This window comes from Adiantum capillus-veneris, chromosome 27 (genome assembly GCF_014529385.1).
Source record: "Adiantum capillus-veneris isolate H3 chromosome 27, ASM1452938v2, whole genome shotgun sequence".
Classification (NCBI taxonomy): domain Eukaryota; kingdom Viridiplantae; phylum Streptophyta; class Polypodiopsida; order Polypodiales; family Pteridaceae; genus Adiantum; species Adiantum capillus-veneris.
In genome coordinates, this window is record NC_140957.1 from 121,732,100 (window position 1) to 121,876,278 (window position 144,179).

The window sequence follows — 144,179 nt, forward strand, 5'->3', positions numbered from 1 at the left end:
TTCTCCCTTGGCAACAACCAAAGATCCCTTTGAGATCTTCCACCATTTGTTACCGAATGCAATGTTGTGACCTTCATTGTCCAATTGTCCTGTAGAGATCAAATTTTTTTCGAAGAGAAAAAACATGCCTAACATCTTTAAGCTTCCATTCATTTCCGTTAGCAGTTTTGACAGAAACTGTACCTTTGTCGACAATCTCACAAGCTTCATCATCTCGCAAGTATATATACCCAAAATTACCTTTGATGTAATCTTGAAAATGTTGCTTGTGTGGTGTCGCATGGAATGAAGCCCCATAATCTACTATCCAAGAATTAGACACATTGTTTAATGAGGGAATTAGAGCATCTTGCTCTACTTTACCTGCCACATTGGCCTCCGATGTTGGCTTGTTGTCTTGAGACTCAGTCTCCTTCTTCTTCTTAGACCAGCAATCCTTCTTGACGTGGCCCTTCTTGCCGCAGTTCCAACATTCAAGAACTGACTTTGTGCGTGACTTGCTCCGTTTTGAGCGATCACGACCCTTTTGGTTTTTGAACATCTCCTTAGGCCTTCCTCTTGTTTCCATTGACAGTGCAGCACTTGATGATTCTCCTGTGCTTCAGGCTTCGTATTTCCTTGCTTAAGAGAACACCCACAACATCATCAAACTTAAGAGTATTTGTGCCAGAAATAGAATTACTTACAGGCATCACAAGGATGTCCCAACTATCCGGTAGAGATGATAGTATAAGGAGAGCTCGCACTTCGTCATCGAAATTGATTTTCACCGATCGAAGTTGACTTATGTTTGTGTTAAAGTCATTTAGGTGTTCTGCGATTGAACCATTTTTTGCCACCTTTAGATTGAACAAGCGCTTCATAGAAATACCTTATTGGATACTGATGGTTTTTCGTAAGTGACTTCATCAAGTCCTCCGTGGTCTTCATCTCCGAAACATTGAAGGCCACCGTTGACACCAAGCTTAACGGGATTTTTCCTAGTGTCTTTCGATCAAGGACAATCCATGCTTCATGTGCCATTGTTGCGGGCTTCTTCACAAGATCGCCTAGTGGCAAATAGAGGTCCTTCTAGTAGAGATAGTTTTCAATCTGCATCTTCCAATGTTGGTAGTTTTTGCCGTTGAACTTCTCAATCTTGAGCTTCCCTTCCTCCGCCATAACTCCCACTCAATTCAAGGAATCCTTTCCTTGAGATACTTTAGCTACGAGCAAACCTTGCTCTGATACCAGTTGTTAGGAAATATGACGTAGCTAAGTAGATAATTGAGTAAATTACTTAATGAAGAGAGATAATTTACACACACAAGAAAATATAGAGTAGAGAGAGAGAGAGTACATAGTTGAGTAATGGAGAGAAATAATTTACACACACAAGAAAATATAGAGTAGAGAGAGAGAGAGAGAGAGTACACCCAATGTGAGCTACGTCCACGGAAAAGCAGCCACTCAATGGCTTTAGTACTTTAAAACAAGGAGTAGGTTACAAAGGGATTATACCCTTTTGGAGCTCCCGCCTTGCTTCACTCTCACCACATCACACCCACCTTGTTGCATCAACTTCACACTATCAAATGTGTGTAGAAATGGCCTTCTTTTATAGGCCAAAAGGGCTGCCCTCTCTCATGAGAAGCAGCCATGTGTAGCCGTCCTTGTGTAGATAAGTCCAAATCGGATCCTCCAATCCGCCCATGTGTGGCCGTCCTTGAGAAGAAAAATCTGATTTTGAATTCGATCACCGGTCCCACTAGCCATTGACTTCCGACGACCGACCACCGGCCACCAGCCAACCGGCCAATCGATCGATCGTTTTCCAACCACTTTCCGGCCGCCGTCCGGCCATAATATTCCGACGAAAAGGAATATTCCGTCTCGACTAAGCATTAAAATTTTGATTTCCGACGAGTGATTTTATTTTTCGGCTAGTTATTTTTCTTCACGCACGATGGCTTCTCCTCATAATGGGGACCTTAAAAATGTGCGTTATTAACACAGAAAATACAAGGGGTAAATCAAGCTCCATACTTAATAATCTCCGCATTCTTATTTGTTAATGCGCGACGATGGACGAGAGCAGGTATTCTAAATTTATGTATGTACTTTGAATCGTTGTTATGTATGTTATATATGCATTTGTATAAGCAAAGAGTTAATTGATTATTGTAAATGTCCTTTCTCACGATCGTCATGTTTACTCGACTTGATAGCAATAGATACGTGGGGCAGTCACTTATCAAAATATCCCTATATCACGTGCGTTCAACAGGTAATTAATAATACCCCAATATACATACTATACTTACACTGTGAGCCTATTTAAAAAAACCCCACCCCCCTCTAATGTATACATAAAAGTATACATTTTTTTCATTTTGGTCTTTTAACAATCCTCTCCGGTTAACTCACGTGATATCATACACATTCTAAAAAGTGACCACCCCGGGAATAGATAAGTGCATCCCCACTATGATTGAGAAGCTGGCGACATCGCTATCAATGCCAAGGGCTTTGAAGTAGAGGAGGACATACTCAAGGAGAGAAATCCTTTTGTTGGGACACAACCATATAGCATAGGCGGTGAATCCAAATCCATTTCATGGCTGAGCATAGTGAGATTTTTGTGAGGTATACATACCCACTCACTTGAGGACACAAAAAAGGTTACATTTTCTCTGTGCTATGTTGTGACGTGTACTCTATGGATAAATATGTAGGTGTACGCTTCGGACTTTCACCCAAGAGGGAGACGTAGTACTTGATTATTTCATTGGGATAGGCACTATGGCGAGGGCGTGTAAAATCTCAACCAGCATTGCATTAGCATAGAGATGGAAGAGATGTGCTTTTAAAAATGCATTGCTCCCATCATCCACGGCCCTACTTTGGGGGAGCAATCTCACATCGATGAGGTTTTCATATGGCATTTCATCACAAATGTTTCCACCATTGCCTTACCAATTAAGGTGTAGGCCAGGTGACCATGAGATGTCATAAAATTTAATATCTAACCAACCCAAATGATTTTCTCATCTTAAATTGATCATTTAATGTGGGAGAATAAACAAGAACAAGGGTTAGGATATAGACATGTGCTTATGGATCTATCTTGAGACGTTGCCAAAGTTAATAGGTCCAAATGAGAGATGGTCTGTCAAAGAGCAATGCTAGCTTATGGAGCTTGAAAGACCTTAGGTTTATCTTCATTAAAGACCTCCAAGGTTAGTGTTAAAAGTCCTTAGACCTAGGACCTTAAGCAAACTAGAGTTGTGCTTGAGGTGGGAACCTGGCCCAAGCTTGAGGTGTTTGTCGTGCTTGCTGACTAAGGTGCTTGAGGTGCTTGTCGTGCTTGCTGGCTAAGGTGCATGAGGTGCTCTATGACTAAGGTGCTTAAGGTGCTCCATGACCAAGGTACTTAAGGGGCTTAAGATGTTCCAAAAGTCAACCAAGATCCCTACTCATGGGGAGGCGAGCCCTAATCATAGGGGCATGAGAGAGAACATACACACTCTCACACAAGGCAAGCCTAGTCTAAAGAAGCAACAAGGTCACATGTGCTCCTTGGAGTGGAGAATGTTTGTAACCAATTATTATCTAGAGAGCTAGGCAATGAGGAATGATATGGGAGCACAGATCATGGTGTTAGTTACATGCAAGGGGCCTAACATGCATATATCCTGACCCAGACTCGCCATGTAGTTTCATTCCCATGAGCTTTGCTGGTTGTTGGCCTTCGAATAAGCATTGGATTGCAAAACAAGGACAAATACCTGCCACTAGCATTGAAGGTTCATTTGAGACTGACATCCACATAGAATTCATCTAACAAGTTACTAGAGCTGCAAACTCTCTTTGGCAAGCCAATTGTTTGTTATGCAAGCCTCACTCATGATTGACAAGATTATAGCTTTGCACACCAAACTGCGGATTCATTTTAAAAGAAAAAGCATTAGTTGAGAGGATGCACATTAATATTTGAGTTGGGCAACAACCTTATTCAAGCAAATAGTTCTTTTTGACATTGGATAAGCAAGAGCCCCATTCAAGAAAAGAGTTCTTTCTGACCTTGGATAAACAAGAGCTGGCAGAGTGCTTTTATGTAACATTTAATGGCCTAAAATCTTATGTGTAGCGGAAATTAGCATGAACATAGTGGGCATTTCATTAGAATAGATTCCTAATGAGAATTACAAGAGTGCTTGGGTGGAGAGAGCAACAAAAAGCATAACACCTAGTTAGATAGCATCGACAATACTTTCAAAAGAGAGAGAGAACAATTAAGCTATTGACAACAGTTGAGGACCGGATTTGCATGGAGCCGGTCCCCCCTCCAAAAGGCTTTGTATTATGGTTTCTCCCATCAAGAGAGACATTGTACAATACAATTCTTTGTGTTCCTTCAATACTAGCTAGTGCAATGAAGATGGAAGCTTCATACACCAAGCAAAACACTTAATCAAACACAACTTGAATTATCCCCGTTCTCAGACCCAAGACCTCACACACCTTCGAAGATGGTGAGAGCTAGCAGGGTATGAGAGTAGATTGAGAGGAAAAAGAAGTAACTTACGAGAAAGAAGTACATCTCCTCACATAATCACTCATATTAGCATAGCTTAGCTTAGTAATTAGCTTGGTAGAGAAGATGAGCATGCATTGAAGCTTGGCTCTTGGTTGGATTTGCATCCACATGCCAAGAGAGTGTTGATGTAGGCTTCTATCTCACAAGCTTGGAGTAGGTGATGAGCTCTCCATTAAAGCTTGGGAGGAGATAGAGTATTTTCCCTTCACACATGGTCAAGTGTGAGAGTGTGTGTGTCAATGCCAAGCAAAAATCAGCCCCCCCTCTCTCTTGGGCGAGCCCTAGCTGCTAAATAAGTCTGGCCTTTGCCTCATTGGACCTCCCCAGGTCAAGCCAATAGGAATTAAGCAGCATAAGTGATAGCCTTTAGACATGTGTCCCCCTTTCCCCTTTTGTGAGAGCTTTAGGTAATTAAATAATTAAACTAAACTCTCATTGGACCCCTTTGCCTCCTGGCCAATAGGAATCAGGCAAGCCATGGGGCTCCTGAATGCTCATTGGACCCCTTGGGAGACTGCCCAATAGTCTTCTAGGAGACTTAATTCTCATTGGTTTCTTTTATTAAATGTTTTTAAATTAATTAAACTAGATTTACTCTAGCTTAATTCTCATTGGTCCACTTCAAGGGTCTTCCAATAGGAACTGGGCACACCTTGTGGGCATCTGGCCTAGGGAGCTGACATGTGTCCCTCATTCCCTTTGTGTAAAGGGAGCCTGTGTGTGTGTGTGTGTGGCTTTCTCTCTCATCCCCTAGCTTTGGGGCTCGCCCCCTCCCATGTAGGGATGTGCAAAGACTTTTAGGGCACACACAAAGCATCCAATTTTTCCTAGGGTTGACCTTTGGACACAACCTTTGAATTTTGGAACCTTAGCATTTTGGAAGTCTTAATGGGCTGAACCTTAGGGTCTTTTTGGCCCATTGTTTCACATGGCTCTTTTGCAGATGGCCCCCCCTTTGGATCCCTATTTTCCCTCCTTTGGATCCCTACTGTGGCCGGTCTGCTAGCTTAACCAATATTCTAGCTTTTTCTCCCTTGGCACTTCCCCACATTAAATGATCAGTTTAATATGAGAAAATCATTTAGGAGAATTAGATATTGATTATTATGACATTACCTCTCTCTTGAAATCATAGTCGTCCTCGACTATGGTGTAGAGAAGATAAAGCATATGCATGAGTCCTTTTCTTAGCGGGTAGAGGATCCCTATGTTACCCTACGACATCATTCCATAATGGATGACTAGTCCATTTGGCGCTTGAGAGCCTGAGGCTGCCGCAAGCATGTCTGCACATTAGTCCTATCAGTCTTCCATAGTAGAGTGACAAGTTCTACTTTGGTGTTTGGGAGACGTCGTCCCACAAACTTGATCTAAGCATGCATACTACTTCATTTTTGTGCACAAATAAAGAAAAAGAGAGTCTTATAAGACAAAAATTTTTGTTCATTTTTATCATTTTGTACATTTGCTTACTCTTGGGAAACATTGTAAACATTGACAAGGTTTAGGTTATCCTTTAATTGTATGCCTTGCATCCATCTAGCATCTTCAAAAGGATAATTCTTAAACTTAATAAGATATCGTCTGATAGTCTTACCGCCTCTTAATACCTTGTCTTCATGTCGGAGAATGGACTCGGGCTGCAGCACCTCCTCGTGGTCCTCGATCTCCGGTGGGTCTTCAATAGTTGGTTCTTGAGGTGGCTCTCCTTTGTAAGGCTTTAAGAGGCTCACGTGAAAAGCATTGTGTATGAGCCAATGATTGGGCAACTTAAGTTGATAGGCCATCTCATTGATTGGCCTAAGAATCTGGAAGGGACCATAGTACCTTTTTGCTAGTTTAGCATAGTACTTTTGGTGGCCCGTAGGATTCTTGCCCGTCGTGTGCCTTAATCGAGCCTTGGGAAACTTTAACAAGACCCAATCGTTTTCTTTAAAGGCTTGGGCTCTTCTGTGCTTGTCAGCAGCAGCCTTTTGCCTTTGCTGTGAGATAGAGATAGCATCCTTAATCTTTTGGAAAGATTCTTGTAGGTCTCGGCTATACTCATCTGCAGCGAAGATCTTCCCATGTACCTTAAGTAGCAAGGGACTTTTTGATCTTCCCTCAATTACCTCGAAAGGTGCTTTTCCTGTAGAAGTATGTACAGTGTTATTGTAAGCATACTCTACTAAGGGTAAGTACTTCTCCCATTGGGATCTTTGATCTACTTCCGTTACATAGGCTTTTAGTAGATCGAGAATAGTTAGGTTAGCTATTTCACTTTGGCCATCAGTTTGTGGATGATAGACCGAAGAGAAGTTTAGCCTTGTTCCTAAATTCTCAAAGAGACCCTTCCAGAAATTACTGGTCATTCTAGGATCTCTATCCGACACTATGGACATTGGCAAGCCATGGTACTTGAAAATTTGTGAAATGAAGAGGGTTGCCATTTGATGGGCTTTGATAGTCTTTTTGACAGGTATAAAATGAGCTTGTTTACTGAACCTGTCTACTATCGTCCATATTCCCGTATTCCCATGGATAGACTTGTGCAATCCAAAGATAAAATCCATGGATATGCTCTCCCACGGTGAATTAGGGATTGGCAAGGGTTGAAGCAATCCAAGTTGCTTCCCTCTATCAAATTTTGTCTTTTGACATACCACACATTTGGAAACATACTCATGTATGTTCACTTTCATGGTAGGCCAATAGAAATATGTTTCAATTCCCTTTAGGGTAGACTGAATCCCTCTATGCCCCGCATATGGGGGAGCATGAGATTCATACATTACTTTCTCACGTAGTGAGTTAGTAACGCATAGTCTATTGCCATAGAGAAGATAACCATCTTGTAAAGTAAATGGTTCTTCTTTCTTCCCTAATGCAAGGGCTGAAATCACATCTCTAAAATCGGGATCAATAGCATACTCATCTATCATTAAAGATAGATCATTGTGAGTTGCTATGGAAACCGCATTCACTCTCGGTCGTCTTGAGAGTGCATCGGCTACTTGATTATGCTTGCCAGCAATGTGAGCAATATGAAAATGAAATTGCGAAAGGAAATTTGCCCACCTCATTTGTTTGTCGGAGAGCTTGGTCTGCGTCATGAAGTACTTAAGACTTTGGTGATCCGTTCGCAGAATGAAAGGAGTCCCCAATAAATAGTGCTTCCATGAGTCTAAGGCATGTAGAACTGCAAGGAGTTCTTTTTCGTATATGCCTAGAGCTTGCTCAACAGGGTCGAGCCTTCGACTCTCATAGCCTATGGCGTGCCCTTCTTGGAGCAGAACAGCCCCAAGGCAATCACCACAAGCATCACATTGGACCTCAAATGGTTTTGAGAGATCCGGTAGTGTAAGCACAGGTTGAGAGATAAGCTTTTCTTTAAGCTTTTCGAAAGCATTGTTCTCCTTAGCAGACCACGTATACCTAACATTTTTCTTTGTTAGGTCATGTAATGGTCCCGCAATTTGTGAGAACTTTTCTATGAAGCGTCTATAGTATGCACACATACCTATAAAGCTTCTTAGTTCATGAAGATTCCTTGGTTTAGGCCATCCTTTTATTACCTCTAACTTGGATGGATCCATTTGGATTCCATCTCGAGAGATAATGTGACCTAAATATTGAATCTCTTGCAAGAAAAATTCACTTTTCTTTCGATTAACATAAAGTTTATTCTCTCTTAAAACTTGAAATATTACCTGGAGGTGTTGCTTGTGTTCCTCCAATGAATTAGAGTAGATGATAATATCATCAAAGAACACTCCAGTGAAGGTTCGATGAGGCCTGAACAGCTTCTCCATCAAGCGGTTGAATGTGGTTGGTGCATTGGTCAAACCAAAAGGCATGACAATGTATTCGTAAAGACCAAATGTAGTACGAAATGCGGTCTTTACAATGTCTTGATCAACTATCCTTATTTGATGATAGCCACTTTTTAGGTCAATCCTACTGAAGTAGGTCGATCCTTGTAGCTTATCAAATAGGTCTTCTACCCTTGGAACGGGAAACCTATTCTTGATAGTGATCCTATTTAGTGCTCTATAGTCGACACACATACGATATGTGCCGTCTTTCTTTTGCACTAATAGCACAGGTGAGCAAAATGGAGATGAGCTAGGCCTAACCATGCCCTTCTCAACTAAGTCATGCACTTGCCGCATAATCTCCTCTTGTTGAGCTTGAGAAACTCTATAAGGAGGTTTGTTAGGCGGTGAACTTCCTGGAAGAAGTTCAATTGCATGGTCGTCATTACCTCGTTTAGGAGGTAGCTCACAAGGGATGTCGTCAATAAAAACATCTTGAAACCCCTTGAAAAAATTGAATAACTCTAATTCCTTTTGGTTTCTTTTATTTTCTTTTGTTAAGGCATTAGGTTCATTTTGAGAATCTTTAACAAAAATCATGTACACGGAAATAGAGCTCTTTATTGACTTGTTGAAAGCTGGTGTATGTACAATGGGGATGGTGTTACCCATCTCCTTAGCATCTATATACATGTCCTTTTCCCTGAACTTAAAGGAGATTCTCCTTTCAGGAAATTTAACATCGGCAGCCAGGCGGTCAAACCATGGTGCCCCTAGGATTACATCCTCATGCTTGAGAGGAGAGATAAAGAAGTCCTCTTTGTCCACATAGCCTTGGACATGAAGCCTCAATTTCCCGATTAAGGGAGTGACTGAAGCTTCTTGCCCCTTGAAGGCACTGTCTGCGGGTAGGATATCTCCCATCTCATAGGATTGTATGCCTAGCTTGGTGGCTAACTCCATAGATATGAAATTGTGAGTAGAACCAGGGTCAAAGAGAATAAAAGCATCATGCTCTCTTACCTTTCCCCAAGCATGGCATAGAGGAGATCCTTTGTGGTGAGTTTGATGAATCTCCTCCTCTTGGATTTCAACCAAAGAAGCTCTAGGAGGATCTTGGCGGTTGTTCTTTTGGGGACAAGCGCGGTATGCATGCCCTTGTTCGCCGCACTTGAAACACCGGTTATCTTTACGATAACGCTCAAGCTCTTCAGGAGAGAGTTTATTCTTTCCTTTGTAAACTCCCTTCTCTTTAGCTTTGTTGGAATTGCCCTTAGGAGACTTTTGGACATTGTCCTTCCCCTTAGGCTCATTGGAACCCTTGTTTTCCGGGGACTTATTATTTCTTTTACCCCCCGTTTGGAAATTGATTCTCGAGGCCACCATAGTATGGTGTATTACCGCCGATATGGTACGTGGCCTTTGGGAGTTGACATACTCCGCCATTTCTTCGGTTAAGCCCGCACAAAATTGTTGCTTTTGCTCTCCAAAATCCAACTTTTTGAAGACAGTGGCTTTGAGTTGTAGGTCCCAAAACTTGTCTACATATTTGTGGATGGATTCATTGGGAGAGAGCTTTAAGCTTCGCCATTTGGCTTCTGAAGAAAGTGATGGTGCAACTTTTGAACCATAAAAAAGAAGAGGCCATAGGAAATCCTATGCCGCATGGAAGAGGTCGTCCAAGCTGAAGAAATTCAAAGAGGGAGGGAAGAGCATCTCTTTCCTTACCTATGATGGCACCTTCGGTGCTACAGACAAAGTTTTGGCCTTTATCCAGCAATTCGATGCGGCGTTTGGAGATGAGGGCTTCACGGAGTCCTCTAAGCTACGCCATGTAGCTATGCACTTTCAAAAGTCCGCCAGACAATGGTGGTCTAGCCTACGAGCCAACGAATTTGAAGAAGGTGGAGAAGAGGGTGACCTCTTTCTCGCCTTTTTCTTGTCTTGATCTTTGTCGTCTTCACCATAGCTTTCATAAGAGGAAGAGGATGAAGAAGATGGAGAAGAGGGTGTCCTCTTTCTCGCCTTTTTCTTCTCTTGCTTTTTATCATCCCTCTTTGAATTATGGCGTGGAGAAGAGTGTAATGGTCTTCTCCGCTTTGGTGGTGATGGAGAGCGTTTAGCCCGCCGTCTTCGTGGAGCCATCTCCGCCGAGGTGGCGGGAGACTCGCTTCTTTCTCGTTCCTTCGGTGGAGGCTCTTGAGTTCTCCTTTGGGAAGGAGATGCATCATCAAGAAGTAAGTTCTTGAGCCCTTCATATGGATTCTCTTCTTCTTCCCGAATCGGAGAGAGACCTCTTTTGGTAGTCTCACAAGGAGGCTTCCTAGGTGTTCTCTCGTCATGGTGATGAGCTTGGAGAATCCCGTGAGCACGGAGCTGCCGTTGCACTTCACTTTGGAGAGATGGATTGCCCATGGCTTGTTGAAGCCTAGAAACAAGATAATTAACAAGCATTGAAGCATCATTAGTAGCTTGCTCATGAGCAAAATCAAAGTTATCAACATTAATTTCACTCTCTTTAATATTGTCAGCCATTCTAACAACTTTTAGGTGTAAACTTTTTAGGTGTACTTTGGCACTTCAAGCCCTAGTTGCTACTCCTCTTTACCCCTTTAGAAAAAGCACTCAAGCTACTGTACCCGCGGCTCGAATACCATTAATTGCAAGGAATAGAAGAGAGGGTCTTTCGACACCAAAACAGCACCGGCTCCTGTCAAGCTTCTAATAGCTCAATAGTGGTTAAGCCGTAGGCAAGCCCCGTAGGACTCCACTATTAAGACCATAGCTCTCGACGGTGATGCCCCGTTAACTGCACAAAGGCAGGCGCACTGCAAGGCTGAAAAATCCCTATTCTACTTATTCACAGGCAATTAATAATACCAACCATTTGTAGCTAGCTTGAGGACCTCCCTTCTTGAGCAAGAAAAGAGAAACCTTGAGCTCTGATACCAATGTAACATTTAATGGCCTAAAATCTTATGTGTAGCGGAAATTAGCATGAACATAGTGGGCATTTCATTAGAATAGATTCCTAATGAGAATTACAAGAGTGCTTGGGTGGAGAGAGCAACAAAAAGCATAACACCTAATTAGATAGCATCGACAATACTTTCAAAAGAGAGAGAGAGCAATTAAGCTATTGACAACAGTTGAGGACCGGATTTGCATGGAGCCGGTCCCCCCTCCAAAAGGCTTTGTATTATGGTTTCTCCCATCAAGAGAGACATTGTACAATACAATTCTTTGTGTTCCTTCAATACTAGCTAGTGCAATGAAGATGGAAGCTTCATACACCAAGCAAAACACTTAATCAAACACAACTTGAATTATCCCCGTTCTCAGACCCAAGACCTCACACACCTTCGAAGATGGTGAGAGCTAGCAGGGTATGAGAGTAGATTGAGAGGAAAAAGAAGTAACTTACGAGAAAGAAGTACATCTCCTCACATAATCACTCATATTAGCATAGCTTAGCTTAGTAATTAGCTTGGTAGAGAAGATGAGCATGCATTGAAGCTTGGCTCTTGGTTGGATTTGCATCCACATGCCAAGAGAGTGTTGATGTAGGCTTCTATCTCACAAGCTTGGAGTAGGTGATGAGCTCTCCATTAAAGCTTGGGAGGAGATAGAGTATTTTCCCTTCACACATGGTCAAGTGTGAGAGTGTGTGTGTCGATGCCAAGCAAAAATCAGCCCCCCCTCTCTCTTGGGCGAGCCCTAGCTGCTAAATAAGTCTGGCCTTTGCCTCATTGGACCTCCCCAGGTCAAGCCAATAGGAATTAAGCAGCATAAGTGATAGCCTTTAGACATGTGTCCCCCTTTCCCCTTTTGTGAGAGCTTTAGGTAATTAAATAATTAAACTAAACTCTCATTGGACCCCTTTGCCTCCTGGCCAATAGGAATCAGGCAAGCCATGGGGCTCCTGAATGCTCATTGGACCCCTTGGGAGACTGCCCAATAGTCTTCTAGGAGACTTAATTCTCATTGGTTTCTTTTATTAAATGTTTTTAAATTAATTAAACTAGATTTACTCTAGCTTAATTCTCATTGGTCCACTTCAAGGGTCTTCCAATAGGAACTGGGCACACCTTGTGGGCATCTGGCCTAGGGAGCTGACATGTGTCCCTCATTCCCTTTGTGTAAAGGGAGCCTGTGTGTGTGTGTGTGTGGCTTTCTCTCTCATCCCCTAGCTTTGGGGCTCGCCCCCTCCCATGTAGGGATGTGCAAAGACTTTTAGGGCACACACAAAGCATCCAATTTTTCCTAGGGTTGACCTTTGGACACAACCTTTGAATTTTGGAACCTTAGCATTTTGGAAGTCTTAATGGGCTGAACCTTAGGGTTTTTTTGGCCCATTGTTTCACATGGCTCTTTTGCAGATGGCCCCCCCTTTGGATCCCTATTTTCCCTCCTTTGGATCCCTACTGTGGCCGGTCTGCTAGCTTAACCAATATTCTAGCTTTTTCTCCCTTGGCACTTCCCCACATTAAATGATCAGTTTAATATGAGAAAATCATTTAGGAGAATTAGATATTGATTATTATGACATTTTACCAATGAAACAGGCAGTAAATGCTTACTCTTGCCAGAGAAAGATTTGTTGTCGTCTGTAGTAGCAGCAAGAAAATGAATTTTCCACCCTCATGTCAATGTCAAAGGAGGATGTGACAGAGCAACCCATGACTATTTTGGGCGTGTAGAGCCTCACATAGACTAGACAAAACTGAAGGAAAAGCGGAGCTATTCAAGTATGCTTAAAGCATAAAACAACCTCCTACCACATGTTTTTGCTTGCTTGCTAAGGCTACCATTCGTTGTTCATTTGCCACAACATTGTTTTTCAAGTGTACAAGTCTCCAACCACTCCATACAAAGTGGAGCAATCATTAAGTGGGTATAAACTACTCAGCAGTAACAATGTCACTCTCAAACAAGACTGTACATGGAACATTGAATATTACATCCAAACTCAGCAAAAGATGCTGAACAATGAACAAAGATGGAGTGGCTAAGGCCAAAATATATCGTAAAATAAAAAGGGTAACCAAGGAGGCCGGTCATCACATTAATTTTAAGTCCCATGCAAATGCACGCACCTCTGATCGATGAAAATTCAATGTGACATGTTGGTTTCATGTTTATGCTCTAAAAAGATCTCTCTCTCTCTCTCTCTCTCACACACACACACACACACACATACTTAATGAGGGCCACTTGAAAGCTAGAGTTACTTGTAACTTCATGCAAGTTCTCCACGAGGCAAATACAACATCAAGGTGGTGGTTAGAGTGGAGGTACCGAGCTGAGCCCCATTTTGCCTCAGATGTACTCAGCTTGAAGAGACAAAGAAGCAGGAGACCACCCATTTCCAGTTCTGTAGAAGACGACCAATGATCTCCTCGAACTAAAGGGCCTGCATGGGAAGCCCGCATTTGCTGGTGTTTCCATGTCCAACACAGGGCCATATCAACCCTCTCATGGAGCTTTCAATGCACCTCGCCAACGCCCATGGCTTCCTCATCACCTTCGTCAACACACAGCACAACCATGTCCGCATTCGGAGCAGCACCAGCTCCTTCCCCCTCCCCTATCCCAACATCGCCATGGTCGGCCTCCGTGTGAAATACCTAGCCAGGCCCGTGCTGTGCTTTCACTAGTTGCATATTTCAAACACACTAGAAAAGGTAATTTCCGAAGAAGCAAACGATAATTAGGGGGCGCCTCCGGCTGAAGCACGACATTGGGTTTGAACTCGAGACGTTCTCCTCGCGTTATCCGGAAAGCAAAATGTTATCCAACACCATCCAAGCAAAAGAAAATGAGAGCATTTCCTGTGGCACGCGGCGATGCAAAGCGTTCGAGCAGCACACTTGTACACAGAGCCTTTTAGGCGTGTGCAAACATGGAAGCATTGGCGCCTCTCTCCTCGACATCTTCGTCTCTTTGCTCCAGCTTCCTGCCCAAGAGCCCAATCCTGGTGAAAGGCAGCAACAGCAGCCCATCCTGGTGCTCCATAGCCCGTAGCAGCTGCAATGGGCCTATGAGAGTGGCCGCCATAGCCAATTCCAAGCAAGGATCCCAAGCATTTTGGAAAGGAGGTTCTTCAGATGGGCTCCTTTCGCTTGCAGGGAAAGGACTCGTGGCAGCTTGCCTTTCTGCTGCCTTGCAAATGGGTTCTCTTCATCAAGCCCTTGCCACAGAGTTCAACCTCCTCAACGACGGCCCCCCAAAGACTACCTATGTTGCTGACGATGCTGGTGTACTCAACCGTGTCACAAAGTCAGACCTGAAACGCCTGCTTGGTGATTTAGAGGATCGGAAGGGCTTCCACATCGATTGTGTCACTCTTCGAAAGCTGACGGTAAGCCCCATTGTGCTCTACAGAGGAGCTGGACAGGTTTTTGTCGTAAATTTCGTGGCACAGCTGCTCTCCATTATTTTGCCAAGACAGATGATCTTAATTTCGATTTACTATGTTGCTGTCATGATCAAAACATCAAGTGGACATGTGGTGGCAGAAGGTTTCTCTTGCACTCAAAGGGTTCATCAATGCTCAAAGCGGAACCTCATATCACGCGTATCTGTGCTTGTTATACAGGCTTGGCAGGAGCTTTCTGCTTACAGTAGTTTCCTTCAGCAGGCCCGCTATTTTGATAATCTGAGCTGTGGAGTTTGTTATCGTACTGGCTAGGTTAGGTCTTGAATCTTTGGCCGTCTTCAGTTATTGGACATATGTTGGACGACAGATGTAGCGAGCACATGGGATTATGTGACTCCCTACGACTTGTGCTGCTGGTTGAGCCCTCCAATTAGCCAGGAACATGGCCATCAACAATCCCAAGCTGAGGCTGGAGCAGCCTCATATGCTCACTTTAAGAGACATAGGATGCATGGGAATGTTGAACTGACATTCTAAGCATTCTTCGACAATGAAGGTGGAGGGATATGTGCTCAGTGCTTTTATTTCGAATTGGGCCTGCCATTTTCTGATGACAGGCGGCATAAGCTGAATCCAGCATTGTTCCTCTAGGGCGATGAGAGAGAGGCTCTTATGTGTTTCATTGTTTCTTCAGTGTCAGCTAGTAGGCACAACACTTCCCGAATCTTTTTGTTGCCAGTCATCATTCCTATCAATGAAGACCGTTCTTACTCTCGATGCTCTCCATAGTACTGTTTATGGTTTAAGCTTTATTGTGAGCATGATGTTGTCCAGTTTGAATACTGCATGGTTCTTGGGTTGAGCATGGGTTGATTATTTGTGTTTCGTTTTGGCAGACCAAATCAGATATTTTTGAGTTTGCTGATCAGTTGCTTGAGAAGTGGTACCCTACCTTGGAGGAGGGGAATAAGAAGGGCTTGGTTCTTCTTGTAACCACTCAGAAGGAAGGGGCGGTCACAGGAGGCCCGGAGTTTATTAAAGCAGTTGGGGACAAGGTGTTGGAAGGTGTCCTAGCAGAGAATCTGCCAGGTATGTTCTTGATCCTCGTGCACTATTTCTGCAACTTGTGTCTACTCTAAACACCAAAACAATGGATTTGACAAAAATAATTTTTACCGAATTCTAGCTGGTAAGGTGTGCTTTGGATGGTCATTTGCTTCATTCTGTGTCAAGGATGATGGAACACAAGGGTCAAACAATTGGACTGGGGGTTATCTTGTTTATGTAATTAGGGGAGTATATGTGGGGCGAGGGGAGTGATTTGTCTTCGACGCTCTGTTGGAGAGAGAATTACGAGAAGCAGCAGGAGCAGCATTCGCTTAGGGGAGTTCTTTTCACCAGTAAAACTCTCTTACTTGGAAGAAATTTTTTACGGACTCTCTCTGAGATGTCTTGTCTTTTTGTCAGTGTCTCTCCCCTAGGCTCAAAGATACTCCTTGGCAGACTTTCCATGGTGTGGGAACTTGAATTGTGGGCTTCTAGAGACTGAGTGTATTTTTTCGGGAAAATTTCCCAATTGCTCTTGAGATTTGCGGAAATACCCGAATTACCCATCATATATTGCAAATTTTGCCAAAAAATCTCAGTATCCTCCTGTATTTAGACTGAGATTTTAGATTGTATGGTGAGCTCTCTCAATGAAATAATTCATTATTTGTGGACACAAATGCCACTTATGTGAGCTCAAAGGTGAAAATATCTGTCTAAGATAATTAAACATAGATATTTATTACCAAAATGGATAACTATGTGAAAGATTGGAGAAATTCATTCAAAAATTGGTGCAAGGGTATTTTGGCAAATTTTACAAGTTGAGGGGTATTTTGGGATTTTTCACAAAATGTGAGGGGCAATTGGTAATTTTCCCTTATTTTTCTGATGTAAAACTGTTTTAGGAATTGTTATCTATTGAATGGTATTACACATACTTGCCTTGAATGTGACTGACACACTTTTTCTTTTGTGTTGCAGTCTTGGCTACTGATGAGAAGTACAACGAGGCTTTCTACACTGCTGCAAAGAGGCTTGTCACAGCTATAGATGGGCTCCCAGATATTGAAGGCCCCAAGTTCGAAGAGAATAAGCGAGAATCCAATTTTAAGACCAGAGAGGAGACGGCGGAAAAGCGAGGACAGTTCTCTCTCGTGGTTGGTGGGTTGCTTGTCATTGCTTTCGTGGTGCCAATGGCTCAATATTATGCGTATGTATCCAAGAAGTAGGCCTACGACTCTGAGACTTCTCAAGGTGTTTTAGCTATTGAGATGTTATCAGGATGGCTTCGGTTGCTCCAAAGGTGTGCCCGCGTTGTATTCCTGCAGCTATGCTTTACCACAGTAGTCAGTCACCTTATATTTTTCCATCAAGGTTACTTGTTTTTGTGCTTTGGGTCACTTATGTTTGTGAGATCATGTCTTCTTTGCTATGTTATCTGTTATGTTTCTTTGATGTAGCTGGAACTGGCAGGTGGGGTTTACAATTCTCGTGGACAACATTGTGACCTTGGACTTGGGGTTTCCGATTCTTTTGTTAATCACATACAGGCTTGGCCAAGTCCGCTGATGCAGACCTCTGCGTTTGACCCATCCAGTCCTGTATGGATTTCCAAACTGCCGTCCTAACTAGTACATCAAGTGTCCGGTCAGTTTGAACATCGATCGACCGGTTGTTATGTTGAGCAAGTTTAGGCCACTATCGTCACATGGTCCATGGGCCAAAGTTCAAGCTTATTGTGCTGCAAAGATGCTACTTGGGCCTTTCAACATTGGCATCCTAAGCTCTTTTCTAGGCTCTCTTTCCTCTCGTGCTTTGATAGTACGTGTCTTATTAGCTTTGCTTTGGTCCATTACATGCTGTGCTGGCATTGGACAGTGCTAGCTCTGGATGCTCAGATCTGTCAACCTGGATCCCTTGTAAACATCCGTTGGTGTTGAGCACGTAAACAATGGAAGTATGCTAGTAATGGGGCCTTGCTTATCTTAGCGGCATCAGATCTAGTAGAAAGCCAACAATTGTGCTCTTTTATTGACAGTCCAAAAAGGCTTTGAGGATTTGTTTTAGAATAACAGCTCTAAGGCTAACTTGACAATTTAAACTACTTGTGAACTAAACAACCTTAAAATGGTAAACCTACAATTATAATATGGGTTTCTAGCTTTTTGCTGTCAGTAGTTGTCATAGTAATCCGCTGACTTGTTGGCTGATTACAGTATCTACATTCTTAATCGTCAAGGTCCAGGGTCAGGTGCGCAGTCACTCCGCCCTGTACATCAACTGTCCTTTACTGACAGTAATCAGCCCAGTGAACCCTTGGATCTTTGACAGCTCAGCATGTAGAATCATTGAGATCCTACAGCGAAACAATACTAGCCAAAGCAGTACTAACAATTATTGAGATCCCAACAGCAAATCAAAACTAGCCAAATCAGCATGCATGATTACTGAGATCCACAGCCGATTCAAAACTAACAATTTCTGTCAAGGTCAAAGTTGGGAGGCGGAGAGGAGCAAAAGGTGAAGAGGGTGCAGAGGCATACCTTCCATGTCCAACCAAAATGCAGTATGAGAAGCCCGGAGCAGTTTCTTCGTGACCTCACCACGTAGAGGTAGCTCTTCCGTGACCTTGCGACACTCACAGCTTCATAGGCTGAGCAGATGGGTCGCGACACGAAGTAGAAAAATGGAAGAAAAACGGAGGGCCCGGCGGAAGAGTGCCTCGAATCCAACCAATTAAATTTTGCCATGGAGGAAGAACATTTGGATTTAGGGAGCTTAGTATGTGATTGTGTTTATAAGATTGATGTGAATGGGGACCACTATGATAATATTTAAGAAAATCTAAGTGACCCTTTAGCTCATCAAGAGTCATTCGACAACCATGGAACCTGGGAAAGGGGACAGATTATATGAGAGTAAACCATGTGCTTATATATATCATGAATGGTGTCATCCACCCACATCAAGCCAAAAATTCACTATTGTTCAAACGGGCATTAGCATATACTTATTATTGAATAGGTTTTGGATTGATAACTATTGCGCTTTACATTTCTCGCATGAAAATATGGTACTAATGAAATCTATCCACCTATTTGATTGATATTACTTTGTGTGTTTTTGTTTTGGCAAGTCAAATGTAAGACATTGTCTTGTCATATATCCCTATATAATAGATGCTAATGTTATGTGAAGGTTTGAACCTAATGTGGTCATGAAATAGGGATTTAATAACAGTCTTTTTCTTTTTGTTCTTAATCCACCTCATGATATTTGGTTGGTGTAATATATAATTTAATGCGTGATTGATCAGATGAGTAGATGCAAACTACAAGGACTCATCCACTTGGGAGAGGCAGGGATATATATATATATCCCTCCCTATCTCTCCCCTTCTCTCTCTCTCTCTCTCTCTCTCTCTCTCTCTCTCTCTCATGCCATTGTTTCTTCCCTTTGTTTGTCACTACTATCAAAGCCATTTGCATACACACAAAGAATTGATTCAAAACAAGCGAAGAAAATGAGAATTCAATTATCAATTTTTCAAGTCCAAGAAAAGGTACATGCGTGTGGAAGATTTTGGAGAAACTTAAGGGACAAGTGGATTGAGAGTTTTGGTAACTTGAGTTTTGAGGATATGTGCACACATTATAGGTAACTATATAAGCAACCAAATGTTGAAAAGATGTTATTTTATGGTTCACTCCTATGTATGTCCACTGTATTTACTATTGAGAATGTGTGCGACGGGCTCAAAAAGTTGGCCACTCACAAAGCGGGAGATCTTCAAGGTATCAAGTTGAAAATGATTTAATGGATGGAAGATTTTTCATATGACTGGATGTGATCTATTCAACCTTGCACTTCAACATGATATGTCTTGTGATTGGAGCACTAATTGGGTCACTCCTTTGTATTAAGGAGGGGATATAAAGCATGTAAATTACTACCGAACTATAATGATTGGGTCTCTTATGGAAAATTTGTTTGGGTGCATACAATGGAGATAAAAATGAGTGATTGGGTTGAAGAGAATGGCAAGAGTGAAAAAGAAAAAGCGGGTTTATGATGACGCCATATCACCATTGATCATCTTGTCACTCTTCGTGTTCTCACGGAGGAAAGACGGTTGAAAGACAAACAATTGTATTGTGAAGACTCCAAGTGCCAAGTGAGTTTATGCTTGCAGTTTCTCGAATCTATGAAAAGGTGATGTGTCAAATTACACATGGAAAGAGGAATTTCAAAAAAAAATACAAGCACTATTGGGGTTAAACAAGGATTTCTATTGTCACCAACTCTCATTGGTCTATGCGTTGATCAATCAAAACAAATGGTACTTGAATTTATGCAAGAAGAAGGCATTCAAGAGGTCACTATTTGCAATGAGGTAATCAGGATTTTGTTATATGCGGATGATGTAATGCTTCTAGCACACACTTTAGAGGATGCACAAAAGCTCATGGTTGTCCTTGATAGTTTTTGTTTTTATAATTGGCTACTTTTGAATGAATCCAAAACAAAGGTTATGCTCGTGAAAACCAACCAAAGGGACAAGCCATGCATTTTGTAAAACAATGAGACACTTGAAGTTGTTGAGAGCTTTAAGTATATTGGCCTTGAGGTTCCAACCAATCACAAGTGGCATGAATGTGCTATGCATCGTTTGGAAGCCGGAAAGAGAGCATACTATGCATTTGAAAACATGTGAAATGCAAAAAACATCAAGTTTTGGGTTCTCAAGAAGTATCTTTTTGATACATTGGTGGCACATGTTCTTCTTTGTGGAGTTGAAGTGTTGGACGAGAGCATCTCGAAGTCTACTTGGAAAAAGTTTGAGAATGTCCAAAAGCATTTTCTTACAAACTTTCTCCAAGTTAAGACACAAACACCATATATGCTCCTACTTCTTGAGTTGGGATCTCTTGCAATTGAGGTTATGGGCATGGAAAGGGTTCTGGAGTACATGATAAAGATGCATCAAAACCCCTCACATCAACTTCCTACAATTGCATGGAAAGCAAGCAAAAAAGTTCAAAAGATGCATAAAAGCAAGATCTTGAGCACATAATGGATGCAAAACATAAAGAAGTGGTTTGGGAGATGAAATGCGTTGCACTTGCTGCATGATGCCTCAATAGATTCCCAAGTGAGTATCTTTTCTTCAACCCCAATGTATTAAGGGTTGGGAGGAATTCGATGGGTCACGCTTCATACATTACACCACCCATATTTCCCCCACCTACAAAACCATGTTCTTTGCTAAAAGAGGAAACCGTACTCACCCTTACATACTTGAGCCTATCCCCTTGTCAGCCATACACACTATCGTAGCCATTCAGCTTAGCTCCCACTGCCTTCGATGCGAGTCAAGGTGTTGGGGTAATGTAGAAGAGTAAAACTGATTGTGCACATTATGCTTACTGCAAGTTCAAAAGTCTGAGTACCACACTCTACTAGAGTGGTCAACTTTTGGTCATATTCAAACTTGCTTCCCTCACATTTTTAGCCATGACTTAGACCTACACACTTCCTGTAATGGAAATGGCCTATGAACTTTGAGAATAGCGGAATTAAGAGAATTAAAGTGAGCATTTTTGTGAGATCACTTTGAGAACATAGAGGGTGAACTTAATTAATGGTAGCAACATGAACATAGTACACACGTTCTGTAATGGAAATGGCCTATGAACTTTGAGAATAGTGGAATTAAGAGAAGTAAAGTGAGCATTTCTGTGAGATCACTTTAAGAACATAGAGGGTGAACTTAATTGATGGTAGCAACATGAACATAGTACTTAATTAACTTTTGGCATGAACAATACTTTTGCAAGAGAGAGAGTATTAGAGAACATGACAATAGTTGAGGACCGGATTTACTTGGAGCCGGTCCCCTTCCAAAAGGCGTTTGTATTATAGATTCTCCAATCAACAGAGACTTGTTACAATACAATCTTTGTGTTCCTTGTGATCTTGGTGATGCTATGAAGATGGAAAGCTTCATGCATCATGAACATAACATAAACTTTGCAAAAAGCATTAACTATCCCAAGCCTCAGTCCCAAGGCCTCAAACACCTTCGAAGGTGGAGAGAGCTAGCGGGGAATGAGGGTAGGGAAGAGGAAGAAGAATCATTCATAGGAGAAAGAAATAGTTCCTCACTTTATCATCACTCTTCTTGCTTAGCATAGCATAATAGCTTAGTAATGAATTTGAAGAAGATGGCAAGCTTAAGCATTGAAGCATGGCTCTTGGTTGGATTTGCATTCCATAGCCAAGAGTGTTGGTTTAGGCTCTCCACTTCTCAACAAACTTGGAGAAGGAGATGGAGCTCTTGCACTTTGCACTCCATACAATGAGAGAATGTGTGTATGTGTGTGGGAAAGTATATCCTACTCTCATGCTTGGTTCACACCTCTCTCTCTCTCTCTCTTGTATTATTTTATTATTTTATTTGGACATGTGTCCTCTTTTTCCTCTTTGAGAGAAAGAACTTAATTATTTATGTTTATGTATCTAAATTCTCATTTGACCCCTTTCAAACCTATCCAAAATCATTCAAGCACATCATGAGGGCCACATGTGAAGGATCATTTGACATGTGTCTTTTATGCTTATCAAGTCATTTGGTTGAATTGAATACTTCAAGGACTTAGTAAATCAAGCAATCATGTGTACTTAGTAAATCAAGCAATCATGTGTCTTTTATGCTTCTTAAGTCATTTGTTTTGAATTGAATACTTCAAGCCTTAGTCAATCAAGCATGGAAACGTTCATGCCTCTCATGCCTCTCGAGAATTTATCTTTGAATGTAACATTTCAAAAACCTTAGTCATTTAAACATAAAAATCACCTCAAGCTTTGGACAAGGTTCCCACAACCACTTTAAGCATCTTAGCACCTCATGCTTGGGTAGGATGCCCACCTCGAGGTTAGCCCTAGCTTGCGTAAGGTCAAAGGACTTTTTAACACTAACTTTTGGAGGTCTTTAATGAAGCTAACCCTAAGGTATTTTAAGCTCCATTAGATGCACGTTGCTCTTTGATAGACTACCTCTGTTTGGACCCCCTTTTGAGATGTAACCATCTCTCCTCTTGGCCTCTTGCTGAGGTTAATTTAGAATCATTTATTGCACATTGCTCTTTGGTAGACCGTCTCCTTTTGAACCCCTATTGAGATGCAATCATTTCTCCTTTTAGTCCCCTGTTGAGATAGATCTAGAAGCACATATATATATATATATCCTAACGCTTGTTCCCCTTTTATCTTCCCATATTAAATGATCAGTTTAATATGAGAAAAATCATTTGGTAAAGTTTAATATTATATTTTATGACATTACCTCTCTCTTGAAATCATAGTCGTCCTCGACTGTGAGGTAGAGAAGATAAAGCCTAGTCATTAGTCCATGTTTCTTAGCGGGTAGAGGATCCCTTTTTACCCTACGACATCATTCCAGAATGGATGACTAATGCATTTGGTGCTTGGGAGACTTAGCTGTTGCAAGCATGTCTGCTCTTTAGTCCATATCATGCTTCCAAAGTAGAGTAACAAGTTCTACTTGGTGTTTGGGAGACGTCGTCACCACAAACATGATCCTAAGCATGCATACTTCTTAAATTTTGTGCACAGTAAAAGAAAGAGAATGAGTCTCATAAGACAAAAACGTTGTTCATTTAAAATGCATTTTCATTTGCTTACTCTAGTGTAGCATTGCAAGCATTTACAAGGTTCATATTATCCTTAAGCTAGGTCCCTTGCATACGTCTAGCATCTTTAAAAGGATAATTATTAAACTTAACAAGATATCATTGGATAATCTTACCGTTTCTTAGTACCTTGTCTTCGTTGTCGAAGAATTGATTCGGGCTGCAACACCTCTTCTTGATCTTCGATCTAGTGGGTCTTCCATTATTGATTCTTTTTGTGGCTCTCTTTTGTAAGGCTTGAGGAGGCTCACATGGTTAACATTGTGAATGAGCCAATGATTGGGTAACTTGATAAGCCATCTTATTGATTGGCTTAAGAATTCAAAAAGGACCATAGTATCTTTTTGCTAGTTTAGCATAATACTCTTGGTGGCCCGTAGGAATCTTACCCGTAGTATGCCTTAGATGAGCCTTGAGAAACTTTAGCAAGACCCAATCATTTTTCTTAAAAGCTAAGGCTCTTCTATACTTATTAGGAGCAACCCTTTTTGCCTTTGCTGTAAGATGGATATAACCCTTTTTAATCTTTGGAAAAGATTCTTGTAAGTCTCGGCTATATTCATCAACAGCAAATATCATCCCATGTACTTTAAGTAGTAAGGGACTTTTGGATTTTCCCTTTTGAACCTCGAAAGGTGCTTCTTCATAAAAGTATGTACAATGTCATTGTACGCATACTCTATAAGAGGTAGGTACTTCTCTCATTGAGAACGTTGATCTACTTTCATGACATAGGCTTTTAGTAGATTCAAGAATCATTAGATTAGTTAGTTCACTTTGGTCATCCGTTTGTGTTTGATAGGTCGAAAGAGAATTTTAATCTACTTCCCAGATTCTCAAAGAGACCCTTCTAGAAATTACTGGTCATTATAGGATCTTTGTTCGACACTATGGATGCTGGCAAGCCATGATACTTGAAAATTTGAGATCTAGAGAGGGTTACCGTTTGATGTGCCTTAATAGTCCTTTTGACAGGCATAGAGTGTGTTTTCTTGCTAAGCCGGTCGATTGAAACAATCTAATTTGCATCCCTCGATCAAATTTCAAATTTTGGTATACCACGCATTTTGAAACATACTCTTGTACGTTTACTTTTCATAATAGACCAACAGAAATACATTTCTACTCCTTGAAGAGTAGATTATGGAATCCCTCTTTGCCCTGCATAAAGAGAAGCATGTGATTCGTATATGACTTTCTTAATGTATTGGTGAGTAACACATAACCTATTGCTGTTTGGAAGATAACCATCCTCCAAGGTAAATTGTTCTTTTTTTGTTCCCTAATGCAAAGGCAGTAATTACCTACTTAAAGTCTTGGTCAGTAGCATACTCATCTATCATAAAAGATAGATCATTGTGAGTTGTTAAAGACACCACATTTATCCTTGGCCGTTGTGAAAGTGCATCGACCACTAGATTGTGTTTGCCAGCAATGTGAGCAATATGAAATTTAAATTGTGAAAGAAAATTTGCCCCACATCATTTGTTTATCGGAGAGCTTGGTTTGCGTCATGAATTTCTTGAGGCTTTGTGATCCATTCGTAGGATGAATGGAGTCCCCAATAAATAGTGCTTCCATGTGTTTAGGACATGTAGAACAGCTAAAATCTCTTTCTCATAAATGCCCAAGATCCGTTCATCCATATGGAGCCTTCGGCTCTCATATGCTATGGCATGCTCTTCTTGAAGAAAAACTGGTCCAAGGCAATGACCACAAGCATCACATTGGACCTCAAATGGCTTTGAAAGACCCAGAAGCATGAGGACTGGTTGAGAAATGAGTTTCTCTTTGAGCTTGTCAAAAGCATTTTGTTCTTTAGTAGTCCATGAGTACTTAACGTTCTTCCTTGTTAAGTAATGCAATGGTCTTGCTATTTGAGAGAATTTTGCTATGAAGCGTCTATAGTATGTACACATACCAATAAAGCTTCTTAGTTCATGTATATTCCTTAGATTAGGCCATGCTTTTATTACCTCCAACTTTGATGGATCCATACGGATACCATCTTGAGAGATAATGTGACATGAATATTGAATCTCTTGTAGAAAAAAAAACACTTTTCTTTTAATTAATGAAAAGCTTATTCTCTCTCACAACTTGAAAGATTACCTAGAGGTGTAACTTGTACTCCTCAAGAGAATTTGAGTGGCCTGAAGATTTTTATCCATCGTGAGTTTAAATGCGGCTGGGGCATTTGTCAGGCCAAAATGTGTAACTTATCAAATAGGTCTTCTACCCATGGCACGGGAAATATTTTTTTTATAGTGATCCTATTTAGTGCTCTATAGTCAACACACATGTGATATGTGCCATCTTTCTTTTGCACTAAAAACACTGGTGAACAGAATGGAGAGGAGCTAGGCCTCACCATTCCTTTTTTCACCAATTCATGCACTTGCCTCATGATCTCCTCTTGTTGAGCTTGTGAAACTCAATAAGCATCAATGAAAACATCTTGGAATCCATTTAGGAAAATTAGACAACTCTAGTTCCTCTGGATTCTCTTTATTGCTACTTGTGAAAACATTAGAATCATTTACATATTCTCTAACAAAAATCATATAAGAAAAATTAGAGCTTTTCATTGACTTATCAAAGGCAAGCGTACTTACTAGGGATATGGTGTTCCCCAAATCATTAGTATCTATGTACATACTCTTTTCCCTGTAGGTGAATTAGATTCTCCTTGGCCTTGTTGTTATTGGTGTTGGTGTTTCCTTGGGAAGAGCATTGCTCTTCCCTTTAGCTTCATTTTGATCCTTGTTTTCCATGGGCTTGAAATTTCTTCTCACCCCTTGTTGGAAATTGATCCTTGAAGCAACCATAGTGCTAGGCCATTGTGAGTTGACATACTCAGTCATTTCTTTAGGTAATACCGCACAAAAATGTTGCTTTTGTTCGTCGAAGTCTATCCTTTGAAAGACTGTATCTTTGAGGTGTAAATCCCAAAACTTGTCCACATATTTGTGAATAGACTCATGAGAGAGAAGCTTCAAACTTTTCCATTCGGTGAGCACTTTGTCCTTTTCATCGCTTGCAAGTAATTGCTTCATGATGGAAACTTGTAGAGTTTTCCATGTCTTTGGGCCCTCGCCATTTCCACGAAGGCTAGCCCACCATTGACGAGTAGATTTTTGGAATTGCATAGCTACATGGTGTAGCTTGGAGGACTCCGTGAAGCCCTCATCTCCAAAGGCTGTATCAAATTGTTGAATGAAAGCCAATACTTTGTCAGTGGCACCAAAGGTGCCATCATAGGTGAGAAAAGAGATACTCTTTCCTCCCTCTTTGACCTTCTTGAGCTTTTGGGACCTTTGCCATGCTTGGTAAGTTTTGCGATGTCCTGCCCTCTTGTATTCTCTAAGAGAATAACTATTGCTTTCGTCGGAAGAGGAGAAAGGTCAAGAAGAAGGAGAAGAGGGTAACCTGTTTCTTGCCTTTTTCTTCCTTTGTTTCCTCTCTTCCCTTTTGGAGTGACGAGGAGAAGGACTACGGGTTGACCATTTTCTTTTGGGAGGATTTGGCAATAGTCTAGACCGCCGTCTTCATGGAGCCACATCTTTAGAGGAACTTAGGGATTCACTTCTTTCTCGTTCTTTGGATTCCTCCTCTCTTATGGGAGAGAGTCTTCTTTTGGGTGTCTCATCAAGAGACCTCCTAAACTCTCTCTCCTCTTGGAGAGAAAGGGAAATCCCATAAGCATGAAGTTGTTGGGTAACTTCGGCTTGCAAAGTAAGGTTTTCCCATAGCTTGATGCAACCTAGTCACAAGATAATTGATAAACATGGGGGCATCATCATTAGCACCTTCATGTGCAAAATCAAAGTTATCAATGTTCATTCTACTCTCTTGGTTATTGTCAGCCATGCTAATTATACTTAGTGTATCCTTTGGAAATTCAAAACCTTAGTTGCTACTACTCTTAGCCTTTGAAAATAAGAACTTAAGTATCTACACCCACGGTTTGAATTGGTTAATTATACACAGTAGTGGAGTGGGTCTAACATAGCAATATTTCCTAGAGATAGCTCCTTTCGGACTTCTTATGGCTCAATAATGGTAAAGCCATAGGCAACTCTAAAAAGACCTCATTATTAAGACCAAAGCTCTCGAGGTGTGCACCATATCCCACAAATGGGCTCAACAAAACCGATAATAGATCCCAATCTCACTTACCCTAATATAATTAACAAAATCAACCATTGATAAGCTACTTAAGGACCTAACTTCTTAAGCAAGAAAAGAGCAACCAAATGTTGTGATACCAATGTAATGGAAATGGCCTATGAACTTTGAGAATAGCGGAATTAAGAGAATTGAAGTGAGCATTTTTATGAGATCACTTTGAGAACATAGAGGGTGAACTTAATTGATGGTAGCAACATGAACATAGTACTTAATTAACTTGGCATGAACAATACTTTTGCAAGAGAGAGAGTATTAGAGAACATGACAATAGTTGAGAACCCGATTTACTTGGAGCCGGTCCCCCCTCCAAAAGGCGTTTATATTATAGATTCTCCCATCAAGAGAGACTTGTTACAATACAATCTTTGTGTTCCTTGTGACCTTGGTGATGCTATGAAGATGGAAAGCTTCATGCATCACGAGCATACCATAAACTTTGCAAAAAGCATTAACTATCCCAAGGCCCTGGGGGATTCACCATGGAAAACTTACCACACCACGTAAGTGCAGGGGAGGGGGGTTTTTTTACAAGTTACATAAGCGTATAAGTTAGGGACAGGCCCCCAAAAGTTTATCTCCCAAGCTTAAAAATAAGGGAGAGGGGTATCATATTTAGGGGGGGGGACTGACCCGGGTTTATTACTTGTAACGATTGGTCATCGGTGTGCACTAAAACTTTGATGAATTCTGGGGAGGTTTTTTATCAGGTCACATGTTAAGTTTTGCATCAAGCTAATCATAGATAAGGGCCGATTTGGAGTAGGGCAAGGGTTAATTTACACCAGCTTTGGATGGGTCGGTATTGGATGAGTAGTCGGAGTGCAGGCTGATCGGGCACATAGTTTGAAAGTCAAATTAATACACATTGAGGATACATCTAGTTATCAATAGAAGTGGTTCCTTAGTACATTGCCAATCACTATGCTACACACTCTTTAACTAAGTTTACTCAGTTAGATCATGTAATACCTAGATTTTATATGTAAGATAGGGGTATGATAGTTTTCTTCATTGATTGTCGTATAAGTGTAGAAAGGGGGGTCATATTCTCTAATATGAGTCGTATATAGGGGTTTTATCAAAGTTGTCCGTTTGTAGGTGGCATCCCATTTTGTATATAGAGTGAATCCCCCGGGCCCAAGCCTCAGTCCCAAGGCCTCAAACACCTTCGAAGGTGGAGAGAGCTAGTGGGGAATGAGGGTAGGGAAGAGGAAGAAGAATCAATCATAGGAGAAAGAAATAGTTCTTCACTTATCATCACTCTTGTTGCTTAGCATAACATAATAGCTTAGTAATGAAGATGAAGAAGATGGCAAGATTAAACATTGAAGCATGGCTCTTGGTTGGATTTGCATTCCATAGCCAAGAGTGTTGGTGTAGGCTCTCCACTTCTCAACAAACTTGGAGAAGGAGATGGAGCTCTTGCACTTTGCACTCCACACAATGAGAGAATGTGTGTATGTGTGTGGGAGAGTATACCCCCTCTCATGCTTGGTCCACCTCTCTCTCTCTCTCTCTCTCTCTCTCTCTCTCTCTCTCTCTCTCTCGTATTATTTTAGGGTTTCATTGGACATGTGTCCTCTTTTTCCTCTTTGAGAGAAAGAACTTAATTATTTATTTTTATGTATCTAAATTCTCATTGGACCCCTTTAAAACCTCTCCAATAGCATTCAAGCACATCATGAGGGCCACATGTGGAGGATCATTTGAACATCTGTCTTTTATGCTTATTAAGTCATTTGGTTGAATTGAATACTTCAAGGACTTAGTCAATCAAGCAAGCATGTGTCGTTTATGCTTTTTAAGTCATTTGTTTTGAGTTGAATACGTCAAGCCTTAGTCAGTCAAGCATAGAAACGTTCATGCCTATTGAGAATTTATCTTTGAATTTAACATTTCAAAAACCTTAGTCATTTAAGCATAAAAATCACCTCAAGCTTTGGGCAAGGTTCCCATAACCACTTTAAGCATCTTAGCACCTCATGCTTGGGTAGGATTCCTACCTCGAGGTTAGCTCTAGCTTGTGTAAGGTCAAATGACTTTTTAACTCTAACTTTTGGAGGTCTTTAACGAAGCTAACCCTAAGGTCTTTTAAGCTCCATTAGGTACACGTTGCTCTTTGATAGAATACCTCCATTTGGGCCCCTTTTGAGATGTAACCATCTCTCCTCTTGGTCCCTTGCTAAGGTAAATCTAGAAGCCCTTATTGCACATTGCTCTTTGGTAGACTGTCTCCTTTTGTACCCCTATTGAGATGCAACCATTTCTCCTTTTGGTCCCCTGTTGAAATAGGTCTAGAAGCACATATATATATCCTAACTCTTGTTCCTCTTTTATCTTCCCATATTAAGTGATCAGTTTAATATGAGAAAATCATTTGGTAAAGTTAGCTATTATATTTTATGACACTTTCCTCTCCCACCCATACTGTGGGCTCTCTCGCTGGGATAAATATGACCATTAACCCATAAACTGATGGTTTTTCACTCAATGATCTATAGTTGAGTTGCAACATTGGGATTGGATGTGCCAATTTTACATGATTGCATATTCTTGCTCCAAATCAGCATTTAGACGATACCGTTTTGGCCTATTAGTAATGTCTTAAGATGAAAAGGGATTGGAAAATATTTAGAGTTAGCTTGATCAAGCTAATTATAGAGAGAGGATGAATGGTGATTCACAATGGAGCAACTACAAGCTGATGATGTTTGCTATGGAGGAAAGAACCATAGAGAACTCAAAGATATGAGATTTGAATGATGTTGTGGAGGGAATGATGGTTAGTCTCCTTTGAATTCAAATGTTTTCTCATGCATTAGAAGATTTTGGAGATCATTTAGAGAGCCTTTTAGAATAGAGAGAAAAATAAGCACATACAATCACTAGAAACATTACATTACGTAGAAAATGCAAAAAAAAGACTAAAATTTTCACGTGCTTATTCAATATAGAAGTATTTTTCCAGAACGATCACGTGTTCATTCAATATAAGTGGCTTTTTCATACAGTAAATGTCAATCACTTGATAAGGTGCGCGTCATAAATTAGTTTTCTTAGAATCATAGAATCGTCATTTAGAGTTGGAGTTCGACAACTCTAACACCACCATTATGCTTGACATGTCCAAAAAAACTAAGAAACGTCTATCTACTTACCTCATTCAGAAACTCAAAGAGGACAAAAATGCTTAAAAACACCTCTCATGGGAATTTCTCCTAATGGTGCATGGAGGGATTTTGGCTATGGGCCAAAAGCTCTTCACATGTTGTTAGAAGAAAGCCCCCGTGGAGGCATTTTTGGACTCTTTTGACCTCTCCGAAGTTCGATTGAGACGTTTTTTGACAATTTTTTATCCTCTCTAAGTGACCAAATTGAGCCAAAATCCCTCTACACGCCATGAGGAGAAAGATCTTTTAGAGGCACTTTGTGGACTTTTTGACCTCTTCGGGTATCCAATTGCTACAAGTAAACTGTTTCTTAGGTTTTTGGGAATTCTCAATGCATTGATGATATTAGAATCATCAAATTCTAGATCCAAAATGATAGTTTTATGATTGCATGTGCTATTGTCACTACCTTTTTGAAATTTAAAAACTACACGATACCAGATTTACTTTTTGGAGCATCTAGTTGTCCTTTTGGACATACTCAAATAAATACGTGCATCTTTTATCAACATTTTCTAGAGAGAGAAATATAATTTCTTACAAAACGCTCTAAATGATCTCCAAAATCTCCTAATGGGTGTGTTCGAAAGAGAAATGCACATAGGTAGAATGGAGTATCCCATTGCTCTAAGGTGAAGGTAGAGATGGCAAAGTATGAGATAGAGAGAGAGAGAGAGAGAGAGAGAGAGAGAGAGAGAGAGAGAGAGAGAGAGAGAGAAAAGGAAGAGAGAGAGGTGAGTGAGTGAGTAGATCTACAACCTTAGGAGATCTCCACTTTTTGTCAGAACTAAGCAGCAAAGAATGTCCCTTCAATTATTGGGAGAGGGAAGGAACTTTGATATACGCGAGAGAGAGAGAGAGAGAGAGAGAGAGAGAGAGAGAGAGAGATATCATGTTTTAGAGAGATAATTTAATGAGAGAATGTGAAATTTTGGTTTTTTGGCAGGTGGAGGGCTGACAATTTGCTTCCTTTAATGGCCTCAAAGTGAGAAAGAGTGGTTTCAATGTAAGAGAGAGGATAGGGGTGGTGGAAAGAGAGACAAGTAAAATTTTGAAATATACATTTTAAAATTTCATTATCCACCTCTCTTTTTGGTTAAAAAATCCTATTCTAAAAGACAAAATATAGAGCATAGGCCTTTTCTCCACTCTTCTAGACTTGGTCAAACTTGGCTTAAGCCTTATGAATAAATTGACAAATAAAGAGGCCCTCCTATACCCCATTCACTTCCTAATGGATGACTAGATTTCAATTTTAAAAACTATCAAGATCCAAATGTAGGGTCAACTAGAAGCCAACATAGAGTGCAAGGAAAAGGAAATTGTTTTACACCTATGTGAGTGTTTAAAAATCTATAAGGCAAGATCCAACACCTAACAAGGCTTATAGAGGAGTACAGAGATGTCAAATTCCATTGGATGGTCAATTTTAGAAAAAAAAGCTAAGAATATGGTATATATGACTAAGGATTTGGATATGGAGTGAGCACTTCCAAAACCAAAAGCTCAACTTGACAAACTCAATCAAAGTTCTTCAAAAGGTATTAATGGAAATACATATATTATGCACTTGGCAACATCCCAAATACAGATGGTGATGTCAGATTTAACGAGGCTAAGCTTGAACATATACTGAATAGTTTGAAAATTGAAACTTAGCAAATGGATGCTTGCCAACAAGTTGATAAGTGAATATATTAGGTATAAACTATGTATCCATGAAGTAAGAGGCTAAAGTTACCAAGGATGACAATGTTCATGAGCCTAAGAGGGACTCTGAGCATGGGAACATGGCCAATGCTAGGCTAGTGGAGGTAGCACCTAGGGTGAATGGACAGACCGTAGTCCAAGCCACCTAGTGACTTCTAGTGATATGAGAGGGGCTAGTGTAGGTTAGACCAGGCTCAAAGAACTAAGAAACAGAAGACCATTGCAGTCCTAGCCCATAAACAATGAGAGGGATTAGCCTACAATAGACCAAACTCAAAGAACTAGAAAACAGAAGGCCATTATAGTCCTAGTCCAAACTATCGTTTAAAGAAGGCTTCTGTTCAAATACATTAAGGCTCTAGATCAAAGAAAGCAGATTCACAAAAAGGAAGGACTTGGAATTCAAAAGAATAGAGCCCACATTTTAGCCTAAACGTTGTTATTCACTACAATTATATATTATTTTCAATCTGATGCTTAGCATTAGCTAGTTTAACAAGATTGTGCCCACACACCCATGTCCACGAGCCGCAAGGATTGAACCATAGTGGACACACTTTTCCTTTACTTCTAGGCCAAACCCCCTTGACACCTTACAATATCTTAACTCTAGATTTGAAGACGAGATGAGGCTCAATAAAAGTGTGATCATGCCATATCTCAAGATTCTTGAATTTGTCAAGCAAAAGCTCGTTGTAGAGAGAATTAAAGTGCTTTAGCTTGACAAGCAAGGTTGGGGGTGCATCTCCAAACATTTGAGTGTATAACGTGGATTCAAAGGAGAGGTATTTTAATTCATAGAATTTATTTTGCTTTCAATTATTTTACTTACAAAAGAGTTTCAGCTTGTTTAAAGATTAAACAAAACTTACAAGTTTAATAGAAAAAAGGGGTTATTTTATTACCTCACAATATGTAAGTACAAAGGTTTTCTTAATACCATTTTAATGCACACATTAGGGAAATTTTGGACTCAAATTTGATCTTTCTAGTGCTAAAGAGAGAATGTTGGGAGGCCAATGGATGGTGGGCTACCATAACGATAGCTCATATTTTTCTTATTTCTATCTCAAATATTTGCAATTTCAAAAAATAGTTTTTAGTTTCTTAAAAATCTTTTTAATAAATATAAATTTTCTTCTATCAAGACCAAATACATGACAAATGTGGCATAGCTCGCACTCAATGTAGTTGTGCACACTTTTATGATACGGGAGATCTCATAGTTTTTCCGCTCATCTCCATTACTTTGCACTCTACTAACTTTTTTGCTTACATTTTACTACATGCTTTCTGCACACATTGACTGTCTGCAAGCATGATCAAATCAATGGAAGTATTCAGAAGCTTTGATTTGAACGATGGTCAATGGATTTCCACCTCCATTACCATTGGAAGTTGGGTTCTCCTACAGACAAGGAAGAGAAAGCACATGGTAAATGAGTTTGTGAACAATTGCATGGATCGGGTAAAAGACTTTTGCTTATTACAAATGGGAAAAACAGTCAAGGAGGTGCTTATTGAACACGCACATATGCACTCTGTCTATGGACACCAACAAGGTTGCTAACTAACTGATCTCGCAAGAGGTTTTTTGTTCAATCATGTATTGTGTGTTTAACCTGATTGTTGTAGATATCTATCTCTCAAATGATGAAAACTAGTAACCGATGGAATGCATGATGGGGATCTTTGATGTATTCCATGCATTGGTGGGTGAGCTTCTCTACAACAACAACGCTAAGAGCACTGGTTAAAAGGGGGCATTTTTCTACACCCACTTTTACAATGCTTCTCGGTCTTTGCTTGCCTTTGGCACGCTCCAATATCTCCCATTTCCTGCAAAAGGAAATTCTAGAGTGGCCAGTCCCTACCTCTAAATCCTATGAGTGCTTCAAACTAAAGCTCCATTAGGAGATACAAATGTGCCTAAGATCAAATGTTGCTAGTTATGTGATACACGTCTCCATCTTCATTCCTATGCATGTGTTTTTTGACTTCTTCCATGATGAGGAGCTCAGGAAGACTCCTACCATGCTAATCTGCAAGTCAAAGAAATGTCTTGATTTTTAGGCGATTCTTGGGATGTTGGAATCTTGTGAAAGATGGATAAGAATTCTAATGTGTAAGTGTATGATAGCCTCTCAAAAATTCATAGCTTCCTTTCACTACTTAAGATGGAATCGATTGCATGGTCAAGTGGTAGTTGTGGACTAGGGTTTATTTGATGACATGAACAATCTAGTGAAGATGTTTGAGGTGTGGTGTGGACCTGACCTGGTGAGATTTCTTAGCATTTGAGGTAATGTCACACTATGACACGTGTGCGAGGACTTGGAGAATGACGTTGATCTCAACCTGCCTCCAAATTTTCTTTTTTAGTACAACATGTGAAAGGTAGTATGTTTTGCAAGTACACATTGTTGTTACATGCTTTCTTCCCCATAATTCATTGCCACAATAGTTTGGTTTAATCTATATGTTTGATTAACTCTATCATATAGGTCCCTCAAAGAAATGAGTAGAAGATAGTTTGTACAGAGATAAGAGATGATCGTCTGTTTGTGGTGCAATGCAACTCCTAATTCAAGACACGATCTTGAAAAAAAGAACCATGATGCTTTGTCTTATAATTTTGTACACAAAAACTTTGTAATTGTTATACATATGTAAATGCAAAAATAAAAATAAAAATCTTGTAAACATAGTCTTACCTCAAATTTTTCCCAATTTTGATACAACTTGTCTTTACATTTCATATAATCATGTACACTCTATTTTCTAATTAAATACATTATCTCTCTTTTACAATAAGGGGGGAGGGAGGGAGGGAGGCCTTTCTCGGGCTTGATAATCATCAGTTGAATGTAAAGGCTCTCTCTAGGGAGGTATAGAGGGAGAGTTAGCACCTGAGGGTTTTGTGTCATACTGAGGAGACTTTCGGGGTGTTGGTTGATGGGCTAAGGGTTGAGGAAAGGATTGTGCAGTGGCTTCCTTGTCCTTTGTAAAATTGAGTATAATAAAAAGGCTATTGATCAAAGAGATAAGGGGAGGCAATTGCAAGTGTTTTTTGTGTTGCTTGAGGCACCTCTTCGTACCTCTGAGATTGAGGCCCCGGTTGTGGCTTTGGTTGTGGTAGGACAAAAGCTTTGGGGGATCCTTCAGGACGCATATCCACAAGATTTATCATACTTTGGACCATTGTCATGCTGAAGACCTCAACATGAAGATCAAAATAATCTGCTAGGTTTTGAGCTCGCAAATGATTTCACCCTCAATAAATGTAAGAGAAAATGATTTGTCTAAGGATGACTTATAAAAATAGACCACATTTACACCTCTACGCTCCTCAACATAAATGCGATCTAACAGAAGCTCTACATTGGCAAGAATTCTCCATCCACAAGAATGTCCATCGTCCTATTTCGGCACCTTGCAACTCAAAATTGATAGGTCCTCCTAGATTTCAACTTAGATCAATGCTTCCAAGGTATCCACAAGTTTTTGAACATACCTACAAGCTAAGACAAAGGGTGATGACATGTGCCATCAAAATTTCAAAAGCAAATAATGGACATTTACCTCACCCATGCATTGAATTTGCAAGGTAGCAACACTTGCACTCAATGTTAAGTCCCAATGAGGACTACTTGCACAAAAACCTAGATTTAGCTGCTAATCATATTGGAGATAGTATTTTCCATTAAAAGACCAAAAAGACAAGAGTTACTTTTCATTGTAAGTTAGAAGCAAAACCTTGACCATGTCCATTGTGATTTAGAGTGCTTTTGGAACTGATTTGCTACATGGACAGGGACAGTCACAAGTTCTTTGGACACGGAAAATCTGCGAGCTTCTTTGGCAGTGAGAGCCATTACAGTTCAAGTGGGAGTTTGGATGCATATGGGTTATGCGTGACTAGCACTTGAGAGTGCTTGTTCTCTATTAAGATCATTTTACTCCTCGTAGGGAGCTGGTTTTGTACTTTTCTTGCATATTCATTGGTGCCTATTTGAGTGCATGTCTTGTGGTTTTGTAGTGACCATTCAATATGTTGGATGTACGTTGTGTTATGGATACTATCATTGTATGTCGTTGTGGAGCCGATTTTGGCTTGTTTTGGCAATTTTGATTGTTTTTGAGATTCGGTCTGGAAGAGCCTTTTCTGAGACTGTGGCGAGTCATGTCTACATAACCTTTTGTAAGGGTCGTTACGTGAGGTTTTTTGAAGCCAAGTAGTGGGGGCTCGGTTACCCAGTGTGAGGTGGATTAGGATGTTGGAGATCGTCATTTGTGGCCTCGCCATAGGATATGCATAGATGAGTATAGGTGCTTTGATGCCAAGTTGGAAGTTGGTCATGAACAGTTTCTTTAAATAGTATATGCTAATTTATGCCCAGAGATCACTGTTGATATTTTATGCTTTGATTTTGTCTTGATTTGGGTTAAGATTTTGCTTCTTGAATAGAGGAGACTTTGCCGGATTTTTCTCGCAAGTCCTCTAGTTTTCCTATCGCACTCTTTTGCATTGGCATTGCAATGATTTTACTAAATTTTTGGTTGAGATTTTGATCTCTGAACATAGGGAACTCTGCCAAAATTCTCGTAGAAAATTTGCCATAAATTCCTAGCCTCACTCTCTTGCATTTGCTATTGTCAATCATGGCTGAAACTGCTGAGAAAGAAAGTATTATATCAAGAAGTTTGACGACACAATCTTCACGATATGAAAGAAGAGTATGCTTGATGTCTTGGTCAATAAGGTCCTTGCAATGCCATCGAAGAGCATAAAGAGGGTGTTTACACTCATAATGAATGGGAGGAGCTTGGTGAGCCATATTATTTACGATTATGGACAAGACTACTGCAAAGGAATTATGGGAGTCATTATGCTCGGCTTGGGATGGTAAGAGTGCATTGAACAAAGTGTTTTTGATGAAGAATATTATACGGTTGAACAAGAAAGAAGGCAACAATGTCAGCTCGCACTTGAACGAGTTCAATAGTGTTTTCACACAATTGACTTTTAAAGGGCTGAATTTCAATGATGAAATGAAAAACATTTTCTTGCTATGCACTTTGCATGCATCATGGCATACGTTTAACACTACCATTAGTAACTCTATCCCTCAAGGAAAGCTTGTTTTCATTGATGTTACTAGTGATTTTCTCATGGAAGAGATTCAACATTACTCTCTTGGAACTAGTGGGCATGGTGATGCAGTGAGCATTGGGATACCTATTGCGGGTAGATTGGTAGAGGTCACTGCACATGGTGTTGATGTGGTTGGCATGGATATGTTGACAAAGATTACATGTTTGTCATCAGTCTTCGAGACTCTCATGTACGACCTCTTAGTGTTGAGACCTGACAACAGCTACAGTGGGAGCATTTGTAGTTGGGGTTGTTAGTTGAGGGATGAATGACACTGACATGATGCATCATGGAGTAGTGCAAGTCATTACTGGATACCTGCAGGGGATACATATTGGTTCTAGGAGGGATATACACTTTCACATACCTCTAGAGCCTATACAACGGCATGCATCGACTATGAGAGAGCGAATGGGCATAGATTGAAACAAGTTTCCTCCCTATACCTCTTGTATATACTACTTGGTCCTATACTAGTACCACTTATCGGCACATTTGTCTTTAAATGGAAGATTGTTGGGGTAAAGGCAATGTGCCTCTTCCCCTGATCGGACACGAGAGGTGTCTGATTGCCCATCACTTGTACGCACCTTATTCTTTACTAGATAGAAGAATAAGGAGCTCTCCACACACACATTGTGGTGAATTGCTCCACCCACATCCTTCTCTCTCTCTCTCTCTCTCTCTCTCTCTCTCTCTCTCTCTCTCTCTCTCTCTCTCTCTCTCCACACACACCGCATTCGTGCACTAAGCACTCTCATAGCAACACCAGTCCTTCAACTTATAAAAGAGTTCCATAGGCTGAGGTGAATGAGGAGAGACAATTGTCCGATCTCGATATGTTTGTGATGGATGCTAATGACGAGATGTGTTTCTTGAAGAGATCAAGGCATGAGGTAGAGGGCTTTCAAACAAGACTAAGAGGTGGGAGTATTTGTAACATTTCTCGATGACTAAAAACAATCAGAAGGTATTTGTTTCATGAATCAAAGTGTTACATATTTTGTTCCAATATTTTTCAAAGTATTTTATTTTGTTGAAACCATTTGTTTCATTATGGAAAGTTGAAATTACATCATGAATTCTTCATACAATGATGGTTTGTGTTTGGATCTTGCTATAGCTGGAGCTACCACAACTTGCAACAGTGTTGTCCAAACCATTCCCATGCATTCTTTCTATAGCCACCAATCCATATGTCATCTTGTCGTAGAGGATAACTCCCATATCTCTTGCCAATTTTTGACTAATCTCACTACATGGCCAATTTGACTGCCTTTGGTTTGTTTCTTTTGATGTGATATGTACATACATTTTTTATGCATCCATTGATGTAGCTCCTCTAAGCTATTGCCTTTGTCTACAACACCTCTATGTCGTGTGTGGCTGCAATAACTAGTGCGCGCTGAAAGGATGCAAGCTATAGCAAGTGCTCCCAATGAGGAGCCATGACGAGGGGAAGGGCATGCATTAAAAAAAAACAGAAGAAGATGAACAAGAGAGAGCAAGACTTCGACACAAGTAGCACATCGTATTAATTTGTTAAAAGCTTTACATATATAGCTGTAGGCTCACATTAGCCATGCAAACTCCATGTACATTAGAGGTTCAAGTGCATGCTATAAGAGCATGTTCCCATGAGTTTAGACTTAACTGAACCAGGGCTTGGAAACCCAAGAATCCACCCCTCAAGACCAAACTAGAATGACCATTCTCATGACATAACAGTTTTAGGTTTACTCTTAGCCATGAGTTTGTGGAATACTCATAAACCATGAGTTTTAGGTGTGCTCACAACCAAGGGTTTTGGTATACCCATAACCCGGTGCTATGACAATGAGCCCCCCCTCAAACACATAGGGTGTAGGTCAAAGTAGCTACCAACATAGGGAGTTTTTGGTTTACTTTTAAACCTTGGGTTTAGGTTTACCCAATAATCTCATAAAAAGTGGTTTACAACAAGGAATTGAACCAAATAGATGTTTTTGGGAGGCCTTACCACTTTTTATCTAGTGGCAGTGTTTATAACCCGTACAATTTTGACACGACAATAACTTAAAACTGACAACAGACAGACAACAAATATATTATTGTGTCAACAACAGACAAAAGATAAAAAATCTATGACACTGAAAAGATTTTTAAAAAATGTTTTTGGATCTCTTTGTTATGTACAAAGTGCTCTAAGAAAGACGTTGGATGACTCTTCACTTGCTTTTATTTCTTGATAAGCTTTGATTTTTAAAGTCTCCGTTATGATTTTCTTCGACATCAATATCGAAAATTGAGTTGTTGACCGGTAGATAAAATTCAGTATTAACATCCTTACGATCATCAATAGACTGCTTCTTTAAAGATTTATCAACCACCTTAGAACGTTTTGCATCATGCTAGCCAAAGTTTTGAGAGCATGGCTCCAAAGATCTTTTCAAGTACTACCTTGTGGAAGGCTTTGGTCTTAAAAACAATTTGAGATTTGTTCATATGGCTAAATCTTCAAGGCATTGGTGATTCCCAAATTGGCTCTACAGTCTCAAATATGATGTTAAACTTGAATATTGTGTCCAAGGTTTTTCATACCTTCCCCTTGCGTTGTGACTGCACCATTGTCTACATCATCAATGTTTGTCTATCTTGTGCACTTTGACTTTTATGTTGTATTTCAATCATAGACATTGATAGGAAAACTCGGACTTTCACACCACCAATGGATAGCTTCTTTGGAACATCTCGATCATTCTTACACCTCATTTTATCTTGCTCGATCTTAACATGTCCTCAATGCAAACCCATATCTAAGAAAATTGTTTCTAAGGTTGAGACTACCCTTTGCTTTTTGCAGGGAGAGGTTGAGGGGTCCATGCAAAATAGATATAAAGAAACATTAGTTTTTCTATTATCCTACAAAGTGCATGCATCGTGCATATGTATACTTTGGATAGTGGGATATCCAGAATGGGTCAAAAGTTGGGGTCACGAAGATGCCTATCCGACGCTCTTTCCTCCCATGCAATATAAGTAAGGGATTTTGCTTGTTGCTCCTTTGGAAACATTGTACATGCATTTTTAAGGTCTTTAGGTCTTTAGGTCTCTATCTATGTGACACTTAACTGTGTAGGAGTCTATGCCCTCCACATCCAGTTTCTTTCCATTTTTTTGTTTACTTGTTATTTTCAGATTGCTAGTTTGATAGAAAATTCAATTCAAATATTTCATTCTCAGTCGCTCGGTACCTAAAAGGATACTTTAAGTTGTTTAAAATGCATATTCAAAAGCATACACCTTAAAAATAATATCAACTCACCTTGAAGGTAGCAAGATAAAAAATGATGTGCTCAGATTGCACATTAAAGTTTCCAGGGCCATCCTATCTAATGCTTGCATCCAGAGCTTTGTTCATGAATGTGATTGTGACTTACTCAACCTTCGATTATTTTACAAGCTCGCACTCATCTGGCTTGATGAAAAACTTTAGGACACCGTTACACTCTTCAGGAGTAACATCGAACAATTGCACAATGTATGTCTGCAAGACGATCAAATCATAAGATATTGTTATACCTACAGCGTCTAAAGCACCTCCTCGTTCACTTCCCGTCTTGTGTTTTGAATAGAGAAAGGGTTTGGGAGTAGCGTATACCTGATGTGAATCTTTTTACTTGTTTTTGCACAAACTTGAGTACTTTTAAGGATTTAAAAAACCAAACCGTTTTCTAGTTGAACAACACTACAAATAAGGATACATACTTGTGAATGGCAACATATTCTTTATTCAAGATATAGTGGCTTCATCCAAAATTATAGAAATCCAAACCCTTTTCCAGTTGAACAGCACTACAAACGAGGCTACATACTTGTAAATGGTAGCATATCTTTTATTAAAAATAGTGACTTCATCCAAAATTGACTGAACGTCAGGTGCGTTTGGAAACAATCTTACCATAGCACTTGTCATCTAAGAGGCCAACAACGTTTTTTTGATACAATATGAGCTCGTAAGGAGCCGAGGAGGTGGTTTTGTTGCGCTCCGCTTCTTTGTCGGGGCGTAGAAAAGATTTGGGAATGCATGGCAAAAAGTAAGAAATATGTCTGAGAGCTTATGAATTTAAACTTAAAAAGGATAGATGGACTTATTTGATGACTTGCACTCTTTTCTTAATTTTTCATGAGCCAACCTTTAAGTCATCAATGTCTCATAGTCTACTTTCTCTTTGTCAGACTTAGCACTATTTTTTTTTTCTATAAGTTGATACGTAAGCTCCTTGATATCTCCTTGCTGCCTTCAACTTGTTGAGCAAATTGCACGACTTTCTAGTGTAAGCGCACATTCTCGTTGCATGCAATGTCTCTCTTTCTCTGCTTGCAGAACATCATTCCTTATGGCCAAGTGCTTGGTGTAGCCATACAAACCATTATGACCATCTCCCACATAGTTCACCAAAGAGGTTATATCCTTGAAAGGTCGAGTGGACTTTATAACGAGATGCTTAGGATACATTCTACCAAAGGTCCACATTTTTTATGCTTTGTAATATGAAGTTCTCTTTCAAAGCTTCAAAATAGTGTTTTGTTTGTTTTTTTTTTTGCAAAGGGGCTCATACTCTCGTGAGAGCTCTATGTGCATATGATACACATCTCTTCGACTCCTCGTAGAAGTTTTATATGGAGAAGCTATAAGCATCAAGTGCGACATGATTAGTTGAAACCGGCTGTAGAAGGAGGTGAGGGCTATGGAGGAAAGAACGTTCAATATCCATGCACGAGAGTGCGCATGAGGAAATGGAGGGGAAGAATGAGCTAAGAAAGCAGAGCTTAGTTTTCAAAAATGCAAAAGATTGAGATATTCGGCACTGTATTTTTAGCCACTGCAAACATTAAGTGCTATCATGATTGGATTACTTTTTGGGTTTTTTAATAAAATGTACCTTGTAACGAGGGTGATATTTGGATTTTTATAAAACATGTATGAAAATGGAGAAAATGAATTTTTCATTATCTCTCTCTACAATGACATGGCATTTCTTACAAGGTCCAAATGTGAATCATAATGTGATATAGATGGTAGGCACCCCTTGAGCAAGCAAGTAACAAAAGCCAAGAGGCACATGAGACCTATTTGAACAATTGTGTTTATGAATGATAGCGATACTTACACAGATCAAGAAATGATTTGAATTATATTGATATGGAACTGGATTTGATTGTATCATGTTAATAACGACATTGTTTATGGATTTAATTTATGATGTTAATAATGACATTGTTTATGGATCTGAATTATATTGATATAAAATTGGATTTGATTTATGATATTAATAACGACACTATTTATGGATTTGGAATTGATCTTGAGTATTGAATGATGATTGTGAGCAATGATATCTTGCTATATTAGGATATGACATATATAGCTTATCCCAGTGGTGTGGGATACTAAAATATGCAGTATGTGGATGACCAAACACAATTTTTTAACTTTTTAAGATTTTATTTTACTACGTTATGTTTCCAATATGTAATTTTAACCACTATTTAGACAAATTATGATTTGCAAAATAATGAAATAGCATTTGAGGACAATTGCTTCCTTACTGGAGAGATAGTAATAATATTGAATTATGATGCTTATTTGTTGTATAGAGGTAACAAACACCGTGACAAGTGGAACACGCATCTAATTGATAGCTTATGTAGTTGATAGCCTATGGACATTTTATTAGTTGAGAGCTCTTTACGAGCAATAGTTATTTTATACTCAGGTAAATGATTGTAATCATTTTGAGCATTGACACGTCTTTAAATAAATACATGCAAGAGGAAAAATCTCATTCTTGCATAGGGAAGATTGTATTAAGTGCTCCGTGTCTCTCTTCTTCTCTTCTCTCCCCTCTTCTCTTCACTCTCTTGGTATGCGTAGCACTCCAATCTTGGAGGTGTGCAAGACGTGCTCTCTCTAGCTTTTTCCCTCGTTCTACTCGAGCTCGACAAAGAACGTATATGATCGATTCTCAAGGTATGCATGCCCATTTTTTAGTATACCATACTATTTTGTATATGTTTGCAAGGACTCCATGCTCATGTCTATTGCAAAGAATATCACCTTCCTCCTCTTCCTCCTGTTACTTGAGTCTCTCCTCTCTACCTCATCTCCAGCTATCACAAACTTGGACTTTGAAGGTGCCAAGTAGCATAGACCAATGTATATAAAACTCCACTCATGAGGCTATAGTTGAATTCACTTAAAGCACGTTAGATCGCACGATAAAAAATGTATCCTTCCCTAAGCTTTCATCTCTATACAACTACTGCTCCTCTTAAACCCCTAGAATATTATGTCGCATACACTTGCGATATGTAGACACCCAAACATAGCCCTATAAGTTTGGTACTCTCCTTTTGGGGTTCTCATGTGTTTTGTAAGTAGGATAATGTCTTTGACCCCTCGACCACCTCAAGACGCAGGGAACCATTTTAGTGTAATACTTCCATGTGCATCTTTGTGAATGGATGGTGTCTCATAGACCGATCTTGCAATTTATGATGACTCAACCATCATAGATAGCTCTCTTGCCCTTCTTGCACGCTTGTAAGGCACATGGTATGCATACGCATCAATGCTCTGTCTGCATCTGAATGAGGTCATCGTCCAAGAAGACGAGATCCCCAAGGAGTGTGCATAGGACTACCCTCTTCCTCATGAAGGAGGATCTATCCATCTGATCCAGATATCTAGGATGGGGGCTCGTTTTCAATGGTCTCTTTTGTAGCACTCCATGCTTTGCCAAAAGGAAGAGGTTCCTCTTCCTTGTGTAAGTTCATGTTTCATGCTTTCCCATCTCTAAGGTTGGGTGGACTTTGGTATCTTGGTAATGGAGTAGCCCGTGTAAACACCCTACTCTAAGGCGTTCTTGGCATTGATGAGCTTTCAAGAGATTCTTCTTGACCACCTCCACCCAACTCTTTTTCTCGGCTTTGAATTACCTTCGTCTTCATGTCAACTTCCTCATCTAGTGATTTGTTAAGCTCTTGCTTCATAGTCTCTCTCCCCTTCAAATATCTCCTCTTATTCTCTCTCACATTGAAGCTTAAGCTTTCTCCATCTCTCTTGTTCTCCCAATCTTTCTTCTCCTTTTGTCAACCTTCCATGTCCTCCATCTTCCAAAGGTGGTGAGGGTGGAGTTGATGTTTGTGTCCATGATTTGCTTGTTCTTGTTAATGTTACTGACCAAGTTTGTCTTCTACCTTCTACCCATCCTTTGAATGCAGCAATGAAATGTAATATTAGCGTCTTCAAAAGGCCAAAATGACCTATGAGACCAAAAGGTTACATATGGTGAATCTAAAGCCAGGTCTGGGTTCAAAAAGTACAAAGAACTGAAAAGAAAATAGTGGGTAGGGGTGGGGTGAAAGTTGATACAAAGGGTGAGTTGATACAATGGAGCTCTTTGACAGTCGAGGCATCATATACATATACATCAATATCCGAAAGGCTATAGAGATTCAATGTCCTCCAAGGTAGGCACTTATCGGGACGGCTCCTATGTCGCGCCAGTATGGTATGGATCCTCTGTCGCAATCTGCGTCGATGTCGAGAGGGCCCCCTCATCCATGAGCTGCGAGAGAGAGAGAGAGAGAGAGAGAGAGAGAGAGAGAGAGAGAGAGTGGTTTTAAATTGGCATGTATTTGCTGAGTTATAAATTTTTCGAGAAGCTTGGCTCAAGAGATTGTACATGAGGATTTACGATTCAGGAACAAACCATAGAGAAAAGGTCAGTAGAGAAACATAACTAGGCGTGTGTGAATGTACACATCAGGCTTCAACTTAAAGGTCATGGAAATGTTTATTGGCTCAATGTACAATATACTGCCTGTATAAAGAATAGAACTGCACCAAATACGGTGCAAATGAATGGGGAGGGAGGAAGAACGCTACATGCTGCAGTGGAGAGGTCCGCGTCTCCGTGTGGGGGAGTCTAAGCACTCTACTGAAGGGATGACAATACCTGCAGTAACTCCTTCCGCACTCTGGCATAATGAGGTGCTGCTTCCATCCCCTGCAGCTGGCACCAAGTCTATGTCCTCCAAAAATAGGTTTTTGCATGGTGCTACCTTGCTACATGCCAGCTTTATTGCTTGCTTGGTTGCCGATGTTCCCCATATGTTCCTGTAGAACACTTGGCTCACTTGTACCGCCGAGGTCTGTGTAACCAATAAAATTGTCAAAACCTCAAGTTCATAGAGATGTGTGTGCATGTATGTGTGCGTATGTGTGCACATATGAAAAACCCTCTTGCAGTGACTTATATGGCAAGCTGCAACTCCACAGCAGAGCGGTTTTCCCCCTTCCTAGGGACTTTCTCACTGCAAGACCTTGTAATCTGACCTTTTGGTTGACTTCTTGCCATTGGGCCTCAACTAATATGATGATAACAAGCCCCTTTTTGAGAGAGTTTGTGTGTGTGTGTGCGCGCGCGAGAGAGAGAGAGAGAGAGAGAGAGAGAGAGAGAGACCTCATTTCCAGACGGACATGATGCCGGAGGATCACAGTAGCTCTGATCAATAATTATTGGGTTGGACACGTTTACCATTTGCACATTCTGAAAGAGAAAACCCATTGCTAATCCAGTACCTCCCTATAACAGCATTGAAGTTCCACTACAAACATTAAAAGCTAAAATGGCATACTTGACTGCAAAAGAGACTAATCAAATGAATACCACATAACATATTTTTCCTGCGTACTCACTTGCCACGTCTTGATGCGCAGCCCATTGGAGGTGCCCACAAAAGTGGCACCATCCACCACTACAAGCGAAACATGCTCCTCATTGGAGCTTTTTCCAAGGCTTCCAATACTGCAGGGCAGAGGAGATAAAACAAAATATCATAACCAGAAGCCTGAAAATGTTGATGGGAGAATTCAGAGAGATAAAAAAACATCAAGCACTTGTTTTTAAGATCCTACCAAAAAGTCACTTTGTGGTGTGTATATTCAAATTCTTACCTTATCCCATGTCCAGGACCACATGACACATTCTTTATGCGGATGTCTGAAGCACCACTCACAATCGAAACACAATCATCACCTGCAGTACGCACACCATGGACTTTTGATACCATTGTAATTGTAGAGGGCACCACGTGCCAACTGAAAGAACACAACTGGAACAGACTTTAGCATTTCGACACAACTTGAAACTGAGAGAGATTCTCCCAATGGTAGACACGGAGTGGAGGAGTTCCATTCCCAGATGCAATGGCCCCAAAACCCTAGCGCCCCTTTCGGTATTTCTTTTATATTGATCTTCAAAGAGTACAACCGCCAAAAGGAGCACTCTCAAGCCGCAAAAGAAGTTGAACAGTGAAAACTTGGTGTGGTGCCCAGAGGTCTGGCTTAGCCTGTTGTGAAACCTGGCTTAGTTGATGCATGCACTTTTAGCATTTCAACCAAGAAAGGGCGAATGCAGACTGAACGAACCTACATTGTCCTGGAATGTAAGGTATTGATTGTATCAGTCAGCCTGCACACATGGATAGGAGCTGGACACAGAGATTGATCACTATACCTTGCCCCTCTTCCATACCGCTTACATCAAAAAAGCTTGTAAATGATGCCCCTCCATCAACCCCTCTCTGTCACTGTTTGTGCCAAACAAGAGGGTGATTGCCTGATTTTGGAGCGTGCAGATTGCAGAGCAAGCTCTCCCGCTGTTGCTGGTTTTGCCATCGCCTCCTCGCGCTGTTGCTCCCCCCCCCCCCCCCCCCCCCCCCCCCCCCCCCCCAAGCCCCTCCTCCTGCCTGCCCGCCTCACTGCCCTGCGCACGCTGCCCCTAGCTGTGCGCAGGCCGCCAGCCAACCCCCTCCCCCATCTCTGCCCAGTTGCTGTGCGCAGCCTTCAGCCTGCTGCTAGAGCCCGCCCTTCCTTCCGTACTCAGCACACCCCCCCCCCCCCCCCGGTTTAGCCTCACCTTCGCTCTTCTCCGTGTTTTTTCGCCTCGCCTTTGTGGATAAGCAGCTTCGGCCCTTCTTGGCTCTTTTGGGTTTGGGCTACGGTTGCTGCCTCCTCGCTTTCACCTTCCGCCTCGTCTTTTCTCAAGCAGACACAGAATGGCGGCTACTACTCCACCTGAGAGGGACTCAAGGGAAGCCCCCTCTGTTGGGTCTAAAGGCCCTCTGGCCACCCTTGTACACTATTTTATTCTTTGGGTGTGAACCACCCCTAGGGTCACTTATGTGACCCTTATAGTGTGTACCCTCATAATAATAAAACATAACATTAGTGAGTGTGCCCAGTTGCACACGAATAACCTGCAACGTTTCTCTCTCTCACGCTCGTAACCTGCAAGAAATATCCAGCGCTATCTGCTTCTGCACCCAACGCTCCCTTCAAACTGGTATCAGAGCCTCTGTTCGTGCACGTATCCACGCCGGGAAGCAGCAGCAGTCACTTTCTCTCTCTTCGCTTTCAACCCTCTCTCTCTCTCTCTCTCTCTCTCTCTCTCTCTCTCTCTCTCTCTCTCTCTCCCCGATTTTCGGCCGTATGCTGTTTCTCTCCCCTCTCACTAAAGCCCACAGCTTCTTGATGAAGCTTTGAGACTGTGAGGGTCTCGTCTTGCGATACAGCAAGGATTAGCAGGCAAAATCAATCACAGAAGAAAGGGGGATTTTACAGGTGGCTGAAATTTCAGCAATTTCACAGCATTTTGATGCTTTACAAGTGGAAATTGCACTTACAGGTTGAGGAAAAATTGGGGCTTTTGCTGAAATTGCTGAAATTTGCAAAAATTTCAGAAATTAGACCGTCAAAATTTGAGGCTTTTGCTGGAGTTTCACTACTCTGCAAACATTTGTGCATGTATTGCAATTTGTGAACAATTCGAGCAGAGAATTTGAGGTTTATTCTTAGAGTTTTTCAAGAAATTACGTAAAAACGTAGGTTTATACGCATCGGAAAGCTTATGTGGCGCACATTTATGTATTTTACATGCGAGATGCTCGCCATTGAGTTTATGTATTGCTGAAAATACATTTTGCAGCAGCTTTTATCCATTTGTAGATTTGAGGTTGATGCATATGCATTTTGGTTATACTGCTGAAGTGGGAGTATTCATGCAAGGATTGTATTTCCTATTTGCGTGCTGAAATTTCAGCTTTAACTGTTGAAATTCATCCTCCTTTACTGCTATACACTTGTGGTAAAGTGCCGGTAACACTATGTTACCATCTCTTGCTCTTCTACACTGAGTATTGAGCCTGTAAGCCTGCTGTCATAAAAATACAACAGTGAATTTTTGGGTCTTTTTGAACCGAAATGGCCTCTAATGCGTCTACGAGCAGTGAGTCAAAGTCTCTCCTTGACATTAAGAGATTTGACGGCTCTAGCTTTGACCTGTGTAAAGATAGAATGCAGTGAATCCTATTCTTGAAAGATTACGACGATGCACTTTTGGAGGTGAAGCTTGTAGCTTTGACAGATTGGGCTAGGCTTAACAAGAAAGCAATTGCTTACATCAAGATGGCGATGTCTAATGATGTGCTCACGGACATTAAGCGTCTTGACACTGCTTATGCTATCTAGAAGAAATTGACAGATACGTATGAGAACACGACTCCTGTGAATCAACTGCATCTTATGCGAAAGCTTGTAAACATGGAGTTGGATGAGTCCAAGCCTGCATTTGAACACTTGAGTGCTTTTACAAGTGTCTTGAGTCAATTGCAAGACTCTGGTTTGCAGCCTTTTGGTGATAAGCTCAAGGCTATCTTCTTATTGATGACTTTGCCTGACAGTTGGGAAGCTTTGGTTGTCTATTTGAGCAACAATGCTGCTTTGACATTTGATGGTGCACGAGGTTCTATAATTCTCAATGAAGAGATTAGAAGAAAGACCAACGGTGAAAGCAGCGGATCCACGTATAATGTAAGAGGCACGTCTGAAAAGAAGAATAATGCAAACAATAGAGACAAGAATAGGAGTAAGAGCAGGGGTAAGTCCCAGGATATTACATGCTATCAATGTAGACGCAAAGGGCATAAAAAGCCCAGTTGCAGATACTACAAGCAGGAACTTGGAAGAAAGAAACAACAGAGCAAGAAGAAGAAGGATTCTAGTGATGCTAAAAGTGATGATCATGACTCTTCTTCCAAGGAAGTTACAAAGGCAAATGTTGCTTCGAGTGTTGTCATTGAAGAAATTGTTGATACAGATGATGCACTTGTTGTTGACTCGTGCCTTCATGATGATAGTGTGGCAATGGCCAGTGACATGTATATCACAAAACCAGAGGTAACGATTTGCACAGGATGGTTTGTCACAATCAGGGATAGTAGATAGTGGTGCCTCGTTTCATGTTACTCCATCTTTGGAGTCTTTTGCTTCATACACTGCAGGTAGTTTGGGTAAAGTTTACTTGGGCAATAACCATGCATGTGAGATTGAGGGCATTGGCACTATACTCTTGGAGCTTGAAAATGGTCAAGAGCTGATTTTGAATGATGTTAGGTATGTACCTAGCATCAAGAAAAGTCTACTTTCGGTTGGGTAGCTAGATGTGAAGGGTTATCACACTATGTTTGGTGGTGGCTCTTGGAAAGTGCTTAAAGGCTCTATGCTGATTGTAAAGGGCAGCAAGAAGGGAACTCTTTATTATTTGCATTGCAAGGCATTATCTGACAAGTTTTTGGGCTGAAGTTCATTTGGGAATTGACAGCCCCTTATAATCCATCATCTAATGGTGTGGCTGAAAGATATAATCTCACAATTTGTGAGAGTGAGATGTATGTTGTCCACGGCTAATTTCCCTCAAGAGTTTTGGGGAGAGCCTCTTAAAACTGCAGTTCATGTGCACAATCGCTCTCCGAATCGTGCGTTAGATAATGGCATCCTTAAAGAGGTTTGGTATGGCAAACTGACTTCATATGACCATTTACGAGTCTTTGGTTGCGATGCACTCGTGCATGTATCTGTTAATCAGAGGACCAAACTTGACATGAAATCTATCAAGGGCATCTTCATGGAATATGGAGATGAGGGAGAGATGGGTTACCGAGTTTGGATACCTCAGTAAGGGAAGATTATACGCAGCCGAGATGTAGTTCAATGAGTTTAAATTGCTGAAACCTGCTACACATGTAGACATTGACAAAAAGAAGGTCAAGTTTCAGTAAAATCAGCCAGCCATAAAGCCACCTTTGGCTGAAAATTCCACATGCTAAAAATGAGCAGCAACCTATTGTGCAATTGCCAGAGGACAATGGACAACAAATAGATGCACAAAATGAGATTATACCACATGACCAGCATGCTGAAAATGAATTATAGCAGCGAGGTAATGCTGATAATCAGCCACCAATTGATGATGTGCACATTCCGAACGATGTAGACCCATTACCAATTGATGCAGATCATTGGGTGAGAAGGTCTACACATGTTAGAAGGCAACCACAGAGGTTTCAACCATCTATGGATTACATTTTGTTGACAGATGAAGGGGAGCCTCTTACATACAAAGAGGCCCAGTCGTGTGAAGACAAAAGTAAGTGGGAGCTTGCTATGAAGTCTGAGATACAGTCACTGCATGCAAACAATACATGGGAGCTTGTGCCTTTGCCCAAAGGTAGGAAAAGCTATTCCTAACAAGTGGGTTTATAAGGTCAAATGTGTTGATGACAAACCCAAGTACAAAGCACGTCTGGTTGCTAAGGGTTATGCATAGAAGGAAGGCATAGACTTCCAAGAGATCTTTTCCCCTGTGGTGAAGATGACTATGCTCCAGGTTTTGTTTGCTTTATGTGCTGGATTTAGAGTTGGATCAAATGGATGTAATTACTACTTTCTTACATGGTGACTTGGATGAGGAGCTGTACATGTTGCAGCCTGAGGGCTTTGTCATTCCAAGGAAAGAGCAATGCAAACAAAAACGCAGCTTGTATAGGCTGAAACAAGCCCCTAGGCAATGCTATAAAAGTTTGATACTTTTATGCTCAACCATGGGTTCAAACGCAATCATGCAGATCACTGTCTTTACACCAAAAAGGCTCCTGATGGTAGTCTTATTGTGCTAGTCCTATATGTGGATGATATGCTAATTGCAGGCAAGCATAAGGAAACTTTGAATGCTTTGAAAAAGAAGTCAAATTCAGCTTTCTCTATGAAAGATTTGGGTGCACCTGAACATATTTTGGGTATGCGCATTGCAAGGGATAGAAAGAAGCGTCTTTTATTCCTTTCTCAAGACGAGCACATCAAGAAAGTGCTTGAGCGATTTAATATGGCTGATGCTAAGCCTCTTAGTGTGCCGTTACCTCCACACACAAAGCTTAGCAAGCATGATTGCCCAAAAGATGTTGAAGTTGCCCATGCTATGAAAGGTATCATCAGCTTGTGGGTCTTTGATGTATGCCATGGATGCTACACAACCGGATATTGCTTATGCAATGGGAGTTGTTAGCAGGTTTCTGTCTAACCCTGGCAAACCACATTGGGAGGCAGTGAAGAGCATTTTCAGGTACTTAAAAGGCACACACGACACATGCATATGTTATGGAAAGGGTACATTGTCTGTGCGGGGATTTTGTGATTCGGGTGGTTATGTCTTTACATAGCTGGTGGAGCTATTTCCTGGTGTTCAAGATTGCAAAAGATTGTTGCATTGAGCACTACAGAGGCTGAATATAATTCAGTCACAGAGACTTCAAAGGAAGCCATTTGGCTTGACCGTCTTGTAAGGACTTTTGGTCTTCCAGTGCTTGGTTGTGATAGTCAGAGTGCTGTATGCCTAGCCAAGAATGCCATGTTCCATGCTCGTACCAAACAGGTACTAGGGATGATGGCCTTGTCACATTGATAAAGGTCAAAACACAAGATAACCCCGCCGATGTTCTCACTAAGTGTCTTGCTAAGACACAACAGCAGCCTTGCTTACACTTAGTGGGAGTTACTTAACGGTACCACATCGAGCCTTTAAGTGGGAGGTTGTTGGGTTTAAAAGCCTTCTGGCCACCGTTGTACACTATTTTATTCTTCGGGTGTGAACCACCCCTAGGGTCACTTATGTGACCCTTATAGTGTGTACCCTCATAATAATAAGACATAACATTAGTAAGGGTGCCCAATCGCACACAAATAACCTGCGTGCGTTTTTCTCTCTCTCTCTCACACTCGTAACCTGCAAGAAACAGACAATGCTATCTGCTTCTATAGTCAGCGCTCCCTTCACCCTCGCCTAACACCACAGAGTCGACCATTCGACTTGCTCTTTTGCCGACAGAGCAAGCGAGCTTAGAGGAAGAGGTGGCACGCCTACAAGCCACCTTTGTTATCTTCAAGATTATCGGCACAAGACCTAGCAGAGGGGAGGTGTGAGATCTCCTCCAGGCCCGCCTTTTAGCCGAGATGGGCAAGATCATCGACGTACAGCTTCTCGGCCGCGGCTACTATCAGATAGAGTTTGAGTCTACCAAGATGGCATCCAAGGTCATCGCAATGAGCTCCCTAGCCATTCGAGCAGCTAGAGCTCACTTTCGATAGTGGCGCCATGGATTCGATCTGGCTACCAATGTTCTTATTGAGGAGGCAGACCTCCCCATCTCAGTCTGCTTCCCAAGTTTGAGGAGAGAGTACCTCCCGCTCCTTTCCAAGATTGGCTCAAAGATTGGGACTATCCTGAAGTCACCTCGCACGGCAACTTCTGTAGTTGCCAAGGCAACTGACATTCTTTCAGTACGCGTTCTGGTACATGACACCCACACCCTCCCAAAGGTTATCCTTCTCCATCGGGTGAGTGGTGGTTGGCTCCGCCAGACTGTGGAGTATTCGGGCCTCCTGAACCAATGCTTTATTCTGGTGCAGCCATCTCCCTTTGCCGCTATCCCTCAAGGGTTGACGAGTTTCGACATCCGTCGTTGATGGGACTTCTTTGCCTACAACTTCACACGCTTCCTCGGTGACTCTTCACCAGACTTTGAGGCGGCTCGCTTCAGAGTCCATGTTCTATTCCTTGCAGCTAGAGGGATAGAGGCCCTCGACACAGCGGTTGGCTTCTCTTTTCCTCCGTGTGACACAGACCAGTCTGAGTGGACTCTGGACTTTGTGTTGGACTGGCTTTTGGCTCAGGCTCTTGAGTTCTGTCATCACATGGGAGACGTGGGGGTTACAGATCTGGTACAGACCTTGTGGCCGTTGGCCAAGTTCTCAGTGTCACTCCCAGACACAACAAGATTTAGACACATTGTGGTACACTTCTTTGCTAACATGCAGAGCCCACGGAGGAGGTAGCCCGACGGACGGCACGCTCTTCTTGGGCTTGGGTTGGCCTTCTTTACAGTCACGTCTACCTCGGGGTCATTCGGATGCGGATTACTCCCCATCCAAGCCGGCCTCGAAGATAGCGAGACTGGCTGCTGCTGCAGCATCTCTTCTCTCTCACTGACTCCATAAGAATTGTCTCATGGAACGTGCAGGGATTAGGAGGACCCCAGTTTCAACGTCAGTAGGTCGGTTGCGCCAGAAGCTTCAGCGATGCCTTGTGGGCGGTGAGATTGATATTCTTTATACTTCAGGAGTATCATCTTTGTGAGAGCCACATCAGACGATGTGGTCAGCTCTTGCGCGGTCGCTATGGGACATTTTGGTCAACAGAGGTATTATTGTGCTAGGCAGGATTCAGTGGATTACTATGCAGGTTCAGGGTTTCATCGTGGGCTTCCTGAACATCTATGCGCCCAATGTGGCAAGTGCACGCGCAGGTTTTGGTCTCATATTGTAGAGTTTCTGCTGCATGCAGAGCAGTGGTGTGTTGGGGGAGACTTCAACTCGCTGGAGGACCCCTCTGATAGATTTGGAGGTAGCCATGCTACTGTTCGCGGGGCTGAATTGGCAGCTTGGAGCATCGATGTATAACTTTGAGGATCTCTGATTTTTGGCAACAATCAGGCTTCGTGAGGCCCCCAGACAGCTTGGCCTTCTCGCGTTCTGACCGCCGCAGGGTAGTAGGAGTGAATCTATCACGGATAGATCGCTTCTACGCCATTGACCACATCTATGACATGGGTGGATCTGTTTGCGTTCTGGCACGAACTTCGTTCTCCAACCATGCACCACTGATCCTCACTGTGACAGACAGACAGAGGAAGGGGCGCACGATGTTGCGCATCCCTAAAGGGGCTTGCTGGACTTAGAGCTTAGAGAGCGAGTGGTGGCGCTTTGGACAGAGGGTTTGGACACGCAGGACACCCCTGCTAGTAGAATGGCCTCTAGACTTGTGGAGATTAGTCACTTCTTCCTCCAGGAGTCTGTAGCTCGCTTGGTTGCAGCCAGGGAGGAAAAGCATCTCCGTCGTGCTGTGGTTTCCTTACAGAGGATGCAGGAGCACCATTCAGATAGTCCTTGGTTGGAGGAGCAGTTACAGCAGGCTCGACAGGAGCTGGCTAGCATTGAGGAGAGACGTCACGAGTTTGCCTTCCATCGGTAGGGATCTCAGTGGACCCAGGTAGGTGACAGTTGCTGGGGAGTTCTTTACGACGGTGGGTCCCTGTCATGCGCACACGAGTGTAAGCCAATTGAGGAGACCCAACAGGTCAATTGCTTCAGAGCCTGAGGACATGCGTGCAGTTGCTACCGATTTTTACCGAGAGTTGTTATCAACTGAGCCTCGGTTAGAGCGTCAGGATGCATGCACAGAGCAAGTTTGGGCACAGATGCCTTGCCTAGTTACTGAGGAGATGCGTCAAATACTAAAGCGTCCCCTCCGGCTAGAGGAGCTCCATGAGGCCCTCAGAGTTCTCCCCCATGGTAGCTGTCCAAGGGAGGATGGTTTGACCCCCAGTTTCTTCTTGGAGTACTGGGACTTGCTTGGTTCAGATCTTTGCAGCGCTTTTTAGTACATCCTACATATTGGAGAGATGCCTGACAGCATGAGTGAGGGCTTGATTTACCTTATTCCCACGGAGGGAGGCTCCTTTCATGAGATTCGGCAATGGCGACCCATCACCATCCTCAACTCAGCCTACAAAATTCTGGCAAAGGCTTTGAGTTTGAGGATTTAGCCACTACTTGAGAACATTATACATGGGACTCAGACAGGCTTGTCAAGGAGCATAGTATCCTTGACAACATCTTCACTTTTTGGGAGCCGTCTGACCTCGCGCTGTCGTGCCGCTTTGCAGGCACAAGATGAAAAACAAAGTTTTACCTGTATCTATGAACTTTAAGAAATCTATAATCTATGTTAGAATTGCTTACTGCTTATGGCATTAGATTAGCAGGAATGTATGCATCATGTGGGTTTTTGTAGACCAAAAGTGCCTCAAAGTGAACCAATTGGGCTAACAGGTGAAGATTGAATGAAGGGCTGGTTTTCTGCTTAAAAATGTAGAGCTTGAAGTGCTGAAGGAGTAGGTCCAGACGGCTCGTCAAACGGAGCCCCGGTGTGCAAGATATTGCAGTTTGAAATTAGGAGGTCTGGTAGATCTGAGACGGACACGACAGCTGAGGACGGATGGCCCGGGCTAATGTCAGTGGGTAGACGCGTAGTGTTCAAATTATGGAGCATACCTGTCTTTTTGGATTGCAGATCGGAGCTCTGGATTGCAGGTTATGGCTGATTGAACATTTATCAAGGGTCGGGTTTGTGCCCGTATGACCACATTGGAAATTGTGCCATATGGCGTTTTTTGGATCTCGACAAAGTTCAAGAAGATACTGGGTGATGCATAGAGCTAGCCGTAACTGGCCGCTTGGCAAACGGATGCACGATGGCCGAGATACATAAAATCGAAATTGGCGACAGATGCAAGAGAGGAGTCTGCAATGCTTTTTTTTTCCTTTTTGAAGCCTCTCGTTCAAGATCGTAGTGGGGCCGAAATGCAGGATGGATGGGTAAAGCCCGGATTGAAAGGCTTCAATGGGTCTCGACAAGGTGATGATCGGGTCAGTAAGCAGAGTGGCAAGGATATGAGGGTGTGGGAAAAAGTGTTGGAAGGATTTTGGGTTGGCTTTTTGGAGGCCGAGTGGAGCACTGTGGGTGTCACCAGCGTGTGACTACTATCTATCCTTTTTGTTGATTTCTTTCTTATTATTTATTTACTTTCACTTTTTGGAAACACCCCTCGGGAAATCTAACTGCCCTGCATTGCATAGCTAGTGTGGAACTGTCCAGAGGGAGTCCAGGCCTGAGGGCAAGAGAGCACTAAGGTTGGACAAGGACTATGGTTAGCCAAGTGGGGTCATTGACTAGCCAAAGTGGAATCCTTTGCTACAGAGGCTACATTTCAGTTCTGGATGTGGCCGCAGTGTACAAAGAGGGTCGGATGACCTAGAAAGATACAATGGCAGCATCTCCTAAAATTTACGGAACTGCTATTTTGGGACCTGAAAATGTGTTGACGTCATTACCTCCGGAATGACAAAGGGAACATTTTCTTACTCTGCCGTGAAGTCAACTGGGCAGCCGGTTGGGAGATTTTTAGGCGGCAACCCCGAAACGGGAAAATGCTTATAAATGTGCCAAGTGGCACCTTCTGGTGCACTTGCCTCATGCAACAAGAAGTGGCGCTGAATTTTATGCTGGGAGAGCCTCATTTTCAGTTTTGTCACAAGTTAAGAGCTATGGAGTGCTTGCTTTCCCTCCTATGTACAGTGCGGTGCCAGGAGTGATGCCCTGCACGCTACGCACTGCCCCCTCTCTCCCCTTTGGCAGTATGTTATGCCCCTCTAGTGGGCTCTTCATTTGACCAATGTACAGTTGTGTGGGTTCATGCGCGATTGCCGAGGCAAGAGCCTCTTGCACAGGTACTGGATTAGCTAGCGGCTAATCCCCCCGCAGGTACAGGTGAATTCGGAGAGGTTTCACGCCAGAAATCTCGTCCGATTCAAAGGGCAAGTAGCCCTACAGGTGCGGGAGCTCGAGGACTTGCTACGGATGCGACCGGCACGCGAAACGGAGCCCGAAACAGTGAATTACAGCCTGCTGTGTATTTTTGCAAGTTTAGGGTTTTGGCCCTAAACGGACCCTAATACCCCCAGGAGGTTCGGGGACGCAAGGGGACCGCTGTACACGTGATCTGGCGCATTTTCAGGGCTGAAAACAGAGAATTCAGCGTGCTGCAGATTCTTGCCAGGTTTGGCAAAGTGCCCGTATGCGCCGGGAAAATCAGTCAATGCGTGGGAATACTGACTGTGAAGGGTTCTAGTACAGTTATGCTACCGAAATCGGGCTGGAACAGTGGAAATTCAGCCGAGTTTGTGCGGGGCAGCTTGTAGGGAACCACAGCGTTTATTCCCTCTTTTGAACAATAAAGAAATACCGAAAGGGGCGCCTAAGTTAGGGGCCAATCTGGTGTCCGTCTACTCATACAGGTGCAATCTAGCAACCTGTATCCCTCTCCCCTTTGTTGTGTCTTGAAAGTACTAGTAAAATAGACGACTAATAATGGGTGAAAGCTAAATCAAGGTTTGAAGTAAAGTCTACCGCCCTTTTTGGATTGAACAAGCCGGTTTCAATGGGCGCACCACGTGGCCAGATAATAAACCCGTGTGTGGGGTTTATGGGCCAACGGGTAGGCGATAAAGCCCAAAACGGGTGCCAGTCAGGTATCCAAAGGAGAGAGAGCTCCCCATCTCGTGGGGCTATGGTGGTCGCCTACAGGCACTGTGTTCGTGGTGTGTGATGGCGCAGGGACGGCGGCCCATTGGTTTTGGCGGCACGCTGGCCGATGGTGGGATGACGTGGCATGTGCCCGGTAGGGGCCGGTTCCCGTGCCAGTTGGGTCCCCTCTTTTAAAGTGAAGTCAAAGCCCCCCACCCCACTAGCGATGTCGCTAGTGCTAGTGGTAGGGGGTGAGTCACATGTAGAGGAGGCAGAGAGAGGTGATGCCGATCAAGGTGGGCAAATGGAGAGTATGTCTGGATCAGCGAGGGTTTCCAAGGTGAGAGAGAGGGAGAGACAAAGAAGAGAGCACTCAGCAGATGGAGCTAGAGCATGCAAGCGGATCAAAAATTTCCAAAAGTAAAGTGCTGGTAAAACCATTGGAAATAAAGTTTCTAAAAATGAAAAGGACCTTCCTATTAAGGCCAATTTTGTATCAATTTGGGGATCCCTTTTGGCCATTTTTGGGGGTTATTGGGAGGGTTTTTTGGAGCCGACTGTAGTAGAAGGCAATTCTTGCTCTTGAGAACAATTGGAGAAGACAAGGGAAGGTCGGGAAGAGCATCGAAAGCACGAAAAGACTCGACAATGGTTCCATTTTTGCGAGTTTTCTGGTTGAAGGGTTGCAATTCGGAGGGCATACCATTGTGGCATATGCAACCGGATTGTAAAAAGGGCAATCCGAAAAATTGAAGTTGTATCACTTGACGATTGAATAGATCTCTTGAGTCTCGAATACTTGTTTCTTATTGTCATATCAGTTACTAGCGTTCTTATTTGCAGTCTTCTCTCTCAACTCTCCTTAATCATCAGTATTACGTGTATTAAACTATTAATTAAGTCTATCTGCACTCTTTTATCTAAGTTTGAGCGTCTGCTAAGCTCCTGTCTACAGCTAGAGGCCCGGTGCTTTCCGGATCGACCCTGGAGAACCACGCACTCGGAAAGCGCATCTCCACGGTGAGGATCTGGTGATTCTCCTCCTCAATTTTGAGAAGGTTTACGACAGAGTGAACTGGGACTTCTTGGAGGGCACCCTACACAAGATGGGCTTCTCAGATGCTTGGATCAGAGGTGTTCCAGCTCTCTACAGGCATGCACACAGTCAAGTGCTCTTGGCAGGAGGACGAGGGGAGCGCTTCATGCTCACACGGTCCATTAGGCAGGGCTGACCTTTAGTCCCCCTTCCTCTTTCTGTTCTATGTTGAGGCGATGAGCAAATTTCTGGCCTCACAGCAGGTTGGCTTGCGAAGCCTAGAGCTCCCGATAGGGGAGACGAGCTACTAGACACTGAGTTTGCCGACGACTCAGCCTTGAACTTGAAGGGCCAGGAGGCCAATCTAAACAGGTGTGAGCAAGCTCTAGAAGTGTTTTGTTGTGCATCCGGCGCATGGATCAACTGGAGGAAGACAATGGCTTTCTAGGTTGGCAATGCTCCTACGCCTGATTGGTTCCCAGGAGAGGGCTTCAAGTGGATCCCCCCAGGGACTCCAATTTGATATTTGGGTTGCCAGGTTGGCTTAGACTTGTCCCCTAGGTAGCAGACTACTCCCCTCCTCCTGTCCATTAGGAGGAAGTTGCTGCATTGGAGCTCGGCACGGTTCTCTTTGGCAGGCAGAGTTGTAGCGGCCAATCAGGTGTTGTTGGCTACTATGTGGTACATCACCTCTTGCTGGATCTTCTCGAGCTCCTGCATCAGCTAGCTTGAGAGGCTGATCAGAAATTTTCTTTGGTCAGGGCGTGACAGTAAGCTCGCTCGTGCCAAAGTAGCCTGGCAGGTCATCACCTTACCATGTTCTCAGGGAGGGCTGGGAGTCATCAACCCAGCACAGTAGAGTAGAGCCCTTCTTGGGAAGTTTGTGGTCAAGGGACTGCTTCCAGGGGAGGAGCCCTGGAGGGAGTTGTTGCTTCACAGACTGATGCAGGAGGCCCTTGGAGCCCTTCCATCAGGTGGATCTTTACAGAGATGCATAGAGTTGGCCTGAGCAGGAGGATGGAGGACCGTTTTGCTGCCAATTTGTTGCTTCGATCCTGGGAGTTGTTGAGGAGTGACCTAGAGCAACATCAGCCTTCCTATACAGAGGAGCGCTTGAGACAGCCCCTGGTTTGGAACCCCATGGTCAGCACTCAGAGAGGCCACTTGGTTAGTAGTAGGCCTCATGTTTCTTGGGGTCCCATGGCAGAGGGTCCAACCCGCACTCTTGGGGACTGCATACAATTTTCAGGTTTGTCAGAGGAGGCTCAGAGCATCCAGCTACGGGGCATGAGAGGTGTGCAAAGCATGTGCCAGGACATTACAGAGGCCTTACCAGTTGAGTGGCTCACCCCTCTAGAGACAGCAGCTCCTAGATGGATGGGGGCCTTCACGCGATTGGAGGTCCTCATCGCAATTCGGGCTTGCTCGGAGTCCGTACCTCACATGTTCTTTGAGATCCAGGGAGAGGGTCATCTTCAGAGAGTCTCAGTAGAGGCTCCTCAGGTTGTAGAGTGTTGCTTTCAGAGGAATCGAGTCTTGGTATTAGTGGGAGGACCTGTGTCATAGATCCTGACCCTGCAGATCTTGAGACAGGCCACTGGCATCTTTGGGCTTGGGAGAGCTGCCCTCTCGCTCGAGTGTAGTGGGACCATGGAGAGTGGTTTTGGAGGGACCCCTTCTCTGCAGCCGATCACCCTGTGATCCCATTCTTTCAGTACATAGTGCGACTAGGGCGCCACATATCGGTAGCATGGAGGGAGGCTCGCCCTGCTGCAACACTTCATTGGCAGAAGGAGGCAAGAGACCCCATGATACTGGAGAATTACCATACTATCATGATTGGGCACACACTAGCTAGGTTGTATGCATCCATTCTTGAGCAACGGCTGAGTTGATGGGCAGAGAGAGCAGGCATTCGGGCATCAGACTAGGCAAGTTTCAGGAGGGGCTTTTCTACTCTTATCATATATTGACACTCAGAGCTATTATTGAGGAAAGCAGATCACATGGTAGGAGGATTTATTATACCTTTGTGAATTTTCACAAAGCATTTCATATAGTTCCCAGAGCTCGACTGATGCAGAGACTACTGGAGATGGAAGTACCCTCATAGCAGATTTGGGGAAATGTGGCTTTATACAAGACATTCGTGGGGCAGGTTCGTACCCCCGACGTGTTGTCTGAGCATATTCACTCCACTGTTGGAGTGAAACAAGGATGTCCACTCTCCCCTACATTGTTTGGTTTGTATGTGGATGAGCTTTTAGCTTACATTGAGAGGGGAGCAAGCACCTAGATCTCATTACTACTGTATGCAGATGATATTGTGTTGATCTCACATTCGCCAAAGGGGATGCAACGACACTTGGATGCATTGCACACTTTTGCTAATGATAGCGGTTTGTCAATGAACCTTGGCAAGACCAAAGGTATGGTGTTCAACACCACAGCATAGTGGGTCAGTAGACTGCTGAATATATAGACGTATACACTTACTTGGGAGTGGTCTTCAGTGGTCCAAAGTTCTCCTTCAGGAGCGTTGTAGAGACTAAACTGACGAGAGCATATGCAGCTTTGGGGAGCACGGAGAGGATGTGTTCACAGATTCAATTTCAAGAACCCCAAACAAAGCTCTGGTTACCTCAGCTATGCTTTATGGGGTGCAGATATGGGGACCATCACTAGACCATTATAGCGGAGCTGGTAGTACTGATGGGTGGAGATGTATTGAGAGGCCTTTGGTCTCTATGATTTCCCGGATAATTAGGACCAAGGCCTCTGTACGGCACGAGATTATTTGGGCAGAACTTGTTGCTCCTCCACTAGTCATAGAGGCACTTACCAGATCCATCTCTTTTATTCACAGTATAGATAGATATGCTCGCCTAGCCTTGGAGTCTTCTCAACAACTCACCTCATAGGGAGACGCATCTTGTTGGTATGCACAAATAAAATCATGGTTTCAGCTGCATGGTTTTAGTATGGATAGACTACCCCCTTTCCAGTACTCGTTGGATGCACCCTCCCTGTCTCTCACACAGACCAAGATTACTCACCTCACCAGACAGGATTTGAGGACGTGGATAGAGCCGACACAAGATCTTGGCACGAAGATGGCTTTCTACAGAGAACATCTTCTCCAGCTCAAAGAGAATGGATTTGTGATCAAACCTGCCTATATGAACACTCATTTATCCCATGGGATACGATGTGCTATTGGTCAGATGCACACATCATCGCATCAATTAGAGATTGATCATTGAGACTGGCACATTTAGGAGAGTACTAGTCGAGGCCAGGATTGCCACTTGTGTCATGTAGAGTCAGAGACAGAGTTACATCACACATGTCACTGTTCAATATACTATGAGATACGCCGCTTTTGTTGTCTATTCAAAGAGGGCTTTGGACCACTGGCTAGAGTCATGAGATGTCAAGATCACAGATGTCTTGGGTTGTTTTTGCTAGAGTTGCGCAAACACAGGGAGAGTCTCTTGAGGAGATCAGATAGTGGGAGACATTCACAGAGGGAGATCAGTGATTTCTTTAGAGCAGAGACTCGGCAGTCATATGAGAAAGCTTCACAACAAACATTAGAGCCCACCTATACCAGAGATATATTAACTGACATAGCCATTGAGCTCGGGAGAGCTAGATGCCCACGTCTACGCAAGCCACCACAACATCAACGGAGACTCCATCAGAGGACCAAGACTATTCTAGCACGACATGGAAGACGTCTAGTACAACCATTTACAGAGGCGAACATTGACAATGCTCTTCAGCGACCGATGCAATACATTCTCAGACAACGCCCGATGTCAAGCATCCGCGGACATTGACTAGGAGAGCATATGATCACAATGGCCTGGTAGCAGAGCATTTTATACATGCCAAAGATTTGCTTGCAGAGCTTCTAGCAGTGATGTTCAACCGTGCCATTTGCGAGGGCCTACCTGATACTTGGAGTTTGTCCACGATTGTACCTATCTTCAAGTCAGGGGACCCTATGGAGCCTGGGAACTACCGCACTATCAGGATTGGATACACATTGGCACGGTTGTATGCATCCATCCTTGAGCAGCAGTTGAGTAGATGGGCAGAGAGAGAGGGTGTACGGACAGTAGGACATGCGGGTTTCAGGAGAGGTTTCTCTACTCTTGATCATATTCTGACACTCAAAGCCATTATTGAGGAGGGGAGATCACGTGGGAGACGGCTCTATTGTTGCTTTGTGGACTTCCGCAAAGCCTTCGATACAGTGCCCATAGCTAGATTGATGTACAGACTGCAAGAGATGGGGGGTCCAAAAGAGTTGATTTGGGGGATCATGGCTCTATACAAGTTAGTAGTGGGGCATGTACGCACTCCAAAGGGGATTTTTTATTTGGTTCACTCCACTATTGGGATGAAACAAGGCTGCCCGCTATCTCCTACACCATTTGGCATGTATGTGGATGAGATTGCTGACTACATTGAGAGGGATGGTGATAGAGGAGCACAGTTGGCAAGGACACGGATCCCACTATTGTTATATGCTGATGATATTGTGCTGATTTCCGACTCCCCGGAGGAGATGCAGCGTCATTTAGATGTTTTGTACACATTTGCCCACGATAGTGGATTGTCTGTTAACCTTGGAAAAACCAAGGTTATGGTGTTTAACACCACACCACAGTGGGTCAGGAGGTCAGCACCTACTTTATCATATGGCCAGGATATGGTGGAGTATACAGATGCACACACCTATCTTGGGGTAGCCTTCAATGGACCGGCATTTTCATTAAGGAGAGCATCTGAGACTAGATTGACAAGAGCTTATGCAGCCTTGGATGGTGTGTTCGAAGGTTCAGTTTCACGAACCTCGAACAAAGCTGTGGCTTTTTGACACTCTAATGGCTTCAGCTATGCTCTATGGGGTTCAGATTTGGGGGTCGTCAGTGGACCACCAGGGCAGATCTGGTAGCACTGATGGATGGAGATGTATGGAGAGGTCTCTAGTCTTTGATCTCTCGGATGATTCGGCGGGCTAAGGCCTCAGTGCCACATGAGATTATTCGAGCTGAGCTAGCTGCCCCCCCTCTCGTAGTTGAGGCCCTTACTAAATCATTTTCCTTCATGCATAGTTTATGGGACCTTCCCAGAGACAGATATGCTCGGCTAGCCCTTGAGTCATCCCGACAGCTAGCGCTACAAGGGGACAGCATGTTGGTATGGGCAAATGACATCATGGTTTCAGTCACATGGCTTCAGCATGGATAGACTGCCTCCATTTAAGTACTCCTTGGATAGAGACCACTAAACTTATACGTCAGGATTTGATTCAACTAGATACCAGAAAGTTGAAACAGTGTTAGGCACGAAGATGGCTTTCTATAGAGAGCATCTCCTCCAACTAACAGAGGATGGATATGTGATCATACCGGCCTATATGGACACTCATTATCCTATGGGATACGATGTGCTATTGGTCACATGCGCACATCATCGCATCAGCTAGAGATTGAAACTGGCAGATTTAGGAGAGTACCAGCAGAAGCCAGAATATGCCAGTTGTGTCATATAGAGCCAGAGACAGAGTTACATCACATTTGTCATTGTCCGGTATACTATGAGATACAAAGCCGCTTTCACTGTCTATTTAGAGAGGGCTTTGGACCGTTGGCTAGAGTCATGAGATATCATGATCAGAGATGCCTCAGGTTGTTTTTGCTAGAGCTGCACAGACATAGGGAAGTCTCTTGAGGAGACCAGGTAGTGGGAGACATTCACAAAGGGAGATCACTGACTTCTTTAGAGCAGGGACTCAACAGCCGGATGAGCATGCTTCACAGCAGACTTCAGAGCCCACTTCTACCAGAGGTATATTAGTGGACAAAGCCAATGAGCTCAAGAGAGCTAGACGCCCATGGCTACGGGGGCGACCACGACATCGACGGAGGCTCCACCAAAGAATTAGGACTACTCTAGCACGACATGGGAGACGCCAGTACGACTATTTACAGAGGCGGGCATTGACGAAGCTCTTCAACGACCGATGCAATACTTTCTCGGACAACACCCATCCTCGAGCATGGATGATGATGATGATGATTATCAGTCTGACGATTTTAGTCTTTTAGTTTTAACTTTCACTTTACTTCCATTTATTTCGGTACCCAGACATTGGATTAGATGCACAAGGATTGTATGAGTTTGGTCTCATAGGTCATTTTGGCCTTTTGAAGACGTTTAATATAACATTTCATTTCATCATCTCTCTCTCTCTCTCTCTCTCTCTCTCTCTCTCTCTCTCTCTCTCTCTCTCTCTCTCTCTCTCTCTCTCTCTCTCCCCGCCCCCCCAATTCAAGTTCAATTATTGCAGTCTCTGTACATGTGTTGCTATTGATTTCTCGCTGGGAGTGTCCAAGCCTATAACACCTTGTCTTGCAAGCCACATATATCCACGGTTACAACAATGCTAATTTACCAAATACTGCTTTTGGGCAATGGCAATCTTCCCAATATGAAGATTGCAAATGCCCAAAAGAAGTGGTGGAGCACGTATGACACAAATGGGCAAGGGGAAAGGATAATTGTCTAAGGTCGCTTTTGTTCAACCAGCACCTGCAATAAAGTGGCTTTCCTTGCCACTACATAAAAATGAAGATGTAAGATGTTAAACCCCCATGCCGTCTTGGAGTACAAAGCTAATCAATTGTTATTGGATGCAATCCCTTCTTGTTTGCTTTAGCTCTCCAAACAAGGCTGCAACCTTTCACTCATAAAAGAAGCAATATGAACATGCCAGAGCAAAAGAGGTAGGAAAAACTGAACACATGTTACCAAAATGTAATGTCCTAAGACATGCATGCAGTGGCCAGGTAAATAGTTTACAATAATGCAACTTAGCTTGGAGTTTTTATATGACCCAATCTAACTGCTAAGAAGAAGGGGTTGACTAAGCCAACAGGTATACCATATGACGAACTACTGTGTGCCACAAGCTATCTCACCCAGCCCTAACATTGAGTGCCAATCTTCGGAATCTAACTGCTAAGATGAAGGGGTTGACTAAGCCAACAGGTATACCATATGACGAACTACTGTATGCCACAAGCTATCTCACCCAGCCCTAACATTGAGTGCCAATCTTCGGAATTATATGGGAATTTATAGGTAATAGTTTGGATTTCATAATATTCCCATATAATTCAAAGACCATCATTTCTAAAGCAGATAAATGGTTATAGCACCAAAACATGGAAACGTCCCCATGCGCATGCACGCACGCACGAACACAAACAAGAAACAGCTTTTTTTTATTGAATACTCCAGCTTCATTTCTTTAAATACTGCTGCACAAACCAGGTTGAGGGGGTCAAATTTTGAATCTTAAGGGGCTAGGATTAGGTTAACCAAACCAGGACTGGCTGACTCCTCTTTACTTTTGATAATGTGAAATGGCTCCTACAATGAGTCAGACTCATAATGGGTCATCTGCTACTGCCTGACTGAGACAACAGCAGCATGAGGCTGCCTCTCTTTACTTTTAATAATGTGACATGGCTCCTACAATGAGTCAGCCTCATAATGGGTCATCTGCTACTGCCTGACTGAGACAACAGCAGCATGAAGTGAAAAAATGAAACAACAAAAAGGAAGCCAAAATGTACCAGAACCAATCCAGGTGTCCTGTATCAAAACATTCTGTGTTCCCGAGATGTGTATACCATCCGTGTTTGGGCTATCTGCCGGTGCCTCCACTAGCAAATTGACCGCTTGAACCCCATAACAGTGGGCAAAACTTATATGGACCTGAGGACTGTTCAAACTCTGTATGTTCCTTATCCGCAGATTATTTACTACACTGAACTTCAATGCCTGACAACAAAAAGTGCACCAGCAAAAGGCAATTAGCAGATATATTGCATGCATACATCATAGACACATGATGATCCAAAACCTCCAAACAGCCAGCAAAATTAAGCATGAATCATCAGAGTCACCAAGCCCTCGTAATCTAGTAAAATTGACAGGAACTCACCGTAGGTGCGTCATGGCATTTCTGCATACAAAATACCCATCGATCAGCATGGCATCCATGCAACAATAAATACGATGAATGAATTACTTATACAGGCAAATCAAGAGTTGAATAGAGGGTACACATACTTTAGTCTTGTTCCTCTTGCATGATTGGGTCCACCATTGTTGACCTTGTCCATCAATGGTCCCTCCTCCTTCCACAGTGAGGTTGTTTAATTGACTAAAATGAAGCCATGAATTTGAATTCGATCTGTTCAAACTGTATGGTTCAAAAGGTGCAACCATAGTTCCCGCAATCTGCAAAATCCAAATAACTAACATAAATAAGTATTCCATATTTTCTCAAAGTACTCACAATGTACACTGCACGTGGGGAGCATACAAGTGCATAAACATTGTGACGTGTTTTTGAGGAACGATTGGAGCCACCCCGAAGACTTTGAGAAGTGTTTTTACTGTGCTTTTGGGCCCCTTGGATGTAAGTAAATCATGTATGTACAAAGTATACAAAGGCGGCGTGTGCCAGCGGTCTCTACACATGTAGGCCACTTGTGCAGGGTACATAGTTTTGTTGTTTTCTGTACATAGAGGTGTCGAGACTTCAAAGAGTAAGTAAGTGATGTCACATGCGCACTGTAGATGTGCCACATGGACAAGCTATCGCTACAATTTTGGGTCAGTCTTAGTTTAGCTTACGATCTAGCCTAGCACTTTGTGAGCCTCTAGCAAGACGTGGCATGTACAGGCAGATCATAGTTGCATACCCTCTCTTGCATTGTACAATCAGTTCAACATATAGGCATAGGAACAGTCTCGTAAGTCACTTATTAATAAGTGACATTTTATCTTTATTTTCCATGGAAGCTCAGATTTAGGACTGCTCGACCCAGAATGCAGGGTGTATGTAAGTGACCTGGGGGTTCTGTTCTCAGGCAAGTAAGGACCAGCAAGCTGATGAGCGCGCGGCGGTGTGTGTGCAAGTGATAGGGCACGCGAGGAAGTGCACGGTGTGTGCAGAGAGAGGTGGCGAAAGCCAACAGGAGAGAGGGCGCTTGCAGAACGAAGGGAGAGAGAGAGGGCACGCTACTCGTTTGTTAAGGGGAATAATGAAGTGAGTAAAATTGGCTCACTTGTTCCCTTTATTAAAAGTATAGGACCAATTTAATGTTAGTGGCCAAGTTCAATGTGAACTTGGCCAAAGGTTAATAACCTTTACAACTATACACAAAGGGGGCCATTTGGGCCTTTAACCCAACAACCTCCCACTTAAAGGCATAAATGGCGCCTTAAGCTACGTGACTCCCACCATCTCTATACATAGATGATGTTGTGCTTTGGATAAGCACTTAGTGAGAGCATCTGCTGGATTTTGTGATATATGGACCTTAACCAATGTAATAAGCCCATCCTCAAGCACTTCACGTATGAAGTGATACCGCACATCGGAAAGACCACTGGAACGGCTCGCTGCTGCTGCTTCGCACGCCATCGCCGCCCCCCCCCCCCCCCCCCCCCCCCCCCCCCCCCCAGCGCTGCCCGTTGCTCCTCCCCCGCTGCCCTTACTGCCTAGCTGCCTACCTGACAGCGCTGCCCCGTTGCCTGCCCGCCCACCCGCTGCCTACCTGCCTACTGCCGCCCCCGTCACCCCCTCCTGTTGCCACCAGCGCTCCCACTTCCCCCCCGGCCCGTCTGCCCGCCCACCTAGGTTTCACTCCAACAGCCCTGCAATTCGGCCCATTCAGCTTTGTTTCAATTCTTGGGGCGGTGCTTTCTGCACCGGATTGCAACATCCTCCAATCGACATCTTCTTACAACACAGCAGTAGACACAGATGGAGGCTCCAGCTTCGCCACAGAGGGACTCGCCAGAAGCCCCCTCGGCCGACCCCGTTGAGCCCACCATTCGACTTGCTCTCTCGCCGACAGAGCAAGTGAGCCTTGCCGCAGAGGTAGAGCGATTGCAGGCGACTTCGGCCATCTGCAAGATTCAAGGCACCCGACCTAGCAGAGGAGAGCTACGAGACCTTCTCCAGGCCCGCCTTCTCACAGACGTGGGCAAGATCTTGGATGTAAAGATTCTCGGACGGGGTTAATATCAGATCGAGTTTGAGACCTCCGAGATGGCGTCCAAGGTCATAGCTATGAGTCCACTTGCCATCCGAGCATCACGCACCCACTTTCGACAGTGGCGACATGGTTTTGACCCGGCTTTGGATGTTCAAGTAGAGGAGGAAGACATCCCCATCTCAGTCTGCTTTCCGGGTTTACGGAGGGAGTACTTACCACTTCTTTCTAGGATCGGCTCCGTCATTGGGATTGTCCTGGAGACACCTCGTACGGCAGCATCAGTAGCTGCCAAGGCGGCAGGCATCCTCTCAGTTCGAGTTTTGGTCAAAGATACCCACACGCTCCCGAAGGTTATCCTTCTGCCTCGGGTGAGTGGGGGTTGGTTTAGACAGAGTGTAGAGTACTCGGGCCTCCCGAACCAGTGCTTCATTTGCCAACAGATGGGCCATCTAGCGAAGGCCTGTCCACGGAGGAGACCGCGACCTGCACCACAACCTCAGCCCCAGCCTGCCAGGGCTGGCCCGCAACCATAGCCAGCGGCACAGCGCACACATGCAGAGCCACCCTCCGAGCCTGGGGCTCCAGCGGAAGAGGGGTGGCAGCAGGCCCATGGCCGACGACGCCAAGGGCCACAGCGCCAACCTGGCACTCAGAGTGGCCCTCAGGTGCCTACTCAGCAGCAGGAGTGGGTTCCCACGGGGAACCGCTTTGATCCTCTTGAGCATGAGGAGATCCCTGCGCCAGCCCCCAGCTCCGCTTCACCCTCGACAGCCGCTCCCCCCCAGAATTCCCCCCCTCTTCCTCATCCTCCCTCCCGCCTCTGCTCCCGTCGCCTCTCCACCTCGCCCCTCTACCTCTGCCACCCCACCCGCCCCTCTTCTCCTCCCCTCCTCCCAGCTCCTTCTCCCCCCCCTCCTGCTCCAGTTTCACAGTCGACTCAGGAAACAGGTCCCTCTCCGACGGCTAGGAGATCTCTTGGCAGCGCCTCTGCCACGAGTCGCCTAGCGAGAGAAGGTCAGCCCTTCTTGCGGCCCCCTTTGCAGATTCAGACATCTTCCCTTGCAGCTATCCCTCGTGGTCTGACGAGCATTGACATCCGACGCCGCTGGGACTTCTTCGACTACGGGTTCACTCGTTTTCTCGGCGATTCCGTAGCAGACCATGAGGCAGCCTGCTTCAGGGTCCATGTTTTGTTCCTCGCCGCTAGGGGGACAGAGGCCTTGGACTCGACAGTTGGTTTCTCCTTCCCCCTTTGTGGTAGGGCCGAGACAGAGTGGTCCCTCGACTCAGTGGTGGGATGGTTGCATACACAAGTCCTAGAGTTCTCTCACCACATGGGAGAACTTGGAGTTACAGATATGATGCAGACTTTGTGGCCATTGGCCAAGTTTGCGGTGACACCCCCAGACTCAGCAGGATGTAGGCACATTGTGGTGTACTTCTTTGTTGATACACAGTGTTTGCCTTGCTATGTATACACTCATGAGGACTCCTGGACAGAGGAGGTTGCTTTACACACGGCTCGCTCTGCTTGGGCTTGGGCTAGGCACTCACTGCAGTCACGCCTATCTAGAGGACGCTCGGATGCGGATTACTCCCCATCCAAGCCAACCTCGAAGATAGCGCGTCTTGCTACTGCGGCAGCATCTGTTCTCTCTCGCTCCCCATGAGGATCGTCTCACGGAACGTGCAGGGACTAGGTGGGCCCCAGATTCAGCGACAGCGGAGCCGATTGCGTCAGGAGCTTCAGCGTTGCCTTGTGGGAGGAGAGATTGATCTCCTTATGCTTCAGGAGCACCATCTGTGTGAGAGCCGCATTCGGCGATGTGGTCAGATTTTGCGTGGACGATATGATACCTTTTGGTCAGCTGCTTTTGGACCTAGAGACATCCAGGGTGGGGTATGTATGACTATTGCGGACTCATTGCAGCAGGCCATTGTGGGCAGAGGGATTATTGTGCCAGGCAGGGCTCAGTGGATTACTATGCAGGTTCAAGGTGGCCTTGTGGGCTTCCTGAACATCTATGCGCCCAATGTGGCGAGTGCTCGTGCAAAGTTTTGGTCACAGATTGTTGAGTCTTTGCCGCAGGCCGATCATTGGTGTATAGGAGGGGACTTCAACATGTTGGAGGACCCTTCTGACAAGATTGGTGGCAGCCATGCTACTGTGCATGGAGTCGAGCTGGCGGCTTGGAGAGGTTGTGTATGACTTTGAGGGTCTCGGATACATGGCAGCACTCTGGTTTTGTGAGGCCCCCAGACAGTCTTGCCTTCTCTAGATCGGACCGCAGAGTGGGAGGAGTGAATCTATCGCGGATAGATCGCTTCTACACTAGTGACCACTTCAGTGACTTGGGGGGATCAGTGGGCATCCTGGCAGGGACATCCTTCTCGGACCATGCACCAATGATCCTCACAGTGGCAGACAGGCAGAGGAGTGGGAGCACGATGCTTCGCATCCCAGAGAGGGTCTTGTTGGACTCAGCACTCAGAGAGAGGGTAGAGGCTCTCTGGACAGAGGGCATGGACAGCCAGGTTTCACCTACAGACAGAGTGGCCTCAGGCCTAGCTCAGCTTAGCCACTTTTTTCTTCAGGAGTCTCTGGCTCGCCGGGCTGCAGCGAGAGAGGCGGAGCAGCGTCTCAGACGAGGCATTGCTTCACTACAGAGGATGCAGGAGCAGCATCCAGATAGTCCATGGTTGGAGGAGCAGATACAGCAGGCTCGACAAGAGCTTGCTAGCACAGAGGAGAGGCGTCATGAGTTTTCCTTTCACCGACAGGCATCTCAGTAGACTCAGGTGGGTGACAGAGTGACTGGTGCTTTTTTTGAGACAGTGGGACCTCAGCACTCGCATGCCAAGGTCATTCAGTTGAGAAGGCCCGATGGGTCAGTTGTTTGTGAGCCCGAGGATATACGTGCAGTTGCTACTGACTTTTACCGTGAGTTACTGTCGGCTGAGCCTCAGTCAGAGCGGCAGGATGCATGCAGGGAGCAAGTTTGGGCACAGATGCCATGTCTTGTGACAGAGGAGATGCACCAGAGGCTAGAGATGCCACTTCAGCTTGAGGAGCTGCACACGGCTCTTAGGGCCCTCCCTCGTGGTAGCTGTCCAGGTGAGGATGGGTTGACTCCCAACTTTTTCTTGGAGTACTGGGACCTGCTTGGCCCAGATCTTTGTAGTGCTTTTCAGTACATTTTGCACACAAGTAATGCCTGACAGCATGAGTGAGGGCCTGATCTACCTCATGTTGGGGTATAAAGCCCAATGTGGTCGCCCAGGTAAGTGGGCGGGCCGCCAAGTATGTACACATATTCTTTTGTAAAAACCTAATAAGAACTCACTATGCTCTACACATTACAGTAGAGCGAGTTCACCATATCGTCGTGCTCTTCTTCTCGCACTCTCTCTCGCGTCGCACTTCCGCTCGTACTCCTTCAACTGGTATCAGAGCTCAGATCGAGGCTCGGGGCAGCACTGCAGGAGGCTAGAGTCACCAGCTCAGATTGGAGTGAAATTCGACAGGCAAAGACACGGCCCCAAATCCTGTGGGGGGGCCGAAGGACTCGGTGTTATCAGAATTTCATTCTGAGGTCATCTCGGCCACCGTTCGGCTTCGACAAAGTTCTGCGCAGGCCATTTTTGACTACGTGGTCTCAGCGGGTGCAGATCCGACTCTGCAAATTTGGGGTTTTCGGCCTACGACTGCAGGTGCTGAGGATATCGGCACTCCCAGAGTGTTGATTTGTGGCTGTCTATACATCGAAGGACGGCTCATAGTTCTTGGAGGCGTGTCACATACGACACGGACGCATCTACACAGACTGTAAGCAACATTCACTAGTTCATCAGGTAGCTTGTGTTTGCTGCTTGATATTCCAGATTTCATCCTGACATTGCAGGTACTTCCACATGGGATGTATTGTCAGAGATGATGTATCTCTGTTGAGGGTTTGCTGGCTGTGAGTCACGCAGCAAACAACCGCCACAGCGGTTACAGCATATAGTGGGAAATTTGTGGATGTATGACTTTGTGGGAAGTCTATGTACTGTCAGATTTACTGCAGCCTTTGTTGAGGGTCGAGTGAGGTTTTATTGAGCTGGGGGATTCTCGAATGTTGAGATCCTTTCGGTGATACAGGTCTTGGAGCGATCCCTCGAGCACCCTTAGATAGGCAGCTAGGATGTATTGACTGTGAGTTAGACAGATGGGATTGCATCTTTGCTTTACTGCCGTTGAGGCATTGTCGCAGTCTATGCTTACAGGACAGTGAGAGACAGTACAGGTGCAGGACAGGTTTACCCACAGCTTACAGTGTTAGAGAGACATTGGTTTTTTGAGCTGTTTTTTGGTCTGTTTTTTGAGTACACCAGAGCCATTTTACAAAGGAGACTCTGCCGAAATTTATGCAGAATCTGAAGCTTTCTTGGTTCATTTGACAGGTTGATATTGGTTCAGAGGTCAGTTTACAGGGGAAACTCTGCCGAATTTTCCCAAGGAAAGTAAACTACTGTGAAGCGTAGCTATGGCTGGATCACAGGACACTACTCTTTACAATATCAAGAAGCTGGATGGAACCAATTTCCCATTGTGGAAGAAGCAGATTTGGCACGTGTTGGTACAAAAGAAGCAGATAAAACCTATAAAGCTCAAGGGGATAAAACCAGAAGATATGGACGAAGATGAATGGAGCGAAATGGATGAATTGGCACTTTCTACCATTATGCTGACTTTGGCAGAAAGCGTTTACTTCAATGTAGCAGACGAGATGTCGGCTTATCAAGCATGGTTAAAGCTGAGTGATCTTTATGAGAAGCAGAGTGAAGCTTCACAGGTATACTGGCTTAAGAAGCTTGTTGACTTGAAGATGAAAGAAGGGACACCTATGTCCAATCATCTGAATGAATTCAACACAATCTACAGTCAATTGTCAGCTCAAGGTGTCAAGTTTGATGAACCTGTTAGAGCTATGTTCCTATTGATCACATTGCCGGAAAGTTGGGACACTTTTCGCACAGCTTTGAGTAATTCTGCACCTCCAGATGGTTTGAACATAGCAGGTGTAGAAGGAAGTCTGCTTACTGAAGAAACCAATAGAAAGACAATGGACAAAGGCAAAGGAACAGCCTTAGTTGTCAGGGGAAGAACCAAAGAAAAGTACAAAGGTGGAAAGAGGAATCAGTCTCATAGCAAGTCCCGCAGTGCTAAAGGCAAGAGTGACATAGAATGCTACCATTGTGGCAAGAAGGGTCACATGAAAAGAGACTGCAGAGAATGGAAAGCAGAAAAAGGCAAAGAGAAAGCTGAAGACCATGGTGAGAAGAACAAGTCCTCAGTGCAGATTCAAGAAATAAATGTGACAAACACTGTTGCAGAGGATGACAGTCTAGTATCAGGAGATATCTACTTCTTGAAGAATACAATGGACTCAGCTCTTCTTACAGCATCTGATGGAAATGCACTGAGTGACTAGATTATAGACTCAGGGGCATCACTTCATGTGTCTCCAAACAAAGAGTGGTTTACCTCTTATGTGACCACTAAAGATCATGTTCGGCTAGGCAATGGGCAGACATGTGAGATCTTAGGTGTTGGAGATGTTCAATTGAAGTTTCAGAATGGCTCTTCTTTCACGCTGAAGAATGTGAGACATGTTCCCGCAATTACAAAGAGCTTAATCAGCACAAGTTTACTTGATGATGCTGGCTACGTCACCACTTTTGGACAGAACATGTGGAAGATATCCAAGGATTCTATGACAGTAGCACATGGAGTAAAGTCTGGAGGACTTTACATGATTTATGTATCAAATGTCTCTAAAAATGTAATCAATGTAATCGAGCAGCCGAACGTTTCTTTGTGGCATAGCCGGTTAGGACATATGTCCAAGAAGGGAATGGAAATCTTGTCTCGTTCTGGTTATTTGCCTGGCTTGTCTCGTTCTAGTTATTTGCCTGGCTTGTCATTTAATGATTTTGAATTCTGTGAACATTGTCTGTATGGTAAGCAAACACAGCACCCACATAAGCATAGAAGCAGTAGAAGAGATACACAGTTGGCACTTGTTCATAGTGATTTGTGTGGACCTATGCCTAACCTATCTCTAGGGGGAGCTTCTTACTTTATGACATTTATAGATGATTACTCGAGGAAAGTATGGGTTTACTTTCTCAAGAGCAAGGATGAAGCGTTTAGTGTTTTCAAAACGTTTGTGACACTTGTGGAGAATCAGAGTGGCAAGAAGCTTAAATGCTTACGCACTGACAATGGTGGAGAGTATGTTTCAAAGGCCTTTCAGGACTTTTGTGAGTCAAAAGGTATAAAACGTGAACTTACTGCTCCTTACAATCCTCCTCAAAATGGTGTTGCTGAGAGGATGAATAGGACCATACAAGAGAAGGTCAGAAGTATGTTGTCTAATGCACAGCTGCCAAATGGGTTTTGGGCTGAAGCTGTATCAACAGCTGTTCATCTTATAAATAGATCTCCTAGCAAGGTTTTGCAGAAGGATTTAGTGGCAGAGATGGTATGGTCAGGCAAGGTGCCCTCATACAAGCATCTCAGAGTCTTTGGTTGTGAGGCATATACTCACGTTGCAAAGGAATTTAGGAACAAACTTGAGCCAAAGAGTAGAAAGTGCATCTTTCTAGGCTATGGTAATTCTGGTGAGATGGGGTACAGACTTTGGGATCCCGAATCCAGAAAGGTTATCCGCAGCAATGGTGTTCACTTTAATGAAGCCAAATATCATTCTAAACCAGAGAGGGTTGAGGAGATTAGAAGAGTTGTCTTCCAAGAAGATGGACCTGCATGTGCAAGACAAAATGTCAGGGCTCAAGAGGAGCAAGGACAGGATAGATTGGAACCACAGGTTGTGGCTGAGTCTGAGCCACCTATTGTGCGTCGATCTGGACGTATCACGCGACCTCCTGATAGGTGTGTTCCATCTATAAACTATGTCATGTTGACTGATTGCAATGAGCCTTAATGTTACAAGGAAGCAGTGCAAATGAAGGACTCCGGGAATTGGCAATTGGCCATGCAGTCAAAGATGACAGCTCTGCATAAAAACAAGACATGGAAGCTATTTAAATTACCACAGGGCAAAAAGGCTCTACCTTGTAAATGGGTTTACAGGTATAAGATCACCGCTCATGATAGTCAGCCAAAGTACAAAGCAAGGCTTGTTGCCAAGGGCTTTAAGCAAGAACAAGGCATTGACTTTGATGAAGTCTTCTCTCCGGCGGTCAAGATGACTACATTGAGATGCTTTCTTGCATTGGTTGCCATATTAGATTTGGTGTTGCACCAAATGGACGTCAAGACAGCGTTCTTGCATGGTGATTTAGATGTGGAAATTTACATGCAGCAGCCAGAAGGGTTTGGTGAGAAAGGCAAGGAAGATTGGGTATGCCAGTTGTTAAAGAGTCTTTATGACTTAAAACAATCACCGAGAGCATGGTACCACAAATTCCATAAGTTTATGCTTTCTCAAGGCTACAAACGTAGTGAGTTCGATCACTGTCTATATACAAAGAAGGCTAAGGATGGTAGTTGGCTGATCCTTATTTTGTATGTGGATGACATGTTGATTGCTGGCAAGCACTTAGAAGAAATTTCAGCTTTGAAGTCAAAGATGGCAAAATCGTTTGACATGAAAGACATGGGTGAGGCAAGTCATATACTTGGTATGCGCATTGAGAGAGACACATCAAAGAAGTTGATTTGGTTATCTCAAACAGAGTATATTGACAAGGTTTTGCAACGTTTCAATATGGAGAAGGGAAAGGCATTGAGTGTTCCATTGCCACCATATGTGAAACTTAGCAAACAAGATTGTCCTGTGTCTGAGGAAGAACAGGCTGAAATGGATAAGATTCCATATGCGTCTGCAGTGGGTAGTTTAATGTATGCAATAATTGCTACTCGCCCAGACATTGCATTTGCAGTGGGAGTAGTAAGTCGATACATGTCAAACCCAGGCAAGAAACATTGGGAGGCAGTGAAAGGAATATTGAGATACCTGAAAGCTACAAAGAGTATGCGTATATGCTATGGGAGTCAGGAGCTAAGTGTAAAGGGTTTTACAGACTCAGATTATGCAGGTGACTTAGACAACCGAGTCTACGTCAGGGTATGTCTTTACATTGGCTGGTGGAGCAGTATCATGGCGTTCTAGATTACAAGATTGTGTTACTCAGTCTACTACAGAGGCTGAATATGTTGCAGCATCAGAGGCATGCAAAGAATCAATTTGGCTTAATCGACTAGTAACAGATTTGGGAATCAAAGAAGAGATGCCTCTCTTATATTGTGATAGTCAGAGTGCTATACAATTGGCTCGCAATCCAGTTTATCACTCAAAGACAAAGCATGTGGATGTGAAGTATCATTTCATCAGGGAAATGCTGGAGGATAAGCAAATTCAGCTTGTCAAAGTTCACACCACAAAAAATCCTGCTGATCTACTTACAAAAGGACTTCCCTTAGAGAGCTTTGCGCATTTTCGCAAGCAGTTAGGTGTAGGGTAGTACATCACTTCTCTACATCTCTTGTATATTAGCTTGTATAGTAGCTTCTCTCACACTTAAAGTACCACATTGGACTTTAAGTGGAAGGTTGTTGGGGTATAAAGCCCAATGTGGTCGCTCAGGTAAGTGGACGGGCCGCGAGGTATGTACACATATTCTTTTGTAAAAACCTAATAAGAACTCACTATGCTCTACACATTACAGTAGAGCGAGTTCACCATATCCTCGTGCTCTTCTTCTCGCACTCTCTCTCGCGTCGCACTTCCGCTCGTACTCCTTCACCTCATTCCCAAGGAGGGTGGCTCCTTGGATGAGATTCGACAGTGGCACCCCATCACCATCCTCAACTCAGCCTAGAAAATTCTTGCCAAGGCTCTGAGTTTGAGGATTCAGCCACTTTTAGAGAGCCTTATACATGAGACTCAGACAGGTTTTGTCAAGGAACGCAGTATCCTTGACAACATCTTTACTTTCTGGGAGGCTTCTGCCCTGGCACGGCTCCGTGGTGAGGACCTTGTGATTCTTCTTCTCGATTTTGAGAAGGCATACGACAGAGTTGACTGGGACTTTCTAGAGGGCACTCTACGCAGGATAGGCTTCTCAGATGCTTGGATCAGAGGGGTGTCAGCTTTGTACAGACAGGCTCACAGTCGGGTGCTTTTGGCAGGAGGGAGAGGTGAGCGCTTCATGCTCACACGCTCGGTCAGACAGCGTTGTCCTCTTGCCCCCTTTCTCTTTCTGTTCTATGCGGAGGCGATGAGCAGATTTTTGGTGTCACAGCAGGTTGGTCTTCGGGGCTTAGCACTCCCTATTCGGGGAGATGAGCTACTCGACGTTGAGTTTGCCGATGACTCAGCCTTGTACTTAGATGGCCAGGAGGCCAATCTTCACAGATGTGAGCAGGCTTTGGAGACCTTCTGTTGTGCATCGGGCGCACTAATCAACTGGAGAAAGATAGTGGATTTCTCGGTTGGTAGTGCTCCTGTGCCAGATTGGATGCCAGGAGAGGGTTCCAGGTGGATTCCCCCAGGGACTGCAGTTCAGTACTTGGGTTGTCAGGTTGGTTTGGACTTGTCTCCCGAGCAGCAGATTGCTCCTCTTCTCCTGTCCATCAAGAGAAAGATGTTATATTGGAGCTCAGCACGACTTTCGTTGGCAAGTATAGTAGTAGTTGCCAACCAGGTGCTGTTGGCGACTATGTGGTACATCACTTCCTGCTGGATCTTCTCGAGTTCTTGTATCAGCCAGGTAGAGAGGCTAATCAGGAACTTCCTTTGGTCAGGACGTGACACTCAGATAGCACGAGCCAAGGTGGCTTGGTCGGTCATCACGCTTCCTTGTTCTCAGGGAGGGCTTGGGATCACTGATCCAGCACAGCAGAGCAGAGCCCTTCTTGGGAAGTTCATAGTCAGAGGACTTCTTCCAAGTGAGGAGCCCTAGAAGGAGTTCTTGCTGTAGAGACTTCGTGCCAGGGTGCCTCAGTCAGGAGGCCCTTGGCAACCTTCGACCAGATGGATCTTTACAGAGATGCGCCGAGCTCGTTTGAGCAGGAGACTGGAGGACCGCTTCGCCGTGAGTTTTCTTCGATCTTGGGAGCTCTTACGGCGTGGCCTGAGCAGAGACAGCCGACGTGCACGAAGGAGCGCCTACGGCAGCCCCTCGTCTCCAACCCCATGGTTAGCACTCAAAGAGGCCACTTGGTTGGTAGTCGGCCTCATGTTTCCTGGGGTCCCATGGCAGCAGGTCCAGCGCGCTCTCTAGGTGACTGGCTAGAGTTCACAGGTTTGTCAGAGGAGGTGCAGGGTTTCCAGCTACAGGGCATGAGAGGGGTGCAGAGCATGTGTCAGGACATCTCAGAGTCAATTCCAGTTGAGTGGCTCACGCCTCTCAAGCTAGTAGCACCCCGGTGGATGGGAGCCTTCACACGATTGGAGGTTCTCATTTCAGTCACGACCTGCTCAGAGACTGTCTCAGCCCTGTTCTCCGAGCTTCAGGGTGGGGGACGATTACAGCGAGTTGCAATAGAGGCCCCACAGGTAGCAGAGTGCTCTTTCCAAAGGATCCGAGTTGTGGGCATCTGTGGGAGGACTTGCGTCATAGACCCTGACCCAGCAGCTCTTGAGACTGGACACTAGAGGCTATGGGCTTGGGAGTGTTGTCCACTGGCACGAGTACAGTGGGATCCTGGTGAGTGGCTATGGAGGGACCCCTTCTCTTCTGCAGACCACCCAGGAGTCCCCTTCTTTCAGTACACTGTTCGGCTTGGACGTCATATACTTGCAGCACAGAGAGATGCCCGCCCCGCTGCAGCACGTCATTGGCAGGAGGAGGGCCTCACAGTCAAGTTCTTGGCAGCCTTTTGGCAGAGGCTGTGGGACTCCAGACAGCCGAGGCGCGTCACTTTGTTTCGGTGGCTGGTTGCACACAGAGCTACAGCAGTAGGGAGCTGGATTGTGCATAGTGGTCTCTCGGCCGCATGTGCAGCTTGTGACCAATTGGTGGAGAGTCAACGTCATTGTCTTTGGGATTGTCCCTCGGCCCAACAGGTGTGGCTACGAGTTCTTCGACTGATACCTACTCTCTCCACGGCTAGACAGTACACTTGGGGGGCAGCGGCTTGGTCCACTCTCACGGGCCCAGCACTTCACTTTGAGCTATCTTCCTCCAGCAGGATGATAGTGATACAGGGGGGGCGACCTACACTCCAGCCTGCTACAGAGCTTACTCCACCGGAGTGGTGCAGTGAGAGAGAGGAGTGTTGGGAGCTCATCAGTGGCCTGACACTTTGGTTCATCTGGCAGGCCCGCTGTTTCCGCATTTTTGAGACTCGCTCTGTGCCACCAGCAGAGACTGTTCATGACTTTTGGCTAGAGCTGATCCAGACTCTCATAGGACAGCTTGAGGGACTACAGGGCAGCTCCGACCGCATGCGGGAGCGCCGCAAGGCTTTCCTTCGACTCTGGCGCCCTGGGCCATTCTACCCATTGTCCAGGGTGTGCTCAGATGGCACTACCGACCACCTGTGTGGCTCTTCCCTCCTCCCATCTCTTGATTTAGCCTCATTGTATATATGTTGTTCTTTCATTGGGAGAGTCTCCCCATCATGTTTATTGTAGCCCTCTCTTGCAGAGGTGGTTGTAGCCCTACGGGCAATTTTCATTAACTAATAGAAGGATCTTTTTCTTGGGAAAAAAAAAAAAAAAAGTGATACCGCACATCAATATGCTGTGCGTGCATGAAACATGGCGTTCTTTGCCAGACATATGGCACTCTGGCTATCACAACCAAGCATAGGTGCCCTGGCAGGCAAACCAAACTCACTGCATAGGCGTGCTAACCAAATAGCTTCTTAGGAAGCCTCAGTGGTTGAAATATATTCAGCCTCTGTCGTAGATAATGCAACAGTCTTTTGCAATCTAGAACACCATGAAACAGCACCTCCCGCAAGGGTAAACACATAGCCACTTGTGGATTTCCGTGTATCCACATCACCAGCCATGTCAGAGTCACAAAATCCCTTCAACTCCAATGGTCCTTTACCATAGCAGAGGCATTTGTTTTTAGTCCCTTTCAAGTACCTCATAATGGACTTCACTGCATCCCAATGCAACCTGCCTAGATTAGCCATAAACCGGCTCACAACTCCCACTGCATGGGCTATGTGAGGCCTAGTAGAAACCATAGCATACATAAGTGAACCACAAGCTGAAGCATAAGGCACACTTTGCATGTCATTGGCTTCTTCCTTTGACTTAGGACAATCATCCTTGGAGATTTTGACATATGGCTATAATGGCACACCAAGAGGCTTTGCTTCAGCCATGTTAAATCTGTCCAACACCTTTTCAATGTTTTTCAATGTACTTTTCTTGCGACAAATACAATAGGCGCTTGTCTCTTTGCCTTGTAACACGCACTCCAAGTATATGTTCAGTTGCCCCAAGGTCTTTCATTGAAAATGCAGATTTCAGCTGCCCTTTAAGAGCATCAACAGTGCTTCTTTTCTTTGCAGCTATCAACATATCATCAACATAGAGCACAAGAATGATAGGGCTGCCATCCTCATCACGTTTGGTATACAAACAATGGTCTGCATAGCTTCTTTTGTAACCATGTTTAAGCATGAAGCGATCAAACTTCTTGTACCACTGTCTACATGATTGTTTGAGCCCATACAAGCTCCTATTGAGCATACATACCATATGTTCCTTGCTAGGAATAACAAAACCCTTGGGTTGCTTCATGTAAAGTTCTTCTTCCACATCACCATGCAAGAAAGCGGTATGTACATCCATTTGGTCCATTTCCAAATCAAGAGTAGCCACTATGGAAAACAATACACGCAAAGTGGTCATCTTCACAACAGGAGAGAACACTTCCTGAAAGTCTATGCCCTTGGTTTGAACATATCCCTTTGCCACAAGCCTTGCCTTATACTTGGGTTTTGCATAAACAGTCTTGATTTTATACACCCATTTGTTAGGAATAGCCTTCCTTCCTTTGGGCAATTCAACCAAATCCCAAATATGATTAGCATGCAAAGCTTTAATCTCTTTCTGCATAGCAAGCTCCCACTTGTCGTTGTGCTCACATGTCTTTGCCTCTTTATACGTAAAAGGCTCTCCCTCATCTGTCAACATAATGTAATGCAAAGAGGGATCATATCTGTTCACAGGCCGTCTTTGACGAGTAGACCGCCTCACCCAATGATCTACATTATCCGGTAATGGGTTTACATCAGGTGGCATGATAAAATCATCAACAATGGGCTGCCGTACATCATTTTCAGCACTATTTTCAGCATTGTTTCTTGGCTGCAAATGCCCTTCAGGAGCCTCAATTTACTGTCCAACATCATTTGGCTCAAATACCACTGGATCATCTACATTTTCAGCCATATGTGGTGCATCCTGAGGGTCAAAAATAGGCCTAACAGGTGGCTGGTCATGCTGAAATTTCATCCTTCTATGGTCATGCTTTGAGGCACAATTGTTTTGAAGCAACCTTGCCTCATTAAAAACAACATCCCGGCTGCGTACAACCCTTTTGAGCTAAGGTAACCAAATCCTGTAACCCATTTCGCCTTCTTCACCACATCCCATGAAGAGGCCTTTAATGGACTTGGCATCTAGTTTACTCCTCAACTCAGGTCTAACATGCACAAAAGCCTCGCAACCAAAAATGCGTAAGTGATCATATGAAGCAGGCTTGCCAGACCAAACCTCTTCAGGGATGTCACCTTTCAAAGACATGTGAGGGGATCGATTGCATATATGCACTGCAGTTTTCAAAGCTTCTCCCCAAAATCCATGAGAGAGATTAGTTGTGGACAGCATGCATCACCCCCTCTCACAAAGTGTCCTATTAAATCTTTTAGCCACACCATTAGAAGAGAGGCTGTATGGCACAGTAAGCTCTCTCTTAATGCCCAAATTTTCACAAAATTTGTTAAATTCAGCACTTGTGAACTCCCCCCCATTGTCCGTACGCAAGCATTTTAGTTTTCTACCTGTTTGGGTGGTCACAAATGTATGAAATTTCTTAAACACAGCAAAGGCTTCATCCTTAGATTTAAGCAAATAAACCCAAATTTTCCTAGAATGATCATCAACAAAGGAGACAAAATAGCATGCACCTCCCATAGACTTAGTAGGCATGCTATATACATCAGAATGTACAAAATCAAGCACACAAGATTTACGAGAGACACCAGAGTAGTAAGAATGCTTTACTTGCTTGCCATATTGACATTCATTACAAAAGTCAAGCTTTGTGCCTTTAGCATCAAGCTTGTTCAAAGTACAAAGCTTAGAAAGGCCCTTTTGGCTCATATGGCCAAGCCTCTTGTGCCACAACTCCATGTGAAAGTTAATTTCAGCCAATGCAATGAACTTGCCCAACACGGCCTTTCCATGCATGCAGTAAAGTGTCCCTTTCTTTGTGCCCTTTACAATCAGCCTTGAGCCTTTAGTCATTTTCCATGATCCTCTCTCAAACAAGATGATGTAACCATCTGACCAACAAAAAGCAGACTCTTCTTGATTCCCAGCACATATCTAACATCATGCAAGACAAGCTCATTTGTGCCATCTATGGAGAGATACACAGTGCCAATACCTTCAATGGAACATGCATGATTGTTTCCAAGGTATACATGACCACGCTTGCCTACATCAAAAGTAGAGAAACGCTCCTTGATAGGAGTCACATGAAATGAAGCAACGGAATCAACAATCCAAGTCTGGGATAATGCATCATTGACAGTCAACAAAGCATCAATAAGATCACTCTTGGTGATTTGCATGTCCTGTGAATGAACATTTAGCGAGGCATCAATGTTATAAGCATCATCATCTGACAAAGTGGCACACAAGATGTCCTCTACATCTGACAGCTCCTCAATCACAACACTAGAAGCCACATTGGCCTTCTCTTTGTCCTTTGAGCTATCCTGTGCATTTGTCTTGGCTTCCTTCTTCTCTTTCTTTTTGTCTCCGCCATTCTTTTTCCGTTCTAACTCGGCTTTATAGTACCTGCAATCGGGTTTCTTGTGACCTTTCCTGCTACACTGATAGCAAGTCACATCACCCTTGCCTTTGCTGACATTTCTCCTTTCCTTACTCTTACTCTTACTCCTTTGTGCATAAGCATTCTTCTTTTTTGTCCTGCCTCTAACCATGTTGGCAGAGCTACCTCCCTCTCCACTTGCTTTCCTCCTGATTTCCTTATTCAAGATAGAACCCCTAACACCATCAAAAGTCAAATTGGGGTTATTGGATAATGAAACCACCAATGTTTCCCATGACTCAGGTAAGGTCATAAGCAAGAAGATAGCTTTCAGATTATCATCAAAAGGAGGCAAGCCTGAGTCCTGTAACTGTGACAAAGTACCTACGAATAACGACAAGTGCTCTGCAGCGCTCTTGGACTTCTCTAGTTGCATGCCAACAAGTTTTCGCATCAAATGCACTTGGTTGACAGGCGTTGTATTCTCATACATTCCCTTTAACTTCTCCCACACATCAAAAGCAGTTGTGAGACCTTTCACATCAATGATTGTCTCATCCGTCATGGCCATTTTAATGTATGTAACAGCCTTCCTGTTCAAGCTAACCCATGCTTCATCTGTCATATTCTGTGGCTTTACATGTTCAAGTGCCCTTTCACAATGCTTAAGAAATAGGATTCCCTGGATCCTGTTTTTCCAAAGGTCGAAACCTGTTCCATAGAACCTCCTAATCTCGAAGAGATTCTTCACATCCGAAGAAGATGAGGCCATAGTTGCACGAATAAGAGAGCTAATACGCTGAATTTTTGGGCAAAATGCACAAAAACCGGAGTATAGCCTCACAGAGGTGTGCACTACAACATCAAATGGTCACAGGAGCAATTTGGGGCAAAATAGGTCGATTTAGACACAAAAAACAATTTCTGAAATTTATGCGCAGGAAATTTCAACGAGCGAATTTGTGCTCAAAAACAGCAAATTTAGTTATTTTTAGCTTCACAGAACATACATAAGGCTCATGCACAGCCTTTAGAAGCATGTAAGAGCAAAAGCCCCAATTTGTATCATCAAATTGCATGAAATTGATGAGCCACAAATGGTCATACATAGCCAAAATTTGTCAAACGTGCATAGATTGCATCAATTTGCACTTTCCCCAATGTAGTCGCATCATAAAAACACTTGCAAAAACCTGCGTAAATCTGAAATTTGTTGAAAACACCTGTTTTAGGACCTGTTTTTCGACAATTTCAGTGTTTTCGGGTAGCGGGGACTCGGGAAAAGTGTTCCCACACCTTAATACATCATTTGCAAAACCTGTATTTTGCTGTCATAACCTGTAATTTGCTGATTTTGACCTAATTTCAGCCTGTTTTAGGTCACTTTAACTTGGCGGGAGCTTTCTAGTGTCCGGGGACGAGTTCTTTGGCTATGAAATTGCAAAATCTTGCGTGAAAGTTGACCTCCTTAGCTGAAAATCAACGTTTGCAGGTTTGGGAGCAAACCCTAATTGGGCTCTGATACCAATTGATGAGCGCGCGGCGGTGTGTGCAAGTGATAGGGCACGCGAGGAAGCACAGGGTGTGTGGAGAGAGAGGTGGCGAAAGCCAGCAGGGGAGAGGGCGCTTGCAGAACGAAGGGAGAGAGAGAGGGCAAGCTACTCGTTTGTTAAGGGGAATAATGAAGTGAGTAAAATTGGCTCACTTGTTCCCTTTATTAAAAGTATAGGACCAATTTAATGTTAGTGGCCAAGTTCAATGTGAGCTTGGCCAAAGGTTGATAACCTTTACAACTATACACAAAGGGGGCCATTTGGGCCTTTAACCCAACACAAGCAAGCAGGACATAGTTCACCTATAATAAAGTCCCAACCACCTCAGCAACACGAAGTCATTGAGATCGTCATGTGGTACTGGCTTCACGTCAATCGGGTGGAAAATCTGAAGCTGCTGAATCTCGCAAAGTCTCAAATAGCCTCTTCGGCAACTTGTCTGTCTTGTTCCCTGGGGGAGGAGCTATTGGTATATCTGGCTCTAACTCTACACTATGATGAGAACCACCGCCATTTGCATCATCGGAAATGGGTCCTCTGAGGCCTAAGGAACAAAGGAACAGGGGTAGGAGAAGAGGGCTCATCAAGAGGCAATCAAAATCAGGGTCTCCAAGTATCAGCAAATCAGGGGTCGTCGTGGAAAACTTGGGAGCGGAAGCCCCCTTGAAGATAAAACCTCGTCGAAGACATCACGGCTGAGTACAACATCCTTCTTCTCTGGATCATAAAGTCGACATCCCTCAAAAAGAGAGTTGTAGCCGACAAAAATCATTCTCCAGGACTTGGGGTCAAACTTCCCCCTTTGCTCCTTCGGTAAATGGGCATAGCATCGCTCCCAGAAATCCGAAAGTGGGTAAACTCCCCACCTTTATCCGACCGAATAGTCTTCAACACTTGATTGCTCTCCTCCTCCACAAGAGAACGCCAATTTTTGAAGAGGCCTAATGCCTCGTGCTTGTGCTGTAGAAAGTATACCCAAGTAAAGCGGCTCAAATCATCCACCACTAACATGAAATAAAAAGCCTTGCAAAGGGAAGGGGTTTGCATAGGTCCACAAAGGTTGGTGTCAACCAACTCCACAACAACAATGGATCGGCGTGTAGCAAGGCTCTTAATAGATTCTTGATGTTGCTTCCATGAATGCAAGTAATACATTTCCCATGATTACTCCCAACATTTGATAAGACTGTAAGCACCTGCTCACGAAAAGCAAGCAGAAGAGCATCATTGTTCAAATGACCAAATCTGTAATGCCAAAGATTACATGTGGGTATCCGTGTCGTTGAAGAAAGAACATGGAGCTTGAGTCCGTTCTCCACCGAGCCCCCTCTGACCTCTTTGTCATTGCCGATCGCGAATAGATACCGCATCCTCTATAAAGATCACCGCCATGCCAAGATTGCACACCTCGTGCACAGACATAAGATGAAATCCCAGCTTTGGAGCATAAAGTACCTGGGAGGTATGCATACCCCCTCTGCCGTCGAGAATCAGCTCCATAGATCCCTCACTGTGAATAGGAATTTCAGATTTGTCGCCAATAAAGATAGTATCAGTGTTCTCGCATGTTGGACAACAGATCCTTCGAAGGCACCACTATCTAGAATCCATCACGATTATCTCGACCCGCAAGAATTAACTCGACCTCCGATGTCTCTGGAGAGTCCTTTGTGGGGAGAATCTCCAAATGAACAAAGGCCGGTGACTATACCACTGCCGCCGAAGAAGTTGAAGCATCTCCAACTCGCTTTGGACACTTCCTCCGTGCACTAGATTCACCCTTGCTGAATTTAGGGTTCTATCGGAGTAGTCTATGCTAAACCGAATGCCTCAAGGTAAAGTTCCAAAATTTGAGGAGTATCTGCTAGGTTCCATCTACTTTGCATCCAATGCAGGATATTTCTTGAATTTAACGAAGAACCGCCTAATCACTTTACCTTTTATCTTTCTATACTTGTGTGACAAAATCTGTTCTGGAACGAGTATCTCTTCACTTTCCTCCACTTCGGGCTGCTCATCAGGCTCCCCACCAACTGGCACATCACCTTTAAAAGACTTCAACAGACTCACATGGAATGCATTGTGAATCTTCCAAGTATCAGGCAGCTTGAGTCGAAAGGAGACATCATTTATCTTTTCTTTTATCTGGAAAGGGCCATAATATCTCATGCTAAGCTTTGGAAAAAGCCACTCCTTTCCTTTTCGTTTTCTTAGGCGTGCCTTCTCAAAACGTAAGAGCACCCCATCGTCTTCCTTTAATTTCAAGTCTCGTCAATGTCGATCTGCTGCCTTCTTATGTCGTTCTTGAGATTTCGCTAAAGCCTCCCAGACCTTGGCAAAAGCAGTATCCAAGTCCCTCATGTACTGGTCGGCTTCAAAAATCTTATCTTTAGCGCTAAGGAAGAGTGGAACCGAAAAGCGCTCATCATGACAGTGCGAGACCTATGGGGCGACGCTCCGGATAGTGGCGTGGAATTGTAATGGATCATATAGGCTAGATGTAGGTGCCTTTGAAGACAGCTTTAGGGACAGAGACATAGTTTTCTACTCAGAGATGCACCAGATACCGGGACACCTTATGCCACATGTGAAGGGTTATTTATGGGAAACAGCTGGTCGACCAGACAAGACATCTCTACGGGGTAGCCGGGGTTCAGGAGGAGGAGTAGTCTTATTTAAAGAGGAGCTGAAACCACTACTACAGATTATCAGGAAAGATGAGCAAGCAAGGTATATGTGGGTGAGAATGAGAGCAGAGACAAGTAGATTTCTATATATCGCTATATGCTACTTCCCTCCAAGTACATCAGTCTACTCCTCACCTAAAGGACAGTCCCCTTTCTCCATATTGAATAATGACATATGGGAGTTCTCTAGAGATGGAGACATCGTTCTCTTAGGAGACTTCAATGCCAGAACGGCCAACTCTCAAGCAGTATTATATGATACTTCTGAGGAAATGCTCAGAGAAGTGGATTTATCACAGAGGGGGCTTACTAGAAACTCACACGATAAAGAACACACTGAATATGGGAGACATCTCATGGAGATGGCAACTATAAATGGTCTGGCCATACTTAATGGTCTAGAGAATTTCCCTTTATATGGGGGATTCACATGCTTCCCGCACAGGCATGGGGCCATTAGAGTGGATTATGTCATGACTTCACCAAGCTTTATTTCTAGTATCGAGGACTTTAAGGTGGGACCCAAACCGGTTGGGATTGCAGTGGATCATGCTCTCTTGACCTTATCAATCTCCTTCCAATACAATGCCTCTCAAGTACAAAGGAAGAAGACACACAAAAGATATACTTTCACGCCAGAGACTGATTCAGTCTATGCGGAAAAGATCTATAATAGGATGTGGGCAGCCGAGCCAGTATATACTGTAGAGGAGATTACTTCTCAGTTAATAGAGATACTACATGGAGCAGCACAAGAGGCATACCCACATACTCAACCTGATCAGAAGAGAGGATCTGGGAACATGCCTCAAAACAGTTGGTATGACGAGGAATGCAGAGAGACGAGAACCCAGGTCTAGAAAAACCTACCATAATGGTACGGTAGTTCCCGGGTATCATAGGATCCCCTGACTTGAAAATAGGTACGATAGTAGCTAATTTCCAAGATTCAGGTAATCCTTCACACATGATCCGATTAAACAGACGAGCAAGGACTTCTGAAAGTAGATCCCTGGCATGGATCAGGTGTTCTGCTACTAAACCATAATAATCATATGCTCTTCTTGTCTTCATCTTATCAATGGCTTTTTTCACCATTTCCGTAGTAAAGAAAGTACTAGTAGCAGGGCATGGCTCTAGCGGATCTGGTAATGGAGGCTGTCCAGATACCATATATAATGATGTTACATATTGACCCCAAATCTCAAGAGAAGTAATCGTCGGAGGCGGTGAGTGCTCGTGAAATAAACGCCAGGCCTCATGTGAGTTCTGACTCAAGAAGAGCTGATATAAATCCTTCTCCAGTTTGGCTAAAAATGCCCTTTTCTTGTGACGTATTATACGCCCAAGAGCAATCCGAGACTGCTTATATGTGATGATCCCACATTGACCGGACTGTACACATCCATTCTTGAACAAAAATTGAGTAAATGGGCAGAGAAGGAGGGCATAAGGGCAACAGGACAAGCTGGATTCAGGAGGGGTTATTCCACTTTAGATCATATTCTTACGCTCAGAGCCATTATTGAGGAAGGAAGAGCAAGCAGGAGAAGGATGTATTGTTGCTTTGTGGATTTTCGGAAAGCTTTTGATACAGTACCAAGGGCCAGATTGATGTGCAGGATGCAAAAGTTAGGGGTCCCCAAAGAGATTATTTGGGGGATCATGGCCTTATACTCGTCAGTAATTGGTTATGTACGTACTCCAAAAGGGGATTCCGACATTGTTCATTCCACCGTTGGAGTAAAGCAGGGATGCCCACTATCCCCTACTTTATTTGGTATGTACATAGATGAGGTATCAGATTACATTGATAAAGAGGGTGACAGAGGTGCTCAACTTGCAGGGTCATGGATCCCTTTGATGTTGTATGCAGATGATATTGTATTGATAGCAGAATCACCAGATGGAATGCAGAGGCAGCTAGATGCATTACATAAATTCACGGAGGACAGTGGACTGTCGGTAAACTTGGGTAAAACCAAAGTTATGGTGTTTAACACCACACTGCAGTGGGTTAGGAGATCGGCACCTACATTTGCATATGGCCAGGATACAGTAGAGTACACAGATGCATACACATACCTTGGTGTGGTATTTGCAGGACCGAAGTTTACTCTTAAGAAAGCAGCAGATGCTAGATTGTCCAGAGCCTCTGCGGCCTTGGGAGGGTTGGAGAGGATGTGTTCACAAGTGCAGTTTCAGGAACCACGAACAAAACTTTGGCTCTTTGATATTGTGGTGGCTTCGGCTATGCTTTATGGGGTCCAAATTTGGGGACCATCTGTGGATCAGGATAATTGGAAGTCAATGGAGAGACCTTTGGTATCTATGATTTCCCGAATGATTAGAGCCAAGGCCTCCGTACCACACGCGATTACCCGAGCGGAACTAGCTGCCCCTCCGATAGAAATTGAAGCTCTTACCAGATCAGTGTCCTTTATACATGATTTGTGGGACACAAATAATTGCCGATATACTAGACTGGCCCTCGAATCCTCTCGACAATTAGCAATGAAAGGGGATACATCATGCTAGTATGCGCAACTATCCTCGTGGTTTCAGAGACACGGGTTCAGTATGGAAAGACTACCCCCCTTCCAATACTCTCTTGAGGCTCCATCACTGGCAATTACACGAACGGAGATTAATAAAATCATCCGTCAAGATCTTATACAGTTGGATACTAAGAAGACATGGGTAGACCCTACACAAGAATTGGGCACGAAGATGGCCGACTACAAAGAAAACTTCCTACATCTATCTGAAGATGGATTTGTGATTCGCCTGAGCTACATGGATACCCACCTGTCTCATGGTTTGAGATGTGCTATTGGTTAGATTCGTACATCCTCACACCAGCTAGAAATTGAATTTGGCAGATTTAGGGGGATCCCACCTGAGAGCAGAATTTGCAAGTTATGCGGAATGGAGCCGGAGACAGAATTACACTACATATGATATTGCACCGTATACTATGAGATACATGGGCGTTTCCATTGCCTATTTAAAGAAGGCTTTGGACCTCTAGATAGAGTCATGCAATACCAAGATCAAAGATGCTTAGGCTTGTACCTACTGGAACTACATCGGCACAGGGATAATCTAATGAGAAGACAAAGAGCACTACAGCCTCAGAGGCAGATCACAGGTTTCTTCGGATCGAGAGAAGCAGGAGTGGAAGGAGAAGCAAGAGGCCAGCAGCCAGCACAAAGGAGTACCCACATTCATACCAAAGGCACCCTCATTGAGAGGGCAATTGAGCTTAGGAAATCGAGACAACCACGACCCAGATGCAAAAGCACACTTCACCGGAGGAGACTACAACAAAGGATTAGAAGCATTCTAGCCAAACACCCAGAATGCTCCTAAGAAGTTTAATTAATACTTTGTATTTAGTTTTTCACATTTATTTTCACACTTTTCACAATTAGTACTTTAGTACTAAGGTACCCAGACATTGTAACAGATTCACCACTTTTGTATCAGTTTGGTCTCATAGGTCATTCTGGCCTTTTGAAGACGTTAATATATCATTTCATTCTCTCTCTCTCTCTCTCTCTCTCTCTCTCTCTCTCTCTCTCTCTCTCTCTCTCTCTCTCTCCTCAATAATACTAACTAGTACGGCCAGCCCGCCCGCCTCTCTCTCTCTCCCACTTCAAGCAGAGCTAAAGGCTGAGGGCAGAGAGCGCGCAGGTCTGGTGCAGCACTCGTGTAAGGCCTGGTGCAGCCATTGCGTAAGGTGGGGAACTCTCTCTCGCTATTAAAGCAACACGCAATATGTCTGGTGCAGCACCAGATACACAGGAGGAGGGTGACCTCTTCACCACTCCACCAAAGGCAAAGCATACCTTCCAACGAACAAGGCAACGAGAAGGTATCCTGTCACCAAGTCTGCTGAGAGCAAAAAAGGCCGCCAAGCTCAAAGACGAACACATGTACGAGAAGGTTCAGATCATGATTAGAGCGGAGATGAGTGCTCTGAGAGAAAATTTCAAGGAGGAGGTTTATAGTGCTATGGAAGCACACAAGGTCGATTTGTCCAATGCTTTCAAAGCTGAAATGCAACACTTTGTGAGAGCTGAAGTACAAACGGTAGAGATTTCTTGGCAAGCGAAACTGGATAAAGCAACAACCACTTGGGAAGCATGGAAAACCGAGATGCAAAAGTCAATTGGTGAGAAGGATGCAATGATTGAAGAACTACGTAAGGAAATCGCATTTTGTAAAAGCAAACCTACAAATGAGGGAGAAAATCAGCCATGCATGGTGGAGGAGCTGAACAGCATTAAAGAGCAGGTTAAAACCCTCCAGGAAGAAGAGCATCAAAAGACAAAGGAAGCTTCATCATGGGCTGATATTCTCACTAGAACACAAAAGAAGGCTGAGGAAGCAGAAAAGTGGATTGAAGTGGCAAAGAAAGGAAAAGGGGGAGTACATAGTCTCACACCCCCATCCACCATCATCAACATGACATTAGAAGAAGAACAAAAAAGAAAGACAAGAGCTCTACATGTACGTGTAACCGGGCTCAGAGACGGAGACATGGTGGAGGAGGAAACAAAGGAGCTCTTGCTCATGATGGGCATCACAAGCCCTTTGCATACGCGAGCTTGGAGAGTGGGCAAAAGAAGTGAAAGAGGGGGAGAATCTTCAAGGGAAAGAGCACTCATTTTACGCTTCCCAACTATGGAGGCAAAGAAAGAATTTTTGAAGAAGAGACCCACTCTCAAGAAGACGGGTATCTTCCTTGGAGATGACCTCACGCTAGCACAACTCGCACACATGAAGGAGGTCATGCCAGAGATAAAAGCGGCAAGAGAGAAGGGGAAGATTGCTTTTTATAGAGAGCCTTTTCGAAAGACTTGCAACATGTGTCCCCGCAATTCATTCACCCTATACAAAGCTGCCTTTAGTCACTTTCCAACAAAAGAAGATCCAAGACGCCTGACCCTGTTTGCATCCAGTGATTCCCTGTTTTCAAAAAGGCATAGATCTGAAATCAACCCCTACCTTGTAGCCCCATCAGCCCCCAGAGGAGCTTAGCATAAGGCAATTGCCTAGGCACAATTTGACAAGTCAAAGATCAGAGAATCAAAAGAGTATGTTCTATATTTTGGACACTCTTGTACACTGCAATCGCTTTGACGAGTGACAAGTGTTTCCACATATAGATGTCTGAGCTTGCAGTGTGTGCATTTGTCTAAAGGTGAGGATTACCTGATCCAAGAGGTAATCCAAAAATCAGACAACCGTTCTTCTACGTCTCTCGTAATAGTTTTCAACTCATGAACTTTTCATTTTTCTGCTCTTATCTTATCTGCTGGAGTAGTGCCTCTTCCAGAATTGTGTAGAACAACAATTTTCACTGTCATCAGATCTTTTTCTGGCATCCTATTGTGAATTGTTGAGCACATGGGTCAATTGACATTGACTTGCAGCATTTCCTTATGATCCTCCTAATAAATGAAAATGTGACTCTGTGCATTCACCTCTCTGACTACATTGCTTCTCAAGTTCATGCACAAGGTAACAATAAGCATTTGGTTACCTCTACAAGAAGGCTGCTCGCACACGGTCCTTTGAAGACAAGGGGGCCCACAAGGTATGTTCCGCCCGTGGGAACCAAAAAAACTGCAGAATCCAAGTTGCAAGCATCATTCCATGCATCTGCAAAAGCCTGTAACACACAAAAAAAGCAGTTTGTGCTGTCAAACAATGTTCATCCTTGCTGTTCATACATCCAGGATCCTCAAAAAATGAGGCAAGCATTAATTCAATCTGCAGCACACTATGCACCAGAAGAATGCGTGCACAATATAAAAAGAGTGATAAAATGGCTCAAATGCAAATATGACGTCCGTACCTGGCTAATTGACTGTGGGGGTTCACTATATGTAAACCCTGTATATCATGTTCCTTCAAGACCTAATTCAAAACCCCATATCTGTAGATTTTTCATGAATATAACACACCCTTTCCTAGTTCAATCTCTATATGTCCCTTATTTTTTGGTACCCTTCTGTACATTCAACATTTATGTATTGAAATGGGGCTAAATAAACCCTTCTGCTGAACTACGTGCTATGTTTAAATATTTGCAAGTGACCCCCCCCCCCCTCCCTCCCTCCCTGGAGCTAAATGATAAAGATGTATGCCAAACTTTCATTGCTGTAAGATGCTATCACACTTGAGTACAATCTTGTGAAAATTCATGACCTTCAACACCACAATGTAATACAATACCTGAGTATCATCCGTTAACCCATCTCCCATCGCCCCATACCAATCAACATTGACTACATTGAAATTCGACCATCCTCTGGAGTCATTGCAAGGATTATCCTGTTGATACCGGTCAACAACACTGCAAAGCCCACTCTCAGAATGGCATGGAAAGACCCCAGCTGCGAGAGCAGCTGGCTGCAAAGACACAAAGCTGAAAAGCAGAACTATTGCTACACTGAGCTTGGCCGCCAAGCTATCCAAAAACCATAGTCTCCACATGTTTACAAAGTTGTAACAGAGAACTCTTGAATAGGAAGGGGTACCAAACCAATGCAGCAGTGAGGAGGCCATAACGCTATCATTTTATATTGAGGTGAGGCAACCGCATGAGCATGTGCCTGCAACATGTGAATTAGATCTGAAGGCTCCATTAATGGGACCACCCTGCATTTCTTGTAAAGCGGCAATTCAAACTGCTTCAAGTCACCACAATATTGACCTGCATAGCTGTAGCTCTGTGTGTGTGTGTGTGTGTGTGTGTGTGTGTGTGTGTGTGTGTGTGTGTGCGCGCGCGTGCCCGGATAAGTGCATTGGGCAGCAAGAAACGGTGCCGCCCAAGAGCAACAGCCCTCCTAACGCTTACAATCTTCGCTCTGAAGTGACATCGTCCCACTGCTGGGAACCAAGGATTGAGAGAGAGAGAGAGAGAGAGAGAGAGAGAAAGACATTGTCGTAATGCAAGAAGAATGATCCACGTGTCAAATATTTAGCCCTCTAGGGACTAAGTGACACGGGCATGTGAGGGTGGGATCTAGGGTGGGAGGAGTGTGGGCCATAGATCTGGGATGCGGGTGTACCTTAGATTACAAAAAATGTGGGCGTTTCGAAAGTAACCTAGGGTACTGCATCTGTGAGATTTGAACATGTGCCCTCACCCTTGTGAGGCACATGTACTAAACACTTCGTCTTGTGAGCTTTTTTGAAGCATGTGGGCCATAATTTACTTAAAACATGTGCGCAAAGCGACGACACCGAAAGTAATTTAGGGTAGCTTAGATTAAAGTAATGTAGGGTGCCCTAGATTACTTTCTACTTCATAAGTCTTTGAGTAGCCTTCTAAAAATAGTCACTTACCACCTATAACCACAATATGCATACAGACACGTACTTTACACTTACTTCCTGACCACTAAAGTCAAAACAAAACTTTTTGCACCATCAAAATATAGATCTAAAGAATCCCAAATCTTAGCGGTTCTATATGCGAACACATTCTAACTCCAAAACGGGGACTGAAACATGCCTAGAATGGAAATTTGGTTGCATTGAATTAATCCAAAGGACTACATACAAACCCGAGATACACAATCTCCAAAAAGTAGCACCTCAATCGGAGATCATTTGTGATGACATCTCTCAAGAATCCCAAAACCGCTTCTTCTTCTGCAAGCTCCTCAGACACAACCAAGCTCTAATACCTTGTTAAGGGATAAAGAAGGAGAGATCTTGAGCTCTTGCAAATGCACACACATACACACATAGATGGAAGCAAACCTTTTACTTCTTCTTCTTCACTTTCTCAAGGTAAGAAGTCTACAAAGCATAAAGGAAGACTAGTACAACGGTTTAGTGTGAACCGCTAGTGAGTGAGCTGGATGAATAAGTGTGCCATCATTCCGATAGGTAGATCAAGTTGGTGTAGTCTAGTTGTAGTGTCACTAGCAAAAATATATATATATATCCATGAAGACATGCCAGTGATGATGATTGTCGATGATAGTCGTCCAAGAGTAGTACATGTTGAGCTTGACATCTCAACATTAGAATCATCAGATATAAACTTCTTCTGGTAAACCCCTTCGCAAGGTAAGATCTACTTGCCTTCTAGCAATTCAACCAAGTGATCCCATGTCTCATTGTTGATAATTGAGTTATACTCTAATTGCATGGTCTACTCCCACTTGACCTTGTTATCCATTTCGATGGCTTCTTTGTAACAAGATGGCTCACCGTAGTCAATTAGCATGACATAGTCCAACCTTGGCTAAAACTGCTCAGGTGGATGTGAGGATCTACTAAATTAATTTAACGATTGACTACTACTCTCTGGCCTATCAGTTGGAGTGCTACTAGTGAAAGGCACATCACTAGTCTTCTTGATTTTTCATAAATTTTGATGCAATGTCTTCAAATGTGACTTTTCTATACTCAATCTCTTTGATAAGTTTCTTATGCATCTTTAATTTTTTGAAGAAAACGTGTGAACTATGAAAGATTTTATGAGATTCCAAGTGCTAAAGATGTATCACATCTCTCCATTTGCACCATAACCAAGGAAAATACACTTGTGTGACTTTGGTTCTAGCTTTTTCCAAAGCTCTTGGACACATGCGCATATTCTTCACACCCAAAGACATTCAAATGATCATAACGTGGCTTCTTCCTAGACCACAAATCTTGTAGACTTTGGTAATTCAATGGCGTACTAGGTGGCCTGTTAATTATATGTACCATTGTAACTACTACGTCTATCCAAAAACCTTACCACCACTTTGTTGAGTTTCATTGGTTTTGGTTGTCCAAGTTGAGTTCTATCTCAAGATCTATAGATTTCAAAAGCTCTCTGAATATTTTGGTAGTTTAACTTTGAATGTAGCTCTTAATTTTTCCCAAATTGGTGAGTAACTTCAAGTGTAAGCCCTATGGAACCTAAAATGATGCAAATTGTGCCTAATAGTGATGTCATAAAAAAATCAAGTTTTTTGTCAGTTTGAGGTTGACCAAAATTTGTACATACTTTTTAGGTTTCATTGGTGCACTAATTTAGCTTTTGGATGCTAAGATCCCCAGTTGTACCCTTTTCCACTTACTTTGTAGTTTTCTCACAATTTAAGGCCTATCTAGAGAATAGTGATCCAATTGACACCAAACTTGGTAGACCTTGTCGATACACGCAATTAGGCCATATAAGGTCAAAGCTGAAAACCGAGTCCTAGATGTGCACTTTAGATATTAGGTGCATTTTATATTGGAGTAGCTCTTTTAAGTGTCCAATCCTCAAGTTTGCACATGCATGTATTCTTACTGATAATGGAAGAGTGTTGGTGTTCTATATTTTTCCCAGGTCAAGATGTTAAATATTAGGCACACCTAATAGTGGCTTTCCAAGATTTAATTCCATTTCAAGTAAATTTAGCACATATGCAATCTTGAAATCAATTTACTTATCCTAATCATATTGAAGCTCAAATATAACACAAGATGAAGAGTAAACCACAAGATTACTTTGATTCCATTTTAAGTAAATTTAGCACATATACAATGTTCGAAGTAATTTACTTATCCTAATCCTATTGAAGCTCAAATATAACACAAGATGAAGAGGAAACCACAAATTCTTTGAAATTTACCTTCCTAACTTGATGATATCCTTGCTGACTCGACACAAGTGTTGGAGGTGTGAGCTTTGTTGCACCTCTTGTGTGTGAACACCCTCTCCATGTCATATGCCAACGTGGCAACCATGTTAGCATTATCCATGTGATGCAATGTGATAAGCAATGTGTATCATGTGATGCATTGTAGGCCATGTGAAGAATCAAGGGCCAAGTTAACATCTTGCCCTTGGGAGAAGAGTCAACTATCTTTTGGAGATGTGTAAAGCCACTTGTGCTACCTACATAAGAAGGCTCTTTGTACTCACAAGCCAATCTAATGCAAAAATCTCTCTTTCATCATGAATGCATCACTTATCTATCCACCATAACCTTTCAACAAGTCTTAAGGACCATCAACCATCCTTGTCCTAACTAGCTTACAACTACCAAGGTCCCTGGCAAGTCTATCCACCATAACCTTTCAGTAAGTCTCAAGAACCATCAACCATCCTTATCATAACTAGCCAAGGTCCTAACAAGTCTTCCCACTCCCAAGTACCCTACATAGTTTGCAAGTTGCCTTCCTTATGTGTGAAATAAAAAAGATGACTACTCTCATGATTTTTTTGGGTTTCTGTGTTGTCTAAGTTGCCAGCAAATGACTTTAAAATGTTCGTTGGTTGCCAAGCCTCATCATATCAATGGTAGTAGAGCGAGAATCCTAGACACTAATATGTCAATCTGTGGGATATAGCTGAACCGCCTAGTGCATGGAGGCTACAAAAGGTGGCTATCCTCTCAAAAAAGTCCATTCTACCTTGCTAATCCAAGTGCAAATCTCAAGTGTGTGTCAAACACCAAAGCTAGTCTACCTTCTTGCAAGCATCAATTGATGAGTTGGGGTAGCTACATGAGTCCAAATTCATTCAAACTTACCACACAAATAGAGCATACTATATTAGATATACCCATGATGTCAAATTTCTATTTTAACACTTTGGTAAAATCACGCCTTATAGCAACAAGCTATTTTTAGCAAGTTGGTTTGGAAACTAGAAGCACTCAATAACATCCTATAAGTATGCTCTATCTACTTCTATACTCAAGAATGGATTTGTGCATGAGTTTTGTGCACTATGAGCAGAGACATCATACAGAGAGGCGTACTTAAAACCATAAATTATCACAAGACACTTACATCAAATAAAAGAGGTTTTCCCCTAGGAACATGTATCAATCCTAAGAATAGAAATTCTACACCATACAAGGGAGATATGAGCAAGAGAAGTAAGAGGGAAGACTCAGTTGGCTGAAGTAAATTACAAACAATTTGTGTTAGCTGCTCAGTTAACAAGAGCAAAAGAAGAGCATCAAGTAGAACTCCACACATTTTTTCAAGCCTAATCATTGTAATCAAACCCATTTTATTATTAAAAAATCTCACAAGTCCAAAGCCGTTGTAATGTTATTGAGTACGAGTGAGTCTACAGGGGCCAATGGCTTCCATGTTTTTAATTTGTGTAGTCTCTTAACCTTATACTGATCCCCAATTAGTGAGGAATCCCTTTGTACACCTTGGCTAAGGTATAAAAACCATTTTTTGTAACTTTAAAACCTAAGTTTTGGATAATAAAGAGTAAGCGTTACTGCAGTAGCTCAATGACTGTCTACTATTCCTTCAATCTCTCGTCTCTCTTGCGTACGGTATTGCATTGTTGTTTGGAGCATACTAATGCGTTCATAGGTGAAAGATCTCTCTTTTAGTGTAAGTTTCTCGCGATGAAGTTGTACTTTTAGTTGTTCCATCTGCGAGCTGTTTTTGCTAATTATGCACAATACACGCACTAAAATTGGATTTTGACCTTAAGGGTAGATAGAGCACATCTAGAGGAAGCTATAGAGCCCTTCTGGGACTGAAATTGACAACCCTAAAATGGGTTGTTTATCTTCTGTGCGATTTTTTCCAGGTGTCAAAAATGACATTTGAGCACATAAGAGTGTAGAGGATACTTTGCCCTTGCTAGGTATTAAGTTTCATTTCATTCGAAGACCGGTAGCTACACGAATTTGTAATTTGGATAAGGTTGCGGTAGAGAAAGTAGCTTTTCGTGTCTGACACACAGTTGAGACTTAGATAAACAAGAGCGGCATAGACTTGGGTTTTCGGAGAGATTAGCTATCTCTTGTAGCCTCCATGCACTAGTCGGGTCAACCACGTCCCACGGATTGACATTTTATGTCTTGACAACCCTAAAATGGGTTGTTTATCTTATGTGCGATTTTTTCCACGTATCAAAAACGACATTTGAGCACATGAGAGTGTAGAGGATACTTTGCCCTTGCTAGGTATTAAGTTTCATTTCATTAGGAGACCGGTAGCTACACGAATTTGTCTGGATAAGGTTGCGGTAGAGAAAGTAGACACATAGTTGAGACTTAGATAAACAGGAGCGACATAGACTTGGGTTTTTGGAGAGACTAGCTATCTCTTGTATCCTCCATGCACTAGTCGGGTCAACCACGTCCCATGGATTGACATTTCATGTCTATGGTTCTCGCTTTGCTAGCATCAAAATGGTGAGGCTTGACAACTGATTGACATTTTGGCACCGTCGCCGGGGACGAGGCAACCTAGACTAGAGAAAAACCCAAAGCACTCACTTGAATTTCCATTACTTCCTCTAGTTTTGGCTAGAGTAACACATTTTCGATCTTTATCATGGTTGAGAGGTGCTTAAGAGTAGAGATACTCGGCAAGGACCTCGGGAGCATTTCTCTAGTAGGACGGATTAGGTGAAAGATCCTTGAGACTAGCTAGTGTTCGGGAAGGGCATCACCTAAGTAGTAAGTAGAGATTTGAGACTGAAAGTTGCATTTTTCACTTTCTACACTCTTTTTTATAATCAATAGGAGTAGGATAAGTAGAAAGCCATCAGGAGTGCGTTTGGTCAAAGGTGCATTGAAGAAAACCAAAAAAATTGACAAATCTATCTTTGGAAGGGGTTTCTGAGACAAAACTAAAAAATTTAACTTTCAACGTGGTAGACCAACTAGTTTATACTATCCCCATTGATTTTGGAAACGTTTGGATCACGGAAAGGCTTGGTTAAGCCCAAAATTAGAAAAAACTGTTACCATATACATGTGGTAGTGATGTGTGTGAACACACTAGGACCGCCGGGGCATTTTTTCCCTCTTTAGGAGGTTTTTCCCCCCGTGCATTGTATATACACCCATCACTCTAGGGCTATCTATCTTTCCATTGCACACTAAGTAACACACTCTCTATTGTGTGCCTTGAGCTTCCTTCGTCTTCTCCAAGTTGTGTGTGTTTCTCTACAACCCTAATTCCAACAATTGGTATCAGAGCAGGTCACGTCCTCCTGGGCTTAGTCGCCAGCTACTCCAGCACACACTTGCTCACTTTCTCCGATTTCAGTGAGCTTTGGCAAGCGTTCGTAGCTCAGAATTTTGATTTGGGCTCATTTCGGCCTCCGTTTCCACTACGGGCAGTACTGCACAGGCTATTTCGTCATTTTGTGCAGAATTTCTGTCAATGCCGTTTTTTGCATAACAGGTGCCTTATAGTCTTCTACGGTATGTGCTATATAGCACAGGTTGTTCCCGCTCCATTTCTCCTATTTTTGGGCAGTTTTCACATGAGGTGCAGCATTTACCATGGCTGACAACAACAACACAGATGTGTTCAAGATGTTTGCTACTGAGGACAGGTTGGATGGGGACAACTACCCTATGTGGGCTTATATGATGCAACATGTTCTTGTGTCAAAGGGTGTCTGGAGCATTGTGCAGGGCATTGATTTACGTCCTGGTTCTGAGGATGTAGGCGATGTTGAGGATGTTGCAGGTCTTGCTGCAAGGATTGCAGCTGTTAGAGTTGTTTTGCTACGGCAGAACAAGCTCGTTGGGATGTTAAGGATGTGCAGGCTCATGCATTGATTGCGTTGTCTATGAAGCGCACCATTGTTCCTCACATTGGTTCAACAAAATTTGCAAAACAGGCTTGGGATATTTTAGCCGGTCTTTATGCAAGCCGCAATGAGGCTAAAATTGCTTTGCTGCGTAAAGAGCTGGAGTCGAAGATTATGCATGAAGAAGATGATATGGATACTTTCCTTGCTAGTGTCAAGGATATCAATGAGCAACTTATTTCTGCAGGTGAAGTAATTTCAGACAGTTCCCTTGTGCAGACTGTTCTTGATGCCTTACCAGATTCCTACCAGACTTTTGCTAGTACTTGGAGACCGATGACCCAAGGAAATCCTGAAGTTGTCAAGTTTGATGCATTATGCACATTGCTGTTGCAAGAGTCACTTTCTAGAAAAAACAAGACTAGGCAGCGTGCAGTTGAACAGGCTTTTATTGCTTCTCAAAGAAAGGGTGGTAACAGTAATGCAGCCACTTCTTATGGTTCTACTGCGAGTGGCAAAAATTATGTTCCTTATGCGTCTGGGCAGCAATTCGTCTGGAAATTCTGGTGATAAGGGCAAAAAGAAGATGCGTTGCCATTATTGTAAAGCCAATGATCACTTGATCAAGTCATGTCCTAAGTTGAAGGCCAAAGAGGCTAAGAAGAAAGAGAGTGGTTCCACTGCAAATGCTGGTTCCACTACAGATGTAGCCATTGTTGAGTCTTCTGTGAAAGGAGACTGTGTTGCTGATGTTGATGCAGAATGGGCTTTTATCGCAGAGTGCACTTACAATCCTGATGTCCATGATGCATGCTTGTCAGTTGTTGCAGATTCACATGTGTGGTATTTCGACAGTGGTGCTACAAAGCATATTACCTCACATCGTGAATTGTTTACCTCTCTCAAGCATGTCCCTCATGGGAATTTAGTCACTTACAAGTGCAGCGCAGAAAATTGGATGATAAGGCTGTCAAATGTATTTTTGTTGGTTATAGTGCTGAAAGCAAAGGTTACAGGTTGTATCATCCACAAACAAAACGTATTCTGGTTTCTCGGGATGTAGTGTTTGTGGAAGATTCTGTACTTCAGCCCTTGCTGTCATATACTAGAGACAGTAATGTAAGCTCACAGGACATTATGACACTTTGTTGCCTCTGTTGAATGGTGGACATACGAATGTAAGTTCCAATGAGGCAAATGTACAGCCTATGGGGGTTTCTGAAAATGTTACAGATCAGCCTATTACTGATGCGGATGTACATGATGTACTTGATGAGGAAAGGGCTAAAAATGAGCACGCTAGAGGTATGCCAAAATGGTTGGTGCACACTTTGCGTGACAGTAAATTGGATGCACCTTTGTCTAGTCGTACTCGTTCAGGCTCTCGCCATGCATCTTATGCATCAGATTGTTATGCTTTGGTTGTGTCTAGCTTACATGATGTTGAGGAGCCTCTGTCTTTTGATGAATCACATAATTCAAAAAATTGGATGGCTGCCATGCAATCAGAATATGATGCACTCATAGAAAATGACACATGGACTTTATGTGATTTGCCTCCTAGCAAAAAGGCCATTGGTACGAAGTGGGTTTACAAGTTGAAACGCAAGCCGGATGGTGAGATTGATCGTTATAAGGGTCGACTTGTTGCAAAGGGTTATGCACAACAAAAAGGCATAGATTATGAAGAGACTTTTGCTCCCACTTGTCGTATGACTACTGTGCATTTTCTATGCGCATTGGTAGCTCATTTTGGTTGGGATGTACGTCAATCAGACATTGTTACTGCTTTCTTGAATGGTGACATATTTGAGGAAGTTTCTGTAATGCAGCTTCACAGTTTTGTCATAAAAGGACAAGAGGACAAAGTGTGCAAATGTAACAAGGCTTTGTATGGGTTGAAGCAATCTCCTCGTGCTTGGTATGAGAAAGCTGACACTCATTTGGTCAAACAAGGCTTTCGTAACAGTCCAACAGAAAGCACATTGTATGTAAAGCATGAGGGTGATGTACTTCTCATTGTGGTTCTTTATGTTGATGATTTGCTAATCACTGGACCAAATGAGAGACATATTGCTGAATTTAAGGCTGATTTGAATGCTACTTTCAAGATGAAAGATTTGGGGTTGTTGCATCATTACTTGGGCATACAGTTTAAGCAGTGTGATGGTGGTATTGCCTTGTGTCAAAAAAGTTACATAGAGACATTGCTATGTAAGTTTGGACTTGAGGTTTGCAAACCTATTGCCAGTCCCATGGAAACAAGTTTGAAGTTGAGTCTACATGATGCTGGCGATCCTGCTGATGTCACTCTTTACCAAACTGTTATTGGCTGCCTCATTTATGTATGCAACACGAGGCCGGATATTCAGTTTGCAGTTTCATAGGTCAGCAAATTTATGCATAGCCCAGGGTCTAAGCATTGGCATGCTATCAAGAGGATTTTCCGCTACCTTAGTGGCACTTTACATCTTGGCCTGTTTTATCCCAAGGGGGGATCATTGCCGCCAGATTTACACGCTTTTTCGGACTCAGATTGGGCTGGTTGTTTTGACACGCGAGTGTACACAAGTGGTTTTTGTTTCATGCTTGGCAGTTCATGTATATCATGGTTGAGCAAGAATCAACCTACTGTGGCCACTTCGAGTTGTGAGGCTGAGTACAGGGCAGTCTTCACAGCTACGATTGAGTGTGTATGGCTCAGACACCTTATGGCTGATTTGGGTGTTGGACAGGATACTGCCAACACTATCTACACTGATAGTTAGAGCGCATTGGCAGTTGCGAGGAACCCAATTTTTCATGCTCGCACAAAGCACATTGAGGTGCATTACCACTATGTCAGGGAGAGGCTCTCAGCAGGAGAGATCAGCTTGGCTTACGTGCCAACACAGGACAACCTTGCAAATCTTTTCACAAAGGCATTGTCTCATGAGAATCTTGAAGCTTTCTGCAAAGCTTTGGGCTTACTCCCCTTTGTGGACTGATCATGTCCTCAGGGCATGGCACTTCCTTTTACTCATGTGCCATCTTTCGTTCACCGCATCACTCCAGGGGGGATTTGTTACCATATACATGTGGTAGTGATGTGTGTGAACACACTAGGACCACCGGGGAATTTTTTCCCTCTTTAGGAGGTTTTTTCCCCCGAGCATTGTATATACGCCCATCACTCCAGGGCTATCTATCTTTCCATTGCATACTAAGTAACACACTCTCTATTGTGTGCCTTGAGCTTTCTTCGTCTTCTCCAAGCTGTGTGCATTTCTCTGCAACCCTAATTCCAACACTCTACCATGATAATTACTAAGCTAAGCTATGCTAATATGAGTGATTATGTGAGGAGATGTACATCTTTCTTGTAAGAATACTCCTTCTTCCTCTCAATCTACTCTCATACCCCGCTAGCTCTCACCATCTTCGAAGGTGTGTGAGGTCTTGGGTCTGAGACCGTGAGGGAATTGATGTTGTGTTTGATAAGTGTTTTTCTTAGTGCATGAAGTTTCCATCTTCATTGCACTAGCTAGTATTGAAGGAACACAAAGAATTGTATTGTAAAATGTCTCTCTTGATGGGAGAAACCATAATACAAAGCCTTTTGGAGGGGGGACCGGCTCCATGAAAATCCGGTCCTCAACTATTGTCAATTGCTTAATTTCTCTCTCTTTTGAAGTATTGTTCATGCTATCTAACTAGGTGTTATGCTTTTTGTTGTTGTCTCCACCCAAGCACTCTTGTTATTCTCATTAGGAAGCTATTCTAATGAAATGCTCACTATGTTCATGCTATTTTCCGCTACACACAAGTTACTAGACCATTAAATGTTACACCTTCCAGTTACTTTGTCTTTTTTGCAATCCGCGGCATTTACTTTCATTAAGAATTGAGTTTTGGTATCCAGTGGTTGTTTTGTGGTTTTCTTCCTCAAGGTTTTTTCTCGCTTTCTACTATATCTCTGTTGACGTTTCCGATGTTGATTTGGAAACTCAAGAAATCTTTCTTCTTCTCCTCGGAGTAGAAATTTGGCCCTTACATACTCCTTTTCCGAGTACCATTCTTCCGTTGTAATTGTCTCTCCTTCCAACTCGTCCATGGCATCATAGTAGTGATCCAAAAAGACCTATTGCTCCGCAATCATCTCAATGAATACCTTTCGGATGGGGACTATGTCATAGCCTTCTGCATTGCAGAATTGTGTAGGTATTGATTCATTAGCTCATACATCCATTGTGTCCACGATCTAAGTCCATGAACAAATGTTCAAGGAACTGTTCTAGTATATATTTTGTGTTATACACCTCTCTGTCTAGATCGTAGTCTTCCCTTTGCAAACTCCCCGATTGAGAAGCCCCACACATCCAAAGTAGAGTATCTTTATGTATCCCTAAAGTTAGTTTAGTCTCTGCACAGGTCTCAGAGTCTAATTCTTGTATTGGTGTCCTCAAGACATCACTGTAGGAATGATCTTTCAAGTTTACTCAGGTGATCTCCCCTACTTGTTTGAGGTAGAGATAATTGTTGCCCCAGTTTTGAACTAGTTGTATTTGTCTCATAAATGGTATTCCCAAGATGATTTCATAATTGAGTTTCTTTCAAAATCTACAATGGCAAAAGTGTGCTAGTAGTCAATTCCGCAAGAAGTGACTATCACATTCTCAAGTAAGCCCATTGGTTTCTCTATCACTAGTTGTGTAATTGGACACTTAAGTGTCCTGAGACACTAAAGTGTCCTGTTTTCCTTTCAAGTTTTGGGAATTTATTTGTCAAGCTAGAGAGAATTTTGTTATACCCTGCTTCTACCATAGGTGGTTATGAGGGAAAGAAGACACTGGATTTTTCTCCATGTCAAAATACAATCGATATGGATAGAATTCTTGTAAGTTCTAAGTCATAAAATTTAGTAAAATCTCAAGCTGTTTTACCAAAAAAATCATAAAACTCTTATATCTTTTTGTAGAGATGGCTTTTTTAATGTTTATAAAGGCCAAGTGCTAGCACTTAGTGTTACAAAACAACGGAATTCACTTTAAAGACAAGTTTCCAAGTCATATGCAAGTTATAGACATAATTTCATACTTGAGCACTTGCTGAATAAGAGCATAATTTTGGTCTTCCAAAAGTCTCCTCGTGGAATTGGGACTATTCTAGTGCAATTTGACAACTACAAATGACTTTATAAGTTGAAACCAAGAAACTACGTATTTTTTGTCTCCCTAACTCAATTAAATCTCATTGCTTGAACTCTATCTTGAAATTTTTATCATGCAAAAACTCTTGAAAATCTTGTGTTCTCCATAATAACATTAAAACCAAGGTTTTGCGCACCCCAATTGTGTATGTACCACGTACTTTGATACATTTAGTTGATCTACATAGAAAGTTTGATATTATTTGAGATTTTGAATGCTTATGTCTCAAGAATGAAAATATCAAAGTTCTCTCTTATGTAATTTTGGATTTTAAAATAATCCAATAGTTGTTGCATATCAAAGCCCTTCTACTTGCCACCTTGAGTCTTCAATATAAAGGGTAAACAATGTTTCACTTTTTAAAACTCAGAAATACATCAAAAACATATGTTTCTTTGTATACAACGATATGGTTAAAATGGTTATATCAAACACATAGAACTTTCCATTATTTTATATACTCCCAAGTCAATTTTTTTTCACATGAAACTTCCAATTATCTATAGGAAATTTGTGAAAAGGACACCTAAAATTTTCTACAAGGTCACTTCATTTTTTCTTGAGCTTATAAAGTCGGTTTCTTCAAACCATCAATCATAGTCTTACGAGGGTCAACTTGATGAGTATAGTTCTTGATCATGGTAGATTCTAAAATGCAAGGTTAAATTTTTTAAAGACCCTCTAGCTAACATATTTAAGCATATCAAGAGGGTTTTCTTAAATAAAACGTCTAATGCAAGTAGCATTTATTTTAAATTTGTAAAAAAAGGACACTTTAAGTGTCCTGTTTTGGTACCAAAACTAGTGCTATGTATCCATCTGCCAATTGCAATTTCATTATGGTTTGCCTGATTACCGGTTTTTCCCAAGCTTCCCTAATAGCTTTTATTGCTATGGAAATTCTTGCACCACTGTCTAAAATAGCTATGCTAGTTATATGATTAAATTGTAGTGGAAGGGTAGTGTTTCGCTCATTCCCTTCACAGTTGTCCCCTACTTTGTTTATAGGTAATGACCTGACAAGTTTAGTTTGTATGTCTTTTTTTTTGCACTTTTTTCAATTCCATTTGAGAGGCATCTTTTAGCCCCATCTTCCCCATGGTGGCTTGTATATCTCCCCACAATTGTGGTTTTAATCTCAGTAGTTCTCCCAAAGTGATTGTGCATTGAACTAGTATTGACATAATGGATTATAGATTAGCCACATCCAAGGTTTTTCTTGGCCTTTCTAGTTGGGTTGTTTTGTAGACCATTGATTTCTATTCATTCTCTCCTAAGTAGGATGGTAGCGTTCACAAAGTTCCAGCTTTCAAAAGGCCTAATTGCTCAGATCCTCAATCTCCATGGGGAACCTCTCAAACTGAACTTCTTCAATTGGAGTTGATTTCAAGGTTATACTCCCATCTTTTGCTTCTCTAACCCTTTTCCATAGTAGTTTGGCCAATCTCCTTCAACTATCGGCACCTCGTCCCATCCTTCCTCACTATCATGAATTTCTAGTTTAGGTGATGGTGCTTTATATTTGCTATGTTTCCCAACTCGTCCTTTTCTTGAACTCTTTCCTTTGTGGTTTCAGTCTCATTTTCAGCTAGTTTTTCCACAATCTCTTGTTGTGGATTTTGTTTTTCCATCATGGTTTGTGTGATTTGCACAAGGTTTTTGTAAGCCTCTAGTCTATCTACTTCCATATCTGGTGCTGGATATTTTTTCCATTGATTTTTCAGGGTTCGAACCGCTTTCAACCCCCAACTGGGAAAGCCTCCAGAGCTGCATCATTGATTGGTTTGTAGATTCGGTCGACCAGTACTGATCCAGACGATTTTGATTTTGGTTCCTCCAGATCTGCATCATTGATTGGTTTGTAGATTCAGTCAATCAGTATTGATCCAGACGATTTTGATTTTGGTTCCTTGAATTCTGTTGAATGAGTCTGAATTTTTTCTTCTGTTTCCTTCTGTATCTTCTTTTCAGTTTCTTTTGTTGATTTTGTCTCTTAAGTTTGTATCTCTTGCATCTTTCTTTCCTGAAATTTCCAAAGGATTTAGTGGATTTTCTGATCCACTTGCATTTTTCTGCTTGTTCTCCTTGTCCTGGGCTCTAGTCATCACTTGAACAGAAACTATTGGTTCCCCTTCTGATGAACTACTTGGCATGATTTGAATTATGTTTATAGGAGTTCTTCCTTTGTCGGTTGGATTCCTAGGATAATCTTTGGGAAAGTGTCCTCCCTTTTGTCCACATGCCCCACAATAAGCGTCTATAGGTCGTGCATTCTTATCCGGTTCGAGAGAGTCATTCTTCCAATGATCATCCGCTCCACAGTTATGAAAATTTCCAGTTTTCAGTTTGGGCATTGGCTTGACCATTGGTGGTTTTGTTTTGCCCCTTGGTTTGCAACAAAGTTAACTGTTGCTGTTTCAGTAGGTTCTTGAAACATCAGCTCTATAGGAACTAGAGCAGGTTGGCTATACCACTTTTCTTCTATTTCCATTGTCATAGAGCTTGTCTCAGGGTATGGAGTAACAAGTACTAGAGCTTGCTCATCCAACTGTCCCTCGGGTAGCATATACTTGATTGGTACAACATTATTCCCAGGGAGTGGGGGATGTTGGCCTAATATTGGTTGTGGTCTCTCTATATTCATTGGAAATCTCTGCATGGGCGCTGGTAGCGGTACATGTGTTGTCCTTATGGCCTCATTGGCACGTACTGAACATTCACATCGTATTTAGGCTTGTAGTAGCACTCATTTGTCTTGTGATTTTTCCATTTTCCTTCAATGGTGCACAATTTTAATTTCCTTTGTGGTTGTCCTTGATTTGGTCCTTGTGCTGGGCCCCTCAACAACATCCTTTGCATGTTGATCATCATATCGTTCATGTGCTTCAGCATGTCCTCTATAGGACCGGCAGACGCCGCGAAAACTGGTCCGACTTGTCCCGGCATAGTGGTTGTTGTTGGTTTGCTTTGTATGTCTTTAGATTTACTTTCCTCATTGTAAATCTCACAATTATCCTCAAGTCAATTGTGTCTAGACTACATGCTTCCCAAGTCATATGTTTTTTGTTGTACAAGAAAGCATGTAATTCCTTGTTTAATGATCCTTCCAAAAATAATGAGACGAGTCTTTCCTCGGTTGGAATTTCCAACTCCGGACATCTGTCTATATATTGTCTCATTTGACTCACACTATCCCTTACAGTCTCTCCCTGTTTCTACAGACAAAGGTGCATCCAATTTACTGTCACGCAAAGTGTGCACCAACCATTTTGGCATACCTCTAGCGTGCTCATTTTTAGCCCTTTCCTCATCAAGTACATCATGTACATCTGCATCAGTAATAGGCTGATCTGTAACATTTTCAGAAACCCCCATAGGCTGTACATTTGCCTCATTGGAACTTACATTCGTATGTCCACCATTCAACAGAGGCAACAAAGTGTCATAATGTCCTGTGAGCTTACATTATTGTCTCTAGTATATGACAGCAAGGGCTGAACAGAATCTTCCACAAACACTACATCCCGAGAAACCAGAATACGTTTTGTTTGTGGATGATACAACCTGTAACCTTTGCTTTCAGCAATATAACCAACAAAAATACATTTGACAGCCTTATCATCCAATTTTCTGCGCTGCACTTGTAGCACCAAAGCATATGCCAAACAGCCAAAAACATGCATGTGCTCAATAGAAGGCTTTCTATCATGCCATGCTTCATATGGAGTAATAGACTGCAAAGCTTTCGTAGGACACCTGTTAAGTACATAAGTGGCACACATGATGGCCTCAAGCCAAAAAGAATGCGGCAAAGCTTGACTTTTGACCATACATCGTGCCATTTCCGTCAGTGACCTGTTTTTCCTCTCAGCAACACCATTTTGCTGAGGTGTATAAGGCAATGTACATTGGTGTTTTATCCCACGACTAGCCAGAAATGCATTAAATTCATGAGACATATACTCCCCCCCTCGATCGGAACGGAGGGTGCCCATAGTACATTTCGAGACATTTTCAGCCATAGCCAGAAATTGTTTTAAGCACATAAAAACTTCGGACTTTGCTTTAAGCGGAAATACCCATGCATGCCTGGAGTAATCATCAATGAAAGTCACGAAGTACAGGTAATTGCCCAAGGACGGAGTTTGCATGGGCCCACAAACATCACTATGCACAAGCTGCAACCTACATGTGGCCTGAACTGAACCATCCTTTGGAAATTTAGAACACTGCATTTTACCCAAAATACAGCCTTCACAAACATGCTTGACAGGTGCTTCAAGAGGCGGCAAAGAAGCAACCATATCAGATTTCTGCAAAAGCAGTAAACTAGCAAAATTCAAATGACCAAAACGTGCATGCCAAAGTTTTGCATCTAAAATAGCCCTTGAATCTGCAACAACATTTGCAAAATTTTGTCCACACTTGTCATACAAAGTGAGCTTATACAGCCCACGGCACAAAAGCCCAGATGCAACAATTTCATCACCACAACTGAGATCATGAACTGTACATCTGTCATCCACAAATTTGACTACAAGTCCAAGTCTAGCAAGTGCGGATACAGACAACAGATTCTTCTTGATCCCAGGTACATAAAGTGCATCAACAAGTGTGAAGGAACTGCCATTAGCAGCAGTGAGCACAATCTTTCCAACTCCCTGAACTGGATAAGAGGCATTGTTGGCACAAGTGACTGAATTCCCATGAGGGACATAGTCAAGAGAGGTGAACAATTCACGATGTGAGGTAATGTGATTTGTAGCACCACTGTCAAAATACCACACATGTACAACTGACAAGCATGCATCATGGACAACAGGATTGTAAGTGCACTCTGCACTAAAAGCTTTGCATCAACATCAGTAACAGAGTCTCCTTTCACAGAAGACTCAACAATGGTTGCATTTGTATTGGAACGAGCATTTGTAGTGGAACCACCCTCTTTCTTCTTAGCCTCTTTAGCCTTCAACTTAGGACACGACTTGATCAAGTGATCATTAGCTTTACAATAATGGCAATGCATCTTCTTTTTGCCCTTATCACCAGAATTTCCATATGAAGTGTTGCCAGCAGAAGCATTGTGAACAGAAGTTTTTCCACTCGCAGCAGAACCATAAGAAGTGGCTGCATTGCTGTTACCACCCTTTCTTTGAGAAGTAATAAAATCCTGCACGTAGTCCTGTTTTTTCTGGAAAGTGATTGTTGCAATAGCAATGTGCATAATGCATCAAACTTGAAAACTTCTAGATTTCTTTGGGTCATAAGTCTCCAAGTACTAGCAAATGTCTGGTAAGAATCTGCTAAGGCATCAAGAACAGTCTGCACAAGGGAACTGTCTGAAATGACTTCACCTGCAGAAATAAGTTTCTCATTGATATCCTTGACACTAGCAAGTAAAGTGTCCATATCATCTTCCTCATGCATAATCTACGACTCCATATCTTTACGCAGCAAAGCAGTTTTAGCCTCACTGTGACTTTCATAAAGACTAGCCAATATATCCCAAGCCTGTTTTGCAGATTTTGGTGAACGGATGTGAGGAACAATGGTGCGCTTCACAGACAATGCAATTAATGCATGAGCTTGCACATCCTTTACATCCCAACGAGCTTGTTCTATCGTAGGCAAAACAACTCTAATAGCAGCAATCCTTGCAGCAAGACATGCAACATCCTCAACATCGCCTACATCCTCGAAACCAGGACGTACATCAATGCCCTGCACAATATTCCAGATGCCCTTTGACACAAGAACGCGTTGCATTATATAAGCCCACATAGGGTAATTGTCTCCATCCAACCTGTCCTCATCAACAAACATCTTGAAGACATCTGTGTTGTTGTCAGCCATGGTAAATGCTGCACCTGATGTGAAAACTGCCCTAAAATAGGAGAAACGGAGCGGGAACAACACGTGCTATATAGCACAAACCGTAGAAGACTGTAAGGCACCTGTTATGCAAAAATTGGCACTGACAGAAATTCTACACAAAATGACAAAATAGCTTGTGCAGTACTGCCTGTAGTGGAAGTGGAGGCCAAAATGAGCCCGAATCAGAAATCTGAGCAGATGTGTACTAGAGCAGCTGACGACTAAGCCCAGAAGGATGCAACCTGCTATGATACCAATTTTTGGATTTAGGGTTGCAGAGAAACGCACATAGCTTGGAGAAGACGAAGGAAGCTCAAGGCACACAATAGAGAGTGTGTTACTTAGTATGCAATGGAAATATAGATAGCCCTAGAGTGATGGGCGTATATACAATGCTCGGGGAAAAAAACCTACTAAAGGGGGAAAAAATGACCTGGCGGTCCTAGTGTGTTCACACACATCACTACCACATGTATATGGTAACATAGAGGAGATGAGCATGCATTGAAGCTTGGCTCTCGGTTGGATTTGCATCACAAAGCCAAGAGTTGTTGGTGTAGGCATCCCTTCTCACAAGCTTGGAGTAGGTGGTAAGCTTTCCATTAAAGCTTGAGAAGGAGAGAGAGTCTTCCTTGCTTCACAGATGAGATTGTGTGAGTGTGTGTGTGAATGCCTTGCAAAAATCAGCCCCCTATAAGTGATAGCCTTCTGACATGTGTCCCCCTTTCCCCTTTTGTAAGAGCTTTAGGTCATCAATAAATGCAACTAAACTCTCAGTGGACCCCTTTGCCTCCTGGCCAATAGGAATTAGGCAAGCCATTGGGCTGCTGAATGCTCATTGGTCCCCTTGGGAGACTGTCCAATAGTCTTCTAGAGAGCTTAATTCTTATTATTATTTTATTAAGTGTTTTTAAATTAATTAAACTAGATTTACTCTAGCCTAATTCTCATTAGTCCACCTCCATGGCCATCCAATAGGATTTGAGTACACCTTGTGGGCATCTGGCCTCGGGAGCTGACATGTGTCCCTCTTTCCCCTTGTGTACAAATGAAGCTTGTGAGTGTGTGTGGGTGTTTCTCTCTCATCCCCTACTTCTTGGGCTCGCCCCCTCCTATGTAGGGCTTGACAAAGACTTTTTGGGACACACTCAAAGCATCCAATTCCCCTAATGTTTGACCTTTGGACACAACCTTTGAATTTTAGAACCTTAGCATTTTGGAAGTCTTAATGGGCTGAACCTTAGGGTCTTATGAGCCCATTGTTGCACATAGCTCTTTTGCAGATGGCCCCCCCTTTGGATCCCTATTGTGGCTGGTCTGCTAGCTTAACCAATATTCTAGCTTTTTCTCTGCTGACACTTCCCCATATTAAATGATCAGTTTAACATGAGAAAATCATTTAGGAGAATTAGATATTGATTATTATGACATTACTTCTCTCTTGAAATCATAGTCGTCCTTGACTATGGGGTAGAGAAGATTAAGCATATTCATTAGTCCTTTTCGTAGCGGGTAGAGGATCCCTATGTTACCCTACGACATCGTTCCAGAATGGATGACTAGTCCATTTGGCGCTTGAGAGCCTAAGTTTTCGCAAGCATGTCTGCACATTAGTCATATCAGTCTTCCATAACATAGTGACAAGCTCTACTTGGTGTTCGAGAGACGTCGTCTCCGCAAACTTGATCTAAGCATGCATACTACTTCATTTTTGTTCCTCAATAAAGAAAAAGAGAGTCTTATAAGACAAAAACTTTGTTCATTTTAAACATTTGTACATTTTCTTACTGTAGGGAAGCATTGTAAGCATTGACAAGGTTTAGGTTAATCTTTAATTGTATGCCTTGCATCCATCTAGCATCTTCAAAAGGATAACTCTTAAACTTAATAAGATATCGGCTGATAGTCTTACCGCCTCTTAGTACCTTGTCTTCATGTCGGAGAATGGCGGGCTGCAACACCTCTTCTTGGTCATCGATCTCGGGTGGGTCTTCAATAGTTGGTTCTTGAGGTGGCTCTCCTTTGTAAGGCTTTAATAGGCTCACATGGAAAGCATTGTGTATGAGCCAATGGTTGGGCAACTTCAGTTGATAGGCCATCTCATTGATTGGCCTAAGAATTTGGAAGGGACCATAGTACCTTTTTGCTAACTTGGCATAGTACTTTTGGTGTCCCGTAGGATTCTTGCCTGTGGTGTGCCTTAATCGAGCCTTGGGAAATTTGAGTAAGACCCAATCATTTTCTTTAAAGGCTTGGGTTCTTCTGTGCTTGTCAGCAGCAGCCTTTTGCCTTTGCTGTGAGATAGAGATAGCATCCTTAATCTTTTGGAAATATTCTTGTAGGTCTCGACTATACTCATCTGCAGCGAAGATCTTCCCGTGTACCTTAAGTAGCAAGTGACTTTTTGATCTTCCCTCAATTACGTCAAAAGGTGCTTTTCCCGTGGAAGTATGTACAGTGTTATTGTAGGCATACTCCACTAAGGGTAAGTACTTCTCCCATTGGGATCTTTGATCTACTTCCGTTACATAGGCCTTTAGTAGATCGAGAATTGTTAGGTTAGCTATTCCACTTTGGCCATCCGTTTGTGGGTGATAGGACAAAGAGAAGTTTAGCCTTGTTCCTAAATTCTCAAAGAGACCCTTCCAGAAATTACTGGTCATTCTAGGATCTCTATCCGCCCGACACTGTGGACATTGGCAAGCCATGGTACTTGAAGATTTGTGAAATGAAGAGGGTTGCCATTAGATGAGCTTTGATAGTCTTTTTGACGGGTATAAAATGAGCTTGTTTACTGAACCTGTCTACTATCGTCCATATTCCCATATTCCCATGGATAAACTTAAGCAATCCAAAGATAAAATCCATGGATATGCTCTTCCTTGATGAATTAGGGATTGGCAAAGGTTGAAGCAATCCAAGTTGCTTCCCTCTATCAAACTTCGTCTTTTGGCATACCACACATTTAGAAACATACTCTTGTATGTTTGCTTTCATGGTAGGCCAATAGAAATATGTTTCAATCCCCTTTAGGGTAGTCTGAATCCCTCTATGCCCTGCATAAGGAGGAGCATGAGATTCATACATTACTTTCTCACATAGTGAGCTAGTAATGCATAGTCTATTGCCGTAGAGAAGATAACCATCTTGTAAAGTAAATGGTTCCTCTTTCTTCCCTAGTGCAAGGGCTGAAATCACATCTCTAAAAACGGGATCAATAGCATACTCATCTATCAAGATCATTGTGAGTTGCTATGGAAACTGCATTCACTCTCGGCCGTCTTGAGAGTGCATCGGTTACTTGATTATGCTTGCGAGCAACGTGAGCAATATGAAGATGAAATTGCGAAAGGAAATTTTCCCACCTCATTTGTTTGTTGGAGAGCTTGGTCTGCGTCATGAAGTACTTAAGACTTTGGTGATCTGTTTGCAGAATGAAAGGAGTCCCCAATAAATAGTTCTTCCATGAGTCTAAGGCGTGTAGAAATTTGAGGAGTTCCTTTTCATATATGCCTAGATCTTGCTCAACGGGGTCGAGCCTTCGACTTTCATAGCCTATGGCATGCCCTTCTTGAAGCAAAACAACTCCAAGGCAATCACCACAAGCATCCCATTGGACCTCAAATGGCTTTGAGAGATCCGGTAGTGTAAGCACACGCTGAGAGATAAGCTTTTCTTCAAGCTTTTTGAAAGCATTGTTCTCCTTCGCAGACCATGTGTACCTAACGTTTTTCTTTGTTAGGTCATGTAATGGTCCTGCTATTAGTGAGAACTTTTCTATGAAGCGTCTATAGTATGCACACAAACGTATAAAGTTTCTTAATTCATGAAGATTCCTTCGTTTAGGCCATCCTTTTATTAACTCTAACTTTGAAGGATCCATTTGGATGACATCTTGAGAGATAATGTGACCTAAATACTGAATCTCTTGTAAGAAAAATTCACTTTTCTTTCGATAACATAAAGTTTATTCTCTCTTAGAACTTGAAATATTACCTGGAGGTGTTGCTTGTGTTCGTCTAATGAATTAGAGTAGATGATGATATCATCAAAGAACACTCTAGTAAAGGTTCATTGAGGCCTGAATAGCTTCTCCATCAAGCGGTTGAATGTGGCTGGTGCATTGGTCAAGCCAAAAGGCATGACAATGTATTCATAAAGACCAAACGTAGTGCGAAATGCGGTCTTTACAATGTCTTGATCAACTATCCTTATTTGATGATAGCCACTTTTTAGGTCAATCCTACTGAAGTAGGTGGACCCTTGTAGCTTATCAAATAGTTCTTCTACCCGTGGAACCGGAAACCTATTCTTGATAGTGATCCTATTTAGTGCTCTATAGTCGACACACATACGATATGTGCCGTCTTTCTTTTGCACTAGTAGCATAGGAGAACAAAATGGAGATGAGCTAGGCCTAACCATGCCCTTCTCAACTAACTCATGCACTTGCCGCATAATCTCCTCCTATTGAGCTTGAGAAACTCTATAAGGAGGTTTGTTAGGTGGTGAACTTCTTGGAAGAAGTTCAATTGCGTGGTCATCATTACCGCGTTTAGGAGGTAGCTCACAAGGGATGTCGTCAATAAAGACATCCTGAAACCCCTTGAGAAAATTGGATAACTCTAATTCCTTTTAATTGTGTATATTTTCTTTTTCTAAAACATTAGGTTCATTTTGAGAATCTTTAATAAAAATCATGTACACGAAAATTGAGCTCTTTATTGACTTGTTGAAAGCTTGTGTATGTACAATGGGTATAGTGTTACCCATTTCCTTAGCATCTATATACATATCTTTTTCCCTAAACTTAAAGGAGATTCTCCTTTTAGGGAATTTAACATTGGCAGCCATGAGATCAAACCATGGTTCCCCTAGGATTACATCCTCATGCTTGAGAGGAGAGATAAAGAAGTCCTCTTTTTCCACATAGCTTTGGACATGGAGCCTCAATTTCCCGATTAAGGGAGTGACTGAAGCTTCTTGCCCCTTGAAAGCACCGTCTGCGGGTAGGACATCGACTTGTATGCCTAGCTTGGTGGCCAACTCTATAGATATAAAATTGTGAGTAGAACCAGGGTCAAAGAGAATAAAAGCATCATGTTCTCTTACCTTTCCCTAAGCAGAGGAAATCCTTTGTGGTGAATTTCCTCCTCTTGGATTTCGACCAAGGTAGCTCTAGGAGGTTCATGGTGGGTGTTCTTTTGGGGACAAGCGCGGTACGCATGCCCTTGCTTGCCGCACTTGAAACAACGGTTATCCTTGCGATAACGCTCAAGCTCTTCAGGAGAGAGTTTATTTTTTCCTTTATAGACTCCCTTCTCTTTAGCTTTGTTGGAGTTGCCCTTAGGAGACTTTTGGACATTTTCCTTCCCCTTAGGCTCATTGGAACCCTTATTTTTCGTGGGCTTCAAATTTCTTTTAGCCCCCGTTTGGAAATTGATTCGAGAGGCCACCATAGTATGGTGTATAACCGCCAATAGGACAGAGAGTTTAGGAGGCCTCTTGATGAGACTCCCAAAAGAAGACTCTCTCCCATAAGAGAGGAGGAATCCAAAGAACGAGAAAGAAGTGAATCCCTAAGTTCCTCTAAAGATGTGGCTCCATGAAGACGGTAGTCTAGACTATCACCAACTCCTCCCAAGAGGCAACGATCAACCCATAGTCCTTCTCCTGGTCACTCTGAAAGGGAAGAGAGGAAACAAAGGAAGAAAAAGACAAGAAAGAGGTCACCCTCTTCTCCTTCTTCTTCACCTTCTTCCTCTTCCGACAAAATCAATAGTTATTCTCTTAGAGAAGACAAGAGGAGAGGACATCACAAAACTTACCCAGCATGGCGAAGGTCTCAAAAGCTCAAGAAGTTCAAAGAGGGAGGAAAGACTATCTCATTTTTCACCTATGTGATGGCACCTTTGGTGCCACAGACAAAGTATGGGCCTTCATCCAACAATTTAATGCGGCCTTTGGAGACAAGAGCTTAACGGAGTCCTCCAAGCTACACCATGTAGCTATACACTTCCAAAAATCTACTCGTCAATGGTGGGCTAGCCTTCTTGGCAATGGCAAGGCCCCAAAGACATGGAAAACTCTACGAGTTTCCATCATGAAGCAACTCCTTGCAAGCGATGCCAACGACAAAGTGCTCACCGAATGGAGAAGTTTGAAGCTTCTCTTCAACGAGTCTATGAAATTTGATCGAGGGAAGCAACTTGGATTGTTTTAGTCGATAGGCTTAGCAAGAAAACGCACTCTATGCCTGTCAAAAAGACTATTAAGGCACATCAAATGGTAACCCTCTTTAGATCTTAAATTTTCAAGTATCATGGCTTGCCAACATCCATAGTGTCGGACAAAGATCCTAGAATGACCAGTAAATTCTAGAAGGGTCTCTTTGAGAATCTAGGAAATAGATTAAATTTCTCTTTTGGCCTATCATCCACGAATGGATGACCAAAGTGAAATAACTAATCTAGCGATTCTTGAATCTACTAAAAGTCATGGAAGTAGATCAACGTTCTCAATGAGAGAAGTACCTACCTCTTATAGAGTATGCGTACAATGACATTGTACATACTTCTATGGGAAAAGCACCTTTTGAGGTTAAAGAGGGAAGATCCAAAAGTCCCTTACTACTTAAAGTATATGGGAAGATCTTCGGTGCTGATAAATGTAGCCGAGACTCACAAGAATCTTTTCCAAATATTAAAAAGGTTATATCCATCTCAAAGCAAAGCTAAAAAGGGATGCTACTACTAATAAGCATAGAACAGCCTTAGCTTTGAAGAAAAATGATTGGGTCTTGCTAAAGTTTCTCAAGGCTCATCTAAGGCATACTACGGGAAACAATCCTATGAGCCACCAAGAGTATTACTCTAAATTAGCAAAAAGATACTATGGTCCTTTCTTTCAAAATTCTTAAGCCAATCAATGAGATGACTTATTAGTTAAAGTTGCCCAACCATTGGCTCATTCACAATGTTAACCACGTGAGCCTACTGAAGCATTACAAAGGAGAGCCACAAAAAGAATCAATAATGGAGGACCCGCTAGAGATCGAAGATCAAGAAGAGGTGTTGCAGCCCGAGTCGATTCTTTCGACACACAAAGACAAGGTACTAAGATACGGTAAGATTATCCAATGATATCTTGTTAAGTTTAAGAATTATCCTTTTAAAGATGCTAGATGGATAAAGAACCTAGCTTAAGGATAATATGAACCTTGTCAATGCTTACAATGCTACACTAGAGTATGCAAATGAAAATGCATTTTAAATGAACAATGTTTTTGTCTTATGAGACTCGTTCTCTTTCTTTTATTGTGCACGAAATTTAAAAACTATGCATGCTTAGGATCATGTTTGTGGTGACGAAGTCTCCCAAACACCAAGTATAACTTGTCACTCTACTTTGGAAGTATGATATGGATTAAAGAGTAGACATGCTTGTGGTAGCTAAGTCTCTCGAGCACCAAATGGATTAGTCATCCATTATGGAATGATGTCGTAGGGTAAAAAGGGATCCTCTACCTACTAAGAAACATGGACTAATGACTAGGCTTTATCTTCTCTACCTCATAGTCGAGAACAACTATGATTTCAAGAGAGAGGTAATGTCATAAAATATAGTATCTAGCTTTACCAAATGATTCTCTGATATTAAACTGATATATGGGAAGATAAAAGGGGAACAAGAGTTAGGATATATATATGTGCTTCTAGACCTATCCCAACAAGGGACCAAACAGAGAAATGGTTGCATTTCAATAGGGGTCCAAAACGAGACGGTCTACCAAAGAGCAATGTGCAAAAGTGCTTCTAGATTTACCTCATCAAGGGATCAAGAGGAGAGATGGTTACATCTCAAAAGGGGTACAAATGGAGGTAGTCTATCAAAGAGCAACATGCATCTAATGGAGCTTAAAAGACCTTAGGGTTAGCTTCATTAAAAACCTCCAAAAATTAGTGTTAAAAAGTCCTTTGACCTTATGCAAGCTAGGGATAACCTCGAGGTGGAATCCTACCCAAGCATGAAGTGCTAAGATGCTTAAAGTGGTTGTGGGAACCTTGCCCAAAGCTTGAGGTGATTTTTATGCTTAAATGACTAAGGTTTTTGAAATGCTAAATTGAAAGATAAATTCTCAAGAGGCATGAACATTTCCATGCTTGATTGACTAAGGCTTGAAGTTTTCAATTTAAAACAAATGACTTAAGGAGCATAAAAGACACATGTTTGCTTGATTGATTAAGTCCTTGAAGTATTCAATTCTACCAAATGACTTAATAAGCATAAAAGACACATGTTCAAATGATCCTCCACATGTGGCCTTTATGATGTGCTTGAATGCTATTGGATATATTTTAAAGGGGTCCAATGAGAATTTAGATACATAAAAATAAATAATTAATTTCTTTCTCTCAAAGGAAAGAGAGGACACATGTCCAAATGAAATAATAAAATAATACGCGAGAGAGAGAGAGAGAGAGAGAGAGAGAGAGAGAGAGAGAGAGAGAGAGAGAGAGAGAGAGAGAGAGAGAGAGAGAGAGGTGTGGACCAAGCATGAGAGGGGGGTATACATTCTCTCATTGTGTGGAGTGAAAAATGTAAGAGATCCATCTTCTTCTCCAAGCTTGTTGAGAAGTGGAGAGCCTACACCAACACTCTTGGCTATGGAGTGCAAATCCAACCAAGATCCATGCTTCAATGCTTAAGATTTCCATCTTCTTCATCTTCATTACTATGCTATTATGATATGCTAAGCAAGAAGAGTGATGATAAGTAAGGAACTATTTCTTTCTCCTATGAATGATTCTTCTTCCTCTTCCCTACCCTCATTCCCTGCTAGCTCTCTCCACCTTCGAAGGTGTTTGAGGCCTTGAGACTGAGGCTTGGGATAGTTAATGTTTTTCGCAAAGTTTATGTTATGCTCGTGATGCATGAAGATTTCCATCTTAATAGTATAACCAAGGTCACAAGGAACACAAAGATTGTATTGTACCAAGTCTCTCTTGATGGGAGAATCTATAATACAAATTCCTTTTGGAGGGGAGACCGGCTCCAAGTAAATCCGGTCATCAACTATTGTCATGTTCTCTAATACTCTCTCTCTTGCAAAAGTATTGTTCATGCCAAGTTAATTGAGTACTATGTTCATGTTGCTACCATCAATTAAGTTCACCCTCTATGTTCTCAAAGTAATCTCACAAAAAGCTCACTCTAATTCTCTTAATTCCGCTATTCTCAAAGTTCATAAGCCATTTTCATTACATAGGGATGTCAAGGAGTGGATCCTACAATATGCTAGCATACCATCCCTATGAGAGATGATTCCAAGCCAAGTTGACAAAGACCATACACGTTTAATGAAACCTTTGTCAAAAAAATCAAAGAAGAGATAGAAAAACTCAAGGAAGCACAATTTATCTATGTGATAGAACACATAAATTGGGTATCACCAATTGTTGTGGTGCCTAAAAGAAATGGCAAACTTAGAGTGTATGTAAATCTCAAAAAAGTGAACTCTGCCACTATACAAGATAGCTATCCTCTTCCCATCATTGATCACGTGCTAGAACAAGTAGCGGATAAGGAAGCTTATAGCTTTTTAGACGGCTTCTCTGGGTACAACCAATTGACAATAGATCCTAAGGACCAACATAAACCAACCTTTTCTACAAAATGGGGATTTTTGCCTATAGAGTCATGCCCTTCGACTTGACCAATGCATCGGCAACATTTCAAAGGTTGATGAGCCATGCATTCAAGGAATATCTACGAAATGTCTTAGAAGTATACATGGATGATCTCTGTGTGCACTCCACCCAATGTGAAAGTCATTTTGAGCATTTACGATGTGTCTTTGAGAAATATCGCTTATATAAGATTTGCCTAAACCTTGAAAAATGAGTTTTTATGGCTAGACAAGGAAAAATTCAGGGACATATTGTGTCTAAAAATGGCATAGCCATAGACACGGAGAAAGTAGCAGTTATTGCTGAGATGGCTAGACCAGTTAGAGGGGTTCACGCATTTATGGGACATTGTGGTTACTATACATATATGCCATGATTGCTAAGCCCATTTATAACCTTATCATTCATTTTGAATGGATCAACAAATGTGAAGAGTCATTTCAAAATCTTAAGCAAGCTTTGACCTCAACACCGATACTGAAAGCTCCCGACTAGGACAAGGTATTTCATGCACATATTGATGCTTCAAGTTTTGCTACAGGCTGTATCTTAGCTCAGCTAGGAGAGGGGACTATGGATTTTCCTATCTCCTATGCTAGTGGACAAATAAACTTGGCAGAAAAGAATTACACAACCATGGAAAGAGAAGGCCTTGATATGGTGTATTTGGTCAAGAAATTTTGACACTACTTGTGAGCCAGCAAGTTTGTCTTTTTTATAAACCATCAAGCCTTACTGTATTTGGTAAAGAAACCTTGCAATGCTGGAAGGATAGTAAGATGGTTCATCATACTTGAATTTGACTTCACATTGGTGGTTAAAAAAGGCACCACACACCAAAGAGTGGATCATTTGTCAAGACTCACAATAGGGGAAGCACCTAAATGGATAATAAGGATAGTAAGATGGTTCATCATACTTGAATTTGACTTCACATTGGTGGTTAAAAAAGGAACCACACACCAAAGAGTGGATCATTTGTCAAGACTCATGCACTAAGCAAACACTTAGCAAACACAACTTGAATTATCCCCATTCTCAGACCCAAGACCTCACACACCTTCGAAGATGGTGAGAGCTAGCAAGGTATGAGAGTAGATTGAGAGGAAGAAGGAGTATCTTACGAGAAAGATGTACATCTCCTCACATAATCACTCATATTAGCATAGCTTAGCTTAGTAATTAGCTTGGTAGAGGAGATGAGCATGCATTGAAGCTTGGCTCTTGGTTGGATTTGCATCCACATGCCAAGAGTGTGTTGATGTAGGCTTCTATCTCACAAGCTTGGAGTAGGTGATGAGCTCTCCATTAAAGCTTGGGAAGAGATAGTCTTCTCTTTCTTCACACATGAGATTGTGTGAGTGTGTGTGTGATAATGCCTTGAAAAAATCAGCGCCCCCTCTCTCTTGGGCGAGCCCTCTTACTAAATGCTCTTGCTCTCATCCCATTGGACCTCCCCAGGGCTAGCCTATCACCATTAAGCAGCATAAGTGATAGCCTTTTGACATGTGTCCCCCTTTCCCCTTTTGTGAGAGCTTTAGGTTAATTAATAATTCAATTAAACTCTCATTGGACCCCTTTGCCTCCTGGCCAATAGGAATCAGGCAAACCATTGGGCTCCTGAAGGCTCATTGGACCCCTTGGGAGACTGCCCAATAGTCATCTAGGAGACTTAATTCTCATTGGTTCTTTTATTAAGTGTTTTTTAAATTAATTAAACTAGATTTACTCTAGCTTAAATTTCATTGGTCCACCTCCAAGGCCATCCAATAGGAATTGGGCACACCTTGTGGGCATCTAGGCTAGGGAGCTGACATGTGTCCCTAATTCCCTTTGTGTAAAGGGAGTCTGTGTGTGTGTGTGTGTGTGTGTGTGTGACTTTCTCTCTCATCCCCTAGAAGAAGGGCTCTCCCCCTCCCATGTAGGGATTGCAAAGACTTTTTTTGGTACACAAAGCATCCAATTTCCCCTAGGGTTGACCTTTGGACACAACCTTTGAATTTTGGAACCTTAGCATTTTGGAAGTCTTAATGGGCTGAACCTTAGGGTCTTTTTAGCCCATTGTTGCACATGGCTCTTTTGCAGATGGCCCCCCCTTTGGATCCCTATTTTCCCTCCTTTGGATCCCTACTGAGGCCGGTCTGCAAGCTTAACCAATATTCTAGCTTTTTCTCCCCTGGCACTTCCCCACATTAAATGATCAGTTTAATATGAGAAAATCATTTAGGAGAATTAGATATTGATTATTATGACACACATGCATAAACAAAGAATGCACACACACATTGAGAGAGGAAGAGAGAGAGAGAGAGAGAGAGAGAGAGAGAGAGAGAGAGAGAGAGAGAGAGAGAAAAGAAGAAGAAGAAGAGAGTCTTAACATCGTAGGAAACTATCCCAAGAGACCTTAAAGAAAGATCTAGTCGACAGGAGTTGAACTCAAGACATGTTATTCATAAGGGAAATGGCATAACCAATCTATCACACTTCGGTGATAGAAAAGTTATACCATTTTTCTCCTTTTTTTATTGGCGTGCGCACACACCCACACACACACCCGAGAAGAAGAGAGTTTAATTTAACGTCATAGGAAACTAATTAAAGAGACCTAAAAATCTAGCCGACGAAGAGTTGAACTCAAGACCTGTTATTCAAGAGGAAAATGGCATAACCAATCTACCACACTTGGGTGATAGAAAGGTTATACCATTTTTCTCGTTTTGTTGGCACACACACACACACACACACACACACACACACACACACACACACACACACACACACACAAGAAGAAGAGAGTTTTAACATCGTAGGAAACTATCCCAAAAGACGTTAAAGATTAGGTTAGATGTAGACTTGCGTTAAATTAGATTTAGGTTTATTTAAGTTAAATTAAATTAGATTTAGGTTTATTTTTTGTTAGATTTACGTTTGATTAAATTTAGGTTTATTTACGTTAGATTTAGATTTACGTTATATTTGATTAGATTTAGGTTTATTTATGTTATATTAAATTAGATTTAGGTTATTTACTTGTTATTGAAGAGGGAAAATGGCATAACCAATCTACCACACTTGGATGATAGAAAGGTTATACCATTTTTCTCTTTTTATTTGGCACACACACACACCCACACACACACACACACACACACACACACACACACACACACACACACACACACAAGAAGAAGAGAGTTTTAACGTCGTAGGAAACTATCCCAAAAGACGTTAAAGATTAAGTTAGATGTAGACTTACGTTAAATTAGATTCACGTTTATTTCAGTTAAATTAAATTAGATTTAGATTTATTTTTAGTTAGATTCACGTTTGATTAGATTTAGGTTTATTAATTTAGGTTTATTTATGTTATATTAGATTAGATTTAGGTTATTTACTTGTTATTGAAGAGGGAATTGGCATAACCAATCTACCACACTTGGGTGATAGAAAGGTTATCCCATTTTCTTCCTTTAATCATTTAAGATAAGGTTAGAAGAAATGGCGAGAAAATGACGAGAAAATTTCCTACGCTCACAGACTCGACAGTCCATGCGGACTAGCAATTCCACCTGCATGTTCGACTGCTGCTACCATACAATAAGCCGTCATGTTCAGCTAATGGAAGAGCAAATTGAGCCTACACAAAAATTAGTGATGCAAGATGACGATTCCAAGGGTCACACACACACACACACACACACACACACACACACACACACACACACCACATCCCATCAAATCTAGATTAAGAATTAAGTGCCTTGAGAAGACATCAGCTACATTGCAAGAATGACGTACCTGCATGCTACAAACAAAGATCTACTGTGAAAAGATGTTAAGATGCTGTGAAATGCTACAGCTAGAGAAGAGGCAAAGGGTTTTGTCCACTACATGCCGTATCATGTAGACGTGGGTGTGTAGATTTCTTGTACCCACAAATATAAGCATTGACCAATAAAGACGAGATTATAACCCGGTGGTTCTGATCTCCGTGCACCTCTAGACCGAGGTGTGCGGGGATTGGACATGACTAGAGAATGTGAGGTAGTTTACAGTGTGAACAAAGAGAGAGAGAGAGAGAGAGAGAGAGAGAGAGAGAGAGAGAGAGAGAGAGAGAGAGAGAGAGAGAGAGAGAGAAGACGAAGAATGCCAATAGAAGATTAAAATTTTTGTCCAGGTTATAAGATTTTTACCCTCATTATGAGTAGTGACAAGGATGTGGGGCCGTCCAACCGAAACACCTATCTCTCAATGAGGATCTTATGTCCTTGTAACCATTGCAAGCATGCTGTGCGGCGGACAAGACGTGTTTCTTTGCAGCACCTTCGCGAATTTGGCGAGTTCGATCCATCTATTATAGATTGAGTTGTTGCCAATTATAACTCGTCAGAATCTGACGCTGGCCAACAGGCAGCAATCTTGCAACCCAATAGACGTGTTCGCAGGCGCTTTGGTCAAGCAGCATATATGAGGCCACAAGATGTAGCCTCTGATAGCTCGGGGGATGATCATGCAAACCACATTCCCAACGAGGCAATGTTTGAGCCTGAGATTGATGAAATGATCGAGACGATCATGGATTCAGAAAGGCTTGTCTATGATGATATGAAAAGTGAAGCCGATACGCCATTGTATAATGGAGCACGTGTGTCTAGATTGAAAGCGCTCCTAGTTCTTCTCAACATGCAGACAAAGTTTGTGTCACAGTGCTTTTCAGGTGATCTATTACAATTATTTACTTTAATAAAACTCTAAATGTATAATGATCTGATAGATTTTTACACAATTGTACCGTATTTTTATGTTGTGTAGATTGCTCAAAGAGCACATACTACCAGCTGATAATGTGATGCCAGATTCCCGAGAGGAAGCAAGAAAGATTTTGCGAAACTTGGGGATGGATTACAATTCGATCCATGCTTGCCCTAATGACTGCATTCTTTTCAGAGGGGAATACATAGACATGGAGAAGTGTCCGAAATGTGATTCCGAAAGATATCGAGTAGATCTCCACGGAACAAAAATTCCGCAAAAGGTTTTGCGACATTTTCCTATGCTTTCTCGCATCAAGCATTTCTTCGAATGTAAGTCCATGGCCGCCCTAGCATCATGGCATGAGGAGAATAAATCTTCGGATGGTGTGCTAGGGATTCCTACAGATTGTGTAGCCTGGAAACATATAGATGGAACATGGTCGGATTTTGCCAGGGAAGCTCGAAATTTGCGCTTAGGCCTGGCTATGGATGGCGTAAATCCATTTGATCAAAGATCAACATCTTACAATGTATGGCCCGTTGTCATCGTCAACTACAACATTCCCCCGTGGTTGACTACGAAGAAGGGGCACCTATGGCTAAGCTTGATTGTGCCTAGGCGATATAAAGTGAAGAATATGGATGTGTATCTTCGTCCACTATTGGAAGAGCTACAATAATTTTGGATTGGCATAGAGGTGGTGGATATGAGCCGACACACAGGTCGACGGAATGCTTTGATCAGAGGCATTCTAATGTGGACCATGCATGACTATCCCGGACTAACAGAATGCTCAGGTGATCTATTTACACTCCTCACTCAGACACTGTAAATCTTGGTTTTTCTCAAGCTGATCTATTATCATGTGTATACATGCAGTGCTTCAAACAAGGATACAGAGCATGTGTCACATGTGGACCTAGACTGAATGCACGTAGGGCGCCCTCATTGAAGAAGCAAATCTACGAAGGTCATCAAGTGTATCTTCCAGAGAATCATGTGTTACGCGATGGCTTTTTGGGAAGAGAGCCACCGAGGATGTCTGCACAAGCATGGTTAGAGTAGAAGGAGATGTGTGATGACCGATTGCCCCCAGGGATGAAGAGACTATCTCTATGGTACAAGTTACCATACTGGCCCTGACTCATGATCAATCACTTGCTCGATCCAATGCACATATTCAAGAATGTGGGTAATCTACTATGGGACCATCTGACCGGCAAGAAAGATACTTTGGGAGCCAGAGTTGACCTTAGAAATGTGGATCGTATGAAGCAATATTGGCCGCAAACAACGTTCGATGGATCGATAAAACTCCCTAAATCACCATGGATTTTCACAGGAGCCCAAGAACGCAAAGTAAAAGAGACCATTCGATCTTTGCGGACCCCCACTGGTGTAATGCACTCGCTCCGAACGTGTTTTACTAAAGAAGGAAAGCTTACCGGTTTGAAGTCACACGACTGGCATAAAATGTGTCAGGTATGTTCATAGTGGAGTATATAATAGTAGGAATTGTGTAACAAATTTGTGTGTGGACTTTAATATCATTGTTGCACGTGTTTTGCAGTTTATTTTACCGGTTGCCATTGAGGGATGTTTGTCTCTTGACCTTCGTAACACAATCTACAAACTTGCGAAGTTGGTGCAATGGATCTCACAAAAGGAGATCAATGTAGACTCCATACCATTTGTCAAACTAAACGCTGCGGAGGTTGTGTGCATGTTTGAGAAACATTTTCCAACTACCATGCTAACCATTCAGGTGCATCTTCTTGTTCACATAGTTGATGAGGTGGAAATAGCTAGCACAATACATTCCAGATGGATGTTCTTTTTAGAACGTTTCATGAAAACGCTCAAGGGATATGTGCGTCAGAAGGCACGACCGGAGGGTAGCATGGCAGAAGGTTGGCTGGTATCAGAGTCCCTAGTGTACATTGGAGAGTGGCTAGACGGATTTGATAAAGCCCGGGACACGCTGTGGCGAACCATAAACGATGAGCGCATATCTGGAATTGTCATGTGCAATCTCGGTGTTGAGAAGAAGATGACGGAAGATCTAGAGGCTAAAATCAACCGATTTTGCATGCTTCACAATCCAGTCATGCAGAAGTGGATTTCACAATATGAGGATGCAAAGCAAGAGTGACAAAGGGCAAGAATCGAGTGGGGACGAGGAAGATGACCACCGATGCACTATCCGACGGGTCTGGAGATCCTACCAACATTCATGAGCTTAAGATGGTTGCATAACCAATTAAAAAGCGCACAACAGTGCGATGAAGAAGTGACTGAGGAAGAGTGGGAGTACTCTAGGGGTTGCGCGACCAAGGTAAGTTTGCAATGTACGACTAGCTAGTAACTTTCTAGATGTTTGAACGGCCACTCATAATCTTTGTTGATTGTAGTATAAGTCATACACATCAGCATGGTGTAAAGGTCAACATTTTAGGGTGGAACGGATCGACAAAAAATGTTTTACTCAAGATTGTGGAATCATGGCAAAATTTGAACAGTCTAGTCGACGACGGTCCTCTGATGCAGATTCTGTGGTGGCGGAACTCACTTACTTCGGCATGCTACAAGAGATTTTGAGGATCGATTATAGAGGATTTTTTGTCGACTTGTTCGACGTGCAATGGTTCAAGATAATCATGGAGGGTCGCAACGCTACTGTGCGTAGAGGAGAGTCTGGTTTTCTTGAGGTGGATTCAACTAAGAAATGGACTGACCTAAGAGACACTTTTGTACTACCGAGCATTGTGAACAAGTAAGTAGGTAAATAGTTAACATCCCATTTTAGAATTTATGTGCTTGGAAGCTCTCATGTAAGTTATCACCTGCTCTGGCAGGTGATATTTCATCCTACAAAGTCTGCATCAAACTGGTGGTACGTCATAGAGGTAGCCCCTCGTAGTGCACGGATGTATGAAAGCTACCATGTGCCAATCATAGCGGCATCAATGGAGGAGATCGGAGAAGATTCTCAGTCAGAAGTCGTGGAGGTGGTGCTAGACGAACATCAAGCTGCTACTCTCTATGGGGTGCATGCAGAGGATCTACAAAATGAAACAGAGGACATCTGTTTAAACGGAGAGCTCTATATAGATATAGGAAGTTATGATGAGCTATGCGAGGATGAGAGAGAGATCTCTTAAAGCCAGAAATATTGTATTTGAACAATTCTGCTTCGTTTTGTAAATTCAAAGTTATGCACTTGCCTCTTCCATCACTCAAGTTGAATAGAAGAAGAACGCTTTCTGTTGGTGCTAGCCTTTGAACATTCCAAAGCTACAAGCACATTCAAGTTCTTGTACAATTCTCTGGCTCTTTAAGTATTTGCGTCATTGCATCATTGTATTTATATGCGTCATTGCATCATTGTATTTAATGGTCTTTGCGTCCACTCCAGGTACGTATGCTCTAGGTATGTTCTCATAAGCAGAGACGACGAGCACCTCCTCCTCCTCCTCTCTCTCTCTCTCTCTCTCTATCTATCTATCTACTTGTCCATGTTTTCTACTCCATTCATTCAATATGTTCGTGTGTTTAATGCAGGTATGGATGATGAGGAGTTTCTTTCTTCTTTGTCACCCCAACAGAGACAGTGGTACGTGGAGCGTCATCGCTCTGGCGCACCATCCCGCATTCCTACTCCATCCGCATCTCCCTCTGTTTTGGAGTCCTCAGCGCGCTCCGAAGCTTCGGTGTTGACGAGACGATCTTCACACTCGTCTAGGCACCGGCGCTCTAGTGGTGGCGGTGACGGTTGTTGTGGGGGTGGTGCCACCGATGCTTTGACACCGCCTCGTGTTCGACGAGGCTCTTTACCCTCCCCTTCTTTGCCCGTCCTGACACCAGCCACGGCATTGCCATCGACACCAGGTTTTGCGTGGCTGACTGACGTTCCCCGTAGCTACACACCACTAGCTACTCCTCTAGGAGTCACCCCAGTGGACACTCCTCGCTTCGGGGCTCACACTCCAGTGGAGACACCTGGTGTCTGTACCCCCGTTGACACACCGCTAGAGACCCCTACTGAGACACCCAGGTTCACGCGTCAGCACCGAGAGGGCTTGCCTTACTCCATCGACTTCAACGGTGGCATCATCTTGGATGATGAAGGCAAGAAGGTGATTGCGCGCAAACGTGGTCTTTGCTCTTAGGTGTTTAGACACTACATACTAAACACCTAGAGTGAAGTACCGAATGAATTAAAAGACAGAGTCATCAGCATACTTCATGACGAGTTTCCCGTTCCAACACGGGATGACCGCTTCAATGAAGATGTGATGAAGGTTCGAATGCGCAAATACTGCAAGCATAAGCGTTCCGAAGTGCAAAAAGCAATCAAGCATGGGTGGAGCAGACCAGATTGGCTGGCCAAAGAAGATTGGAAGCATGCGAAGAAAGAAGCACGCGAGAATCCTGACAAGTGGAAGCAACAAAAGGAGGCAGCCAGAGCGCGAGTAGAGACAGGGAGCTCGCACCACTTGGGGAGCGGCGGGTGGGCATCATTTGAGGCCGATTTTGTAAGTGTTTTCACATCTATGTTTGATAGTTTAGGGTTTATGGGATTTGAATTCTAACATAATGGATTCTTTGTATGTTTTGATAGTGGTCGTTTACAGGACGTGATCCCACACCGTACGAGCGTGAGTACACAGGCAAGAAGGGCTTAAACGCCCTTATAGACATCCTGACTTCTCGCGGCGGCATGGTTAGTATTAGGGTTTATTCTTTTCTATTTATTGTATTGTTTTATAAACGTCGCTATATGTTTATACTTACAAAAAGCTATCCGATTGTTTTGTTTTGCAGAATCCGACAGATACGGTGCTTCGACGCGATGAGACGTCTGATTAGACGACGTCAGTTTAGTCATAGCTAGATAGCATTAGTTTCTTTTTCTAATAGATTATGTATCATGAGATGAGTTTTATATGTCTTTTTGAAAACCATGTATATTTTTTAAATAATGACAATGGTTTGTGACTATTACATTTGCAATGATTAACAATCAAGTCATTTTGCTGTTGTGTACAATTATCATTGATTTACTTTTATCAATTCACGCTTGTCATTTTTTTATCTTTATTTTGCAAACAATACGTACTATGGATGATGGAGTTAATGATTATATTGTCTTGTGGGTGACTATTTTGGGTCTATATTTATCTTTGCACTTTTTTTCAAAGGTAAATAGACAAAAAATTTCATCTCAAGCGTCGCTATATTAGGCTCTGCAGCGTCGCTATAAGCGTCACTATTGATGGCCCTGCAGCGTCACTATATTAGGCTTTGCAGCGTCGCTATTGATGGCCCTGCAGCGTCGCTATAGCCGTCGCTATATAGCGACGCTTATAGCGACGTCCCCGTATCGTCGCTAATAGCGACGTCTTAGCGACGCCGGGGGTTATAAAAACCCAGTGTATTTCCGTCGCGCTAAAAGTGTCACAAGAGCACACAATCTCTTGTAGTGATAATTTTAAAAGTAATTGCTTGATGATCTACATAAAAGTGGAATAGCTTTTCCCAAAAAATAGTTCTTGAACTTGGTTGCACTAGACACCATTCCTCAGTGCCTCTTGCTTAGTTGTGGAGCACCCTTTCTTTTCTACACTAAATTTTCAACTTGCAATATATACTGGATAGTTTGTCTTTCCATCAGATTTAGCCAAAATCACCCCCATCACCATACCAAATGCGCAGAAATGGACATGGAATATCACATCCCAGTGTGGCTTATAAAGAATTGGCTTACTGCTAATCACTCTTTTAGACACTAGAAATAAGTCTCACATCCCAAAGTCCCTACAAACTTCACTCCCTTTTTCTTAATCAGTTCATATACTAGCATTGTCTTTGTTGAAAACATATGAGAAAATCTTTTATAAAAATTAATATACCCCAGGAATGAGCTCAATCCAGACATATTTGTCAGTGTTCTTGCATGTTGGACACATTGGACTTTGTCTTTAGCCATCTCAATCCCATTTCTAGATACAATATGCCCTAGAAGTTGTCCCTCCTAGATCATAAAGATTGAATTAAAGGATTAAGACAAACACATTTTTCTTTGCATCTCTTGAACACAATCTCCAAGAAAAGGAGATGCATATCCTTAGTTGAAAACACAATAAAATCATCAACGAATATTGTCAGAACTTGTGTAGAAACTCACTAAACATTTCTATCATGCATCGCTAAAAGGTCGTTGGGAACTTTGCATAATCCAAGTGGCATTTTAGTGATAAATGTTGTTTTGGCACTATCCTTAATTGACTGTAGCCATTATATCCATCCATGAAACTGTACATTTCCTGGCCAACAATCTCAACCAGCATCATATCAATAAATGGAAGAGGAAGTGGATCCTTGGTGGTCTGATCATTCAGCTTTTGATCATCAACAAAAATCCTTAGCTTTCCATTCTTATTTAAGAGAACCACTATTGGAAAAAGCCAGTCACCACTACTTGCCACTTCTATAATGAATCCTAGTTTTTAAAATTTTCAATCTCTTCTTTCACTTTCTCGGTATAATTTTGATTCATCCTATACTTCTCAAACCTTACTGGTTATGCATCTAGTTTCAATGGTATCCTATGTTGGCGTACCTCTAGATCTACATCTTTTAGGTATGTATGCTCCCAAGAAAAAACATTCTTATACTTCTAGAATAGCTACTTGGATTTCTCTTTTATCTATGATTTCAAATGTTTATTGATCTTGACCATTGAGGATTTTTCTTTAAATCAAGATTCACTCTTCAACTTCTTGATCACCTAGCAATAACCAATTGGTACACCACCTTTCCTTTTTATCAATGAACCTACTTCCTTATCTGTCCTTATCCTTGCTCATATTCATAAATGGATTTGGTAGTTTTGTCAACTCTCTACTTGGGGGATGCACTATTCAGTATCCCCCTATATAATGTGTTTTTGTGGTGCAATTAAAAAACCCCCCTTTTTAACATGTTTGAATGAATAAAATGACCCTTATTTTAATGTATCTTTGTTAAATATCCTTTAAAAATTTGCATTTTAAAACCCCTCCTACAGAACTCATGTGGTACATTAACATGATAACATTCTCTACCTCTCTATGTGTCAGTGCAACAATCTAACTAGGTGTGTCTATATTGGATTCATGTGGCCCTCATTTGGTCTAAAGTCTTCAGCTCTCTGACCTGATTCTTTTGATTATTGGTCTTTCTCCGAGGTTAGACTCAATGAAATTATTTGGATACTACTATTGACTTTGATGTTCTAGTCTCTCCCAATCTCATAGCATGACATTTAGGTCTATCTCTGCTATAGGAAATATATTCATCGATGATAGCATTTTTGTACCATATTTCTTATACAGTTCCTTTGATAGCATTGCCTTCTTTTAGCTTCAAGTGTCATTTTTTTTCCCTAGATTCTCCTATTGGGTCCCTAGATTGTCAAAATTTGGCTTGCATAATCATGAATGGCTCTTGCAATTCTGAGCCAAGGCCGTCTTAATAGCATATTGTAAGCTCCTTATACATCTAGTACCAAAAAACTAGTTTTGAATTTCTTGTTTCCCACTTGGATATGTAGATTCTTGACTAAGCCACTAGCCTAAACCACTCTGTAATCTCTCATTTTAACTTTGAATGGATCTAGTTTCTTCTCTTGAATACCTAGCTTCTGTCTAGCATGCTCTTTGAAATTGTTCTATCTCTGGCATGCTCTTTGAGAATGTTCACTCGAGTCCCTTCATCTTCAGTGTATGTGGAAAGTACTCACCCCAACCATTATAATCAATGTCCTTCAATTTTTCATACTGCTCAAATGCCTGTATATGGATATCTAGGTTTTCCTTCTTCCCACCTTTAAACATTGGAAAGGAAATTTTTAGATCATTGAAGCATTCCTTGTGTTTGGAATGCTTCATGCGTCTGGAATTTTCTTTATGATCAGAATTCTTCTCTCCATGCTAGTGTTTACTATAGTGATCCGAGAGTGATCCATATCATCATCCCAGCTATCATTATATTGATCATCTATTTTAGTTATAGTGTCCAATTCATTCTTCTTATCTGACTTCTGATGTAGCATTTTTTTGCTTTGTCAGCTACCATCACTGACATCAATCTAAACCTTCACTTTGTCCTTCTCATTTGATTTGTGAGACTCATGTGAGGAAGAGCATCTTTCATGTTGGAGCTACATATGGCTCACTCTACCTAACTTGGTCTCACCTATATATATGTAACTTGTCTTCAATATGAATTAGACTTTTGTAGCATACATGGTGGGTCTCTTATCTTGCCCCACTCTCTCTTTCTCTCTACATCTCAACACGGTATCAGAGTGGTAAATTGTAGGGTTAAGGTGGATAGGTTAGTGTGCCATTCATGCTAATGACATGCTTTGGAGAGGTTAGTGTAGAGCTTGGCAGAGAGAGGGGCCAAAGGAGAAGAACAAGAATAAGAAGACTAAGGGTTCAGACTCAGAGTAAAAAGAGTTAGTGATGATTCAGATTAGGATACTATAGTTGACAATGATAGTGATGAGGAGGAAGATTGGTCAGAAAAGAAAAAGAAAAAGAAAAAGAAGAAGAAGCAGAAGAAAGATAAGGGTAAGCACAAGAATGAAAAGAAGCAGGGAAAGGAAGCATTAATTGCAGATGCAGTCATAAAATCATTCAGGAGAAATTACAGACAATTGGAATGAATCAGTTTGGGATGTCAAGAAAACCATATTGTCAGGTATCTCAAAGATTTGGTCATGAATATGAAAACTGTTATTATAATCCAGATTTCAGGGAAGAAGACTTGAGCATATTACTCAGAAAAGGAGGGAGGCAATTGCAAATGTGGTAGCTCCTCACGGTGCTAACAGGAGATATCAAGGACCTGCACCTCAGAGAAGGCTCCAAAATCCCAATAATTAGGGATATCAAAATAGGAATCAGAACAATATGCAGCAATAACCATGCAATTATTGTGGGGTCATGAGACACATGCAAGGACTTGATTGTGAACTCCAGTGTAGACATTGAAATGATAGGGGAATCCCTCTTATAAGGTACAACAATAATAATAATAATTGACCTCCAAAACAGAATGAGCCACTTCCACCACAACAGTAGCAAAGACCTCCAGGTCAGACTAATTTAGTGATTATGGAAGAATAGACTGAAGAAGCATGGACTGAGGAAGAATGGATTGAGAAAAAGGTAGAGTTTCTCAAAGAGAAACAAAAAATTGATCAGCAGGTGCAGCAGAGAAATTTGACTCAGGAAACACCTAGGTATTATAATTGTGACTGCACGGCTTGTATCCTAATTGAGGATGTTCCAGAACCCAGTGGATGTACTGATGCCATGGTGGTCACTAGGGCAAAGGCCAAGGTTGGAAAATCTACCTTGGAAGAAGTGAACAACCCAGATAGTTTGAATTGGAAAGATAAAAAAACAGTAAGGACAAGGGCACTCAAGGAAGTGCAAGACTCTGAGAGAGGGGGTGTACCACATGAGGATTGGAATTGTGTTATAATATCATTGGATGACCAAGAAAGAACTTCTAAACACAGTCCAACTGTACTGCAAGAGCAGGTTGGTGGTGATGAATTTTATGAAGCTTTGTTATCAGCTCCATTAACCATCACAGTAAAGCAAATGTTGAGTCTAGTACTTGCATTTTCACAACAACTATTAAAGAGACTTACTAAGGAAGTAGCAAGAAAGAATCAGGAAAGAGGAATGTATATAGAGGAAACTATTTGTGGGGAAGCTTGTGAAGTTCAACCTTTGGATGTTGATTACAAGGTACCAGTAGTTGGGGCTTCTATTGGAAAGGTGTTTTTCCCTGGTGTGCTCTTGGATAGGGGGTCAGGAGTTAATATCCTCTTGGAGTCAACCTCTGCAAACGTTTGAATCTCGTGAAGTGGGATCCAACTCCTTTTCAGGTGAAAATGGCAGACCATAGGCGGGCTCAACCTTTGGGAATTTGCAGATCTCAGCTGGGGAACTGCAGTTTGTAGCCAACTTTGTAGTACTCAGGTTGGAAGAATCTACTCGTTCTTATCCAATAATTTTGGGAAGACCATGGTTAAGAGCAGGAAGAGTAAAGCTGTTATGGGAAGCAGACTCCATTGTGATCAAAAGAGGAAAGAAGAAATTCAAAATGCAAATGGATGCCAGAAAGGTAATACCACCAAGGTTTAGGACACTACATGCAGAAGGACTGAATATGGCAAAAGAAATTGGAGAGGATGTAGAAGAAGAATTTTTTAGAATCAATTTATCAGTGTTACCTATTTTTGAAGTGGATGTACAAAAGATAGCAACTAAGTATGTTTTTTAGCATCAGGATAATGGGTTGAAGTCTTTGACTTAGGAAGCACTATTGCTCAGGGTTAGCAGTCAACTACCAAATTGGGTAATGAGTTGTTGAAAATATTGCAGATTGAAAACAAAGAATAATTGGAAGCTATTGAAGCAGTAAAGCAGACAAAAAGAGATTTTGAACATCAGATGGAAAGAACTACTAGGATCACTCAGGATGAACTATAGGAACACTCAAAAGGAACCGCAAACAGTGAAGGTGTCAGCAGACTGGATGAGGAGTTTAGGGAGAAACTGAAGGAGTTGTTGCTAGAATTGATTGATGTTTTTGCATGGAAATATACAGATATGAAGGGAGTAGATGCTAGCTTTTTTCAACACAAAATTAACTTGAAAGCAAATGCAGTTCCAATTGTACAACAAAGATACAGGATGAATCCTAACTAGGCCAAACGGGTTAAAGAGGAGATTGATAAACTGTTGGCTGTAGGTTTCATTTACCCATTGGATGAGGGAACTTGGTTGTCACCAATTGTTTTTGTTCCCAAGACGAATGGAAAGATCAGGGTGTGTGTAGATTATAGGAAACTAAATGCTGCTACAATAACTGATCCATTTCCATTACCTTTTTCTGATACACTTTTGTTGGTCCAATCACACCATCTGAAAGATTTACATAGAACGGGTATATATTGGTTGCAACTGACTATTGTACAAAGTGGGTAGAAGCAGTGGCTTTAAGAGATAATAAAGCAAAAAGTGTAGCCAAATTTTTGTACAAAAACATTATGACCAGGTTTGGTGGTCCCATTGAGCTAGTATTTGATCAAGGAGGACATTTTATCAACAAGATGATCAGTAAACTGACTAAACTGCATATGATATTGCATAAGAAGTCAACAGTGTACTATTGCCATTCTAATGGAGAAGCAAAAAGTACAAATTAGATTTTGGTGAAGATTATCAGGAAGCTGGTCAATCAAAAGAACAAAGTGGGATGAGAAATGGGACTCAGCACTATGGGCTTTCAGAGCATCATATAAAGTGACTACTGGCATGGCACCATTTAAGCGGGTGTATGGGGCTAGAAGCAGTGGTGCCCATGGAATTTATAGTGCTAAGCCTCAAGGTTGTAGTTGAAGAAACGTTATACACTGAAGAGTCGGTCAGTTACAAGAAGGAGGCTTTACTAAGGTTGGAAGAGGATAGAATCCATAGCCAGTATGTTGCAGATATTATTCAACAAAGAAGACAAGCTTGGATTAGCATCAAGTTCAACAAAATTTCTTCAACTGATTGGGTGTTGGTCTATAACATCAAATTGGGATTGCGGCCATGCAAACTCAAACTAATACTTTCATACTGTCTGATCAGGAAGGTAAAATAATTTAGAAACCCATCAATGGATTCCGACTCAAACCATTTTTTGGACAAATTGTCGAGAATCAAGGGGACATCCTATTAATGATGAATTTGGGATAGTGACTAGTTATGCATGCGAAGGGGCAACGCATAATCACCACCGTATGTACAACCAACCTTTGGGACAGGGGTGAGCATGTCAATAGTCTATAATTCATCTACGAGTGCTAGTCTGGATACAAGAAAAGAGGAAGAGGTTACACCTACACTAATGCGTTCTGCAAGGAGGACTCGTTATCAAGGTCCAATGGTGCAAGACCCGAGTTTTGATGATGAGCCGGAAACGGTTACTCTTACCCGCATGGTACAGCCTGCAAGGGAGGAACTATTTTCTGATTACACTTTTCTCGACTTCAGGTATGATTTAGAGCATATTGAAGAAAATGATGCATGGCTGAGCATGATTGGCTTGCTTTATTTTTCAAGATTCCCTTGGGTAAGTTGGAGAAATAACCAGATGGATACAATATACCTGAAGCACCTGCAGACAAATGATGGACAGGTTTTCAAACAAGAGTACTTAGCTGAAGAGTTAGTTGCCAAGGTGTTTGATCTTTCTACTGCAGATGACAATGAAGTCAGTAAGGCAACTGAGAAGGATATGACCAAGGCCTTTGTTCAATCTCAGGGGGAAAGGCATTATTATCAATTGTCAAGCATGAAGAATTTAGTCAAATTACAGGAGGTGAGGTGGTTTATAAAAAGAGTCTTTTTACCGGTGAAATCAAAATACATTAGTAGGGAAAACTATGGCATTTTGTTGGCAACTGAGAGTGGTAGACAAATGGGATGGGGATAGAATCAAGTTTGAGATTTATACAAAGCAGAGAAGGAAGGACGAGACTACTAAAGTTGGGCTTTATCTAGCTTCTATCTTTCAGTATGCCAATAACAAAAGGATTATGCAGGGGAGATTGTCTCAAATTCCAGCACAGATGTATGAAGATGCAAGATTTACAATGACAAGGGAGAAAAGGCAAAAACAAAAATTTGATCATAGGTCTTTGCAAATGACTACAAATGTTCAAGATCTTTTATCTGCAGATTATTCAAAATAGGAGTCTTTGGATGCAGTAAAGGATAAAATGGATAAAGAGTTTGGAGACTTATTTACTGACACTGCAGTACATTTGACTGACAAACATGTTAAGTCTACAACTGCCAAAAGAGGTTTCAAGATCTGAAATATTAGGACAAATTGGCATGGGAGGAACCTGTAATAATTTTGGGGATCTAATTCTGGAGAGACCTACAATTTCTAAGGCTCGGTTTTCTAGTGTGTCATTGGATGAAGTGCAAACTGCACTAAAGTTGGTTAAGGAAAATATTGAGCAGCGTCTTTGGACCTTACATTCTTAAGCAAAGAGAATGATGGTATGCATACTGAACTGAAACAGATTAAAGAAGGAGCTTTAAAGGAAAAAAAGGCACAAACTGAAATAGAACTTTTGAACAAGAAGGTTCAAGAATTGACTAGGAATTAAGAACTCATGCAACATGAGTTGGACTCTTATAAACAGGTGGTATCATTCAGGGAAAAGACTTCAGTCAGAATTTCTCAATGGAAGGAGGAGTGGTTTCAGATACTGCAATCACAGTTAATTGAAATTTCTATTGTCAATGCTACCAAAGTAGCAATAGGATGTTAAGCAAGGTTGCAGCTTGTAAGAAAGTTGAAGAAAAGATTAGAGAAATGTCTGATGAGGAGCTAGATGTAGATGCTTAGTATGTCAGCTCAGGGGATATAGACAAAATGAAAAATGAAGTGATGGAATATATGAAAGAGGTGTGGAAACAGATCAAGATCAAAATCTATGCTGTTGTGAGTAAACCTTATCAAGCTTTTGCAGAGAAGGAGACAAAGGAGGAAATTCTAATCTTGCAAAGACAGTGTACTGAGTTAAAGGAGCAGTATGCATAGTTGCAACAATAGGTACATATGGATGTGCAACTGGATACTGCAACAGGTGATGCAATTCAAACTACAGTTGAAGTTCAAGTTCAAGATACAGTTCAGGATGTAGTTCAGGATGACGTTCAGGGAGCAGTTTCAGTTGGAGTTACAAACATTGATGACACAGGTGATCACCAGCAATTTCAAGACCCATTTATAAAACTTGTTGAAGTAATGTCAGAAGATACACTTATTGAGGTTACATTGGTAGAAGCTGGAGATGATGTGGATGCCCAATCGGGAGGAATAGCTCAAACTAAAGATATAGGTATTCAGGAGCACTAACTTCAAGCAAGACTTCCTTTTGGTTTTCAAAGTTTTTTTGTCAAGGGTTTTGTGGGTTCTTACAATGTTTTACAAACATTGTCCAGCGGATGTGCCAAGTGTTACTGCCCTGATACATCAGTATGAGACTATTTACTTTTGTTTGTAACTAAGGATGGGACCTTTGAACCTTAAGGGTGTTTTCACACCAATGGTTGATGTTTTAAGTGCGTTAGTTTTAGGTGAGGAGTTGTGTGCTTGACGATGTCTGGCAGTTGGGGGGCAGTTAGTCCTTTCCTTTTGTAGTCGTACTGTGCTCGATACTATTTGTAAGCGCTTATGTGTTGATGAACATTGAGTAATACAATACCTTCTTTTCTCTATTCATGGTGTTCTTCAGTATTCTCGTATGCAGTAGTGTAGTGTATAGCTGTACTAAAATACTGTCAGGGTGGTTAGCCCCTAACAAAGCACCAGTTCACAAAATTTGCGGTATATTTTGACCTTTGGTAGAATGTTTGATGAAGTCGTGTCAAAACCTTCCTCAAAATGCAGTGCTTTTGTTGGCCGAATTCCTTCTTATTGATGAAATTTTAAGATAGCTCGGTGCCAAGCTCTATTATTGTGGGAAGTCCCCTCCTCTAGCAGAATTGTAAGTTCGAGGTGGTTAGTGTAGTCCGCTGTATGGGAACAAGACTTTGAAGGTTTTAATTTGAATGTAAGCTTTAATTTCTGTCGATGATGAGCAGGTGCAGGCCGCGCACTTTACTGCACTTGGCCAGGGCCAGGATGGCAACCCTTGGATAGCCCGTGGCGAGGATGGGGCCGGTGCTCTAAGCGGTGATACTGGTGCTCTTGGCCAGTGGTGGTGGGCTGTAGACAAGGAGCTTTATACAGTGGGGATGAGGCTGCGAGTGATCGACGATAGCAAAGGGCAAGGCAACGAGCGAACAGTGGGGTGTGGCTTGAGGGCTGATAGGGCTAACCCGTGTGCAAGCGGCAGGTTGCAGAAGGGATGCTGCAGTGAACCGACGGGAGCTGAGGCAGGCCAACTCGGGTAACAGAGCTGGTCTTCGAGTGGGTTGGATAGGCTTCAGGTGGTGGCGAGACTGGCCAAATGGAATGATGGCCGATTGATATGCAGAAGCCGTGCCTTACAGTAGGATTGAGCACGAAACGGGACGAGATCAGGGGCTTGTGGTTACAAGCAGATAGAGCAGGCTCACGAGGTGATTTGCATAAAGGCTCACGAGTTGATTCAAAGCGAAGCCGAGAGCAATACGTGGGGGGCCTTGGAGCGAGTGTCTGTGTGAACCACCATTAAAGCTGAGAAAGCTGGAACCAAAGAGTTACGGAGGGTTTCACCAGGGCATCGACAGATCTTGGAGGAGTGGGTTTGATGGTGATGAGGCTGCCGCGTAGCAGGTAGCATGCAAACGAAATTGGTTGAGCAGGGGAGGTGGGACCGGAAGCAATTGGCGAACCTGATTGAGCGGGTTTGATGGTGAAGCATGAGGCCGATTGCAGGCAGGGTTGGGAAAGTGTAGAAACCGCTAAGAGACTCCAGCTTGACTCCACCTTTATTAAAGAAAGGCTTTGGCCTTGCTCAAAATGTGGTTCCCATCACAAAGACAAACACTCACTCACACACACACACACACACACACACACACACACACACAATGATTAGTAGAGCTAATCTCCTTCAAATTTAGAGGTTACGGCGCAGGCCTTGGAAAACTTTTGCAGAGCACAATCGAAAGCACACAATTCTGAAATTGAAATGGGGAAACATGCAATGAAGTGAAGCAAAAACAAAACACACAGAAATTAATAAAAATAGAATGTAATGAACCAAAAATTGAACCGATGAGAGCTCAATTTTAGTAACTATTTATGCAAATGCATGAAGTTAGGCATGAATGCTTAATAATTACACATAAATCTATTGCAATTTCCTCAAGCAAGGGTAGTGGCTCTAGGCATAAGCCATGAAAGTGCCCAAAAACATGAGTAGTTAGCTACACATAGATTAGTGTTAATTTAAATGCAAATGCTTAGAAATTGGATCAATTTTGTGAGCAAAGAGGGGACTCACAAAATCTAGCATAGAAGAGGATGCGTAGGATCTATTTAGATTAGGAAATGCTACCAATTGTAGGGTTAAAGTGGATAGGTTAGTGTGCCGTTCATGCTAATGGCATGCTTTAGACAGGTTAGTGTAGAGCTTGCTAGAGAGAGACTATTGCACAATATAATAGGGTATATTGCAAATGATAAAATTTACATATATTCAGCAGAATGTGCCTCTATATAGGCTTATACAAATAGACAACCTTTTGACACATGAACACAAGATGTGGCTGCCTATGCACAAATACAAGTGGTTGTTCTTTACACAAAGGCTGTAAGAGGTTCTTCACATGGCTTGAC

At 42.5% G+C, this 144,179-nt stretch overlaps 2 protein-coding genes across 3 annotated transcripts; one reads left to right on the plus strand and one right to left on the minus strand.

The window, feature by feature from the left end:
- The first annotated feature begins 14,197 nt into the window (after positions 1-14,197).
- TLP18.3 (thylakoid lumen 18.3 kDa protein) lies at positions 14,198-17,202 on the plus strand. The gene is made up of 3 exons (XM_086502626.1): positions 14,198-14,734; positions 15,649-15,841; positions 16,784-17,202. Exons 1-3 carry the CDS (start codon positions 14,276-14,278, stop codon positions 17,029-17,031), a joined length of 900 nt encoding a protein of 299 aa, XP_086358752.1. The 5' UTR covers positions 14,198-14,275; the 3' UTR covers positions 17,032-17,202.
- A 28,200-nt stretch (positions 17,203-45,402) lies between these two features.
- On the minus strand, positions 45,403-95,667 carry LOC147422672 (putative polygalacturonase At1g80170). 2 transcript variants are annotated; one of them, XM_086503707.1, is made up of 9 exons: positions 94,981-95,667; positions 94,286-94,414; positions 67,516-67,686; positions 67,388-67,408; positions 67,017-67,224; positions 46,745-46,826; positions 46,487-46,595; positions 46,251-46,337; positions 45,403-45,939 (listed from the first exon to the last, which is right to left on the minus strand). In XM_086503707.1, the coding sequence occupies exons 1-9, from the start codon at positions 95,311-95,313 to the stop codon at positions 45,670-45,672; spliced, it is 1,410 nt and encodes a 469-aa protein (XP_086359833.1). In that variant the 5' UTR covers positions 95,314-95,667; the 3' UTR covers positions 45,403-45,669. The 2 variants fall into 2 exon arrangements, with proteins under 2 accessions (XP_086359833.1, XP_086359832.1); XM_086503706.1 differs by having other exon boundaries at positions 46,251-46,373; positions 94,981-95,664.
- Positions 95,668-144,179: the final 48,512 nt, after the last annotated feature.

What these genes read in the sequence shown, in the direction of transcription:
- LOC147422672 (XM_086503706.1), bottom strand. Translation starts at nt 95,313, where the DNA reads ATGGCCTCCTCACTGCTGCATTGGTTTGGTACCCCTTCCTATTCAAGA. An exon ending in CGAGCAGCCTTCTTGTAGAG is followed by an intron (nt 67,687 to 94,285) that starts GTAACCAAATGC and finishes TGGATTTTGCAG; the next exon opens with ATTGCGGGAACTATGGTTGC. An exon ending in GCAAGAGGAACAAGACTAAA is followed by an intron (nt 67,409 to 67,515) that starts GTATGTGTACCC and finishes TTTTGTATGCAG; the next exon opens with AAATGCCATGACGCACCTAC.
- TLP18.3 (XM_086502626.1), top strand. Translation starts at nt 14,276, where the DNA reads ATGGAAGCATTGGCGCCTCTCTCCTCGACATCTTCGTCTCTTTGCTCC. An exon ending in TCACTCTTCGAAAGCTGACG is followed by an intron (nt 14,735 to 15,648) that starts GTAAGCCCCATT and finishes TCGTTTTGGCAG; the next exon opens with ACCAAATCAGATATTTTTGA. An exon ending in CCTAGCAGAGAATCTGCCAG is followed by an intron (nt 15,842 to 16,783) that starts GTATGTTCTTGA and finishes TTTGTGTTGCAG; the next exon opens with TCTTGGCTACTGATGAGAAG.